General features: G+C 33.5%; 15 protein-coding genes across 22 annotated transcripts; 9 read left to right on the top strand and 6 right to left on the bottom strand.

The window, feature by feature from the left end:
- Positions 1–14,169: 14,169 nt before the first annotated feature.
- On the top strand, positions 14,170–16,343 carry LOC130947295 (co-chaperone protein p23-1-like). Its single transcript, XM_057875955.1, has 6 exons — positions 14,170–14,213; positions 14,941–15,127; positions 15,214–15,382; positions 15,471–15,508; positions 15,611–15,668; positions 15,910–16,343. The coding sequence occupies exons 1-6, from the start codon at positions 14,209–14,211 to the stop codon at positions 16,125–16,127; spliced, it is 675 nt and encodes a 224-aa protein (XP_057731938.1). The 5' UTR covers positions 14,170–14,208; the 3' UTR covers positions 16,128–16,343.
- A 927-nt stretch (positions 16,344–17,270) lies between these two features.
- Positions 17,271–20,017, bottom strand: LOC130950795 (probable F-actin-capping protein subunit beta). The gene is made up of 8 exons (XM_057879385.1): positions 19,719–20,017; positions 19,420–19,490; positions 18,935–19,048; positions 18,643–18,725; positions 18,468–18,541; positions 18,193–18,309; positions 17,887–17,982; positions 17,271–17,705 (listed from the first exon to the last, which is right to left on the bottom strand). The coding sequence occupies exons 1-8, from the start codon at positions 19,845–19,847 to the stop codon at positions 17,622–17,624; spliced, it is 768 nt and encodes a 255-aa protein (XP_057735368.1). The 5' UTR covers positions 19,848–20,017; the 3' UTR covers positions 17,271–17,621.
- Positions 20,018–22,405: 2,388 nt separating this feature from the next.
- LOC130951984 (uncharacterized) lies at positions 22,406–29,076 on the bottom strand. 5 transcript variants are annotated; one of them, XM_057880744.1, is made up of 15 exons: positions 28,751–29,076; positions 28,365–28,424; positions 28,089–28,182; positions 27,504–27,576; positions 27,218–27,263; positions 26,895–27,005; positions 25,264–25,336; positions 24,636–24,732; positions 24,275–24,335; positions 24,026–24,156; positions 23,666–23,783; positions 23,341–23,464; positions 23,043–23,150; positions 22,895–22,960; positions 22,406–22,751 (listed from the first exon to the last, which is right to left on the bottom strand). In XM_057880744.1, the coding sequence occupies exons 1-15, from the start codon at positions 28,814–28,816 to the stop codon at positions 22,660–22,662; spliced, it is 1,320 nt and encodes a 439-aa protein (XP_057736727.1). In that variant the 5' UTR covers positions 28,817–29,076; the 3' UTR covers positions 22,406–22,659. The 5 variants fall into 5 exon arrangements, with proteins under 5 accessions (XP_057736727.1, XP_057736728.1, XP_057736729.1 ...); XM_057880745.1 differs by having other exon boundaries at positions 28,089–28,179; XM_057880746.1 differs by lacking the exon at positions 28,365–28,424 and having other exon boundaries at positions 28,089–28,179.
- Positions 29,077–35,266: 6,190 nt separating this feature from the next.
- On the top strand, positions 35,267–36,130 carry LOC130950364 (F-box/kelch-repeat protein At3g23880-like). Its single transcript, XM_057878866.1, has one exon. The coding sequence runs from the start codon at positions 35,267–35,269 to the stop codon at positions 36,128–36,130; it is 864 nt and encodes a 287-aa protein (XP_057734849.1).
- An 18,547-nt stretch (positions 36,131–54,677) lies between these two features.
- On the top strand, positions 54,678–56,293 carry LOC130950363 (serine/threonine-protein phosphatase 7 long form homolog). Its single transcript, XM_057878865.1, has 4 exons — positions 54,678–54,746; positions 55,169–55,911; positions 55,997–56,084; positions 56,168–56,293. Exons 1-4 carry the CDS (start codon positions 54,678–54,680, stop codon positions 56,291–56,293), a joined length of 1,026 nt encoding a protein of 341 aa, XP_057734848.1.
- A 13,895-nt stretch (positions 56,294–70,188) lies between these two features.
- Positions 70,189–72,967, bottom strand: LOC130950362 (uncharacterized). The gene is made up of 3 exons (XM_057878864.1): positions 72,379–72,967; positions 71,108–72,100; positions 70,189–71,009 (listed from the first exon to the last, which is right to left on the bottom strand). Exons 1-3 carry the CDS (start codon positions 72,965–72,967, stop codon positions 70,189–70,191), a joined length of 2,403 nt encoding a protein of 800 aa, XP_057734847.1.
- Positions 72,968–74,065: 1,098 nt separating this feature from the next.
- On the bottom strand, positions 74,066–76,687 carry LOC130947450 (uncharacterized). Its single transcript, XM_057876157.1, has 2 exons — positions 76,159–76,687; positions 74,066–74,637 (listed from the first exon to the last, which is right to left on the bottom strand). The coding sequence occupies exons 1-2, from the start codon at positions 76,519–76,521 to the stop codon at positions 74,425–74,427; spliced, it is 576 nt and encodes a 191-aa protein (XP_057732140.1). The 5' UTR covers positions 76,522–76,687; the 3' UTR covers positions 74,066–74,424.
- Positions 76,688–77,566: 879 nt separating this feature from the next.
- On the top strand, positions 77,567–80,798 carry LOC130947449 (ras-related protein Rab7). Its single transcript, XM_057876156.1, has 7 exons — positions 77,567–77,829; positions 77,943–77,969; positions 78,561–78,660; positions 78,753–78,899; positions 79,333–79,413; positions 79,484–79,629; positions 80,444–80,798. Exons 1-7 carry the CDS (start codon positions 77,777–77,779, stop codon positions 80,508–80,510), a joined length of 621 nt encoding a protein of 206 aa, XP_057732139.1. The 5' UTR covers positions 77,567–77,776; the 3' UTR covers positions 80,511–80,798.
- Positions 80,799–81,447: 649 nt separating this feature from the next.
- On the top strand, positions 81,448–85,138 carry LOC130947448 (uncharacterized). 4 transcript variants are annotated; one of them, XM_057876152.1, is made up of 9 exons: positions 81,448–81,657; positions 81,810–81,861; positions 82,070–82,143; positions 82,364–82,465; positions 82,955–83,101; positions 83,625–83,676; positions 84,230–84,303; positions 84,600–84,672; positions 84,897–85,138. In XM_057876152.1, exons 1-9 carry the CDS (start codon positions 81,524–81,526, stop codon positions 85,023–85,025), a joined length of 837 nt encoding a protein of 278 aa, XP_057732135.1. In that variant the 5' UTR covers positions 81,448–81,523; the 3' UTR covers positions 85,026–85,138. The 4 variants fall into 4 exon arrangements, with proteins under 4 accessions (XP_057732135.1, XP_057732138.1, XP_057732137.1 ...); XM_057876155.1 differs by having other exon boundaries at positions 84,892–85,138; XM_057876154.1 differs by having other exon boundaries at positions 84,600–84,689.
- Positions 85,139–89,325: 4,187 nt separating this feature from the next.
- On the bottom strand, positions 89,326–90,363 carry LOC130950361 (uncharacterized). The gene is made up of 2 exons (XM_057878863.1): positions 89,730–90,363; positions 89,326–89,630 (listed from the first exon to the last, which is right to left on the bottom strand). Exons 1-2 carry the CDS (start codon positions 90,361–90,363, stop codon positions 89,326–89,328), a joined length of 939 nt encoding a protein of 312 aa, XP_057734846.1.
- Positions 90,364–96,009: 5,646 nt separating this feature from the next.
- LOC130947489 (polyadenylate-binding protein 5-like) lies at positions 96,010–100,520 on the top strand. Its single transcript, XM_057876191.1, has 7 exons — positions 96,010–96,509; positions 97,265–98,043; positions 98,141–98,218; positions 98,314–98,403; positions 98,857–99,156; positions 99,252–99,461; positions 99,817–100,520. The coding sequence occupies exons 1-7, from the start codon at positions 96,254–96,256 to the stop codon at positions 100,039–100,041; spliced, it is 1,938 nt and encodes a 645-aa protein (XP_057732174.1). The 5' UTR covers positions 96,010–96,253; the 3' UTR covers positions 100,042–100,520.
- Positions 100,521–102,478: 1,958 nt separating this feature from the next.
- LOC130951256 (pentatricopeptide repeat-containing protein At3g26540-like) lies at positions 102,479–104,761 on the top strand. The gene has a single exon (XM_057879902.1). The coding sequence runs from the start codon at positions 102,498–102,500 to the stop codon at positions 104,589–104,591; it is 2,094 nt and encodes a 697-aa protein (XP_057735885.1). The 5' UTR covers positions 102,479–102,497; the 3' UTR covers positions 104,592–104,761.
- Positions 104,762–108,464: 3,703 nt separating this feature from the next.
- Positions 108,465–110,915, top strand: LOC130951082 (uncharacterized). Its single transcript, XM_057879692.1, has 3 exons — positions 108,465–108,828; positions 109,470–109,634; positions 110,027–110,915. Exons 1-3 carry the CDS (start codon positions 108,529–108,531, stop codon positions 110,123–110,125), a joined length of 564 nt encoding a protein of 187 aa, XP_057735675.1. The 5' UTR covers positions 108,465–108,528; the 3' UTR covers positions 110,126–110,915.
- A 1,291-nt stretch (positions 110,916–112,206) lies between these two features.
- LOC130950880 (embryogenesis-like protein) lies at positions 112,207–113,137 on the top strand. Its single transcript, XM_057879480.1, has 2 exons — positions 112,207–112,635; positions 112,734–113,137. Exons 1-2 carry the CDS (start codon positions 112,268–112,270, stop codon positions 112,822–112,824), a joined length of 459 nt encoding a protein of 152 aa, XP_057735463.1. The 5' UTR covers positions 112,207–112,267; the 3' UTR covers positions 112,825–113,137.
- A 2,405-nt stretch (positions 113,138–115,542) lies between these two features.
- Positions 115,543–119,641, bottom strand: LOC130951217 (LRR receptor-like serine/threonine-protein kinase RGI5). Its single transcript, XM_057879850.1, has 2 exons — positions 116,362–119,641; positions 115,543–116,176 (listed from the first exon to the last, which is right to left on the bottom strand). Exons 1-2 carry the CDS (start codon positions 119,222–119,224, stop codon positions 115,794–115,796), a joined length of 3,246 nt encoding a protein of 1,081 aa, XP_057735833.1. The 5' UTR covers positions 119,225–119,641; the 3' UTR covers positions 115,543–115,793.
- Between the last annotated feature and the right edge of the window lie 407 nt (positions 119,642–120,048).

Raw genomic sequence — 120,048 nt, 5'->3', positions numbered from 1 at the left:
ATAAATCAGGCATATATACTCTATACGACCATAAATAATCTAGTAATACTTAAATCCATCAACAAAGTTTTATATGTTGGTTTACTGTGAAATAAGAATATATGAAAATCAGCTCAAAATGAAGAATAAATTAATAGAGAATCCTAATGCATAAAGTTCTGCAATAAACAATAAATAATTTAAACCTACTGAATAACAATTTAACACTATCTTTTGATACCTGCAAAATATATACCTAAAACAACACTGTATCAATGTTAGTATATAAAATTATATGATTAATGTAATTATAAAATTATTTATCAAGAAAATAAAATAATACGGATTTTTATGATAATTTTAATATTCTCAAGCTATTAAGGTACAATAAGAATGCATTATCCATTAGCTCCTAGAATTGCTAAATTTTTTTAATTGATAGTAATAAATTTTAATAAATAAATAAATTTAAGTAAGACATTCTGTTATTACCTTTTTATTATAGGCTCTAAAAAACTTCTCTATATATACCACATTCATCATGCAGTTATCTTCCAAGTGCCTATGATCTTGCAACAGCACTCGCAGACCATATTTACTCGTTATCATGATAACGCAACATACAATTGACCATATGTGAAAACTGGCCTTGGAAGGTAAATTCCAACGTTCGATAGAGTTTGTCCCTGAATTTATTTATTGTCATTGCAAATGACATGATAATTGGGAATTGTCTTCTTTAAAACCTGGCCGGTAATGTTTCATTATTTGGAATTAGATTCAGTCTTGGGATAAGAACAATACTTCCAGCTTTGTTACCGGTTAAAGTCTTGCATTCTATCACATGATTTACCATTCTTCTAACTTGCATTCCCGTTCCATTGCACAAACCATTAGTTTGGTCTATATTCTGCAGTAACATAATAGGAGCGCCAACCTTCACAACCAACTTGTGTGGTGATAGACCTGAATAGAGACTTACTATACTTTGGTCTATATTATTGCTATATATGAAGCAGGTTTAAATTCCTATAATTATAGAGACTTACTATAATTATATCAAATTTAATTATGTTTGTAAATAAATAAAATTGATAACAATGAATACTATTTTTTTTATATTCAAAAATTACTGTAAATATAAAAAATAAAATCACTAATGATTAAAAATTTGAGTGAAAAACAAAACTCCATAATAAAAATTCAATTTGTTAACTAATTAATCTTATGTCCATATAATATTATTATTATTATATACTGATTAAAATTGTGAAAATAATATACCAAAATTAATACATATGAATGAGAATTAGAACTATATCAATTATATTAATTCAAAATTATTATTATTATTATTATTATTATTATTATTATTATTATTAGATAATGAATAAGAATTAGAATTATATCAATATTTCTAAAATTAATATAATTAAAATAACTAAAAATATTTAAAGTCAATGCGCATTATTAATATCATAAGATTTGATCATTTTATAATTAGAATAAAATATTCTTATCATGATTAGACTGGTGCCATTATCATATCATTATCATATATTATTATTATTAAAATGATTAAAAATATTTTTAATTGATAATTGATAAGTAGTTTAATAATGCATTAAATATTGATAATTGATTTTGCATATGAATAGATAATTGTTACAAAACAAATTATAATTGTGAATCTTCACATACTGCAAATCATGGAGATCAACCACAATGTAATGGCCACTTTTTCCTGGTTTTGACCATGATATAAGTTCTCCTTTTCCGGTTAAAAATTCAATAATATCTAATTTAAAAAAATGAATTAAAAGTATGAAATTAAAGACAAATAAATGAACATAATAATAATAATACAAATTAACTACGTACCAAATAAGTTAGCTTTTTTATTTATTTGTCTCAATATATATTAGCATGATCGAGAAAATTGAAATGATTGTGAGAAATGTTACAATCATCGATCATATTTACTATACGCGACTCCTTAAAAGTTATTCTACACACATGTGTAATCGGAAGATAAATTCTGCTTGGTTCTTCAATCAGAAAATTTGAAAAGACATAAATCTTTCCCTCGATCAAATCATTCTCAAACATCTCTGCCAAATAATTCTTGATTGAACAATGAATTTTATCACACTGTAAAACAAATTAATTAAAAATGAAGACTATTAGCACTTATAACTCTATTAAATCGCACTGTCGTTGATTCGTCCAAGGGTATACTTATCAAATAAATTTAAAATTTGAACAAAAAATATCTATAAACTGGACCTAGCATCACTTGAAGGAATCATAGAGGAAAATCAACCTACCTTATCATCCATGAGAATCATTTCTAGGTAAGCTATCTTACTCTTGTCAAATTTGGATGGGACTTTTCATAACCTTATAATTCTTGCCTTTATTTTCTAAATATTTTCATTACATAATCTACTGTAGGTAATACTGTTGATAGAATCATATCTTGTAGCCATTAGGTATGAAAATAATAAAGAGAAAAAGAAATATGAATGAGGTACGAATTTCTTAGATGATAAATAATTGTAACAATTGACTATTACGACTTATATATATACACACACACGGTACGAATTTTTAATGGAGATACTTGCTACAATTAGCTAGAAAAAAATTATATAAATAGAGACACCTGCTAAGTGTATATATATATGTTATTCACATTAATTATATGCCAAAATTTTTATAAAAGAGATAAAAGAGGAGATATATAAATATGTATAATATTATTGCTATATATGAAGCAGGTTTAAATTCCTATAATTATAAAGACTTACTATAATTATATAAAATTTAATTATGTCTATAAATAAATAAAATAGATAACGATCAATACTATTTTTTATATTCAAAATTTACTGTAAATATAAAAAATAAAATCACTAATGATTAAAAATTTGAGTGAAAAACAAAACTCCAAAATAAAAATTCAATTTGTAAACTAATTAATCTTATGTTCATATATTATTATTATTATTATTATTATGCTTGAATAATGATGATAATTTACGTGATAATAAATTTTACCTTTAAAACATCTAAAATTAAATAATATTCAAGTATAATTAGGTGACAATAATTATAATTCAAATATTTGCATATGAAGTCACGTGAATTATTATTATAATTGATATAATTGCTATATATACTCTCAATGTTATCGATCATATCAATTTAACTATATCAATCATATTCAAATCATTAGTCAATAATTTTAATGTAAATTCTTGCTATAATTAGGTTATTCTTATGTTATTATCTTGTATTAATCGTTATAATTAATTCAATAGAAATATTTATTCATTATATATGTTATCTACATTAATTATATATCAATATTTAAAAAAATTAAAAAAAGATATATATAAATATATATAATATTATTGCTATATAAAAAATAGATATAAATATATATAGACTGTATTATTAAAAAAATAAAGCCTATATATAAGAATAACGAAAAACTCAAGTAATGATTTATTGGTTTTTATGGTTTCTATTACGTTTAATGAAAATTGAACGATCTAAAAAGTAAATACTGAGGTGATTACTATATAATTTTGTTATTAAGGTAATTACTTATTATTAAGATAATTTTTTATTATATAGACTTTAGTAAAACAAAAATAAATATGTAAATTACTTATTATTATTATTATTATTATTATTATTATTATTGGATAACAAATAAGAATTATAATTATATCAATTTTTTTAAATTAATATAATTAAAATAACTAAAATTATTAAAATCAATGTGTGTTATTAATATCATAAGATTTGATCATTTTATGATTAGAATCAAATATTCTTATCATGATTAGACTGGTGCCATTATCGTATCATTATCATATATTATTATTATTATTATTAAAATATTTTTAATTAATAATTAATAAATAGTTTAATAATGCATTAAATATTGATTTGATATAATTATAATGAAGATATATTTCTAAATTAGTATAATTACGTATTCTTCATTAAATATTAATTATAATATAACTATAATAAAGATATTTTTTATAAAATAATTTAGAATAGAGAAACATGCATTTATTTTGGAGGGAAAATGGAATCACGAGAGATCGACACCTCATCTTTATTAGTTGGGAGAAAATCCAGTTTTAGTATATTAAGTAGATATATTCAAATATTTTCGTGTTACACCCAAATTTGCTACAAATACAGAAAAATGTTTAATCTAATGCTGTATTTTTTTTCATCTTTTTTTCCTTTTTTTTTCTATCTTATATTTGAATGAATGTAAGTTTATCATCTTTCAAGTAATTTTGCAATATTATTTGTTTCTTCTTCTTTTTTATTTGATTTTTTTATTTTTATTATTGTTAAAAGAGTAAAATAAGAAGAAACTTGAGAAGATAAAACAAGAAAAAAATATGAATAAGAAAAAAAAAAGAAGAAGATGATGATGATGATGATGAAAAAGAAGAAGAAGCAGCAGCAGAAGATGAGGAGGAGGGAGAAGAAGAGTTTTGAATTATGCAGAATTTATCAGCACACATACACTGAAAATTCTTAAAAAATACACTCAAATATATTCGTTTTACACCTAAATATTTCTGTGTTACACCTAAATTTGCTGCAAATATTGAAAAATATTTTTTTTAATGTAGAACTTTTACATTACATTCAATTCAAACCATCAATGATGAAACATTATTCACCTACAAAATCATAAACTACCAATGAAAAAATTAACTAGAATTGAACCACACCTCAGTCACTTGATTGGGTTCAAAACAATAATCAATTTCATTCTAGTTTAATTGACAATCTGAACTTAAATTATTAATTTTCTTCAACAATGAGATAATTGATGATGGAGGAGAAGGAAGAAAAGGAAGGAGGTGAAGAAATTCCAACGAAAAAAGAAGGAGAGAGAGGAGGAGTGGGAGGAGAAGGTGGAGGTGGTATTGGTGATGACAATAACGAAATAGAAAAATAACGAAGAAGAACGTAAGTGACGGCACGAAAAAAATGCGTACGTAAATATAAATGACTTATATAAACTTTTATAAAAAATTTACTTGTATATGAAAAATAACAAGTATAATAACCCGTGTCATACACGTGATAAGATTGAAATTATAATTTTAAGTTGTTTTATTAAAATTAATTTAAATTATAATAATTTGACTAATAAAAAAATAACATGTTATGCATTGTTCGTTTTTTCTTAATCTAGTGTTAAGTATATCAACTCTAAAATAGTTATTAATCAGTTTTAGTAATTTACTTTTTTCAATAAAGCAGACATGTATACTTAATGTGACCATAAATAACCTAGTAATACTTTCTACTAACAAATTTTTATATGTTGTTTTATCGTGAAGTATGAACTTATTAAAATCAGCTTAAAATGAACAACAAATTATTAGAAAATTCTAATGCACAAAGTTCTTTAATAAATAATAAATAATTTAAAACTACTAATATTTATTTAATACATCATATGCTAATACTAAGAGTATTTTCTAAAAAGATATATTTGTAAAAATAGATATAATATAATTTACAAATATAACATAAACAAATATGTTAAACAAAAAGTTAAACCAATATGCTTACCAGTGCCTTTATTAAATTTTGCAAATTGGAGAATAAGTATGTATTCGGTTGTTTGGTGATCACATAGATAATTAAATAATTGAGTTGTAAATTGATCTCATAGTGTGCACCTTATTTTTTTTCATTTCTAAATAAAAGCAAGAATTAAGTGAAATAAATAATAATATATAATGAAAAAGATAAAATATTTTGCATATGTATAGATAATTATTACAAAACAAAATCTTATTGTGAAATATTAAAATTTCACATACTCCAAATCATGAAGATCAACCACATTCCTTCTTCCTATTTTTGATCATGATATAAGCTCTTCTTTTTCGGTCAAGAGTCCAATAACATCTAATTGAAAAAAATAAATTAAAAATATTAAATTAAGGACAAATAAATAAATAACATAATAAATTACTTATAAATTAAATTTTTCTTACCAATTTATTTTATATTAAACGATAAAACTAACAATATATTAATAAAATGATATACCTTTAAAAAAGTCGCAATACAATTTTAAACATCTGCATAATTTAAAACCACTAATATTTATTTAATACACCATATGCTAATACTAAGAGTATTTTCTAAAAAGATATATTCATAAAAATAGATATAATATGATTACAAATATAACATAAACAAATATGTTAAATAAAATGTAAACCAATATGCTTATTATGAATGCCTTTGTTAAATTTTGCAAATTGGAGAATAAGTATGTATTCGATTGTTTAGTGATCATGTAGATAATTGAATAATTGAATTGTAAATTGATCTCTTAGTATGCACCTTATTTTTCCTTATTTCTAAATAAAAGCAAAAATTAAGAGAAATAAGTAGTAATATATAATAAAAAAGATAAAATATTTTACATATATATAGATAATTGTTACAAAACAAAATCTTATTATGAAATATTAAAATTTCACATACTCTAAATCATGAAGATCAATCACAATGTAATGGTCACTTCTTCCTATTTTTGATCATGATATAAGCTCTTTTTTTCCAATCAAAAGTCCAATAGCATCTAATTAAAAAAAATTAAAAACATCAAATTAAGGACAAATAAATGAATGACATAATAAATTACTTATAATTTAAAGAAATTTTACCAATTTATTTTATATTAAACGATAAAACTAACAATATATTAATAAAAGGATATACCTGTAAAAAAGTCAAAATAAATATTTGCATAAATAAACTATTAAAATTTATGTTATCGATAAAATGATGCTATTATATGCACAACTAGAAAATGGATTAATACAGACAGATTTACAGACGGATTTACTCTTTATTACAGACGGATTTTTGGTTACCGACGAAATTACCGACGGATTTTCCCTCTGTAAATTCTCTCTCCATTTCTTGAAGGCGACAAACTTACAGACGGATTTTCTGTCTGTAATTACAGGCGGATTTTCAGACAGATTTTCCGTCTGTAATTACAGGCAGATTTTCAGACGGATTTTTCGTCTGTAATTACAGACGGATTTTTCGACGAATTTTCCGTCTGTAATTACAGACGGATTTTCAGATAGATTTTCCGTCTGTAATTTAAGCTTTGGAAAATCATGATTACAGACAGAAAATCCGTCTGTAAATCCGTCTGTAAGGTAAAATAGAATTTTTTTTTACTTTTTTCTAATTACAAAATAAACTTATTTTCATACAAAATAAATATAAATTTATTACAAATTTTTATCTAATTTATATTTGAATATTTATAATATTTCAAAATATAAACAAATTCATCGTATTATCAAACTAAAAGAAAAGTATTATAAACAAGTAAGTCAATATAATTCAAAACATAAACAAAATGTATTGATCATCAACTATAATTCCTAGTATATTGTTCAACCATACTAAAACTATCAGCTATAGTCTTCAGTGTCATCTTCATCCTCATCATCATCATAGCCCTCATCCGAAGACATTGAGGGTGGCGGCGGTGGCGGTGGTAGTGGAACTGCACTAGAACTACTTGATGCTCTAACCTTCTCATAATAGCTAACATAAGCCTCATTCCATCTCTTCTGTTTCAGCTTTTCCTTCTTGGCCTTTCCAATTGCCCGTTCCAACTTTTCTAATTTCTTTTGAGTCTTTTCCAAAGGAGCCAAGCGTGTATCTAACAACTTACTAATACGCTCATCTGTTTGTTGAGTAACACGCTGAAAAAGCTCTTCATTGAGATTATGAATCTGTTCTCGCAAATCAGGAACAGAATTTTGATTTCTTGGTGCTCTTCCAGATACAGAATTGGCAGAAGTAGTTCCAGACTTGATAGAGCTAGAAAAGAATGACCCTTTTCCGTAAACTCGATTCTTCTTTTGCCCACCACACACTTCCTCCCAAATCAAATCTTCATCAATTGGTTATAGCTCCATTCCCTGTGCTTGAGCCTCGGCACGTTGAGCCTGAACTTCTGCTAACTTTTTTATAAACTTCTCCTGTTTCACAATGATTATATCAATTATATTATTATTATTAAGACAAATAGCCATGCATATTACTTAGTAGAAAACTTTTAGATTTTGCACAAAACTTTTCTAATCAAATTTTATATAAATTCAAACAATAGAAAACTCCAATAATAGTCACAAGCAAAAATGAGGCTGGATTTTCACAAGAAATCTTCACAAACATCCATGATCTTATATAACAAACAGCAAGAACAGTTTAATAGTCCCAAGAATATTGAGCTAAATATTAGTATCAGCATTCTTTATGATATGCTAAAAGCAAAAACAAGATTAATACTACATGATGAAGGAGATTCTGATAATAGGAAGGGGAGACATGAACACCATATGTTATTCATGGACACACTTAAAAATTACTCTACTGCTACTAATCTGCTCATCAGTATGTTTTCTTATTCTCAACAAACTTATCTGTCACATATTAAACCATTCTTCATATCACAAAATGTGGATCTTAACTTTGCAAAGATGAGTAATTTATCATATGATTTCTTTGCAAAAATTAAAAAAAAAACAATTTTGTGTAGATTAATACAAATTAACTACGTAGCAAATAAGTTGGATTGTTTTTTTGTTTGTTTCAATATATCAGCATGAGCAAAAAAATTGAAATGATTGTCAGGAATTTTACGATCAACGACCGTATTTATTATACGTGACTCCTTCTTAAAAATTATTCTACATATGTGTGCAGTCGGAATATAAATTTCGCTTGATTCCTCAATTACAAAATCTGAGAAGACATAGATCTTCCCCTCAATCAGTTCATTCTCAAACATCTTTGCCAAATAATTCTTGATTGAAGAATGAATTTTATCACACTGTAAAACAAACTAAATGTAAAAACTATTAGTACTTATAAAGCTATTAAATGGCACTGTCTTTGATTGCAATGGTTTACTTATCAAGTAAATTTAAAATACGAACAAAAAATATTTATAAATTGGACCTAACATCACTTGAAAGAATCATAAAAAATAATCGACTAACTTTAACATCCATTAGAACCATTTTTATGTAAGTTGTCTTACTCTTGTCAAATTTGGATGAGACTTTTCATAACCTTATAATTCTTGCCTTTATTTTCCAAACCTTTTCATCACATAATCTACCATACGTAATACTATTAATAGAATCATAGTTAGCAGCCATTAGGTATGAAAAATAAAAAATAGAAAAAAAAATAATGTCTGGATTATGAATTCTCTAAATGATAAATAATTGTAAAAATTTACTATTATATATATATATATATATATATATATATATATATATATATATATATATATACACACACATTAATTATACACGGTAATAATGAGCCAATATTTTTAATAGAGATACTTGCTATAATTAGATAAAAATTATGCCATTATATTTTATTAATTTTTATGATTAATTCAATGGAAATACTTACTCAATATATATGTTAGCTACATTAATTATATGCCAATATTCCTAGGAAAGAGCTAAAAAAAGAGATATATAAATATATATAATATTATTGCTATATAGGAAGCAGATATAAATTACTACGTTCTTTTTTATTATATTATACAACTTAAAATTATAGTATCATGTTATTATTAATTGTAGATACTTGCTACAATTATATCAAATTTAATTATGACTCTAAATAAATAAAATATATAACAATCAATATTATTTTTTTACATTCAATATTTACTGTAAATATAAAAAGTAAAATAATTAATGAATAAAAATATAAGTAGAAAATAAAATATATTAATTAAAATTCAATTTGTTAAATAATTGATCTTGTGTCCATACAATATAATTTCACAAAAATGTTATGAATCACAACCTTTTTCTACTACAAAAGAAATACTATATGTAATTTTTAGTAGATAAAAATAATTATAAAAAATAATTATTAATATTGATATTAATCACAATTTATTATTGATACTTCAATCCTTTTTAAAATATGTTTTACTTTTTTAAAATACAATGCATCTACCATATATACCTTTTCTATTATTATTATTATTATTATTATTATTATTATTATTATTATTATTATTATTATTATTATTATTATTATCTACTAATTGATATCAAATTAAATGAGTCATCATTAATGTGTGTACTAACTATCTACTAATAAAATTATTGCACATGAATGAAAATTAGAACTATATCAATTAATACAATTAGAATAATTAAAAATATTGATGATTGATAATTAGTTTAATAATGTATTGATACCTCACTTTTATTAGTTGATAATGTATTAAATATTGATTTTATATAATTATAATAAAGATATTTTCTTAAATTAGTATAATTATACATTATTTATTAAATATTAATTGTAAAATAATTATAATAAAGATATTTTTATAAAATAAATTTATAAGAGAGAATAATACTTTCATTTTGGGGAAAAAATAAATTCATGAGGAATTGACATCTCACTTTTATTAGTTGGAAAAAATTCAGTTTTAATATATTAAGTAGATTTTTTTACGTATTAATTTTAAATTTAATATTAAAACATGATAATTTACTATGTTATTTTACTATTACTGTATGTAGTATTACATTATAAAATATAAAAATTTAAGTGATTATTATATAACTTAGATGGATTGGACTAAAATAAGATAGAAGTGATTATTCACAAGGTTGCAAAAACCGAACCAGTCAATGAATCGGTAGAGTGACCAGTTCAACGGTTCAGTAGTCTGACCGTAGTCCAACCAGGGTTCAACTGGTTTAGTTAAATATAAAATAAAATTATAAAAAATTAATATATAATTTTCAATATTTAAATTTAATAAATTTTAAACCAAATAAACACAGAAATCACATAGTATAAATTACATTTAACAAAATAAATCTTCAGCCGTAAAAAATATACCTTCAAATTTTTTAGACATTCTTATGAAGTACATTATCTCAAAAAAAAAACTTCTTGTAGTTATTGGCATCAATGTTTAGTCCATGCCAATATTGTTCCAAGCAGGTACTTCATGGCTGCAAAACCACCACAGCTCCAATCTCAGTTGACAACAAAACCACCACAGCTATATTTCAATACAAAAACATCTCAAACACTGATCTCTTCTCTTCCTCAACTTCAACAAGCAAATAATAACCTCATATCCTCAGCAAACAATAGCATCAGTAACAAAATCATGAACAAATAACAAATAAATCAGAAACAACAAATAACAAATAAATCAAAATAACCTCAGAAAATTAAAATAAATGAAAATCATGAATCCAGCGAACAAATAAATGAGAAAATCATGAACAAAAAATAATAAATAACAAATAAATCCATTCCAGCAAACAATACACCAGCAAGCAGAGGAGGAAGGCGAAACTGCGAACAGAGGAGGCGAGGCTTACCGGCGGCGAGCAACGGTGACAACAGAAGAAGCGACATCGGCGAATACAGAGAAGGCGAGCTCGGTGATGACAAAGACGCGGTGGGGGCTGACGCAATGGTGGCTAACGCGATGGGGGCTGCGGATGCTGTGGGGGTTGCGGATGCGGTGGTGGCGGACTACGGTGGCTGCTCGATTGGTGGCTTGACTGGCTTCTATGGTTCTCACTTCTCAGAGAAAAGATGATAGATGAGTTTGCCTGCTCAATTTAGGGTTCATTACTTCGTGTCTTTGTTTAGCCTTTTATTTGAGTTTTTTCTTTTTTTTTTTAGAGACAAAACAACGCCATTGGGAGGTTTCACTTTCAAACAAAAACCCGCTAAAAAACCGGACGGTTCTCTCAGTTCACCGGTTAATCGCCGGTTCAATCGGTTTTTTGCCAAACGATTTCTAACCTTATCCGAACAGGTTAGATGACCGATTCTCGGTTAATCTGATTGAACCGGTCGGTCCGGTTCGATTTTCAGAACCATGACTATTCATAATTGAATAATTTTAATTGATTAGAATAAAAAATCGAAAAATGCTCTAAATAAAAAGCCAAATTAACTTTAACATTAAATTTATTAATACGATTTTAATTTTATATAATAGTTAGATAATAGATTAGTAAAAACAAATGGAAGGATGACTTTAAGTAGTATTCGATAAAATATTCATTTAGAATAATTAAAAAAAAAGTAAAAATATGATATTATTAAAAATAATATATTTTTATGTTTAAAAAAATTATATTTAAATAAAATATTTGTAAAATATAAAATTTAGAGTAACATAACTTCATGAACATTAATCGTTAATCAATTATGAACTAACATAAAATTATAATATAATTTATTTACGAAAAAATAATCAACAATTAATATTAGTAAATATAAAAATCATCCAAACACTTTATTTAAAAGTATGAGTGGTTAATTATTAGTAATATTTTGTTCATAACAAAAAGTAAAAATATAATTATTCAGATTTAGATTTTAGAAGAATTAACGTTATAAGTAACAAATGATCTATTTTATCATGCATATTATAAATTAATAAATCAAACAAACTAATATAATGAATTATAATTAATTAATTGGTATAAATTATAATAAATTATATGATATTTAAAAAAATAAAATGAATAAGAAGAAAACAAAATGAAATAGAAGAGATAGAAGACTACAACAAAATAAATTCAGTGTGAGATTTTTTTTTATAAATTTCATATCACATCCGTTTCAATAATAATAAATAAAAATACGTCAACTTGATATTTAAGAGAAAATGATGAAATAAAATCATAACATAGTTCTAAAGTAAAAGTTTAAGTTAGACCATAATATCATTGCACAACATAAATTGAAAGTAATTTTACATTACAATATACCACACAAATAGGTAAATGACTTAAGTTTAAATATAGATTTTTTTTATTTATGCATACATGATAACACCATGGTTTATAAATGCCTCATAGATAACATATCATATATTGACAATCTGAACTTAAATTATTTCATTATCTTCCACAATGAGATAATTGATGATGGAGGAGAAGGAAGAAAAGGAAGGAAGAGAAGAAATTTCAACAAAAAAAGAAGGAGAGAAAGGAGGAGGGGAAGGAGAAGGTGGAGGTGATATTGATAATGACAATAACGAAAGAGAAAAAATAACGAAGAAGAATGTGCAGGGATGGCACGAAAAAAAATGCACACGTAAATATAAATGACTTATATAAACTTTTATAAAAAAATGACTTGTATATGAAAAATAATTGTTTGTAAAAAATATGAAAGCTTATTTGTCTCTTAAATTTATTTAGGGTAAGCTAATAAATTGTATTTGAAAATTTATATCTTTGACAAAAGAAAAATTAAAAGATATTGATAATGAATAAATCTCTGAATAATTTAAAAATATGATAATAATAATAAAATAATATCATATTAATTTTATAAGTGGTAAATGATTTATCTATGATCTAAATTTTTGCGTAAATATTTAAATAACTATTTAAGAAGTATATAAAAAAAATCAAAATAAAATTTAATTTTTAAGGTTTTAAAAAACATTTAAAATTTTTTGTATTTCACAAAAAATAATTAAAAATATTCACTTAGCATAAATTATCAAATTTTAAGAATAAAAATATTTAATTTTTAAAATTACTTGTAAATAATTGTATTAAAATTTGATTTTAAAAATCTGTTTTTAAAATGTATATATAATATCTTATTATTTTTATTACATTTTAAAATATTTTAAAAATTTATTTATCATTTGTATTTTTTGAAATTATTTTTTTTATACCATTTGAATCTGAATAGTTTACCTTGAAACTATCATATTTGATAAGGATTAACCGGATTTCCTCATTTAAATTGTAAAGTGGTGATTTCAAGGTCTATCTTAATGGATTTGGATCCTCTAAAGTTTGAATTTCACTCTAGAGAATAAAGTGTGATCTTCTATCCTTGAATAGTTTCTCTTTCATATTTATTTTTGGTCCCACCTATAAAATTAATGGTAAAAGATCACACATTATTCTCTAAAGTGAAATTCAAACTTTACAGGATCCAAATCCCTTTTTAATTAGTATTAGTATTGAGATATTGGTGCTATATAAATGAAGCATTGCCGAAAAAATCACAGAATTGTAATCAACCGTTCTACTCTTTAGCTCTTCCTCTACATTTTCCACACAAAAATCAAACATGAGGTTCATTTTCTTACCTTCATGTTGTTTGGTTCCTGAGAAAGTGCTTGAAAAACAACATTTATCAATTTATATATGCTCTGTTTGCTTCATTCATCTATGCTATCTTCATCCTTTATTATTGTTATGAATTCCGTTGAGCTTCAACTTGTGTTTTTTCCCCCTCCTTCCACCTTATATAATCAGGGGAAAATCTAAATCAATGTTGTTTCGGAGTAGAATTTCTGTCCTAAATGTTGATCACCATGTTTCTATTTTCTTCACACTTGAGTGCTATCATGTTTTAAAGTTTTGCTTCACAATTTTGTGATTGTATTGAATATTTTCAGTATTGGTACAATTTTATACGACTGTTTATACAGCTACTGTATCAATGCTGTATTGACCAAGTGATCTCTTGTTGGTGCTGTTAATGGCATTTGATGCTTGTATATATTGTGTGAAAGTGAATGCTATGGTGCTTTTGATATTGTGCCTAACTTATTAAAAAAAGTAAATAGATAATATTTAATAAATTTTAAATATTTTAATTTTTGTTTTAAATATTTTATTTTACTTTTAAAAGAAAGTTAAACAATTTATGCAGCATAGTAAAAGGCACCATAGAACTCACCGTGTGTGAAATCCTGCATATCCTGTGTTCTTGTGGCAGCGGGGGCCTTGGGATCACTATTCGGAGTGAAAATTAGTATTTCAGGTCCCTAAATTCCTTTGATATTTTAAAATGCAGCCGCCATCCTCCTGTCAAGTGGGCTCAGAGGTCTGATGAGGTATACATAACTGTGGAGTTGCCTGATGCCCAGGATGTGAAGCTTAAACTGGAGCCAGAAGGAAAGTTTTACTTCTCTGCGACCACTGACGCAGAAAAGATACCTTACGAAATTGACATTGACCTGTTTGACAAGGTTGATGTAAATGTAAGAACTACCTATTCCTATAATTGTTCTGATAGTCATATCTTTACACAATTGTGTATTAATTTTGTATTCATCTTTCTTTTCAGAATAGCAAGGTTTGTGTCGGCTCGAGAAGTATCTTCTACTTAGTGGCAAAGGCTGAGGACAAATGGTGGGACAGATTGTTGAAGCAAAGAGGGAAACCTCCTGCCTTTTTGAAAGTTGATTGGGATAAGTGGGTGGATGAACATGACGAGGTGGACGTAGACGGTAAAAGTAAGTGATTCTGCTAAAATTTCAAAGGACTCGAGTTCATTTTTTTTTTATTTTCTGCCAGTGCTCTCATTTGCATATTGTCTTTCAGTTGGAGCCGATATGGACTTTGGCAACTTCGATTTTTCTGTATGTATCATAACTCAAGATAGTTTATTACTATAGTACTTCTTTTTTCCCTGTTTCCCTGTTTTGACGAGTTTTTAACTCGCTTATTGAATTGTTATCCAGAAATTGAGCTTGGGTGGAGGTGAGGAACTGGATACCGAAGCGACCAACAATGCTGATGGTAAGAATATCTTGCTAAACCGGTTTAAACCCCATGAAATTGGTGGTGGCAAGCTCACTGTTGTTTTCGTGATTACTGCGTTTGTCTATCTCTTATATTGCCTTCAAATTGGTTTATGTTTTGGTGTAATTGGTCTTTTTTTAAACATAGGACATCCTGAAATTGTTTTTTATGTTGCTGATTCCACTTTGAGTTAAGGGTTAGTTGTTGATATCGGAATTATGATTGATTGTGTTTTCAGATGATGAGAGTGACTCTGAAGATGAGGTAACAGGACAAACATCAATTGATAATGAAGCTGACACAAAAGAGAAGGTGGATGTTGCAAATGAAGCTGACACAAAAGAGAAGGAAGCTGACACAAAAGAGAAGGTGGATGTTGCAAGAACTGACCCAATTAAGAAAAGTGTAAGAGTGAAGAAAGCCCCTGTTTGGGCCAAAGACTACTATATGGGCTAAGCACTGCTGTAATTTGCATTCATAATAATAAATTGTCCTAGGCCAAAAAAAATAATAATAATCAATTGTGTATCTCATACCTTCTTCTATTTTTTTAAGTAGGGCTTCACATGGATCGGATAATATCCGCATATCCGCGGTAATTATCCGCATCCAATCCGAATTTTGCGGATATTATCCCATCCACATAGCCATCGGATCCAATCCGCACTATGATATCCGTGGATCCGATCCGCATATCCGCACATCTCATATAAATAGCATAGTTTAAATAGCATAGTTTAAGAAAGTAAACCCTAATATGATATGAATTTTAGTGTGTTATTTTATGAATTTTATGATATTTTCGTTTTAATTTTTTATGTTGTACTTCAACTTAGAATAATTAAACTTAAATCTTGTACTATTATTTTGTTTTTGTTATTCAAGAGAACTTTTATTGATAATAATTTAGGAGTAAATAGACTTAAACAGGTAAAAAATGAATTTTCTGGATTTTTTTTGGTAAAAACAGGCAAACAAAATCTCAAAATAGCTTTTTTTTTTTAAATTATGCGGATATACCCAATATCCGATCCGATCCGTAAATATGCGGATCGGATCGGATCGAACCTGAAAAAAATATCGATAACGTATCCGATCCGATCCGATGAGTGCAGTGCGGATCGGATAGAATTTTAGGCTATATCTGATCCGATCCGATCCGTGTGCAGCCCTATTTCTAAGCCTTGCTACACTAAATTTGAATTTTGTGTTGTGAATTTCAATCCTAACAATGGATGGCAATCCTAGTGCTGCACCTGAAGCTAAAGTTTAAAAACTCAGACAGGGACTTTGTTGTCGTAGCTTTCATTGCAAAAGACTTGGGAGATTTCTTGTGATCTTAGGTTGCTGACATGTTTACTCTTTCAGCGTTTTGACATTTGGGTTGGGGATGGTCGGTTTGGAAAAATTCTTCGTTTTTGGATAAAGTAGCTATAAGAACAAATATGTTTACGCATTACTGACCTTTATAGTTGATTTTGAGCCAATCACACTGTTTTTATTCGGGTGCTGCACAATTTTGAATTACCTGATTTAATTGTGGAGCAGCACCTTGATTTATTTATGGCATACGAAAGAATTGAAGAAACAATTGTTCAAACGTATTTCTTCTCCAGCATTACTTAAATATCTTGATTAATGACTTTAAATGACCATTATATGGCTAATATACTTCGAATAAGCTAAATTACAGAAAAAGTCATTAGTCACCAGTTTTAGAAATTCAGAGTGTTGTGCGGGATCAATTCCACTATCAACCACAAACACAATACTACTCATTACAGAAACAATACAGCTCACAAAAAAACAGCAATCACAACTGCCTCCTTCACAAAACTAAAGATATCCATGATCTCCAGCACTTCTTCTGAACTGCAAATGCAAGACACAAATTGTCACCCCAGCTGTAACATATAAAGAAAAGATAGTCTCATCTGCATGTAGTGGCCATTAGCTCTCAGGCATCCTCAGCTGCACCACTTCAGATGGTGGTCTCAATGTGCAAACCATTTCTCTTGTTTTTCCGAAGTATACCTGAAAAAATTGTTGACAAGATAAAGTACATTAAGGTTGCATTATGGATTGAAATTCTAAAGCAAAGGACACAACTCTTGAATTGAATAACTTCCTGTGATAATCTGAACAAGGAAAATAAAAGGAAGCTAAACTATTGAGTACAGCAAACATGCAGCTGAATTTTCTAAGCAGAAAGTACCTGATCTAGCGAGTTTCTCAGCTTACTCTCCATTTCTTCAATCATCCTTCCCATGTTAGAAAGATGTCCATCAGCAACTGATAGCCTCATATTCATCTAAAACGTAGGAGGAGAAAAGGCATGACTTCAGCAAAAAGCAAGGAAAGTGCATGTACACACAAAATTACACTTTTTGGATTAGAATTACTCGGGAAAATTCTCTTTGCAAAGATTTCCTATCATCATTGCTTCATTAAACAACAACCATGTAACTCTTAACTGGATCTAATCTAATGTTTAACATGAACAAGTTCTAATAGAAATTACCTGTCGCCTAATTGATCCAGACAAACTGAAAGTACCCGATGATTCATTATCTGTAGTCAAAGTCAGCATAACCGTACTGGTTAACCGATAATTTGTGTTTTCGTCCTCTGGTCCCACCTATATTAACATAATTAAGAGTGTGACTGAAACTACTAAAATCAACTTGCAATATATATAAAAACTAAAACTAGAATAAGAGTTTTTTTTTTTCTTCAGTTTTCCACTGGTCATTAGACAACATCTATGAAAGCTTAGTCTTACACCCAGCATTTTACCTCTATAACATGTATAGCATCCCATGCTCCTTCCTCTAGATAGCCCCGACGACCTTGCCCTGTCTTCGAACCATCTTAAATAATGGAAACTTCATGTTAGAAAAAGATCAAAAGGATGAAAACTAGTCAACTATAGTCCATTAGAAATTAGAATGTAATCAAATAACAGGCTTACCTTTCTTTATCAGAAAGCAAGCCACGAAACCATCATTGTCATCTTCCCATACATAAACTGATGAAATGCCACCTTCATAATATCTATGACATTATCCATTAATGGTGCATGTTGTTTTAAAACAATATACATAAATAAGTATATGATTACATTCAGATAATAGCATATTTCTTGGTTTTCTTTCACAAGAAACAGAAGTATGGGAATAAGTTGCTAGATAGGAAAAAAAATCCTAACAAGACATCTTGAAAACACATAAACCAAAAAAGACGTGGTAAGTAAAGGACCTCACTGGTCACGATATATTGCAAAGATATCATTTGCTTCAATTTCAAGGTTCCTCAACTCTAACGAAGGGAGGGAGCCATCTTCAAGTGGTGGATGGTATTTGTTCGACCAAGGTGATCTGCAGAAAGGAACAGGATAAAATAAGTTTAGCATTGTCCTTAACCTTCACTAAAAACTATACAAATTAACAGAGAAAACAGAAAGGGAACACTTCATCAGAACCAAATTACAGATCTGCAATCCGAAGTGAACTCTTTAGCCATAACCATGTAATGAATTAGCTACTTGTATTGATCATTTGATCTCCATTTCGGGATTAAGTTGTGCAAATATATACTGGCAAAAAGATAACAAACTGAAACTGATTTTGCTCAAAGGAAATAAAATTCAAGATAAGAATACCAAAGAGAACGAAAGAAGCATGATTCACAACAAAAGACTTAAAAAACACAATGTCAACAACACAAGCAACAAGCATAGAAAATCAACCTGTAAGAGTCAGCATCTCTGTTATATTCACAGAGTATGAATTCCTTCCCACAGTCCACATCACACATAACCTGCATTGCCATCAGAAATTTTAGAATAAATAAATAAAAATAAAAATTTGAAAAACAAAATGGCCACACAAAAAGTTATGGATAAATAAATAAACTTTTAAAAAAAGACACTATTTTTGTCACCAAACCATTCTGCAAACTGATAAAAATCCCATTTCCCCTGAAATTTTCTGCACCTAATTCTCAGAATCTAGAGGGAGAGAGAGAGAGGGAGGGAGAGAGGGTTACCTGAAGGGGCTGATCAACTTGAGAGAGGAGATCGGAGGAGTGATGAGGCATTAGGCTGAGAAGCGCAGAGAGAGCCGTCTCTGTGTGCTTCGGCGGAATCCTCCTCATCAATCCCATAGCTGCGTCCATTTTCCCAACAACCACCACAAACTACTTCTTCTTCTTCTTCTTTCTCTCTCTTCGGTTTCTCTCTCTGAAGAGCGAGAAGAATACGCAGTGCAGTGCAAAATCAGAATTTGGCGTTTTATGTTGGTTAAAGAGATTTTTGTTTGGAGCTTGGTGTTCTTTTCTGATCCGACTTTCCCTCCATCTATGCCTCTTTTCCCTTTTCCGCAAATCTTATATCCAAAAACAAATTAATATTCAAATGCAATGAAATTTACTAAATTATTAATTTAAAATTTATATTGCAGGTAGGTTAAATGTAATTTTTATTTTATTTAGAGGTTATGTTTTATCACAGAATTATTATTTAGAGATAGTCATATTTAGTTCTCTCAATCCTCTGTTTTATTTTGAAGAATAACAAGAAATGACTAAGAAATAAAGGTTTAATTAGGATATTGATTTTTATAATTTTATCAAATTTTTAATTAGATTTTTATATTTTTTAATTAAATTATTATATTATTTTTAATTTTATAATTAAATTTTTTATATCAAAATATTAAAATTAACCGAACATATTTTTAAAAATATATAATTAAAAATTTAATTAAATTTTAATAATAAATACTTTTAGTTTGTAAAAAAATATTTTTGTATATTAAAAACGATTTAATTATAAAATAAAAAATAATATAAAAATTTAATTAAAAAAATAAATAGATCTAATTATAAATTTAATGAAATTACAAGAAATTAGAGACGAACATAATAATAATAATAATAATAATAATAATAATAATAATAATTAATATTGTGTATAACTTCTTTTTTTTTGGGGGGGGTTCATGGAAATGGGTATACCTTCAAATACGGTATTTTGTATGGTCGTTTGTGGGGTATCCGAGATGATCTAGCTAGGACCCAACTTGGGTTAGTTATTTATGTGATTATAATGGGATAGTTTTCCATTATAAATTACAAGATACTATACTCGAGATCTTTAGATCTTATTTAGGCAGTATTTAAATTGGGTAGAACTCTTTTAAAATGAGAGAATTAATAAAGTGGCAAAGTATAGAGTTAATTATTTTTAAATTAAGATAATAAAATTTATATATAATAAAAATTATAAAATTAATAATAATTAATCTCTTATATTATTTTATAATTAAACAAAAAAACTAAATTCATTCAAATTACTCGTTATACGAACAAATTGTGTATTTTATATTGGAAGTCCTAAATTGTTTTTAGTTATCTTTTTTTAGTTTTTATTTGAAAAAAACAATTTGAATTTATTGTACGTTTTGAAAAATAATTTATATTTAAATTTTTATTCATTTAAAAATTAAAAAATAAATAAAAATTCTGATCATTACTCTAAATAAATATATTTAAGTCAAATATTTATAGTGCAAATTTTTGTGCAATGTAGCTGTCATCCTAAAACTCGAACTTTGTTTAAAAAACCCTAAACTTTGGATGGATGGTAGGGTTCACTAACCCTAACCAATCATTATTGATGTTAATGGATTTTATTTTCAATTTGAATAGTTGGCGTTTGGCGTGACATGTATATCCCTTCCAATTCATACATATACATGATAACAATTAACAAGCATAGGGCCATTATTATTATCTTATCCCACCATCATCGAGGAAAAGGTATGGAAGGGATTTAAGTTGTTTAGGGGATTCAACCTTTTTCCCACATGCTGAATTGTCGGTTTGGAGGAGTTTGATTGAAGCCTTCAAGGCACCAAATATCGGAAACATGGACAGGCAAAGCATTTTAGAAGTAGCTTTTGTCCTTTTTCTTTCTTTTCCTCCCAAAGTGGTCATAGGCTCGTAGCAAGTTTATTTCGGCTAATTTTTTTTTATATAGAAAAAATATTAGTATTTTGTTAAAAATGGAATTATTTGGTGTAATTACAACTGAATAAATTTTGAAGGTAAAAAATCAACATGCAGGATCCGTGTTGCAACACGTAAGGTGTGTGTTGGACACAACAGGCAGTGTCAACATTCTGACAACACGTAGGATGCGTGTTGAACACCTTTTTTTATACATTCATAATATTGTAATACACTTCAAATATCAATATTAAACCAAAACACCATCTTTATCTCTATATTAAAAATAATTTCTGGTTTATTTCCACATGGATTGAATTATTTTTGTTCATAACGGAAATCAAACAAAATTTGTAGTTTTTTTTTTCATAGAAGTTTCAAGTAAATTCAACATTGAACATCCTATCAGGAACTGAACACTAACTCTAAGCTCCTCAGGTGTTTATATACAAATATTTATAAATCACTTATCAAAAGACAATTTTAAAATGGTGATTATTTCAATAAAGTCATCTTTATATAAAAATGATATTACAAACCATTAAATAGTTTGACATATTTGACTAAACCATCTAACAGTTTACAACATCATCTTGTCTTTATGGAAGTAGCTACCTTTTAAAAAAGTGTATCTAAAATATATAATTAGATCCAGCATAAAATTGAAAGCTGAAAGTGTCAAAACCAAGCAAACTGCTGTTCACCTGCATTCAATTTTGGTCATTACTCATTTCAGTTAATCTCATTTGAGTCATTTCATTTACTCACAAGAATGAAAGATTAAATACAACAAAGTGCTAGTATCCAAGTAAATAGCAGGTTAGGGTGAGTAATTTTGTATCCACAATTGATAATTAATTATCTTTGGCTCTTTTGCTCACAATAAAATCTCGGAGGGGCTTGAATAGCCCAGATAAAAAGATTGCACTCTACATCAGAACTTTCAATTAGGAAAAAAGTGATCACTTGATAATACAACCTATGTAGGAAGGCCTACAATGTTGAGATGAGCAGTATGAATATGATCTTCATGTTTTGAGTCGAATTTGGAGCGGCGCTCTTCATATGATGCTGCATTTAGTTCAGTATGAATAAGTCAGTAAACAACATCTAGTGTGAAGCTTACAAGAACAAAATTCATAAACATTCCAAACACATGCATTTGAGTAGATTTCTATACAAACTTTAAAATATAGAAGGTGACTGAAACTCACGCTCAGTTGGTCGCAACATAATAGGGACATGTGAAGGTTTCTTTTTTCTTTCTCGAGTAGGTTGATCTGGAAAAGGATCGGTTATCAGCATTAGACCACTGTAAACACAAGGAATCCGACATTAATTTGGGAATGCATTTTGCTGTACCTTCTGATAAAGGCACACAATTAATAAGTGCCTCATGAAAGATAGCAGCTTCAAGCTGGTAACTTTGGCATTCGTTCACCAAGTGTACACGCAGTGCTTCTCCAGAATCTATATACGAGAGAAATTAATGAAGTGATAGTATCAAATTTCTCTAAATAAAATGTGCAACTAAGCAAGCGAAGAAGAAAAATTGGAAAGACGATGCGTCTCCAATATGTAACTGGTACTGGATTTCTAGAAAGAATTCAGTGAAACAGCAAGTCACCATGTTCCTAATCTAGGAAAAAATCAGAACTACCTGATGAGCATATAAACTTAATATCTTCAAATTCACATGACTGAAGAACCAATGGAACCTCCGAAGCCATGGTGTACTGAGGTTTCCTTGGGATACTAGTAGTGTCCAGTAGCATATCAATTACCTACAAAATTTAAGCAGTGAAGTGTTTAGCTCAAAGTACTAAAATTGGCTCCGGCAAGTAAAATTGGAAAATGTCATATAATACACATGCGGCCATCAGTAATCAGACAGGAATGGCTTTACCGGACACTCTTAAAGGACGAACAAGGCAACAGCAAAACAAAATTTTAAAGTGATTTAGTTGAGAGTTTTAGGTACCCACATTTGGAGATTCCAGGCCTTTGCCAATCATGAATAGAACAGCAACCATGCAGCGAACCTGGTGCCATAGGAAAGCACTGCCTCTGATTTTAATCACCCAAAGTTCATTATCACCATACCTGCAGATAAACATGAAAATGATGCATAAACTTCAAGCCCAAAAACACTGAATTCCGAAATGAAAAAGAATTAGAGTTTCTCTCCTCGTATAACATAGGGTCTACCAATTGCCATAAAAAAAGTCTCAGCTTGTTCTACATCTTAGATTTTTATCCTATGTTTTCCTAACCTTAGGATTCACTCACAAACACACAAACAAAAACACATATAAGGGTCAGAAAAATTGTCTACCAATCTTAACCTCACATCTGTGGGAGACATCTCAAGTGATGTGATATTCCTCCTGTAGTTGTGCACATTTGCAGCATCCATTTTGCAGAAGTTTCTAAAGTCATGTTCTCCTATCAATTTCTTCCCGGCGCTCTCCATTGCCTAATGGACATGAACCAAAGAAAAATTTGTAAAATTCACAATTTCACATGTCTATTGGAATCAGAGAAAAGGCGGTTTTGAGATCTAAAAAGATTGCAAAGGGGTAATGTTTTCCCACCAGGATATTCAAATTTTCTTTCCAAAAGAAGTATTTATACTGCCTACTTAAACAGCTGAACCTGCATCCACAAATAAGCAAGGGACATGATGAAAAAATACTATAATTCAAAATAACAAGCTTAATTATTTAATATTTTAAAATTTGATTTATTGCAAGGCTGTTTCAATTTGAAGGGTAAGTAAATGAAAATATTCCAGCTACTTCATGATTCAATAAATCTGTTGAGTATGAACTTCACCACAATAGTATGGTTTACCTAACCATATCAAACCTACTTCCCCAATCAGTTGTTCCCCGTTGCTCTCAAACTCAGTATAACTTGATATTCATATAGAAAATGAAGTTAAGAGATACAAACCTTGCATGGAAATTGACTGGAACAGGACACCAGCCCATAATGCGAATATCATTTGGAAGGACTCGATTGAGCACCCTCACATAATCAATTTCCCCTTCTGCAGTTTAAAAAAGAAAAAATATATATTTGTTTTACAAAATGGGGGAAAAGAAATCCGTACAATTGTCAAATTGTTATAGTTATAGAAAATAGTCAAGAGCATGGTTCAATCATCAATGATTAGAAAACGGCCAAAAACCCATAACATAAAAAACATTATAAAGAAAACCTGCTAAAAGCATTGAACCCAAACCTATTACAACAAAGCAGCCTAATAAGTTATCCGGTTGGTATCTATGCGGGGTACAAAATATGTTAATAAGAGGTGGTAAGAGGAAGGGAAGAAATCAAACTTCATACACCAATAGAAATAACCCTATGCCATCCACATAAAATGTTAATGTTAAGACTTTAACTGATGTTGTAGTCAGATATATATAGTTTGGTTGTATGCTTAACACTTGAAAATTTAATTTCTAAAGGTATTAGTAAATCCTGGGAAATTTTTATGGAAAAAATTATTTCATGGTAATATCAGATCCACCATTAAATGTCTACTTGTGTGAGCTCTAAAGATTGTTCTGCTAACCATATTGACTTTCTAAAGCAATTTCTCCAGAACCTACATCATTTAGGTTTGATCTTAGGAAAAGAGCTATCACCTGCATCAAAACATTACCAAATAAGAGAACCAATAAAGTAACAAGTTAGATCACATAAATCCACAAATCAACAGCATAATAGTCTTAATCATAATTAGAAATTTGATGCTGATACATCCTCTTAAAATAAAAATAAAAATTGGATAGGGTGCCAAAGAAGGTCTTATGGAAGGTTTTGAAAAGGAAAAGAGTAAAAATCACATATATTCGTACAATTAAAGACATGTACGATGAGACTACAACTAGTGTGAAGATTCAAGATAGTGTGACAAAGAAATTTCCTATTAGTATAGGATTATACCAGGGATCATCCTTAAATCCATACATTTTCACATTAGTCTTGGAAGTACTCACATAACATATCCAAGAACCTGTGTCATGGTGCATGCTTTTTGCCGATGATATCATTCTTATAAGAGAGTCAATGGAAGACCTAAATAAAAAGTTGGATTTACGAAGAGAAGCTCTAGAAGTGTATGGTCTGCACATAAGCCGTAGCAAGACAAAATATATGGAATGTAAATTCAGCCGTCGAAGAAAAAACCCTAATAAAGAGGTGAAGATTAGAGAAAATATTCTACGAAAAGTTAAAAGTTTTAAGTATTTTGGGTGCATTATACAGGATAATGGAGAAATTGAACAGGATGTAAATCATAAAATCCAAGCAGGTTGGTCAAAATGGAGGAGTGTGTTTGGTTTTATATGTGACAAAAAAAGTGTCTTTAAAACTAGAAAGTAAATTCTATCGCACTGCTATCAGACCAGCTATGCTTTATGATACAAAGTGTTAGGCGGCCAAAAGGAAGTATGAACATAAGTTAAGTGTGTCAGAGATGAAGATGTTGAGATGGATGAGTAGTCATATGCGATTGGATAAAATAAGGAACGAAGATATAAGAGAGAAAGTTAGAGTAGCACTTATTGTGAAAAATATGGTAGAATCGCGTCTCAAGTGGTTTTGACATATGAGAAGAAGACCGACAGAACGCCCAATCAAGAGAGTGGCTGAGATGGAAGATGGACAAAATTGTAAAAGGCAAAGGAATACCTAGGAAGACCATCCATAAGGTGGTCAAACGAGATATACATATAAACGATCTCTCTGTAGACATGGTACATGGTACATGATAGAGCTCAATGGCGTCGTTTGATCCATGTAGCTGAACCACACCTACTGGGACAAGGCATCGTTGTTGTTGTGACAAAAACTCAAACAATTTAAATTATCAAGGATTGCATGATAAAACTATCATTGTTTCTAGGGAAAGTAAGATATCCTCCAAAAATGAAAAGGCATCAGACAAAGGAAAAGATAGGAAAACAAAGTAGTGGAAAAGATAGGAAAACAAAGTAGTGAAGGACTGAAAGGATCTCTTCGGTCCCTCTATATAGATGCTAAAGGAGTTTCCTAGAAGAAATCACATATGAACTCTATAAATATCTGGGAATCTCATTCAAGCCAAATACATCAAAGGATAGCATATAAACGTCAATGTACTAGTCATAGTAAACAGAAAGCACACTCCCTTTCTTCTTCCCCCTTTCAACATTAACTTACTTGTCCAACAGAGGAAACACCTTTGTCTGTTCTACCACATCTTGAATACTGTGACTCCTTCCTGTCACCAACCAAAAGCCTAGTTTTCTCTAGAGCTTTGAAAATTTCAGACTGCAAAAAATGTTCTAAGTTAAATAAAAAATAAAATCTCACAGTCAATGCCAAGCTGATTTTTTTTTTTTTTTAATAACTATCCACATGGTGTACATCCAGAAAAATAAAAATCTATATGAGCATCGGATGTTTTGTTGTTAGTTCTTGATCAATTTTTTTCTCCCAGAAAATTCAGAATTATTTTCTTGTGTATCTGCAACATAACAAACCTCAACAGTTGGTTCCATTTGTGCCTCTGAAGCAAAACCATAGTACCTGTATTTAGCCAATACCAAACTGTTAAAATGCCTTCATATTCATTATCACATGAAATCTATATGTTTCTAATTCAAGGAATACAGGTAAAAAAGTCAAATAAGAAGAAGGAAAAACACAGGTTATACATCCAATGCTCTCAGGATGTACAACTTATTAAAACAACTGTCTTTTCAGTAAAGATGGGCAAATTGTCTGGAAAAAAAACAAGGCCAGATGTAATAGTGACGATACATATACCTTTTTCCAAAGTACATAACTTTTAAAGCTACATATCTCTTGCTGTGATGACTCATAAACCTCGAGTTATAGCCTGCACCAAGATGCAGAAGTTAATTTGAAATGCCAACTTGTTTTGCTAAACTCATCTTGCTCATGAGATTAAAAGCAAACTAGGTCCTTTGTCATTTAAATTTCATTACAACCTACAACATGTGATGTGGAAAGGGCAAACCACGTATACAGAATAGATGATTCAGACAAAATGCCCCCTTGGAGCTGAGAAACAGGAACATAGAAAGCATACAAATCAATAAATCACTGAATTCATTAAAGTCCATTAAACACAGCTGACGCATTTACTGAAGAACAGAAAGTGAAGCTTTCGGTTTGCAAGTTAATTTTTATAAAAAATTTCAAGCCATCATGTGTTTGAAGAAAAGAAGTAAAGCCTTGGAGCAACCATTGAGCTTTGAGGTCACCCATTCAAGCCATGGAATCAATTACTAATGCATTCAGGCTACCCCTTGGGTGCATCCCTTTCATTGATCTTGTGTACTAGGCGGCCATGTGTTTGAAATAAAATTAGGATGTAGAAAAAGAAACCTGGCACATTTTCTATCTTTTCTCCTGATTTCCTGTTGCCTTTTCTCGATTTTGTTTCTTTAGCATCAGTGCCATGTAATTTCTTCTCCACCTGCTTCATATTTACACAAAATTTCACTCACTTTTATTCTTTTTTTCATAGGTGATTTCCTTTTTCGCAATCACTTCTCTTTGGTTAGTATTTCCTACATGAAAACTGCCACTACGCTCTACCTTCCCAGGAGACTAAACAAAGAGCAAACTTTAAAAAAAAATTGAAACAATTTACTAGCTAACCTCTTGAATTTGACAATTAGCAAGTTGAGATAACAGCCTTGCATTCTCAGCCTCTAATTCCTGATTTTATAAACCGCAAATCAGTTAAAAACACACACACACACCCACACATATTTAGTTGCAATGTTGATTCTAAGTCCAGAATTCCAGATTAAACCCTCATCCCAGCAGAACTATTGAAAAAACAATAAAAAAAATAAACATAAACATAACATAATTCAGCAAATCCTTTAGCACAGTTCACTGATTTTCATATCTAAATGTCTACAAAATACAATGAAATCTTAAGTGGGTCTAAAACTACAAAAAAGTATTCCATCTATCCGAGATGACACTCATGAAATATTATTTTCCTGAAAAATAGAATCGGAGTTGAAAGGAAATACCTTGACCCTGGCCTGCAAGGTGGCTATGAGGTCACTGTTGTCACCACCATTCAGTTGCGTCGCCATTCTTAAAGCACAGTTGGAGTTATGTTAATAGTGGCAATGATTAAAACGAAACAAAACCAAACCAGAGCGTGCAGGTTTGGTGCAGTTTCTGAAGCCCAAACCGTAACGGGAACCAATCTCCGCCCCCTTCTTGTTTTGTTTCAAATTTCTGCAGACTGAAAACAGAAGCTGAGAAAATTTGTGAATTACAATTTACAACATCGTTTTCGAAAATTCACCTTTGAATGAAATATGGGTAAAGTGGTAGACCGACATTTTTTCACTTGGAAAATCCTAATGAGTTAAGCCCAAAATGGTCCAGTCACTTCGGCGTCCAGTATTAAAATCGACTTTGAGATTTTAATTGCATTAATTACGTTTTTTACATTTACAAAAATGTACTAAGTTAATCTCTTATTAATTTTCTATAAACAGTGTGATGATTTGGGTTGATAACGTGGTATATGTTAGTGACACGTATTACTCCATGATTTAACCATGTATAATAGTATGATGATGTATTAATTAATGATACGTGGCATACTGATATGGATGGTTGTAATGTGTGTCACAATGCTATTTAGTCACGTGTCGTAACAGTATTCGTTCATATGTCATCTATTATATCATTATTGTAGATGTTCCAAATTAGTGCTTCATTTTGCATTAAGTGGCTCATTTTAGTCTTTGAAATTAAATGTCGTACACAAAATTAATCCTTTCACCAGTTTTTTCTCTTTTTTTTTTTAATTTAAAATTTTCAATATTTTAGATACATTGATTTCAATTCTATTCTCTCACATATAGTTCAAATACAAGTACTTTTATAAAAAATTTTAAAATTTTAGTTTTAATTATATTTTTTTTCCATAATAATTTAACATTGGTAAATTTTGTAATATATAAGTATGTTATTATAAAAAAAAATTATATGATTGATTAGACACATTTTTTTTTATTCTTATGAAATATACATTTTCATTGTGTATAAATGGGCTAGACCGAATGCACTTCAAGCACCCCACTAACATGTCCGACCTCTTCAGTCTAAACGAAAGAGGTCGAAGATGGTAGTGGGGTGCTTGAAATATCTTCACGTCAACTCCAAGACAGCGGTTCAAGATATTCGCAAGAGAAAAAATATTTTATAAAAACACTTGTATTTAAATAACATGTGAAAAAATAGAATTAAAATTAATTAATTCAAAGATATTAATAATTTTGAATTTATAGAAAAAAAACTAATGAAAAGACTATTTTGATGCACAACATTCAATTTTAAGGATTGAAATGAGTCACTTAACGTAAAGTGAGGGACTAATTTGGTACATCTACAATCATGATATACTGGATGACACGTGGACGAATATTGTTGCGACACGTGGCCAAAATGCATTGTGACACGTGGCGCACATTCACGTCGGCATGCCACGTGTCATTGGTAAACACATCATCATACCATTACACGTGGCCAAATCATGGAGTGACACGTGTCACTAACACGCCACGTCATCAAACTATGTCATCACGCCGTTAATAGAAAATGGGTTAGGGACTAACGTGGTGCATTTTTGTCAATCTCAGGGACATAATTAGTGCAATTAGAATCCCAGCGACGATTTTAGTGCACGACGCCAATCTCAGGAATCATTTTAGAGTTTAACTCAATTCTTATTGTTGCAAATTATTTTGTTGAGAAATCAAAGGTCAACATGTTTCATTTAGGGGGTGACAACATACCCCTACATGCGGGTACCCAACCCGATCCGTAACGAGTAGGGTTCTTGTGCGGGTCGGATTGAATACGGGTTGAGCTTTAACCTTATCTGATCAACTCACACTCTATATATTTATATGTTATACACTTATATAAAAATATGTTTTAAGTGAATGTTGAACGAAAGGCTTCTCACTAAATGCAAAAGATTCTTAGCGACTAAAAGAAGATTATTAATTGATAATTTAATACTTTTTCTTTTATATAAAAATCAATTCTATTTTAATTATCATCAAGTTGTATAATAATGTTTCATTTTTTTTATAACTCGCGAGTAGAATCGGGTACCTGCGGATTAAGAACGGTAGAGTTAAGGTTAAAATATTCTCAACCCATAGATAGGATAGGGTTAAATTTATATAAACATTTCAACTCGCGGATAGGGTTAGAGTTGACTCCAAACCCAAACCTTACCCTACCTATCGTCGCACCTAATTTCATTATAATTAGTCAAGTATTGACTACAAATAATAAATTTTATACGTTTCGTAATATTATTGTCTAAAAATTTTTATATGACTAATATAGTTATTGAACTAAAAATTTGGTCATTCAATCATCAACTCGAATTGAATCATCGTTTAAATTAATTAAGCAATTACGTCAGTTAAATTTGATAAAAATCACACGATGTTAAAATAAATATTTTGTAGGTTATATTATGTGGATAACGTGAGATAGGTGGATTGGACCTTTTGGAATGGCCCAAGCGTTACTAGAGGGTGGTCTCCGACTTGGTTCACGTCTGGGAGTTGCCGTTCGAGTTGTATATGCAAAAGAAGGGAGGGGGTGGTACTACAAAGACACTCCGATGCCTAAGTCAGCAAGGGGTTAAGCAGGTTTACAGAGTATTAGAACTTTGAGATTTATAGTGGTGATTCAATAACCACCGTTAGAGTAGTTTCACTTCTGGAGGTGGATAACCGTCCCTTTATCTTAGGGTTGTTGAGATATGACTTCTAGAAGTGGGTCGAAAGATTTTAGAAGCAGTTACTTATTTGAATAAATGTTATCTGCTAGCTATCCTTCAAGCCTGACTTCATTCGGAGAAGTCTCTGTCGAATCCGACCTCTTCTAAGGAGGTCGGTGGGTAGAGGAGGCCAATCTTTAGATTGTGCCTCTCGGTTTATTTGAACTTGGACTATAATATTGGGTCAGGGTATAAACAGATTGTTTTACCAAATTATCTCTATTTTTTATCTTTTATAGTTATAGAAGTATTTTTTTAAAAAACAATTTTAAAATAATATATAATGAAAGAATAATATTATCTATTAGAGAAAGTTATACTATTTTATATGCAAAATTAATATAATCCTTCTTGTACAACAACTTTATACTAGGATTTTTTCTGTAATAAAATAAAAAGGCTTTATTTAAAAAAAAACCATTCTCACATCCTATTTGCGAAAATTCAAATATTTTTTTTGCACCAGTAATAAGTTTGTTGTCTCTCATTCATCAAAATTCGTAAATTTCATAAGATTTGTGGTATGTTTAGACGAACTTTAAAAATTTAAAATTGCAGATTTTAAATATGCCAAATTTAATTATGTCATCTTACTTAAGTTTTATATTTTTTTTAGTGTTAGAAAGTACCATTCTTATTACATTATTATTTTCGCATACATGTACGAATGTACCACACACAATTAACAAGAAATAATTTGAACATATAATTTTATCATTTTTTTTAGATCTTTAAGAATATGTATTTTTAAAAAAAAATTAATGCAAAAGTACAAAAAGTAATGTCGTTTTTAAATTAAGCTTATTTTTATGTATTTTTGTGTATTTCTAGACGAAGACAATAATAAATTGATAATGCCAAGACATTGACCAACAGTATTACAAAAAAATCATACTTATTATTTGTACTCCCCAATTTGTATTAGTACAACAAATTTACTCCAATATAAAAAAAATTCAGTTTAATTTTTTTAAATTAAATGTTTTTTATTTTGTTTCAAAAAAATAACTTTTACACTATTTTATATCAAAATTAAATTTTTAATATATAAAAATAAGGATGGCAAATGAGCTTATTTTGAGTTTTTTTATAATTTAAAAAAATATATTATAACTGCTTCGTCAGTTTAAAAATTATCCAAAAAGTAGGACAAAAAATTTTTTTGATGGGCCTATTTTAAGTTTTTATCCGTCCATTATATAGACCTAGGTGGAATAAACGCTGCAGCCGCACCTTTCCTCAATAAATAGCAGCTCTATTCCGCTGCTTATGATCACATTGGTGAATTGATTTGATCATTGCAGAAGAAAGAGGCCCAGCGTAAAAGAACTTGGTGACTATTCTATGCAATGATCTTTAGCAAATAGTGAGGAGGGATTAAGAATTGGTCAATAAAAGCGGTGTTATTCTTTATATCTTATTTTATTTATTTTATTTGTGTTTGAGTATTTCTTGTTTGAATATTTTATTTTATTTGATTTTATTTTTTTATCTCTAATTATTCTTTATATAATCCAACCAGCAAAATTCTCAATTCAATTCCTTCTTATTTCTTGAATTCAATCTAGAAGGAAAGTGGATTATCAAATAATATAATAAAAATTTATGCATATTATTTTATTGGACAATTTATAATTCTTTTTACTCTTCAATAAAGTTTGATTTATTTTATACTAATTTTTTTAATAAAAACAATATAAATTTAAATTTTATAATATTTTTATTTGTATTTTAGTATTTTTTTGAGTACTTTTTTATTTCTTTAATACTATATTATGACTTGATTAAATTGAATTTTTTCTAAAATATAATATGTCTCTTAAGTCTTAATTGATAATTTTGAGATTGGTAAGAAAAAAAAATCTAAAATTTTTGAGCAATTTTATGCTTATTGTCTTATTAAATTTATTTGCAATATCATTTTTTTGTTTTATGTATCTACAAATTATACATATTTTAAATTTTATATCAACACTTATCTATAGACAATTTTATATGCACTAGAGAATTATTTTTTTACTAATCAATCAAGTTTTTCATATTTTGTTAATGATATGGCACCTGTAGCTGCTTTTAGAATTTCAGTAAATTTATTGGTTAACTTTAATAATGAAAAAGAATTTGGATTGCTTTGAGATGAGCGTGTATAAGACTATATTTAATATAAGTCAAATTTTCATTAAATTTATTTATGTTTTTGTCATCTGTTTTGATAACTCTGTATTAACTTTTAACAGTGGTAGATTGTTTTTTGAGTTAAAATTTTATGTTGGACATTTATATTATTTATAATACAATTTAGATTGAATAATTTTTTTAGAATTCGATCTAATTTTAAATTGTTTGGATTAGATTAAATTTACAATTTTATAAATTAAATATATGTAATAAATCTCAACATTAAATTGAGCATTGAATATGATTTAGGACAAATTTGGATTTGGAGATTAAGGTTTTCCATGACTTGCAGACAATCTTGAGTTCCAGAAGGTTCCTTGCCGGAAGCCTTAATAGTATTTCGGCGATGAGATCTTCGGACAGTGTGTTGATTTTGGAGGTGGTTTGGAGTGGGTTGCCCTCAGCAATAGGTGGGTGCAATGCATGACGACGGCCAAGGTGTTCTTAAAACGCCAGTGCCGCCGCCGCTGAGAAAGTGAGTAAAGAACTATCTTTACAAACTCTTTATTTATAGTTCAAATTTAGGATTTTAATAAATTTATTCGTCAATTATCATTAATTACAAAAGATTTAGATTGCTTTAAAATGAATCTGTATAAAACTTGTTTAATATAAGTCAAATTTATATTAAAGTTTATTATTATTTTTGTCATTTATTTTGATAATTCTACATCAATTTTTAATAATAATCTAACTAAATTATATCACAAATAAAATTAATATACAATATAATTTAGCTAAACTATTGTTAAAAGTTAATACAGATATGTCGAAATAGATGACAACAACGATAATAAACTTTGATGCAAATTTGACTTATATTAAACACAGCTTTATACACGCTCATTTTAAAGCAATTTAAATTCTTTGTAATTAATGAAAGTTGACCAATAAATTTATTGAAATCTTAAATTTGACAAAAATTAATGCAGAATTACCAAAATAAATGACAAAAATAATAATAAACTTTAATGCAAATTTGACTTATATTAAACACAATCTTATACAGGCTCATTTCAAAACAATCTAAATCCTTTGTAATTAATGATAGTTGACGAATAAATTTATTAAAATCCTAAATTTGAACTATAAATAAAGAGTTTGTAAAGGTTGTTCTTCACTCATTTCCTCAGCGGCGGCCGGACGTTCTTAGTTCGGCGGCACCGGCGTTTCAAGAACACCTTTGGCCGTCGTCATGACGACGGCATTGCACCCAGCTATTGCTAAGAGCAACCCACACGAAACCACCACCACAATCAACACACTGTCTGAAGATCTCATCGCCGAAATCCTATTCAGGCTTCCGGCGAGGAACCTTCTGGAACTTAAGACCGTCTGCAAGTCATGGAAAACCTTAATCTCCAATTCCAGATTTGCCCTAAACCATTTTCGACGCTCAATTGCGGATCCAACCATGACGAATCCTCGATTGGTCTATTCCACTCGCCATTTCGTTGACTGTAATATCGGATTCTTCCCCGTACAGCCATTATTGGAGAACACATAATCTCCATCATCAAACCCTACCACTGTCGTTAGCTTCGAGATGAAAGATTGCCTCGAAATTCTTGGCTCCTGCAACGGCTTACTCTGCTTGCTCGAAATTATATGTAATTTTGTTCTGCTGTGGAACCCTTGCACCGGAGTCGAGTCCGATTGGATTGAAATTGAGCAAAGAGGAGTAGAAGTTGTGAATCACGGTTTCGGCTACGATCATGTGCATGACAGGTACAAGCTCTTGTTGTTTGTTCAGAAACGTCGCCAAGAACCTAAAACCCCAATGGTTTTGACGTTTGGCGCAAATAATTCTTGGTCAACAATGCCGGATTTCCCATTTTACCCTCAACGATGCAAAGGGGAATTCGTGAGTGGCACTCTCAACTGGATTCACAAGGTGCCTGGCACTCTCAATTCTTGGATGATAGTTTTCTTTGACTTGGCCAGGGAGAGTTTCGGTGAAGTATTTCTGCCTTTTATGAATGGCGAAAACGTGTGCGAGCCTGTGTTGCAAGTGGCGAGGGAATGCCTTTGCGTTTGTGTTGACCATCAGAAAAGTCATTTTGATGTGTGGATAATGAAGGAGTATGGAGTTGAAGAGTCTTGGACTAAATTGATTGTGATCTCACATGTGGAACTCAAGCATTATGAACCTCCTTATCCTTTGTACCTGGTGTACATCTATGAGAATGGTGTTGTTTTGGCCATTCCTCCTACAAGTTACAAGTTAGTTTTGTATGACCCAAATGATCATAACCGGTTACATTATCCTTTGTTTGACAGCTCAAGTGATGGCATGACAAAATTTCCCATGAGTGAGAGAGCAGCTCCCAGGGGCTTTCATGTTTTCCATGAAAGCTTGGTTTCACCCTCACATCTCGGCTTTCCAAGTGAAGTAGCTTATTGGAATTGACCGCTGATTATACCGTTACTTATTTAATATACTTTTCTTCTCATTCACTCTTTTAACTAGAAGATTGGTAGAGGACGTTCAGTTAGAAAAGTGAATAAGATGAGATTGTAAGATCTATGTAATCCACCTCATCTAATAAAATAATTTTTTTTTGTTGTTATTGTTATCGTTGGTGGCGGCGATAATGTCCAAATGATATAATTTTGGTTATTTAAATTTTTTAAAAATTTTAAAAATAGTTATTTTTTATTGTATTTTTTTTCAATTTTCATTCTTTATAACCTTCTTAATCTAACTTCTTTTTCAATAGAATTATCTCTCTCCATTAATTTTTCTCTAATTCTCTCTTATTTTTTTCTATTTTAAAATATTTCCTTTAGAAAATATTAGTATTTATATATGTGCGACGCATAAAAAATATTTATTTCTTTATATTTATATCTAGAATATGTTTTTTAAAAAAATGATCATAAATATATTTAACTTAAATAAAATAATTTTATATTTTTTTGTCACTTATACAAATAACAAACAATGCTATAAAATAATAATAATAATAATAATAATAATAATAATAATAATATATTAATTACACTATTCAATATTTTATATTTTATGTGTTACAAAAATTTATCCACTAATATCTATTTTATTCAATGATTATTCTATCTTATTTTCATTTATTATTCGTAGCCATAATGAAAAGGTATTCTATTTATGACTTTGTATAAAATAAATTTTAAAAATGTTTAATATTATGAAACATATTCTTTTTTGAAAAAGAATTATAATACTTTTAAGATTAGAAAAAATTATTAATTAATAATATAATAATTTAATATTTTTATTTAATAACAAATAATTATGTATAATTATAGTATAATTTATATTTAGAGTAATTAGTAATAAATTAGAATATTATTTTTTTAATAATATAATTAAATATATTTCTATTATTAATTGATTTAAAATATTATTACACGCATTCTAATCTTAAATAATATATAAATATTTTTTTTCTCATAATCATATATTAATATACACGTTCCTTCCATAAGTATAATACTTTTGAAATTAAGAAAGAAATTATTAGTTAATATTATATTAAAGAGTATCATAATAAAATCATACCCAATGTATCAGAGAATAAAATATCGAAGTAACTACCTTAAATAAACCAATCACAAAATTTTTAACAATAAAAAATATTTAAAATATTATTTTATTCATAAAATTCAATTTGAAATTTATTTTTAATAGACTAACATATTTACCCATTAATTAGCGTCTATCTATTTAATTATAATAATTTTAAAATTAAAAAATAAATTATAAATTAATAATATACTAATTTAATTCTCTAATTTAAAAACAAATAGTTTTATACAATTATAGTATAATTTACGTTTGGTCTAATTAGTAATAAATTAGAATAATATCTTTCTCTAATAATATAGTAATATAGATTGCTACTATTAATTGACTGAAAACATTAATACACAAATTTTAACTTTAGCAATATATAAATATTATCTTTCTTAAAATCATATATTAATATTCAGTTCTTTCCCTAAATATAGTGCTTTTAAGATTAGGAAATGTTCATACCCTGGCCCAATGACAAAGGCCCAGGTCCAAATAAAAGGCCTAATCCGAAGGATTAAGCCTAACCCAAAACACCGACCTTCATATCAGAAGTCGGTGTCAACTACGACTTACTCTAAAGAAGTCGAACATGAGATTAGCTGGCAGATAAACACTCATTCAAATGAGTAACCGCCCCTAAAATCTCTCTAACCGCTTCATAAAGCCATATCTTAACCGCCCTAAGATCATGGGACGGTTAACATCCTAAAGATATGGCACTACTCCAACGGTGGTTATTGGCTCACCACTATAAATACACTGACATCCCTCAGGTATCTCTAAGCCCAATACTCTCTAGACCTGCTAACACCCTTGCTAACTTAGGCATCAGAGTGTCTTTGCAGGTACCACCCCCCATTCCCTCACGAACGCAAGTCGGACGGAGTCTCCCGAGCTGCATACTCCCACGGAAAGCTCCTCCTTCACACGTTTGGGCTAGCCCACACCATCCATTCGTTTAATCTCCGGTTACCCACCGTAACATTGGCGCCGTTGTCGGGGACCCGAGAGATCATCCATTGATGGCAGACAGATCCCACGAAGAAGGTCATGTGGAAACGGATTCTGAACAAGAGAATCTGGACACGGACAATAACGATGTGGACCTAGCCCTACACCAGGAGGTTAACAATCAGCATAGAGAGGGCACCTCCGGGGTAAAAAATCCGAAGGTAAATTTCTCAGATGGGCACGCATCGGAAAAAGAAGGACCATCCCATGTAGCTGAACTCATGGGGTTAGTCCACAGCCGCCTGGAACAGCTAGAACAAGAGCGAGAGCGGCAAAAGGAAACTGAGAAGTACCTAAAAGAGGAGATGGAACGGCGAAAAGAGTTAGAAAGAAAACTCTTAAAGCTGGAATCTTCCCTCAAGAATCACAACTCTCGCGACGAATAAGAAGAGCCACTCTTGGGTGAAGAGGATCCTTTCAGTGAGGACATAATGAGGGCAAAAGTTCCGAGAAACTTTAAAAGCCCGGATATGGACCTCTACGATGGAACCACGGATCCGAAGCATCATCTAAGCAACTTCAAAAGTCGGATGTACCTAGCTGATGCTTCCGACGCTACACGATGCAAGGCCTTCCCGACCACTTTATCGAAAGCAGCGATGAAGTGGTTCGACAGCCTTCCCCCAAGATTGATCACTAGCTTTGAAGACCTCTCAAGGAAGTTTTTGATGAGGTTCTCAATTCAGAAAGACAAGGTGAAGCATGCACCGAGCCTCCTGGGAGTAAAACAGGAGGTCGGAGAATCTTTACGAGCCTATATGGAAAGGTTCAACAAAGCTTGTTTGGAGATCCAAGACCTGCCCACAGAGGCAGTCATAATGGGGTTAGTCAATGGGCTTAGAGAAGGTCCCTTCTCACAGTCTATATCTAAAAGACACCCCGTTTCTCTAAGTGATGTACAAGAAAGAGCTAAAAAGTACATCAATATGGAAGAAAACGCCAAGCTAAGAGACCTGAGTTGGCGACCTGGACCCCCTCCCTCAACTAAAGAGAGGGAAAGGGAAGCCAAGAAAAAGGAAGAACTCGGTCTCGAGAGGCCAAGGAAATATCACTCTTATACTCCCCTGAAAGTTTCTATAGTGGATGTATACAGAGAGATTTGCAACACTGAAAGACTGCCACCCCCTAGACCCATTAAAAATAAAAAAGGGGGGAGCCGCAGCGATTACTGCGAGTACCACAAGATATATGGTCACACCACTAACGACTGTTACGACCTCAAGAATGTGATAGAAAAGCTGGCCAGAGAAGGTCGGCTTGATAGATATCTCATAGAAAGGTCGGATAGTCACGGAAAGAGAAAGCGAGATGATATGGATAGAAGAGACCCACCACCGCAGACCCCTGAGAGACATATTCATATGATTTCAGGAGGATTTGCGGGAGGGGGACTCACCAAATCCTCTCGCAAAAGACATCTTAAGAGAGTCTACCAAGTCGGGGAAGAATCACCCGACCTTCCTACCATTTCATTCACAAAAGAAGATGGGCAAGGAATAATCCCTGGACACGATGATCCAGTGGTAATAACTATGATCCTAGCAAATGTCCATCTCCACAGAACCCTAGTAGACCAAGGAAGCTCGGCAAACATTTTTTTCAAGCCGGCTTTCGACAAGCTAGGGTTAGACGAGAAAGAGTTGAGAGCCTACCCCGATACCCTATATGGATTAGGGGACACGCCAATAAAACCACTGGGATTCTTACCCCTCCACACCACTTTTGGAAGAGGGGAAAAATCAAAAACTCTGAGCATAGACTTCATAGTCATTGATGAGGGGTCAGCCTATAATGCCTTAATCGGCAGAACTACCCTTAATCGGCTTGGAGCAGTGGTATCCACTCCCCACCTCTGCATGAAATTTCCGACCCCAGCGGGAATAGCAACGGTAAGAGGAGATCAAAAATTGGCGAGAAAATGCTACAATGAAAGCCTAAATCTGAGAGGAAGAGGCAGAGAAGTTCACACAATAGAGCTCGGTGGCACAAGGGCCAGAGAAGAGCTGCGACCACAACCGGGAGGAAAGACCGAGGAGATACAGATCGGTAAAGAGGAAAGAAAAAACACTTATATAGGAGCCAACCTAGGGGAAACTCTAAAACAAGGGCTGGCTGAACTCCTAAGAGATAATTCCGACCTCTTCGCCTGGAAGGCCTCTGACATGCCTGGGATTGATCCCGAGCTCATGTCCCACAAGCTCTCGGTTTACCCAGGGTCCCGACCTGTACAACAAAGAAGGCGTAAGCTCGGCCCGGACCGAGCCCTAATAGTAGAAGAGCAAGTACAGGCGCTCCTGGAGGCCGGCTTTATTAGAGATGTCAAGTACCCAACATGGCTAGCCAATATAGTGCTAGTCAAAAAACAGAATGGTAAATGGAGAATGTGCGTCGACTATACTGATCTAAATAGGGCATGTCCTAAGGACCCCTATCCCCTACCAAGTATTGATACCCTAGTAGACTCCAGCTCGGGGTACCAATACTTGTCATTCATGGACGCCTACTCGGGATATAATCAAATCCCGATGTATGAGCCCGACCAAGAAAAAACATCATTCATCACACCCAGAGCTAACTATTGTTACGTGGTCATGCCATTCGGATTAAAGAATGCATGAGCCACATATCAAAGGTTGATGAATAGAGTGTTTTCCTCTCACCTGGGGACCCTGATGGAAGTATACGTCGACGACATGCTAGTAAAAACCAAGAAAGAAGTCGACCTCTTATCCGACCTCTCACAAGTCTTTGGCACCATAAGGCTGCATGGGATGAGATTAAATCCCGCAAAGTGCGCCTTCGCGGTGGAGGCAGGAAAATTTCTAGGGTTCATGCTAACACAAAGAGGGATTGAAGCCAATCCCGATAAATGTAGAGCCATCCTAGAAATGAAAAGTCCGACTTGTGTGAAAGAAGTCCAGCAGCTCAATGGACGACTGGCAGCCCTCTCCAGATTTCTGGCAGGATCGGCACTAAAATCCCTTCCACTATTTTTCTTATTAAGAAAGGGATACCAATTCGAATGGACTCTAGAATGCGATGAGGCATTTCAAGAGTTCAAAAAGTTTCTAAGCCAACCTCCTATCCTCACCCGACCAACACCAGGAAAAGACCTCGTTCTGTACTTATCTGTAGCAAACAGGGCTGTCTCGTCAGCCCTGATAAAGGAAGACGAGGTCGGACAACACCCAGTCTACTTCACCAGTAAGGTCCTACAAGGCCCTGAACTAAGATACCACAAGCTAGAAAAGTTTGCCTACTCCTTAGTAATAGCTTCCCGAAGGCTACCCTTACTTTCAAGCTCACACAGTAAGAGTCCGTACGAACCAACCCATGAAGCAAATCCTCCAAAAGACGGATGTTGCAGGGAGAATGGTTCAATGGGCAATAGAGCTCTCCGAGTTCGATTTGAAATACGAAACTCAGACAGCAATTAAAGCCCAGTGCCTCACCGATTTTGTGGCAGAATACGCAGGGGAACAAGAGGAAAAACCGACTACATGGGAACTCTATGTAGACGGATCCTCCAACAAAACAGGGAGCGGCGCAGGCATAATATTGGCGGATGAAAGAGGAACCCAAATAGAGGTTTCCTTAAAATTTGAATTTTCGGCTTCAAATAATCAGGCAGAATATGAAGCCTTGATCGCCGGACTAAAGTTGGCAGAGGAAGTCGGTGCGACGAAGGTGATGGTATACAGCGACTCACAGGTGGTGACCTCCCAAATAAGTGGAGAATATCAGGCAAAGTACCCTAATATGAAGAGGTACTTGGAAAGAACTTTGGAGCACCTTGGGCGCTTTGCAGAAACCGAGGTCAAACACATAACTCGAGATCTAAACAACAGAGCGGATGCCCTATCCAAGTTAGCAAGTACCAAACCAGGAGGAAACAACAGAAGCCTGATTCAAGAAACCCTCCAAGAGCCCTCGATAGCGAAAACAGAAGATAAACAAGAAGTACTTGAGGTAACCGGTCTAAACCTCGGATGGATGAATTCCTTAGTCAAATACATAAAATTTGACATCCTCCCTAAAGAGGAAAAAGAAGCCAAAAAGATCCGAAGGGAAGCACAACATTACACCTTGGTGAGAAATATCCTCTACAGAAGGGGGATATCGACCCCATTATTAAAATGTGTACCAACCTCAAGAACCGCCGAGGTGTTGGAGGAAGTACAAAGTGGGATCTGCGGAAATCATCTCGGAGCAAGGTCACTAGCCAGAAAAGTAATCCGAGCTGGATTCTACTGGCCGACCTTGCAGAAAGATGCCACAGAATTTGTGAAAAAATGTCAACCGTGCCAGATGCATGCAAATTTTCACGTGGCTCCACCAGAAGAGCTCATTAGTATCACTTCTCCGTGGCCTTTTGCAAAATGGGGAATGGATTTGTTAGGTCCTTTTCCCCAAGCGCCAGGACAAGTTAAATACTTGATCGTGGGGATAGATTACTTCACAAAGTGGATAGAAGCAGAACCATTAGCCACTATCACCGCTCAAAGAAGTCGCAGGTTCCTCTACAAAAATATCATCACAAGATATGGGATACCTTATTCTATTACCACGGATAATGGAACCCAATTCACCGACACTACCTTCAGAAACTTAGTAGCCGGTATGAAAATCAAACATCAGTTCACCTCGGTAGAGCACCCACAAGCCAATGGGCAAGCCGAGGCAGCCAACAAAATCATACTGGCAGGACTAAAAAAGAGACTACAGGAAGCAAAAGGAGCTTGGGCCGAAGAGCTCCCTCAGGTGCTATGGGCTTATAGGACAACCCCCCAATCCGCCACGGGAGAAACACCTTTCCGACTAGTTTATGGCGTAGAAGCCATGATACCAATAGAAATCAATGAGCAAAGCCCAAGGGTAACTCTCCATGACGAGGTCGGAAACATACGGGGGGCACAAAGAGGAGCTCGACTTGCTCCCCGAAGTCCGAGAAGACGCCCAGATAAGAGAAGCGGCATTGAAACAAATGATGACTACAAGGTACAACAAAAAAGTCATTCGAAGAACATTTGCCTCGGATGACTTGGTTTTAATCAGAAACGACATTGGAGTCAACAAATCAGGAGAAGGAAAGCTCGCCGCAAATTGGAAGGGACCATACAAAATCAAGGAAGTTTTAGGAAAAGGTTATTATAGAATAACCGACCTGAACGGCACTGAACTACCAAGGTCGTGGCATGCTTGTAACATGAAAAGGTACTACAGTTAAAAGCGAACTCTACTCCCCGATGTACTCTTTTCCCAACTTCACGATTTTTTCCCAAAAGGGTTTTTTCTGGAGAAGGGTTTTTAACGAGGCATCATAGTAGAGACTAAGGGAAAATAGGCTATCAAGACCCTTAGTAGCAAGAAGGTACCTCCCCAATTAATAAAGATCTTTTTCATTTGCAATATCTCTTATAATATCCTTTTTTATTTTTAAAAGTCTTTCTACGAAACGCGCCGACTTAAGCTCGACAAAACGTGAAAATCCCATGAACCGACCTAGATGGTCGTCAGGATAAAACGACGAGGTACAAGTCGGCGTAAAGAGGTTGTATGAGTTGATCGTAGAAACTCGGGAACAATCCGACTCATAAGTCGAAATGAGAACCCGAGTAAACAAACTCGGAAGTACTCCGAGTAGAAGAAAAACGCATCACAAAAATAACCTAAGTCATAAAAACTCACTAAAGCAAAGTCGAGTAGAAAGGATAAAAAGAGATTAGAAAACCTGAGAAAAGTTTAAAGGCTGCATAAAAGCCCTTAAACAAAAAGGCTCGGAAAAACAAGACAAGCCAATAGGAAAGGTTTTTCAGAGAAAGATCAAGAGGGTTTTGAAAAATCAAAAATTAAAAAAAGCATACACGCACAAGGTAACTTAAACCCTTATCCAAAAAAGGGTATTTATTTTGTTAATCTAAACCCTTATTCAAAAGGGCACTCGCCGAAATATTTTGTTAACGGCCTTAAAAGGCCAAAAGAAATTGTTCAAGCGTCACCAAACAACATATAAATAAGTTTAAAAAAGGGGGGACTCACAGGCCGAGCCCCCATATAGCCATAAAAAAGTCATTTCTGCAGAGGAGTAGACGAATCACCACCACCAGAGTCAGGAGGAGCACCACCAGGACCAGGAAGAGAAGCTGAAGAGGAAGTCGGAGGAACAACTGAAGAACTCGGAGCATCTTTAGAACGAGGAGGGGACTCAATAATCCTCTGCCCCCGAGTCTTCAATTCTGACTCGGAAACAACCACGGGGACAGGAGGATCCACGATGGCACCATCAATAACGACTTTATCAGGATGTAAAGGAGAAAGATCCAAGTCGGGAGCGATAACTCTGACTTGCTCCAGGAAAATTCTCCAGGACTCCTCGGCACCATCAGCAATAGAGTCCTCCAACTCGGCGTACGCATTCCGAGAATTCAGCAAATCCTTCTTCACAGACACAAGATCTTGAAATAGACTCTGATAACTATCCTGTGCTGTCTTCCTCAAGCTTGCCTCCATAGTGCATTGGACCCGCAGCTTGCTCTCCTTCTCCCGAAGGCTATCTCTCTCCGCCCTCAGCTTAGCTACCTCCTCCTTCAACTCCCTCTCCTGGTCTTGGTAAGCAAGAAGCCTCCCCTCCAACTCCTCGACCTTCGAGGTTGCCCCCAAAGAACTGAGGGGAGTCTTCTCAAAGACGTCCAAAAGTTTACCACAAACACCCGCCGCCCTAAAACTCTCCTCAGCCAGAGTGGTGAGGTGGTTTCGAACAGAAACATCATCCATACTTATATAAGGATAGATGTTCTTTCGGACGAATGCAAGAGCATCCGCCTTAACCCCACCATCCAAAGAAGAGCCAGACTCTGAAGTCTTGCGCTTCTTCTTCTCTGGCTCAGGAAGAAGTTGGGCAGAAGGGAGTGGCCGAGACAAGGTTGAAGAAGAAATTACAATGGACTGAGAGGGAGTGCCCACGTTCTTAGGAGGAGGAGGAGGAGGAGAGATGATTGCCCTAGCACCACCGGACCTGGCCCGGGACTTTGCCTTAGCCTCCTGAACTCTCTGGTAAGATTCCTGAGCATTCTTCCTTGCCATATCTGCAAAAGAAACAGTTAGCAAAAGTTACAAGTCGGTAAAACTCAAGTCGGCAGAGACAAGTCAGAAATGGGGAATGCATGCACTACCTAGTTGAGACCGCACAAAGGTCGGCGTTCTCTGGAAGAATTTCCTCGTATCCAGGTATGGGGCCCTCCCCCACGCTTCTCGGAAAAACCCCACAATGGCCGCCTCCACCTCGTCCAGGTCATCTAGACCATACTTCTCACAAGGGGAGGCCTCCAGCCAATAAAGGGGAAAGCGAGGGGAAGAATGCTCATCCAGAAAAAAGGGGTGGTGACCCTCTACGGTTTGCACTTTGAAAAAATAATTTTTGAAGTCATGAAAGGATTCGTCAAAAAGGGTGAAAATCCTCCGACCTTGTATGGCTCGGAAAGACACCCATTGTTGTTTGTTATTTAGCCCACTAAAGGGCTTAGTCATGTGAAAGAGAAAGAAGAAAACCCTCAAAGAGGTCGGGAAATCCAAAGCGTGACTAACAAACTGATAAATTTTCAGAAAACCCCAAGAATTGGGGTGAAGTTGGGTGGGAGCAACTCGACAGTGGTGCAAAACAGATATTTCAAAATCCGAAAAAGGAAGAAAAATACCCAAGCGGGTGATCATACATTCATACATAAAGAAAAAATGAGGGGCCACCTCATTGGCTCTCCCAAAACAAACCCGGTCTTCCGGACCCGGGACTACCAACTCATATTTTGGCTCGTCCTCCTCCGAAGTACAAAGCCTGTGGTGAGTACGAAGATGAGTAATAAACTCATCGTCGACCAAGGGCTCCTCCCCAAGGACCGTGACATCAACCCATTGAGAAAGAATATCTACAGAAGCCATTTTTCTTTATACAATGAAAGGTGACAGAAACCTACAAAAAGAAAAAGAAAAAGAAAATAAAAAAACACGGTCCCTAAAGGGAGGAGATACGAAGCCAAAATCTACAGACCAACCTATCCACCCATAAAACAAAAGCATGCAAACACAAGGCATGACGTGAAAGAAGCAAAGCTAACCTTTATCCGAAAAGTGAAGGTTGGAAAAAGCAGAAGTCTCCGAGTACAAAAATGCAGCACGAACAAGGAAAGAAGAAGTTTGAAAGATTGCAGAAACGGAAAAATGAAAGAGAGGGAAAGTATTTATAAACATGCTAAGGGGCATAATGGTAAGAACGGAGCAGTCATTAATGAGATTGCACCGTTACCAAAGCCATCAATCCCTAAATGCCTCCCCAACGGACACGACGCTTGAATTGACGTAACTGTCAGAAACAAAAAGGTCGCGAAAATCACGTCAGTTTATAAAACCTGCGCTTCCTCCAAGAAAGTCGGCTACGAACCCGAGTTAAATACTTGAACCCAAGCCCTAAAGGAGATCTTGGGCTCAAGTAGGGGCACTGTTCATACCCTGGCCCAATGACAAAGGCCCAGGTCCAAATAAAAGGCCTAATCCGAAGGATTAAGCCTAACCCAAAACACCGACCTTCATATCAGAAGTCGGTGTCAACTACGACTTACTCTAAAGAAGTCGGACATGAGATTAGCTGGCAGATAAACACTCATTCAAATGAGTAACCGCCCCTAAAATCTCTCTAACCGCTTCATAAAGCCATATCTTAACCGCCCTAAGATCATGGGACGGTTAACATCCTAAAAATATGGCACTACTCCAACGGTGGTTATTGGCTCACCACTATAAATACACTGACATCCCTCAAGTATCTCTAAGCCCAATACTCTCTAGACCTGCTAACACCCTTGCTAACTTAGGCATCGGAGTGTCTTTGCAAGTACCACCCCCCATTCCCTCACGAACGCAAGTCGGACGGAATCTCCCGAGCTGCATACTCCCACGGAAAGCTCCTCCTTCACACGTTTGGGCTAGCCAACACCATCCATTTGTTTAATCTCCGGTTACCCACCGTAACAGGAAATATATTAATAATTAATGATATAATAAAAAACTAGCTTAAAGTATTCTTTTTCTTATACATATTTGATACTTTCATTGAACATCATGTCAAATTATCAACATCAAAACAAGATTAAAACTAGCTTAAAACACTTGAATCCAAATTATCAACTGCTAATGTGTGCTTTTCTTGATTATTTATCTATCCTAACCAATCCGTTATTCCAAAAAAGAGAAATTTATGCGAAAAAATTAAACAAACTTGCATTAAGATTAGTGCAACTTTGAGGATAAAATTGTTGTTAAGGAAGATGTAATGTAATTAGAGATGTGCATGGGTCGGATGAAACCGGATTGATGTGATTCGGACCCGACTCGAAATATAGACCGGGCCTATTTATTAGACTCGAATTTGACCCTAAACCGGATGAAACCTATACACTTTTGGATCACGATTATATCAGATAAAAATTAGGTGAAAATCGGGCCGTAAACATTACATTACCTTGATACATTCTTATAAGCTAGCATGTGAAAATATCCAAATTTCTAAGACTCCAATCATTATTTGACATGGTAAAATTCACTTAGAAAAATATAACAAGAACCAACTCTTCTCTAAGATTAAAGCATAACCATAATTAATACTAAATTGTCTAATAACACTAAATATTTAAATCAATATAAATAACACAACATTATTCATTAGTCTAAAATCTTAGATATTTTAAACATAAAACATTAACTTATAGTCTTATAATAACTAATAATACAAAATATTAAGGTTTACAATACTTAAATTTCATATAAGAATAGCCATCATACATCACTAATAACACAAAATATTAATTGTGTATGATGACCGGACCACCGGACCGAGTTCGAGTGACCCGAACCATGACTCGGACCCGACCTGAGATAATGACCGGGTCTATTGAAACCTTTACCCGACCTTAAATCCGTTGAAATTACACCAAATTAGTTTCTAAAGTGTTCGGAACTGGGTCGGATCTTTATGCCGGACCGGACCATGCACATCCCTAAATATAATGAGTAAAAAGGGGTCTAATAATCCAACAAAAAAACTTCTCATTAAGAGTAAAATTTAGTATAAATATAATAATAATGATAGAGTCAATAAAACAAGAAATTTTTTAATGAAATCATCTCTCTCGATTATTTTTTTTCTCTAATTCTTTTTTATTCTTTTCAATTCTAAAATTTTTCCTTTAGAAAATAGTAGTATATATATATAGGATGCACAGAAAATATTATTTCTTTATATTTATATCTAACATGTATTTAAAAATTTTTTGTCAAAAATATATTTAACTTACATAAATAATTTCAAATCAATATGTGTTATTAATATCATAAGATTTGATCATTTTATGATTAGAATCAAATATTCTTATCATGATTAGATCGGTGCCATTATCATATCATTATCATATATTATTATTATTATTATTATTATTATTATTATTATTATTATTATTATTATTAAAATGATTAAAAATATTTTTAATTGATAATTAATAAGTAGTTTAATAATGCATTAAATATTGATTTGATATAATTATAATGAAGATATATTCCTAAATTAGTATAACTATGTATTATTCATAAAATATTAATTATAATATAATTATAATAAATATATTTTTTATAAAATAATTTAGAATAGAGAAACCTGCATTCATTTTGGAGGGAAAATGGAATCACGAGAGATCGACACCTCACCTTTATTAGTTGGGAGAAAACCCAATTTTAGTATATTAAGTAGAAGATAGATAAGTAGATAGATAATAATTTTATTAGGATAAATATCAAATTCTATTCCTAATATAAAAATATAAAATTTAATTCCTTCCATTTTTATTTTACCACTATAAAAGACCATGTATGTTAGAAGAAAATATCATTTATTTACCAATTACTCTTTCATTTGATAGCTTTTACAACAATTCTTTTTTTCTATAAGGTGTCGTTGCAAGAAGACAACTATCGTGGACACAAACTATCACACTCTCCAACTTTCGTGTTCATCATTTAGAACTCTATAAGATATGTTATCCATGAAGTATTTATAGACCATGGTATTATCATGTATGCATAAATAAAAAAATATTTTGTATTTAAATTTAAGTTATTTACCTGTTTGTGATATATTGTAGTGTGAAATTACTTTCAATATGTGTTGTGTAATGATATTATGTTCTAATTTAAACTTTTACTTTAGAACTGTATTATGATTTTATCTCATCATTTTTTCTTAGATATCAAGTTGACGTATTTTTATTTATTATTATTATTATTGAAACGGATGTGATATGAAATGTACCAAAAAAAAATCTCACATTCAATTTATTTTATTGTAGTCTTTTATCTATTCTATTTATTTTTATTTTCTTCTTATTCATTTTATTTTCTTTTTAAATGTTATATAATTTATTATAATTTATACCAATCTACTTCTATTTAATATACTAAAACTGAATTTTTTTCCAACTAATGAAAATGAGGTGTTACTTTCTCGTGAACTCATTTTTCTTCCAAAATGATTATTGCACTATTTCTCTCTTTTAAATTTATTTTAAAAAATTATCTTTAATTGATATAATTATATTATAATTAGTATGTAATGAATGATACATAATTATACTAATTTAAGATAATCTCTTTATTATAATTATACTAATCTCTTTTAAATTTATTTCAGAAAATTATCTTAATTATAATTATATAGCAATATTATACTTAGCATTTAATGAATAATTCATAATTATACTAATTTAGAAAAATATCTCTATTATAATTATACAAAATTAATAATTAATACATTATTAACCTAATTATCAATCAAAAATATTTTTAATTATTTTTATTATATTAATTTTAATTATATTGATATAATTTTATTTTTTATTTATTATCCTAAAATTTTATTAGTGACAAATTATTATCTTAATGGTGACCTATATAATAATAATAATAATAATAATAATAATAATAATAATAATAATAATAATTTTTAGAAAAATATAAATTGATTATTAATAATTGGTTATTAATAATGATAATTATATGATTAATTTTTAGTAATCATTAAATATATTTAATATAAATAACCAAGTTTAATTAATTAAAAAATGAAAGAAAATATTATTACATGATTGTCGAAACAACAATATATATATATATATTAATAACTAATTTAATATTAATAACGATAATTATCGTTATTATTCAATAATAATAATAATAATAATAATAATAATAATAATAATTTTTTCTTTTATTAAAACACTCATCTAATTGAATTAATATAAATATTTAATGAAAATAATTGGATGAATTTTTTAGTTTGAAGGATAATACAATCGAATATTTTTGAAGATTTTAAAGCTGTGAGTATATATTCTTCCTATATTAATATACGCATGTATGTTACCTCATTTTTTTCATAAATGGAAAATAATATTTACCCATTAAATTTGTTAGTTGCTCAACCAATTCATCTTATTTATTGTGATTGAGATTGATATATAATCATAAACATTTTTTCCCTCCATTAATTTTAGTAAAAAAATCCATGACGTAAAATAAAATAAAATAAAGTCAGTATCTACTTTTTTTCTCAATATTTTTTATATTTACGGTAAATATTAAATGTAAAAAAGAAAAAAAAATATTAATTATTATCACTTTTATTTATTTACATTCATAACTAAATTTAATATAATTATAATAAGTCTCTATAATTATAACAATTTATATCTGTTACATATATAGCAATTATATTATATATAATTATATATCTCCTCTTTTATATATACTTAGCAAATATTTCTATTTATATAATCTACTTAATATATTAAAATTGGATTTTTTCTCAATTAATGAGAGTGAGGTGTGAATTCCTCATAAATTCATTTTTCCTCCAAAATGAATGCATCTAATGAATAATGCATAATTATACTAATTTAGAAAAATATCTTTATTATAATTATATAAAATCCATATTTAATACATTATTAAACTAATTATCAATTATCAATCGAAAATATTTTTAATAATAATAATAATAATAATAATAATAATAATAATAATAATAATAATAATAATAATATACTTCTACTTAATATACTAAAATTGTATTTTTCTCTAACTAATTGAAGTGAGGTGTCAATTTTTTATAAATTCATTTTTCTTCTAAAATAAAAGCACTATTCTCTCTTCTTCTAAATTTATTTTAGAAAGATATCTTTATTATATTTATATTATAATTAATAATTAATAAATAATGTATGATTATACTAATTTAGGAAAATATATTTATTATAATTATATAAAATTAATATTTAATGCATTATCAATTAAGGAAAGCGATGTGTCAATTCTTCATCAATTTATTTTTTTCCAAAATGAAAGTACTATTCTCTCTTCTAAATTTATTTTAGAAAAATTAAAATTCCATACTGAATATAGATGGCAAGTTAAAAAAAAAATAAGCAAGTTCATAAAATCAAATCATATTTCTATAACATATATAAGAATGTATATTTTTATTATATAAAAATTAAATTTTTGTACTTCATGTTGGGCATGACATACTTCTTACGCGTTTCTTAATTTATTTTTTATAACTCATTGAATACAATTTATTATAGTAAATTAATTATATCAACTAATTGATTTGACTAGGTATTTAAATATCACACGATTTATTATAATTTATATCAATCAAATAATTATAATTTAATATATCAATTATTTTAATTCATTAATTTATAAGGTACATAATAACATAGATGATTTGTTACTTATACTGATTAAATACAGTAAATACATATTAATTTAGTTAAAAATAAATCATTGTCTCCTATATTTTTCTATTTATTTTTTTAATTCATTAAATCCAATCAATTATAATAAATTAATTATATCAACTAATTAATTCAATCAATTATTTTCTAATTTATATTTTGAATTCAATAAATCAAATAAAATTAATTATACTAATTATTTGTATTGACTAATTGATTTGATTAATTCTTAAAAATATTTTTAGTTAATTTATTTTATTTATTTAAATATAACTAATTAGTTATTTAATTTTATTAGGATAAATATCAAATTTTATTTCTAATATAAAAATACAAAATTTTATTCATTCCATTTTTATTTTACCACTATAAAAGACCATATATATACTAGAAGAAAATATCATTCATTTACCAATTACTCTTTCATTGAGTAGCTTTTACAATAATTCTTTTTCTTCTTACGAAACGTCGTCACAAGAAGGCAACTATCATGGACACAAATCAGCACAGACTCTTCAACTCCCGTGCTCATCATTCAGAGCAATATATGATATGTTATCCATTAAGCATTTATAGACCATGGTATTATCATGTTTGCATAAATAAAAAAAAATTGTAATTAAACTTAAGTCATTTACCTATTTGTGTGGTATATTGTAGTGTGAAATTACTTTTGATTTGTGTTGTACAATGATATCATGGTTTAATTTAATTTTTTATTTTGAAATTGTGTTATGATTTTATCTCATCATTTTCTCTTAGATATTAAGTTGATGTATTTTTATTTGTTATTATTGAAGCGGATGTGATATAAAATTTGTAAAAAGAAAAAAACTTACATTTAATTTATTTTATTATAGTCTTCTATTTTTCTATTTCTTTTTATTTTTTATTCATTTTATTTTCTTTTTAAATATCATATAATTTATTATAATTTATACTAATTAATTAATTATAATTCATTATATCAGTTAGTTTAATTCATTAATTTATAATATACATGATAAAATAGATCATTTGTTACTTATACGTTTATTTTTCTAAAATCTAAATCTAAATAATTATATTTTCAGTTTTTATTATGAACAAAATATTATTAATAATGAATAATAATTAACCACTCATACTTTTAATCAAAGCCGTTTGGATGATTTTTATATTTATTAATATTAATTATTGATTATCTTTTCATAAATAAATTATATTATAATTTTATGTTAGTTTATAATTGATTAATAATTAATATTTATGAAATTATGTTAATTTAAATTTTATATTTTATAAATATTTTATTTAAATATAATTTTTTAACATAAAAATGTATTATTTTTAATAATATCATGATTTTATATTTTTTAATTATTCTAAATGTATATTTTATCAAATACTAATTAAAACCATTTTTTTATTTGCTTTTACTAATCTATTTTTTAACTATTATATAAAATTAAAATTGTATTAATGAATTTAAAATTAAAATTAATTTAGCTTTTTATTGTTTAGAGTATTTTTCAATCAATAATTTTATACTCTTTTACTTTTTTTTCAGTTTCATTTTGAATTTTAATTTAGTACTCAAATGTAGTGAAATTCCATTGATACGGAAATAAAGTTACAAAAGGGTCTATAGGATAGAATAAGTAAAATAATGTGATATCCACATTGCAATATCTAAATTAAACAACTTAGGATTTAAAATGTTTATCTTTATCTTTCTCGTTGTCTATTATATTATCTATTCTATATATTCTATTATATAAAAATCGGATTTTTACCTTTAATGATAGAATCAACGTAGCATGTTTCTGCTTTATTTTGTTTAATTTATTAAAGTCAATTCATTATGATGAATTAATTATATCAACTAATTGTTTTGAATAGATATTTAAGTATCAGACAATTTAAAATTATGTATATTACTTATTTGATTTAATTTTTATGATATATAAATTTAAGAAATAAATTAAAATAAGATAATTTATTATTTATTTAAATTAAATACAACAAATATAAATTAATTTAGTTAAAAATTTACTATTTTCTAATCTTCTATACATAAAAATGACAAAACAAAATTATAAAAAAAGTCTTTTTTTCACTTTTGCTATTTTAATGGGCAAATGACATATTTAAATAAAATCAATGAATCCCTTACCCAAATGTGCAAAACAGAAATATGTTATGTGGTTGTGCAAATTCGAATATTATATAAACCGTGGGAGCCAACCACGGTTTACTATTTGAACATAAACCATGGCTGGCAGGGACGGTTTCTGGAAAGAAAAAAATGAGCATAAACCGTGGCTACCAACCACGGATTACGAAGGAAAAATTTTAGGCATAAACCGTGGGTAGCTACCACGGTTTATGAGGATATTGGCTTTGAACGTAAAATCCTGTAGGCCCCCACGGTTTACGTTTATAATACTATATATACATAATCTGCTGAAGATGAGCACGGATCATTTGGAAGGGGAAAAAATCTGCAAGCTGAGTAGTTGGAAGAGTTTGAGAGAGAGGGTTGGAGGATTTGGTGGGGTTTGGGTTGTGGAATCATGGAGGATGAAGCTCGCTTGTACCGACTAAATGGTATTGCTCATGTGGCTGGATCTATTGATGATGAGGTTAGTCATTATTATTATAATAAATATACAATAAATATTGTTAATATTATTCTCATTATTTATATAATAAATATTATTTTTTCATTATTAATGGAGTCAATTTATTTTATTAGCATTGTTTACATGATTAATTTATTATTTAGATTATTAATTTTGTTACTATTATGATAATCGTAGTTATCAGTATTACCTTTATTTTTATTAGTACCTGTAGCTGTTGGTCTCGTAAATGCTGTTATTCGTAGTTGAGTTATTGTTGTTGGTATTGTTATCATTATTTTGGCTTTCGTGATCTTTCTTACTATAATCTAAAAGAAAATGGAAAACATATGTTTATATTTAATTAAATTTTTTTCTAAATGTAATATGATTTGTTTAGTATTGGTCGTATGTTGAGGGGTTTCTTTACCTACATATTGCAGCCCACTAGGGTTATTAGTGGCGTGAGGAGGCAACAGAATATGCCTTTACACGAGCGGATCATACCGTACCTGGAGACCGTCGGGTTGTATCATTTGGCTAGGCTGAACAGTCACTGGTTCTGGGTTGACGAGCCTCTACTCAGCGCATTTATTGAGCGGTGGCGTCCTGAAACGCACACCTTCCACATGCCATTTGGTGAGTGCACTATCATGTTGCAAGATGTGGCATATCAGCTTGGTTTGCCTATCGATGGGGAGCCTGTCAGTGGGTGCCTGACTGACTTTGAGAATCTGATGGAACACGGTAGACCGGCGTGGGACTGGTTTCGCGATTTGTTTGGTGAGTTACCTCCGCAGAATAAGGTAAAGCAGATGACAGTGTGCTACACATGGTTCCATGAGAGGTTCCGGGTTCTCCCAGCAGATGCTAGCGAGGAGACCGTGCGTATATACGCGCGAGCTTATATTGTGATGCTGTTGTCCTCCCAATTGTTCGTGGACAAGAATGCGAACTGGGTCCACCTTCGCTGGTTGCCTTATTTGGCGTCGTTGGACGAGTTGGGGAGATACAGCTGGGGTTCGGCGGCACTGGCCTGGTTGTACAGATGTCTCTGTCGTGGGACAAACAGAAATGTTGTTAACTTGGCCGGGCCACTGCAGCTTCTTCAGTCATGGATTTTTTGGAGGTTTCCCAGTTTGAGACCTGGTGGTTTTCATGGATTCGGGTTTTTGCTTGCATCGAGGTAGCCTTTAATAATTTTGGTTTCATTACTTGTTCAACAAGCTATTTACTTCTTTGTGATGACATAATTTCAATTATAATTGTAGGTGGGCTTCATATCTACCTAGAAACGATGCAGTGGGTCAAAGAGTCTTGTCTGCACGCCTTATGTTGGATCGATTGCGTGTCCAGGATGTGAGTCATTTAGTTTTTTCTCTTACTTGGAATAATGTAGATTTTATTTTATGCGTTGACGGAGATGTCCTATTTTGAAACAGTTTGTGTGGGAGCCATATTCATCTGCCGAGGTTGCTTCTATTATTCATCCGGAGATACTAGTTGACCAGCACCGTAGGTTATGGACGGCCATCACTAGCCTGATATATTTTGCTGCGATTGAGTAGCATCAGGTGGATCGGGTGATTCCTCAGTTCGGTCGTGTGCAGCATCTTCCTCAGCCAGCTCTGAACATAGATTGGTTACATGGCAAGGATGGCAGGGGTGGAGACCGATGGTTCCCTAGATATTATCGAGAGTGGCATGAGCATTGGGAGAACCGGCTTTATTCAGTCATACCGGTCCAGCGAGCCGTTGACCCCGGTCCATCAGCTGAATACTTGGACTGGTGGTGCCGTGTGGCCCACAGATTTCTCTCGCAGATGTTGCATTTCAGGATCCGAGGTCGATTGTTTTGACCGAGGAGGCTCTTCACAGAGGGTCGTCCCAGGCCCTCCCAGGGTGCACGTTTACGACAGACCAGATAATAGGCGTGTCGATCGGCGACGCCGTATAGGCACCCGTACCACGGATCGAGAGTGGCGATGGCTGGTCGATCATTTGGATGAGGACCAGCCAGTTCCTGGGGTTGGTGATGCGGTCGATCATCGTGTCCCTCGTCGTAGAGCCAGACGACAGCCTGGTCCGGATGGTGGTGCACGTTCACGTGGTCGAGGACCTACGGTTGAGGATGAGGTTACTCAGCACGGTGCTGCTGATGATGTCGGTGGTTCAGCTACAGGGATGGATCAGCCCATGTACGATGTCGGTAGTAGCTCTCAGATGTTTGGGAGTTTCGAGCCACGGGCATTTGCTGGCTTTACCACCGCTGCTGTCGGGATGGACATAGATGACCATGTTAGTCAGTCAGAGTTCTTTAGGGATATAGTAGACATGCTCAGGGCCGACGATGCCACCCATTATAGACCAGAGATGCCCGAGGTTCATCCCCATTTTACTGATCAGCAGCCACCTACTACTGATGTTCAGCCTCAGTTGCCCGTTGACCTGAACGAGCCTGCAGTTTCTCCTTACGAGCCATGGATCCCGTTGGGTGGGACACCAGCTTCAGCATTCAGTGCCGTTCCCCGAGAGACAGCAGCAGCAGAGCCAGACCAGAGACCTAGGAGGGTGAGGCGTCTTCCTTTGTGTGGCACCGGAGGTCACCTTCTTGGTCAGTTTGACGATGATGACAGTGATACCATTGAGGATTCTAACTAGTTATGTTTTTTATTCCCATGTTGTTTTGTGTTCTTAGTATGATGTTTAGGGTGAAATGTTTTAGGTGTTCTGTGAAATATTATCTGCCATTTATTTAATATTTATATACCTATCATACTGTATGGCTACGAAGGTGTTTGTGATAATTATTTATTATATTTATATCTATGACAATTACTGATGTAAAAAAAAAACGGAGTTAACATTATGAATTTAGTTCACTAAACAAACATTTTCACATTCATTTTAGGATCCAACCTTACATAACTTATATCATGAGTAACTAAAACAACTTAAACAATAAAGACAACAATCTCAACTTTATAACATCTAAGAACCCCCTCCAGCATGATGCAGTCGCTGGTCACAGCTCCGCCTCGTATGCCCAGGCTGACGGCATAGTCCGCATCGCTTCGGCAGGTTATCCGCAGCCCGATCCATACTACCACGGATCCTGGTTGCCTTCGGACGACCTTCCTTTGCACGCCTCATGTTAGGATCGGGAATGACGGTTGGGCCAGCATAGGGGGGCCATAGCCCTTCTGGGATAGGCGGAACAAAACCCTACTTGTAAACCTCGAGCACCTCACTCATATGATAGACCTCGTGAACATATGACGCCCAATTAAGGCGCGAGTAGGCACAACAAGCTATAGCGTGGCAACAAAGATAGTGGAGCGCCTGAAAGTGGCCACAATCGCAGGTTTGGTCCTTAAGGGAAACTCTGTAGCTACCCAGTGAAAAGTTCCTAGTCGGTGTTGTCTCTGCTGAGTGCCAGAACTTGAAGCCCCATGCTGTGTAGGTGGATTGCCAGCTGTGTCATCATCACTGTCCCCAATGATATCTACAGCCTCCTGGTCAGACTCATCATCATACATTGTGTTCTCTACTCGATCAGGTTTCCCAAATCCTTGCACATCAGGAATCAATCCTCCACCGGTGCCCACCTCATATGCTTGCCCACGGACCCCTGGATCCTGCAAAGGTGCAGAACCAACAGCCTCCATTCGATCTAAATCAGCCGCGAATGATGGGGATGCCACTAGCGGAACGGACGGTGCTATCACAGGCATCGAACAAGACGCACCTCCTACGCCACTTGAGTTATGTAATGGAGCTGATGCCCCAGAACTATCCACCCCAACATCAAACTTTGCGAATAACTCGTGTATTCTGACCTCTGGAAAACTTCTGACTCAATGGAACAGAACCCTAATGTCTTCATCAGCCGCTAGCACAAAGGTGTCATACTGAACCCGGATCGAGACAACTGCGATGGGAATCTTGTAGAATAACTTCTTCACAAACTTGCTACCAGAAATCCCAACCTTTTGTAAAATGCTGTTCTTTAGATCTGACAACGTGCTTGTTGAACTGATGAAAACACTCACCGGTTCTCTATCAGTGAACTTCACACCATATCTTTTGCTTTTTTTAATTTTTCTAGAGCAATGCACTAGAACAAGAACACTCTCCTCCTCACTTGCCATTATGATAATGATCTCTCACTCATGCACCTGAATCTCACCAACATATATATAGATTTTCACTCCTCATAAACCGCTGTAGGCTACAGGGGTTTATGTAAAGTCCCATTCCTTCATAAACCATTGCTGGTAGCAAGGTTTTATGAAGAGTTTCATGCAATCATAAACCGTGGTAGCTACCCACGGTTTATGCCTAAAATTTTCCCTTCGTAATCCGTGGTTGGTAGCCACGGTTTATGCTCATTTTTTTTCTTCCAGAAACCGTCCCTGCCAGCCACGGTTTATGTTCAAATAGTAAACCGTGGTTGACTCCCACGGTTTATATAATATTCGAATTTGCACAACCACGTAACATATTTCTGTTTTGCACATTTTGGTAAAGAATTCATTGATTTTATTTAAATATGTCATTTGCCCTATTTTAATTTTATTTTCTTTACTTTTTATGTATAATTTTATTTTATATTAATTTTGTTTATTTAATAATATATTTTTCTCCTATATTAATCAAAAAATTTCAGTAGTTATCAACTACATCTAATAGAATGACTGAGAAGTGAGAACTACGAGAAGTTAAACCCAAGTTTAAAATACTGAAACAAAGAAAAGAAAACAGTAGATATATGATTAGAGAAAAATGTATAATAATGACAAAATATACTAAAATTGGATTTTTTCTCCAACTAATAAAAGTGAGGTGTTAATTTCTCATGAATTCATTTTTTCTCTAAAATAAAATCACTATTTTCTTTTCTAAATTTATTTTAGAAAAATATATTTATTATAATTATATTACAATTAACATTTAACGAATAATGCATGATTATACTAATTTAGAGAAATATTTTTATTATAATTATATACAATCAATATTTAATATATTATCAACTAATAAAAGTGAGGTGTCAATTTCTCATGAATTCATTTTTCCTCCAAAATGAAAGTACTATTCTCTCTTCTAAATTTATTTTAGAAAAATATCTTTATTATAATTATATTACAATATTACAGTTAGCATTTAATGAATAATGCATAATTATAATAATTTAGAAAAATAAAATAAAGTCCAGTAATTTATCTTCTAACTGCACATGTGTATAGAATAACTTTTAAGAAGGAGTCATGTATAGTAAATACGGTCGATGATTGTAAAACTGTATACTAACATTGATATAATATTATTTCAGGTATATGTTTTGCAGGCATCAAAGAAAAGTGTTGAGTTGTTTTTTAGTAGATTTAAATTATTCATTGTTTATTAGAGAATTTTGTGCATTAGAATTCTCTAATAATTTATTATTTATTTTGAGCTAATTTTGATATGTTCTTACTTGACAGTAAGACAACATATAAAAATTTATTGGTGGATCTAAGTATTATTAAGTTATTTATGATCATATTGAGTATATATATTTGATTTATCGAAGAAAGTAGATTACTAAAACCAATTAATAACTATTTTAGAGTTAATATATTTAACACTAGCTTAAGAAAAAACAAATAATACATAACATATTATATTTTTATTAATCAAATTATTATAATTTAAATTAATCTTAATAAAATAATTTAAAATTATAATTTCAATCTTATCACGTGCATGGCACGGGTTAATACACTTGTTTATATTTAAATTTAAAATAAAATGAATGACCACTAAATTGTGTTAAATTTGATTTAGATTTTAAAATTTTAAACAACAAAATCAAATGTTATAGAGTATTAATCATCTAATTCAAGGTTTTTAAATCTAAAATCAGTGTTTTTTTTTCTTGAATTTGAGTTATAATAGTTAAGAATAATCATTTTTGCTGTGAATAGTTATTAACTTATATCTATACTTCCTATATAATGGGTATTGAAAAAGTTCCGCTTTTTAATTTTGATATTGGGGAGTGTTTGGTGTTTTGTGGGTATATGGGGTGAGTGGGTGATTAACCTGGTGGTGGTGTCAGGAAGGAGTGTATAGAAGGAAATGGACCCAGCGTTTCCCCCCCCACACGAATCGGACCCAGCGATTCTCCCCCTACACGGCATTCGGACCCAGCGTTTCGTCTACACCGAACGGACCCAGCGATAGGAGCATACGGACGGTTTGATTGCTTGAGTATTCCACGTGTCAGACACGAGCTCCTTGACAAACCCCATTTTGAGGGTTTATCTTGTGCTAATTTCAAAGGGTTTATCAATGGTTCCACACATTTTCTGCATGAAAATATAAGGATTTGCATTCTTTTCCTAGTTTTGCCTCATAAAGGAAAACATGCTTATTTTGCATTAAAATAGACACATTTCTAATCTCTCCTTGATGCCACTCGATGCCGTGACTCGTGTGCTAAGTGGTTTCAGAACATAGACTAGGAATGGACAGGAAAAGATAAGGAAGAAGGGTGCAAGGAAAGGAAGCATGAGAATTGAAGTTTTGGAAATTTCCGCATGGGCGCGTGCGCGCACCTGACGCGCCCGCGCGGATGAAAGCAATGTGAAGCCGAAGCTGAGAGCCAAGTCACGAGCCGACTAGAGTAGCGGCTAAGCCAGGATCTTCATGGACGCGTATGCGTACACTCCGCTTCCGCGCAGACTCCAGAGCCGTATCCAGGGCGCGCACGCGTACCTTGCGCGCGCGCGCCGATGTTCGAAAATGATTTCTTAAAAGTCACGTGACCTAGGCGTGGAGTTGGTTAGAGATCCCAACTTTTGAGGAGTGCTTTGGCGGGAAAAGACTTAAGAGGACCAAGGGGGCAAAAGTTGAGGACACTTAGTTCATTTTTCTAATTTTGGGAGATATTTTTCTAGTTAGTTACATTGTTAGAGAGAGAAACTCCAACTTCTCTCTAGGATTCATCAACTTCTCTCAAGTTCTCACTAGGGTTTTTCTTCATCAAAATTCTGGATTTTTACTCATTCCTTGGTGAGATCCATTGCAACTTTCATTTCACTTTGTTCATGTAATAGATCTTCTCTTTCAATTTCAAGTGTAGTTGTAATTGTGGATATTCCTTGGTTCTAGGTTTCAATTCTATGATTTTTGAATTCCAGTGATATTTTGAGATTTTGATTCTCATTGTTGTTCTTTGATACTTGTTACTAATTCCTTGTGTTGCTATATTTCTAATTTCACTTTTCTCTTCATTTCACCATGACTTTCCTTTTTGCTCATTACATGTTTGATAAAATGTCAACACTAGCTATGGAGTAGAATTTTCGTGCTTGGCATAGGGTTTGGTCATTGGAAGAAATTGAATAGTTATCTCAATAGTTGATTGAGAGTTAGGGATTGCTAATTGACTTGGAGTGCACTAAAGCTAGATTCCCCTAAGGCGAAGCTAGAACTTGTGACTCAAGTTGATTGTTCTCATTTGATTTTCCTCTACACTTAGGGGATGACTAAATGGAGCAAGGCCTAATTGTTATCAACATTGAGTGAACTATAATGATAAAGATTTCTAATGTCAACCCTAAGTCAAGTCCTTTTGATAATTGATTGTTTGTTCTTCATTACTTGCTAAGACCTTCCAAGAACTCAACCAAGGCTTACTAAACCAATAAGATGCATACTTTGGCAATTCCAAGGGAGAACGACTCGGGAGCTTAATACTCTCGGATATAGATTGTAGATTTGTTTGATGATGGATTTCGCGTTGGTTTAGACTATACTACGATTGATCACTTGATAAATTCTATACCAACAAAAATTCATTCGTCAAAATGGCGCCGTTGCCGGGGAATTTGCTTTGTGTGCCATGTTATTGTTTGGATTAAGCATGTATAGATGTACATAGTTGCATTCCATTGTGAATAATTCAAGTGACTAACCCCTCATTCATTACAATGAATTCCATTTTCCCTTCATCGCATGACGCGTTCACAACCAAATCCGAGCTTAGTCCCTTTTGATCCGGAATTAGAACGAACTTTGCTTCATATTAGACAAGCTCGGAGGCGGCTTAAGTTTGGAAAAGGGGAAGAGGCTTTCACCACCTCAACCACCTTACTAGAAGTGAACATTGAACCGTCACTCAAGGAAGGCACTAATTCTACTCCCATCAATCTCACTAATAAATCTTCTTTTGTTTTAGGTACTAATACCATGGATGCTCCAAGGAGAGTTACCATCAAGGAAGCGGGTGCACCGGATTATGTCCTTCAACCCCTTCACGTAACTCACCCCAACTTGAATGCTAACTTTGAATTGAAGACCGCTTTGATCAACCTCCTACCTAAGTTTCATGGGCTTCCCGCACAAGATCCTATTAGACATCTCAAGGACTTCCATCGCATATGTTCAACTACTAGACGGGAAGGGTCCGATGAAGTTGCTATATGGTTGTTTGCTTTCCCTTTCTCTCTTGAGGACAAGGCTAAAGAATGGTTTTACACCCTCTCTAGTGAAGTTATCTCCGATTGGGACTTACTTAGAAGGGGATTCTTGGACAAATTCCTACCTCCGAAGAAGATGGATAGGCTAAGGAAGGAAATGTCTTGTATTGTGCAAGGTGAAACGGAACCACTCTATGAGTATTGGGAACGGTTTCGCAAACTACTAGATGCATGTCCAAATCACATGATTGACACTCAAGTATTGCTTGGATACATATGTCAAGGGATGCGAGAGCAAGATAGAACACTCTTGGACACTTCTAGCAATGGTTCTTTGTCCAAATATAAAACCGCGGAGGAGGCATGGCAACTTATTATTGACTTGGCCGAATCCAATCAACATATGAGGCGAAGAGTCAACCGTCCAAGGACCGTGAATGAGGTATCAACTAGTAGTGAAACCACCGCTCTAACTCAATCCTTGAATGAGATGACATCTATCTTGAAGCAACTCCAACCAACAACAACCACAACCTCAATCATATCAACAACAACACCCTCCACCACCTCAACAACATAACCAACAATTGGTTCCTCAAAGAGTATGTGGCATTTGCTCTTGCTACTCTCACTACACGGATGAGTGCCCAAGCCTTCAAGAAGACAATACCTTGGCGGCTACCCACAATTTCTATGATCGCCCCAACCAAGGATACTACCAAGGTGGTAATCCCAACCAAGGGTACTCTTATCAAGGAGGAGGAAGCCACAACCAAGGAAGTGGATACAATAATCAAAATTGGAGAGACAACCATCAACAAGGGAATAGGGACAACAATAACAACAATGGAGGAGGTCAAAGATGGGGTAACAATTCACAAAACTTTTCACAAAACCGACCATACAACTCACAAAATCAACCATACAATCAACAAAACCCACAAAGAAACTACCAAACATACCAACCACCACATCAAAGACCACCACCCAACCAATCACAAGCTCCTCAACTCACATACGCAACCACTCCCTCTAACCAAGATGAAACACTCCGCACCATTATCCAAGGCCAAAAGGAACTACAAAACACACTTGCTTTCGGTCTCACCGGTCTCACCTCTACACTACAAGCTCTTCTTGCACGCATGGATACACCATCAACTCCCACTCCTCAACCTCCAATCCAAAGTGCCATTCCTTCTCAACCTCAACCAAATCCAAAAGGAGGCATCAATGCCATCACCCTTAGATCCGGTACGCAACTAAAAGGGAAAGAAGCAAAGGATTCAAGCCCTATCACAACCGCTCAAAAAGAGGAGAGAGTGAATATAGAAGAAGTAGTGGAAGAGGAGGTACCACAAGCCATAGTTGAGGATGAGGTCCAACCAACAAGAGAGACAACCAAGGCCAAAAGACCCTTGAAAGAAGAAGTTGTTCAACCACTTCCATTCCCAACACTTGCAAAGAAAGCTAAAAAGCGCCTAGAACTTGACCCCAAAATGGTGGAAGTATTCAAGAAAGTTGAGGTAACCATCCCCCTCTTTGATGCTATCCATCAAGTTCCTAGATATGCTAAATTTCTCAAAGACTTATGCATACATAAGGACAGAATTCTTGAATTGGAAACCATTCCATTGGGGAGTTCTATTTCCGCCTTAATGGGAACACTACCCGAGAAGTGTGATGATCCGGGTCCTTGTATGGTTACTTGCACAATTAATGGAGTTCACTTTAAAGATTGCATGTGTGACCTTGGAGCATGCGTTAGCATCATGCCACTTTCCGTCTACCGATTATTGAACTTACCACAACTAAAAAGGTCGACGGCAAGATTTGTCTTAGCGGACAAAAGCATAATAACCGTAGCGGGTGTTGCGGAAGATGTATTGGTGAATATAAAAGGGTTTGGTCATTGGAAGAAATTGAATAGTTATCTCAATAGTTGATTGAGAGTTAGGGATTGCTAATTGACTTGGAGTGCATTAAAGCTAGATTCCCCTAAGGCGAAGCTAGAACTTGTGACTCAAGTTGATTGTTCTCATTTGATTTTCCTCTACACTTAGGGGATGACTAAATGGAGCAAGGCCTAATTGTTATCAACATTGAGTGAACTATAATGATAAAGATTTCTAATGTCAACCCTAAGTCAAGTCCTTTTGATAATTGATTGTTTGTTCTTCATTACTTGCTAAGACCTTCCAAGAACTCAACCAAGGCTTACTAAACCAATAAGATGCATACTTTGGCAATTCCAAGGGAGAACGACTCGGGAGCTTAATACTCTCGGATATAGATTGTAGATTTGTTTGATGATGGATTTCGCGTTGGTTTAGACTATACTACGATTGATCACTTGATAAATTCTATACCAACAAAAATTCATTCGTCACTCCTCCCCAGAACGGTGCCCCAGCAGCCAGCATACCCTCCTTTCCCTTTCCCCCACTCCCTCAGTCCGAAACATCCTTTTCAAAGTGAAACCCCATTTCTTCAGCTGTGAGTTCATCCTCCTCCTCCCTTCTTCTTCAAAAACTCTGCATGCAATTGAATCTGTGGAAATGGCTAAAAGACACAAGGCTAGAGATGTTGATCGTCCTGAACTTCACATTGTTAATTATTTGTCTAATCCTGATTATGTAAGTTAAATTTTTTAATTATTTGCAAATTTCTGTATTTTAATTAAATTTTGTAGAAAATTTTTTTGTATTTTATGGTTAAATGTTGCAGTTAGGTAGATAGATATATAAATGTTGATTGTTACAGATTTTGTAAGAATTTTTTGAGAGCAGTATTAGAACTTTTAACTAATTAATATAAAATCTGATTATTAATTTTAAAATTATAATGTTAGCAATTTTTTTAATTTTTTGTTATTATGTTTAGATATTGTTAGTTAATTGGAAAATATGTTAAAAAAAATTTTGTTAGACGGTTATTTTGATTAATGAATAAATTTTGATGATTAAAGTTATAAATTATGATTGTAAATTGTTTGTTATTATGTATAGATGTTGTTAGTTAGTTGGAGGAAATGTAAGATATTATTGTTGGAAATTATATATTTAGGATTTATTATAATTTTTTGTTGGAGAATATGTTAGAAATCTTTTTGTAATACGAGTAGATATTGTAGTTTAGTAATTAACTTTTGTGATCAAGGTTGGAAATTATAATTCTGATTTTGTAATAGATTTAGAATTTGGAATTTAGAATTACTTAATTTACTTTTGTTATTAATTTACTTTTGTTATTAATTTAAGAATTTATAATCCGGAACTGCATCATTAATAACGAAATTTGTTAATATTAATTGCAAGGCCAATTTACTTAATACATAGTTCATTTGGGAAGAAAGGTAAATTATAAGAATTCAATTATAAATAAACTAAGAATACTAAAGTAACCTTAATTTTGTATGTTGTTAGTTAGACAATGTTGTTCATATGTTGTTAGTAAATAGCTGAGAAGTTATAATTAATTAGTAAATTATTATGATTAATTTTAGGAAATTATAATTATAGGAGTTATGATAACCTTTTGAAGTTATGTTTACATGCTGTAGTTTGATAATTTGTTAGTTATTTTTTAGTAATTGGGCTAGAAATTATGATTAATCGATGAAGTAGTAAGATTAATTTAAGTTGTAAATTAGTAATCATTCATGATTTGACTAGGAACATGTTATGTTTTTTCAGAGTTCACGGATGATGACATGTGACCACCCACTGCCTCCTGATCGGTACCATCCAAGTGTAGAGGATCATTTACGGGTTACTGGGTTTTATCATGCCTCTCAGATTGGAGTAGTTCAAGGACAGAAAGCATTGATAAATGCTTTAGTTGAGAGGTGGCGGCCGGAAACACACACCTTCCACCTTCCGATTGGTGAGTGCACAGTGACCCTTGAGGATGTAGCTGTTATTTTGGGCCTCCCGACGAACGGCCTTCCGGTGACGGGGATGACCTTGAGCAGCTTTGAAGCATTGGAGGGTGAGTGTTTCCATCAGTTTGGGGTTGCACCGAGAAAGGCCGACTGCAGAGGGAGCGGCATAAAAATGACATGGCTTAGGAATCTAAAAGAACGTATACAACTGACTGACGAAAACAGTATGCAGAGGTACGTCAAGTGCCACATTATGTTGTTATTGGGTACTATCTTACTTGGAGACAAGTCAGGGGCATCTGTGCACTGGAAGTTTCTGCCTTTGCTCCGGGATTTTCATAGTATCAGTAATTTTAGTTGGGGATCGGCATGTTTGGCGCACCTATACCGGTCATTATGCCGGGCCTCTCGTTTTGATTGTAAAGAAATCGATGGTCCGTTAACACTGCTGCTAGGTTGGTTTTGGATCCGCCTACCCTATCTTGCGCCCCCTACTAGGGAACCACGCAGTTTTCCGCTTGCAAACAGGTAACATTGTCAACTTACTTGTTATGTTCATAATTCTATTTAAGATGTGCTAGTGACCTAAATAATTTCAGGTGGCGTAACTGGGAGCGTGGTGACAATCGGTATAGATATCTTAGTCTCGCCCACTTTAGGGAGGCGTTAGATGAGGTTCAGGAAGGGCAGGTGTGTTTTTAATAGAAAATATTTGTCTCCAACTGAGGTTGATTGTTATTTGGCTTGTAATCACGTATGTCTTATGCTATGTGCAGTTCGTGTGGGTTGCTTATGGTGTGGATCGCATTGATCCGGGCATAATCCCAGAAGACATCTTCCTGCACGCAGTAGTCTGGAGCGCTACGGTTCCGTTGATTTCATTCGAATCTATTGAGTGGCATGCAACGGATAGAGTTAGAAGACAATTTGGTTTGGTTCAGAGAGTTCCATCTGAGGAAACAAATCTGGGAAGGGCACATGGAGAAACACTTGCTGGTCCTAAGAATCTTGACTGGGCCACAGCCCCGTCCCATTCATGTTGGATTATGCGCTGGACAAACAGGTATAATTATATTCTGTGTGAGTATGTGGAACCTTCACAGCATCCGTTGGATGTTTACATGGACTGGTATCGTGCACGGTATGGCAACCATTTGAGATTGTCAAATGTTGTGGTCCAAGAGAACGATAAAGGTGAACAAGTAATGGATGATGAGGGTAACCCACCTATAAATGATGAGGGTAGCCCAGTAATGGAAGATGAGGGTAGCCCAGTTATTCATGTAGCCAATGAAGAACCGGGGGCACATTCACATCCACATCCACCTCCACCTCCAGCTTCCCAAGAACAATTTCAGGCCTCGGTACCATATGTTGTTCAGACACAATATACCCCGTCATACCCAATAGATCAACAACATTGGAGTACTCCACAATGGGATGCTGGAGAGGGTGCTTCTTTTAGCCAGTTGCTTGGCTTCATGGCTGCGGATGCAGGGCAGTCACAATTTGGCCATCAACCTGAATTTATGCCCGGGAGGTATTCTTTGGACGCGAGGATTCCATGCCACACTGCCTCAGTTGCTTCTGGAGGTTTGGAAACTGGAGATTCCAGTAGAAGTGAAGGCGGTCGGGGGATATTTACTAGCCGGAACCTACGGCGTGTATCAATGGGTCAGATTGAAGAAAATGCCGGGATAGGTGAGCATGAAACGGATCAGTATCTCGTGGAAGAACCGGATCATGAGGAGATGGATGAGGATCAAGAGGAGAGCGAGGATGACGAGATGGATGAGGATGAAGAATCCCGCAACAATGCTCCTGATGATGCGGATGATGCAGGTCCGACTTTATGATTATGTTTTGAACTTGTTGGTTTTTTTCTTTTTTTGCCTTTTTATCCCGTGTTTGCATCATTTTGGATAGTCTGTTTCATTAAATTATGTACAGGTGAGACAGGTAAACATTACAATCTCAGGGTGGACCCGCCACGTCGGAGCGCTAATCGATACACCCCATCCATGTTCAAGAAGGCCAAGAAGAAATGCAAGAACATCCTGGAGAACATAAAGTGGGCAACAAGAAAGTAGCTGTGTATCTATGTTGAGTACTTGTATTTTGAACTTAATATTGTGTATCTATGTTGACTACTTGTATTTTGAACTTAATATTGTGTATCTATGTTGAATACTTGTATTTTGAAGTTAATGTTGTGTATCTATGTTGAGTACTTTTATTTTGAACTTAATACTGTGTATCTATGTTGAGTACTTGTGTATCTATGTTGAGTACTTGTATTAAGAACTTAATATTCTTATAGTAAAATACGTAATTTTTTTTAATTTTAATAATTTATTAGTTAGTTTATATGTATTATACTTGTATATACTACAACTATTTATTAAAAAATAATATTAATAGATATTATATAATTATGAAAAAAAATAATAAGTGACTTTATAATTAATGTTAAGTAAAAATATAATTACTTTAAACATGGGTGAACTTATAAATACAATAAAAATAACTTATTTACTAAGTAATATTAATATATAATTTAATTTGCATAAATCTTAGTAACAGATAAGCTAGCCTGGTGGAAGCAGCTCCCTTTTATTATCGTGCAGGGATGGGGGTTCGAACCTCAGATGATCCATTTTGAGGAAATTTTAAATTGTTCCGGTTCGGTCGAACCGGTAACTACCGATTTTGACCGGTTTCTGCCGGTTTAACCGGACCGGTTTCTGCTAAGAGTGATTTTGCTTATCCTTTACTCATAATTACGGTTTAATCATATCATTATTAAAATAAAAATTAAACTTTCTTAAATATCTATAAATTAATTTTTTTGTTTTATTTTTGTTATTGATAAATTATATGATATGAATTAATATTAATATTTTTTAACATATATTTAAATAGTGTAATAGATACTAATTAATTAATGAAATAGAAATTAAGTTAATTTGATATCTACGGTTATAAAGAAGTCTCAGGTCTCATAAAGAAGTTTCATGAAAGAACAATGTCCCGATAAACATAAACAAACGCGTAAAAATAAACAACCAAATGCCATAAAGTACTACAATGAAACATGATAGGCATAAAACTACTATCCTGGGTTACTGGGACCTACACCAGATGACCGACGGCATCTACTTCGGCTGTGTCCCTCGGCTCCACATTGCCGACAACGCCTAGGAGCACGTAACATTCGTGTGTCCATTTCGTTCAAGAAACGTGTCATCCTCGGGCGACCTTTGTTCACCCGTCTCATGTTCGGATTCGGGACAAATCGAGGGCCGCTGTACACAGGCCACATAGTGGGATTGCCCAGTGGCCGAAACCTAGCTCGGTAAACCCTCCGAACTTGGTCCATCTTGTAAACTTCGTGGACATACACTTGCCAATCCAGTCGCTGATTCGCACAACATGCAAAAACATGTCGACAGGGAATCCGATCCACCTGAAACTCACCACAGTCACAGCGTTGTTGACGGAGATCGACGGCATACTCAGTTCCAGCTGGCATCTCACGAACCTCGAAGACCTCATTCATCCTATCGAAGCAATTAACCTGGATGTTAGAACTTGCAAGCTGATTGGCATTCAATTTCGACGTGACAACCTCAGAAAAAACATGTCCAGCTGTTATCCGCGACTCCGCCTCGGCTCTTTTTCTAGTGAACAACTCGTTAAGCCTGTAGAATGTGGCTTTCACAAGTGCAGTTATAGGAAGATTGCGTGCCCCCTTCAACACTGAGTTGATGCATTCCACTAGGTTTGTCGTCATGTGACCCCAGCGGTAGCCACCGTCATACGCCAACGCGTACTGTTCGCGTGGGATTCGGTTAAGCCAGTTGGTATATGCCTCGCCCCGTTCACGTAAACGCTGGTAGCGCTGTTCGTACTCGCGCACCGTCCTCGAATAACCTGGACAACAATGATAGCCACACAAGAGAAGAATTCATGAGAAAAGCTGGTGGAAGGTAACTCGGTTAATAAGGAAAATATTGTTAGTTAACATTTACCTATATTGACCACAAGTTTTTGCAGGTACGGTGCCTTGAACTTTCTCAAGAAGTTCGACTCTATATGCCTGATGCAAAACATGTGGAATGCTCTCGGGGGCGACCAAGCTCCGTTGCTCCGGGCAATAGCTGCATTGATGGATTCGTGCCTGTCAGAAATCAGTCCCACACCATCCCTAGTCACAACATGTTGTCGCAGGTTACTAAGGAAAAAGTGCCATGCATCAGAAGTCTCCCCCTCCACAATTGCAAACGCAATAGGGACGATATTATTGTTACCATCCTGTGAAACGGCGACCAACAAACAACCCTTATACTTTCTGTACAAGTGAGTCCCATCAACCTGGACAACTGGCTTGCAGTGTCTGAACGCTCTAATGCAGGGGTAATAACTCCAGAAGACTCTATGCAATACCCAGATATCAGTTACTTCCTCATCACCTTGATATGCAGACATAGTCTCGAAATGGACGATTGCTGATGGCTCCTTGTTACACATGGCCTGAAACCAAATAGGCAAAGCTTCATATGATGCTTCACAACCGCCAAATATTTTTTCCACTGCTTTTTGTTTCGCCAACCATGCCTTCCGATAGCTGACGGTGTAATTGAACTTCGACTGCACTTCCGCAATAACTGATTTCACCTTTATCGACGGGTCAGCCTCAACCAACGGCTTTATTGCTTCCGCAATTGTGTTCGAATCCAGCTTCGAATGATCCTGAGAAATAGTGGCTCTAGTACAAGTGTGAGAACCGTTGTACCTCCTTATAACCCAACAATACTTTCTGCTGATCATGCTAACCCTGATAAGCCAATCACACCCTGATCCATACTGTGTACACTTCGCATAGAAGGTCAACGGCTCAGACTCATACACACGGTAGTCTACGCCTCTTCGGATGGTATAATCTTTCACCGCCATCATAACAGCTTCCCTACAACTGAATTCCATTCCGATTGCAAATTCACCATCTGCGACCATAGGAATTTCTACCACAACGACAGCCAAATCAAAACAATTTAAGGCAAATACATTTAATAACTTAAAGACTACGTCAATGCTCCCTATATCCCCATCAATATAAATATTATTCCTATCTATCATGTTGTCATCCCACTTTTAACATCCTACAAACATAAACACATAAAAAACTTTGGACGAATGCACACAACTTAATTTTCACGTGACTTATATTCTTATTTACATCTATCAACATAGATTATTTCCCAAAGTCTACTACTTTTTATATTTATATGTTAATACGTACCGGCACTCATATATTTCGGAAACTCCGGCGCATGCATGGCTTCCAAGTCCAGAACCCGCATGAAGGACGGCTCCTCAAAGGGATCTTCGTTTGCAAGTGCATGTGCAACGTCTCCCACATTTGGACCCACCACCCCGTCACCTTGATCTTCTTCTCCTTCTGGAGCAACAGCTTCGTAATTGCTTTCAAACTCTTCCTCACTGTCACTATCATATTCTTCCTCTTCAATATTTCGGTCCACTTCAGATTGTTCGAATTCGACGTACAACTCTATCACCGATATCTGACCGCGACTTTCAAAATACATTGAAAACATCTCCTGCATACTCGCTTCGTCGGTTACATACTTGGTTTGATACTGCACGAAACCACCAAATACCGGTATGGGATATCTATATACCATACATGATATTTTCTTCCATATCTGAACACCTATCTTCTCACAAATCACACCTTTTAGCTCCTCAAATGAGATTGTGAAAGGGATTACAATATCCAACGGCTTCTCACAACTAAATCTCACTCCTTCAGGTGTTTGTAATAGAATCTGACCAAAATAATATACTCTAACTGTAACTCTATCAACCATTTTTCATACTCTCATACATAAATATCTAGTGAACTCTCATTTACTCTTGGAGTTCAAATGAAATAACACAGACTCAATGAGAAGTAGAAGAGAAACAGGGGGAGGAAGAAGGGAAGAAGACGCGGAAACAGTAAAGAGGAATCAGATTTGAGGAGTGCATCCGAGTTTCCAAAACACACACATATATATATATATATATATACAAATCGGACCCGCCGAATCCTACTAAAAAAAATTAACTTTTTTTTTCTTCTGCAAAACGGACCCAGCGACTCCTAAAAAAAAAAAAAATTCCCTCCCACAAAACGGACCCAACGACTCCATTAAACAAAAAAAAAAAAATTCACCTCCCCCACCAAACGGACCCAACGAGTCCTTCAGTAAAAAAAAAAAAAAATTAAACTAACCACAAACATACCCAGCGATTCCACTTTCATACACAACATAAAAAAAACTTAACATTGCACCCTTAAGGAATCGGACCCAACGATTCCCATATACAATCTCAACTTTGAATCCCGCCCACGCCAATCGCTGGGTCCGAATGCCCCCCTGCCATGGATCAGAAAAAGCTGTCCCACACCATTGTCTAACACCTCCATTTGCCATATCTCTGCACAACTCATTCTCCCTCCCAATATTGAAAAAACTGAGCCAAAAAGTTTTGGTGCACAAATTTTTGTTCTTAAAATGTTCTTTGTTATATATATATCCATAAAAGTTAGTTTTTGTAATTCTAAGATTTGAACCAAACCCTCTTAATCATAGTGTAAGGTGATTTTTATCTTGACTAATCACAAATTTACTATTTTGATAGTAAATAAAAGAACAAATTAATAGATACATTACGCTGGTGTGTATATATATATATATAGAAAATACTTATTTGATTTGCACCAGGTATCCATCAAGTTGGATCCCTCGAACAGAGGTACAAAGTGAGCGACTCTTTCAAACAAACAAGTTCTATTGCCATTCCGTAGTGAATATTAAACCCAGAAGAGATGGTTAAGAAAATTTTCATTTTCATTTATTATAAATTATAATCCATTCAGCAGAATTCTCGCCATTCTAATCAAATAATTTGGCTGCATGATATAAATACAGAACCGATTATCTGTTTTATTTTTTGCTTACCCAGATCGTAACTTGGCTCATAAGTAAGATTCCTAATGTAAGATGCAGACCCCAAATACAATCGTTTTTCCACTCTCATCAGATATACTTATAAGGATTAAAAAATATAACAACAAAAAAGAAAGTAGTACAAAAATGGACAATTGTATGCTTGCTGAACAAGAGCAACTATTATGCAGTATCATCAGATAACGTGACATTTATCCTATACCATTGGTGATGACACATTTCATCGTAAAAAATGTCAACTTCGTGAAAGAACTGAAAGCATAAACAGAAAAGCATGAAAAGCCTTACACAAAAGCATCCATCCCTTCCATTCACCAGCCATACTTTTTCAGAAAATCTTTAGTTCTCTTCCTCATGCGGGTGAAAACAATCACTATACAACCCAGCATCCATGGAGAGAAGTTTGTGCCCAAGATGTTATATTTCTTGATCCATTCTGGAGTGTCCCTTGAAACTAGCGCGATCATAAATGTTATTACTAGCACCCCGATCAAGATCCTAGTCACTGGTTTAAGTACTGAGTCCTGCAATTGAAGGTTACACAGAAGAGAAACACCTTTAGTTTGATGGACCTCAGTTAATAAGAAATGAAACAAGGTGCCTTACTACCATCTAAGTTCCTCAGAGTGCATTTAACTATAGAGATACTTAAGTCCCCATGCTTGTTTAAGCATTGCTTATTTTCAGAATCTTATTTCCTATCACCACTTACATAAAGAATCAATCACAACTAGGTGTGGTAGATTACATAGATCAAACAATACCATTGTGTCCTATCATGTATCATGTCTATATTGAGATTATATTTCCTATCACCACTGACACAAAGCATCCATCTAGAAAATGTTAAGAATGCTATATCTTATAAAGGTTTTATCTTGGACGTAGGAAACTCATCATCTCCTCCATCCTTCTTATTCAACAAAGATAAAGTCCAAAAAGGAATGGATCAACTGCACAAAAACCACATAAGCAATCCAAAAAGGTACCAACATAAACATGTATAGAGCACCCCCTTTTTTTTTTGAAAAAGAAAAAAAAAAACTGAACGCACAAACACACCTAGAAGAAAGATGTGCCGAGTCCATATGACATAATATAGATGAATCTTAAATCCCACGTTAAGAGAAAGCTTGCAAGAGTATTTTTCTCATTAAAACCCCGAAAAAAAGAAATTGTTTTTTGGTCCTTAAGGTCAAGTACATAAATTTCTGTGGCTACCTTCAAACATAATTGCTTGTTCAATGAAGCCTCTAATGGTGAATGTTGGCTATGCACATTCTTCTCTATACTCTGATAGATAATATAGGTAGAACAACTCATGAGCCAAAAAAAATTGGATAGTTTTATTCATAGTAAGATACCAAAAGGTATTAAATACTCGCCCTAATGTATATATATAAAAAATTTCAGAGCTTCAAAAGACCAACGCAATCTGTGTTTCTTCTCCTTATGGTAACCAATCGAATTCAAACTATTGAATTCCTCGCTCAAATGGATGAAACACACTTGAGGTTCTTCTTACATCCATTACCTATGAGCTTTTATTTTTTTTTCTCATTCCAATGAGTATTGTTACAGACTTATAGGCACAATTTCTAAGGAATGGTGTACTAGAAAGAAGGGAAAACTAATTAGAGAAGGGCATGTAACATGTTTAGTGTGGTATGGCCAGCCTACTCTATGAACCTTCTCCAGTTCTCCTCTCCCTATTCTGAATTTTGACCATAGTTTCTCCAAATTACGGCGAACGCTTCCAATTTTGATCCTGTTTATGGAGAATCTCATCACCACAACTAAAAGTAGATTTTCATTGTTCTGTTACTTGGATTGATGAATTGGGATGATCCCTGTCTTAACCGATCTGAATATAAGTTTCTGTGGTTGGATTGTTCATCTTACAAGTTACACTAAAACAGCTAAATATCCTTTCTTTCCCCAATTGTTACCAACATAATAATAAAGCAAGCATTAAACTCAAACAAAAATATCAAATTCCCTTCTTAGTTAGATCCCAAAGCAATCACTCAGAAAGGAGAGGGTACCTTAGGTTCGCCATCAACATAAACAGTAGCACCGTCGTGGTAAGTGAGGATGGACCTCCCATTTCGGTGGAAGCGGATAGGGACGCCGCGACCGGACTGAGGGTTAAAGACGAAGATGGATTTGAGTCCGTACTTTTCGAGAATTTCACGCACTTCCAGTTGGTCCTGTTCCCAACCACCAAGGTTCGACTTGAACACCGCTATGGGTCCCTTCCCTTGCCGGTACAGATGGATCTCCACCTCCGGCACCTTCGTCCGCACCTGCTTCTTCGGCGACACCTCATCCGTCGTCGTCGTGGGGGCTGTGGCGGTTGCGTCTACCTCCTCGATTTCTCCGATCAAGGGTGCTTTCTCTTCCTCCATGGAGTTTATATATGTTTCCGTCGTAACGCTCTGATCTGAATTCTGAATTTTTGAACGTGGAAGATGAGTATGATTCTATGAGTAATTAAGCTTCACACTCAAATCTAATACAAAATACAAAACCCTTTTTTTTTCCTCCTCAAAGTAAATATTTTAATCAAAACTTTATATTTTAATTATTTTAATCAATATCGATGTTCTTTTTAGCTAATTATAAAATGTAAGTATATAAATTTTGCTAGTATTAATCATATACTAATAAAGTTTGAGAGATTGGGGATTGGGGAAGGTTAGATGGAACAAAAGAATATGATTCTTTTTTTTTTTTCTTCGTAGAATTGAAAAAAAAAAATTAAATCATCATCATATATCATATATGAAATTAGATGGATGATTGTATGTATCAAAATAGACTATGTTGCTGTGTACGGAAAAAGGATTATGTTGCTATTCTTTTCTTCATTCTAAAGAACATATAAAAATATTAGAAATGTGCAATTGAAATAATAATAAAATAGTCAAGATGGTAATTATTTTGTTACTTTAATTAATAGTTTTGATTAAAATTTAAAAAAATATAAAATAATTTTATAAATATATCTGTATTTTCATTTCATATATATATATATACACACATGTGTATGTTGTCTAAAATTTTTTTAAATTAATTCTAACCTTATATATATATATATATATATATATATATATATAGTAGATAAATTTATAGATTGTAGGATGCAATATTGCAATTGAAGAATTAAAAAAAGGGTAAAAATAAAAAAAAAAGGGAAAAATATAGGGATGAGGATTCAATTATAATATATATAGTGATAGTGATATACTTCACCTTCAAAAAAAATTACTTTATTCTATTAATTATTGGATATAGATGGAGCCCAAAAAAAATATTGGATATACTAATATAGATGATTTGAAAGATTATTTATCCGAATAGCAGGGGAAGCAGTTAATTATAAATGATTATGTGAGCTTAAAAAAATCATTCTTAAATGCATATATAAAGTAAACTTTTATTTATTTTATTTTATTTTATTTTATTATCGTTTTTGGCTGTAATTTTTTTTGAAAGCAGTTGAAGTGAATAGTGCAGAGACAGATCGAAAATGGCGTACCTTTTTCCTTTTTCTGCACGAAGTTGACCTTGAAACCAATCGCCCCGTAAATAAACAAACCCGCAACAACAATAACGAGCTTCAACGTGAATCTTCGATTTGGGTCCCTACCGTAACCAGCTATGTCTTTGCGCAGGCGAACCTTGCTCAAGGTCATCGTCCTCGGCGATAGTGGGTACGTTTTCTAGGATTAGGGTTTTTTTCTTTTCTTTTCTTCATATTTTATTTTCCTCCCTGAAATGCATCCAAAAATTTAGTTTTTACAAACCCTTTTCGTTTCGTTGTTAGGGTGGGAAAGACCTCATTGATGAATCAGTATCCTGATCCTCACGTGCCCCTTCTTCTTCTCCCAATTCCATTGCTGTTTGGTAATTTCATGCGTTATTGTTGGAGGGTCTGTGTCATTTCACTTCGTCCTTGAACCCCTTCGCCTGTTACATTGTTGCACCTTTGACGTTATTATGCTTGATTTGTTATTTAACTAATGTACTTAACTTTTTGTTTACGTTATGGTTCTAATTCGTGTTAGTGTTAGTTACGCGAAATTATTCCAAAAGTGACTAGTCTTATATATGATTTTTTTATGTTGAAAGTAAACGTTTCACCTAAGAGTACTAGTGCACGTTTCATGACATTTCACACAGTGCCTTATCTAAATTATTGCTTTAGTGAAATAATAAGGTTTCAGTTTGAGGTCCTTTTGATGATAATAAGGTTATTTTCTTATTGGAGTTTGCATCTTTTGACCGCTAGGAGTGTGTGTGCACAAGAAGTTAGTATTAGGAAGTAGTAGTCAACATATTGTGTAGACTTTTTAGTTTTCTGTTTGGACAAGTTGTCAAAAAAGATTTATGGATATTTCCTTTTCTTGAGTTATCCACTTTGGAACCTTAACTACTTACATAGATATGTGCACAAGAAGTTTAGTCAGCAATATAAGGCAACCATTGGAGCTGATTTTGTAACTAAAGAACTCCAGATTGATGACAGACTAGTCACTCTTCAAGTGGGTTTGTTTTCTTTCTCAATAGTATTTTTGAATCTCTATATATATTATGTGAAAATTGTGTGTATTTCAATTGTATGTTTGATTGGTAGATATGGGACACTGCGGGGCAAGAGAGATTCCAAAGTCTTGGCGTTGCATTTTATAGAGGGGCGGATTGCTGTGTTCTAGTTTATGATGTGAATATAATGAGGTCATTCGATACCCTTGATAATTGGCACGAGGAGTTTCTCAAGCAGGTCCTTCCTGTCTTTTTCTAGATGATAGTTTCATTTGTTGTCCTTCATGACCGCATCCATATTGGGTTCTGCTTGTAATATTTTCTCAATGTTATACTTTGTGGTTATTAGAAAATGGTAGGACTCCATTTTGATTTTCTGGTAATATACTGGAAGCATATTGTTATGATTATGATTGTAGTTTGTAGTCTAACATGGGAATCCGGATTCTTTACCTCAACATAGGGCAAGAAACACAGTTTTCAGACATTGTTAGTTTACTTGCATTCTTCCATCATTTCATAACCTTTTATCTGTGGCACTATCTCCCTGGATACAGAATTGCGAAATGCATTGTGATTTGATTTGTCTCACTTTCTTACGTGTTACTTGCCCTTATTAGATTTTTTACAAATAATGTTCTATTAAGACTTGTATTCTTATTGTGAGACAGGCAAATCCTTCTGACCCGAGGAAGTTTCCGTTTATATTGCTTGGAAACAAGATAGATATTGATGGTGGGAATAGTCGAGTGGTAGGCAAGTTTAATTACAGATTCATGATTCCTCATCTCATGCATAAATGACTAATTATCTTAAAAGCAGGTATCTGAAAAGAAAGCCAAGGATTGGTGTACTTCAAAAGGAAATATCCCCTACTTTGAGACGTCTGCGAAAGAAGATTACAACGTTGATGCTGCATTCCTCTGTATTGCCAAGACTGCCCTAGCCAATGAACATGAGCAGGACATGTAAGTTTTGATTTTGAAAGATATGGACTTGCTGATTACTGTATGAATTTGTACATTATCATATGAGTGCAAGTCACCACTATTATGTAATTGATGAGTTTGGATGAATGCATAATAACTATGCCTAGAACTTGTTGAAAACTTTTTACATAGACAGTCCCAATCTGGATAAAAGAGGATGGTTGACTGGCTCTGCTAGGTCTTTAAAAGCCAATGTAAAACTTTGTTGAATATCTATGGCATGGATCAAACACTATATCATAGGACTATTGTCGTTAATTTATTAAGTTGTACTTTTGACTGTATGAACTTGTAATGGAAGAAGACATTGATGTTTCGTCCTCACCTTTAGAGGCAATGAAGATTCCTTAACCTAGGATCTTTGAAAAGTATTTATGAGGAAGTTTTTTATCTCTTTCTGATCTCCATGGTATTATTGGTATGTTCTGTAAATTCCTGAAACTGTACCATTAGTAGTTTGTACAATTCCGTTTCTAACTATTGGTGTTCTGACCTCTGAGCTCCATTTTATTATTGGTATCTGAAATTCTGACGCCTTCCAAACATTAGTTATTTGTACAATTCAGTATCTTATGTTTAGGGGAAAAAAGACGGATCTCTCAGAATCCAGTTTTCCTGTTGTATACTGTATCATTTTTTCTCCATTAATGATGGTGTGATTCTATACAATTTCATCGGTTTTTGTGGAAGACATTTTTGTACTAAATAAGTTTCCTTCTTTCTTTTGGAGATTTAGATATTGACAGGTAGCTGCTAAATTAACTTCTGAATTGTTTCAATTTCAATTGTGCAGATATTTTCAAGGGATTCCTGAAGCTGTTACACCAGAGAATGAACAGAGGGGTGGATGTGCATGCTGAGATGGAAACAATGAATAATTTTACGGACTCCCCCTAATGTCGTGGCTCAAATTCTTCAAATTCTTTTTGCTCAAATAGTGATATTTATTCCTTCTTGTATACTGTATGCTATGGTTCTGTGAGTAAATTGTGTTTGACTTTGTGCAAGTGTAGCTTCCACTATTGGAAATGTTTCATTCAGTAGAATGGCTACATCACTTTCGGCATGTAAAAGCAATGAATATACTAAGGTGAAGGATAACACGCAGAGTATGAATTAGAGCATTTGGAGTGAGTAAATTATATTCCAAATGAATTTATATAATTTATAAACCTTAAATTTTAAATTATATTTTTTTATAAAAAAAAGAAGAAAAAAACTTTACTGGACGACAATAATTAATTACGTTTGGGTCACATTTGTGATGAATTAATATACTCGTGCATTAATTGAAAAAAAAAAAACTAAATTCACTAATGATAAACAGTTGACACTAAAACCCTGTATCTATGCCACTAGTATATTTTAATCACTATGGACTATGGAGTTGATAATTGAAAATGATTTGATTAATTTGATTAAATTTTTATTTAATAATTTTTAATTATTAATTTTACGTAAAGTTAATTGCACGTGAGTTTTTACTTCGTTAAAAACTTAAAAGTGAATTCTATGGTCTCTATTACCCTATCAATTTAGAATGAAATTTACAACCGCCTCAATTACATGTAGCATGAGTGGTTAATTGCTAAAATAAGTGTAATATATATATATAATTTTTTTTTACCGAAAATAAGGAGATTCGACAATTTTTTTAATTGAGTACGAAGAGATTATACTATTTAAGCTATAATTTAGTTATTCAAACTAGCTCATTTGCTTGTTTGAATATTCCTTTTTAAATTAAATTGATATATGCATCATGCATGCTTGTTTAATATACATACAACGTGGCTTCATTAGGTCCCCATGTTTCTACCATTTTCTTTTTGCATCTTCTTATTCGCTTCTTCTCTGACAACAATTAGAGGCTATGGCGGAAAACACTCGTTCACTTGCAGTTGGTCTCAGAACTCTCTTCTCTCTCTTGGGAGCTTTCATGCTCGCCACACTTCTTTACACTCTCTTCACCGATGGTTCTCCTTTCCGCAAAGAACTTCTCACCCCGTAATAATCCCTCTCTCTCTCTTTCAAAATCTTACTTTGATTTTGTTGCCTGCAATTTACAATCTTCGAGAATAATCTTTCATCAATCTACTAAGAATTTTATGTCGTTGCTAATTAATTATCAAACTGCTATTCTTGCCTCTATTTTTCAGGTGGATGGCAGCAACTTTAATTGATTTCTATATCAATGTTGTAGCTTTGGCGGTAAGTCAACTCAAAAGCATCATGTATATAGTGATCCATGGAATACCAATACCTGTTGAAGAGTCTTTTATTGTGCTTTGTTTTTCTTCTATAGAACCCTGCTTGTGATTTTGAATAATCTAGTTAAAACATTGCCGATTTATTTAAGGCTCAGTCTCAAAATTCACTTCTGGAAACTAAGAAGTTCCACCTTTGTCAATCATATCAGGTATGGGTTGCATACAAAGAATCAAACTGGATCAGCTCATTTCTGTGGATAATTTTCCTTATCTGCTTTGGAAGGTACCACTATCTGTTATGATTCGATCTTATATCTCAGCTATGAGATGGAGCTTACTTTTCAGCAAGACTTCATATTATTAGAACAACGCAATGGTGTTTATATGGATAAAAGTTAAGATTGATCAAGAGTTTGTGGTTGTTTCTTATAATTGTTTATGATCATTCAATGGAGTCTCGGAAGTGCTAACTTATTCTCACTAATATTTTTTGTATGTTCCAGCATTGCTACATGTTCCTATATTGTTTTACAATTTCTGAAGCTGTCACCTCAAGAATCTTCACAGGATCCTATGTATTATGTTCTGTTGCGGAATCCAAACAAGTATGTAAATTGAAACACAACTATAGAATCAGATTTTCTCTTCATGTGCCTATAATGGAATTACCCCAGCTTGTATCTTGTTTCTGCTTCAACATCTTTTATTAGTTATTTAATATGGGGTTTCACCAAGTTGCTTGCTTCTGATTCTCGCTATACTGATGTCTTATTCTATTCATAATAAGAAAAGATTATTAGAATTCTTGAGTTTGATTAACAAATTGTGAAGCCTGTTTCATGTGAAAGAAGCAAATAAAATATATGCACCTTTCAACTAGTGATGCTCTATGTGTTTTTTAAGGGTTTTATATATAAATGAATTTTAGGGTGTAACTAGATATTGTTGTTTTTCTTCTCACTAAATTTTATTATTCAAATTGTGTAAACTATTGCTATCCTTTTGAATTGGTCTTTCTCTAGAGATTCCAATTTCATCATGATCTAGGATATTATTCTCTGTTCTCTGATTGACTCTGAAGTTTTGTCATATAGGACTACTGCTGCAGAACCAAAAAGGAAGAATTCTTTTGTTGTGGCTCTAAGAGCCCTTTTTGGCATCTTGGGTGTTTTCATGCTTGGAACTATAGTGTACACTCTTGTCACTGACGGTTCTCCTTTCCGGATGGAGCTTTTAACTCCGTAAGTGCTTCATATTTGTTGCTGTGATCTTTATTATGGAAGTCATGATACTTTTTGTCAATATAAGCATGGTTGAGCATAAGCATGAATCAGTGAACTCTTTTTTGTAGTCAACTCTTTCTGTTATAATACATAAGCATGGTTGTCAATATAAGTCATGATATTTGTTAATAAATGAATGCTTGGTCACAATTCTGAAACGTTCGACTTTCAAGCTTGGTCACAGTTTTTTGTAGTCAACTCTTTCTGTTATAATACATACTTGCAAGCAAAATGTATCTGTTGTTAAACATTTGAGGGGTTATGCATAATTAAAGTACATCATGAACAACATTGATTTTGAAATGCTGCAATATACAAGTTTGTTACGTTCATTATTTTCCTAAATTAGTGTTCTCAAGGCCAGAGCATACGCTTTCTGTGCTTGATATGCAAGTGTATTTGCTGCTCAGTGTAGTAAATTATCTCTAAAGTTTATGCTTTTACGTTTCTTTGTGAATGTCATATGCTCCAACATTTGCAGGTGGATGGCAGCAACATTAGTTGACTTCTATATCAATGTTGTGGCTATATCAGTAAGTTTGTATATCCTCATATCACAGGCTCTATAAATTATACAAAATCTAAATGTCTCGTCATCAACTTGAAGGATTTAAGGTTTGAGGAGGCTCTTTAAATTGTTTTCTTTTGTCCAAAAAGAGAGATCATAGAAACTTCTGTTAATATACACAGTTTTACACATTTTTACGATAATAGGGAAATCTAAACTTTCATAAGCAAAGTTTTAATGGAGAGTGAGAAGCATACCCACACACATTTAAACTTAATGGTCTTAGCCTATACACTAAGAAACCAACCATCTCTAAGAATACAAGTGAAATTTGAATTAACAAGTGAATCTTGCATCTTCAATAAAAAAGACTTGAATTATATCAGGAACACTGGTCATGTCATTGTGATGGTTGTGAAAATATTACTGGCCGGTGACCATTAAATAACTCTGGGATAATCGAAATCAAAATGTTTCAGCACGATCACATAATCAGTATTGAATACTAAAGAAAAATTGAGTTTACCGTACACTTTTTTCAGTCAACTTGAGTATACTAATTATTCATACAATATCAGGTTTGGATAGCCTACAAAGAATCTAGTTGGATTAACGCAGCTTTTTGGATAATTCTATTGATATGTTTCGGCAGGTTAGTTCTTTAGCTTTGCTTCTTGCTTGGTGATTAAAACTAGTTGTCATCACTCATTAGAAAATTTCTCTATCAAGAATTTTAACCTCTTTGATTATTATAGTAGAGATTCCATCATCTATTTGCATTGTTTTTATATATTTCGCACTTCTTTGTATCATCTTATCTTCTAAGAGTATCAGGTTTTCATATAGTAAGAAATTTTTACAACTCAAGATCCTTATTTAATTTTATTTCGACTATTATTTGATCAATCATAAAATTAAGTTCAAACTAAGCATTGTTTTCTTTATCAGCGCTACTACAAGCACCTACATTGTGTGGCAGCTGTTCCAGATCTCTTGCCAAGACCCTGTCTACCTTATTTTGGTACGTCATGGCGACAGGCAAGTATATAGCACTGGTTTACAATGATGTTTAAACATTTGACATTTGGAATTAATATTAGTTAATATGGCACTTGCCCTTTTCAATGTTATAACATTCTTCAACTCTTGAGTAGCTAGTAATGTTGTATTGGCGACTACTTTGCCATTACTAGGATATTGTGGATAGTTTGCTTAGAACTTTAATAATTGCTCATGCTAGGGCAGAAAGCAAATATAAGGGGATTCCTAATGAGGCACAATAGCAATGGTGGTTATGAGCAAATGTTCATGCAAATCTCATTCCGGATTCAACTATGTAAATTACAAGAATCATATTGTTTCTCCAAATGCTAGAGTAGCAGCTTTATGATCTAGTTATCCATGTAGTGTGATCATGTAAAAAAAACTGGTAAATACTATACCATTGGATTTTACACAATTGAATAGAACTACATATATTTAGAAGAGCTTGTTGCTGTTTCTCCTTTCACATTAAAAATAATGCGTGTGAGTGAGTTTGTATATTGTGTATGAAAAAAAAAACAGAAATAACCGTCCTCCAAAACAAGTATCGGACAGGAAAAAAAAGAAGAAGAAAGTATTGTTATATTACAAGTTTCTAAGACTATGAAGTAATAGTTTCTTCATTCACACGTGAAGCTTTGATCCCTCAAATATTATATATATATATATATTAGAACTTTTAAACTGTACAATTTGACACTTTTATGATTATTACATGGTCTTTTTATTACATTTTCTTTCCAAATACTTTTATTAAGGGATTATTTTATCAATGAAGCCTATCATACGTATTTTAAGAAAGTAAAGTTGTAAAATAGATGCAAACTATTATAAATGAAAAATAATTTGAAGTTCTAATTCATCTTTTTAATTTTAAATTATTTTTTATTTTATTTTTTAATATTTTCAATATATACATATATTAAGTTTTTGCTTATTTAAAAATTAAGAAGATGAATTAATATTTTTAATTATTATTCATTACAAATATATACACATCTTTAAGGAAGTAGATAGCGAATTTTTTTTTTATTTAAATTACATAAATATAGTATTTACAAAAATGAATAAACAGTGAGGTAATTACAAAAATGCATCTTGGGACACATCTCGGATGTTGAGGGAGTAATTACAAAATGGGCATATCTCGGATGTTCTAACGCCGTGCTGTGATAGGGTCATAGCGAGTCACATCCTGGGTACACCCGGGATATGTGTATGGGCTGATATCGGATACTGAGCATTCAAGATATGCGCAACGGGGGTCTCAGCATCCGAGATAAGAGCAATTGTCGTGAATGGGGCTCAGCATCCGAGATAAGCGCACATGCGTATATAAGTCATATCATCCGGAAATTATGTGCATTACAACCATTTTTTTCATTTTTGTGACCTTCTAGACGAGTGAATTCGAGTTCTTTCAGAAAATATGGCTCCCGACAATATGTCCGCGAATGAGATATCAACATACTGAATGCTACTTGACATGTAGTTGGAGCTTTAAACTTTGAGGTTAGTAGTTTAACCCTTTTTTATTGATAATGAATAATAAATTTAGATGTTTAGTCTTTAGTAATGTAGTTTAACCCTTTTTTATTGATAATGAATAATAAATTTAGATGTTTAGTCTTTAGTAATGTAGTTAATGGAGTAGGTATAGTGAGTTGATAAAATTAGAAGATCTACGTTGGTTTATTTGGTATACCTAGGATCGATGTATACGTTATATAATTGATTGTGATTACTTAAGTTAAATAAATAAAATAGGTATCTAATTGTGAGTTAAGTTAAATAAATAAAATAAGTAACTCTCATTTAACCTGTTAGTCCAATAAATAGGTATCTGTTACATTTAGCATAAATGATTATCTAGGTGGATTATAAATTTTAGTAATATTTAGCAATAATTAATGGTTTAGATGTAATTAATACGCGCAAGTAAATGTTTTGGAAATTGCAAAGACTATGATTACTGTTGCCACGCCGTGTGACCCCGAGTCTCTCGCCGCCGGCCATCTTGTTGTCCTGTATAACGGAGGCTGGATTTGGACATGCAATAGAGTTGAGGGATTTTATGTTTGACAATTCCTTGATCTCTGTATTTGTCAAGCAGTGGAGGCCTAAGACCCACACGTTCCACCTTCTATGGGGTGAGACTAGCATTACGCTCTAGGATGGTGCCTACCACATTGGTCTACACATTGCTAGAGAGCGCGTTAGGGGTTGTACCAGAGACTTTCAGCGATAGCATGGACACCCGACATGGGAGTGTGTTGAGGATTTACTAGGCGCCAGGCCGCCACCACAGCCGAAGGGAGGTCAGCAGGTTTTTGGTCTGAGGATGACTTGGCTTAGGGACTGGATTGCACTCATTCCTGATGGGCAGCCCTAGATATATTCCGTCAGTATGCCCGATGCTACTTGATGATGCTGATTGGGGAGTTTCTGTTCATGGACAAGTCTGCTACACTTGTGCCTTTGAGATGGCTACCACAGCTAGAAGATTTTGATCGTTGCAGCCAGTTGCCATGGGGTCTGCACTGCTCTATCATACCTACCACTCGTTGTGCACCACGGCATCGCGTGATGTGACAGACATTGCAGGGTGTATGCCGCTCCTTGTCTCGTGGATCTACCATAGGTTTCTGTCTTTTAGTCCGATGAGATACGACGTCGTTAGGTTCCCACTTGCTTCTAGGTACGTACATATTGTAAATAATTTTTAACTTACCAAGTAGTACACATCAAACATGTGTTTTGTTATGGAATATAATTAATTAAATTTCGTTAAACTATCTTTGTTGTGCGTAGGTTGGCAGGGCTAGGACAGGAAAGCAGAGATCGTCATGATGGCAAGATCTAGAGTCTGCGTCGTCGCATCAATGCACTGACATTTGACCAGGTACAATGGAGTTTGGTTTATGTATTTTTTCATGCATTGGTATATCATTTATAGTTAAGATACTTTAACCTGATGTGAACAGTTTCGGTGTGCACCTTACGAGGATATCCAGCTACGTCAGATTGCGCCCGACTGACTTATGGGTGACGCAGAGCTTTATACATAGAGGGCTATCGTCCCTATCGTCTGCTTTCACTTTGTAGAGTTTTATCATGTTGACAGAATGAAGAGGCAACTAGGGGGTAGCAACACAAGCCATTGGATCCAGTGAACGTCGATGACAACCTTTTCAAGACGACCAGGGGAGATGACACATGGTGGCCCGAGCAGCACCGTGAGTGGTACGATCTATTCAGGGGCCGTTACCAGGCACATCACTTGGTTATCATCAACGGCCGTCCGGACTTTCGCTCGACACATGAGTACCTTACCTGGTGGCAGCAGGCATGCAGAGTCAAATTTCTCTCGGGGGAAGAAGTCCTTGCCGATCCCAGAGTAGCAACCCCACCAGACGATATCCTCCCTGCAGCTCCTGGTCAGAGAGATGAGCTACAAGTACCACGGGATGCCTAGATCAGAGGCAACAGGCGAGGAGGCGACCTCGCGATTATGTCCGGAGATCGACACGGAGGGCACGTGATCAGTGCGTCAGGTGGGACGGTGGAGATCCTCAGCATGGTGAGGGAGACCAGCAGTTGTTAGACGAAGAGGCTGAGTATGCACGGCAGGAGGATATACTTGAGGGTGACATTCCATCTGCACATGTAGAGCTTTCCACCGATGCATTCTTTGTTGACCATGAGGCCGACATGGATAGGAGGCTTATGTTGGGTACCTCCATCCCCAATCACCACTCGGCTTATGACACCACCTGGAACCAAGCCCAGTTCAACATTGGATCTGATGTTAAAATAAACATCGATGACATGTTCCAGATTATAGGTGCGACTGGGGATGTGATGGATAAGTTGGCCAACCGTTACCGACAGTGGAGAGATGATACCGACATACCTCGGTTATCGAGCGGTGTATCCACCCAATATGGTACAACTCTGTCATCATATTACCAGACTCCTCCTCGACTTTCCCACCAGTCTGGATCCGCACCATCACTATACTAGAAGACTCCATCCCTACCACCACAGCCCCCTTTGTCGGGATCCGTCTGGCCACCGCCTCCTCCGCCACCTCCTGTGCATGGAGCAGCCCCTACACCACCACCACCCCAGCTGCCACCACCCAACTGTTCGTCCTCGGTCATACCATCCTCTGAGGGTGTCTCATTCTCGTGGATGTATGATTGGACACCATTTGGATCCCGTAGCTGAGCGGTGTTAATGGCCATTATGACTATGTATTTTGATCATTACTTATGCTTTTTAGTTGATTATTCATGCATGACTCTTTTAGTTCATTATTCATGTATGACTCTAGTTGATTATTCATTTTGGTGTATGCTTTTTTACAAAAATATTATAAGTTGTTTATTCATGTACAACTATGTATTAGCCAGTATCGAGATCACTAGTGATGCATTCTTAACGTTAATGATTGAAATTAGTATGAAAGCAACGAAAGTAACGAGTAACAGCTACACTAGTCATAAAGAAAGCATGTTTCATTGCACATTAAATATAGACATAATAGATAAAAACACAGATTGTTTCATTATACATGAAACTTACAAACTTGCAATCCAAAGCCATAAACCCTAAACTGTATACGTCGTCATGGATCCGATTGCGGTGCATTGGGACATCTACGTATGGTGTGACCTTCTCCATGGCAGAGCCCACATCTCTTTTCCACACGCTCAACAGCATCCATCTCATTCCGGATCCGAGTGGATACTGGTCTTCCCGATGCCTTCCGTCGCATGGCTGGGTTGGGCTTCAGGCATGCACCGTACCATGGAGACCACATCTTCTCATCTGGTATCGGCAGAAACTCCCTCTCGTATACGTTGAATATAGATACAATCGTGTACACGGGATCGACGAAATGACCCCACTCAATGCTCGCAGCTACGCATGCTGCCAGGGCGTGTCGACATGGGTAATGCAATGACTGGAACAAGCCGCAGTCGCATGTACGCGCATTCAACCGAATGAGATATGAAGTCTGTGACTAACCATCCACCGGCTTCAGCTCCTCCACACTGAACACGGATTCCCTACGATCACAATGGGTGACTCGCATCATCGGCAGGCTCTCTCTGTTCTTATCTATAGATGTCAACAGCCACTGTGAGTATATCTGTCCACCTTGTAATTGAGCATGTGTTTCGCGACCCCTACACACAAATAACTGTTGCAAACGCTCATATGTTGCCCGAACAATCGCAGCTACTGGAAGATTCCCCGTTTCCTTCAGCACCACATTTATGCACTCCGATAGGTTTGTCGTCATGTGACCATACCGTCGATCTTCGTCACAATGTTGCAGCCATAAATCCTTCTTGAAACAAAGAGCCCAATCTACCATCTCACCGGATAGTGTACCCAAAGCATCCAAGTACCAATCGCAACACTCATTGCTTGGAATGTACGCAACATTTACAAGGTACCCCTTACCCTCAGCCGATTTGAACCGTAAATTGAAGTTTGAAGCCATGTGCCGGATACAGTAAACATGATATGCCGATGGAGGACGCCATCCACTGTGAGATGCGTTAATAGCGGTGCGAATGGCCTGTGATCTATCTGATATGATAAGGATTCCTGGATTTGGAGTAACATGTTGTCTCAAATTTGAGAGAAAAAACATCTATGTCTTTGTTGTCTCAAACTCAACTAATGAGAAATCTATGGGAAGAATATTGTTGTTACCATCTTGAGCCACAACAATTAAAAGCACGCCCTTATACTTTTTGTACAAGTGTGTCCCGTCGACAGATATAAAAGGCTTGCAATGCTTAAACGCTTCAATACATGGAGGAAATGCCTAAAAAACCTTATCAAACTGACTCTACTATTCGTCAACCATGTTTTTGTTGTAATAAGGAACAGCAATGCATTCGTAAATAGTATCTGGGAGGCACTCCTGCAAAGCTTGTAAGAGCGCATGTATCCTATTGTACAACTCTTTCCAATTGCCATAGATCTTGGCAATCACTTTCTACTTTGCCATCCACACATTTCGATACGAGAGCTTGGAATGGTAACTCTGATGCACAGCACTTTGCAACACTGGGATAGACATCGACGAGTCAGTCTTTATCATAGGTAACATAACTTTGCAAATCAAACCACTATCCAGCTGAGTATGATCCTGAGACATGGTAGGTGCCAGACAGGTATGTGATGCACCAAATCGACGCACCGCTGCCGCTGGGAGTCTCCGGCACATACTCATCTTCGGACGCTGTATCGCTTGACGACCCAGACTCAATAACATAAGTTGAATCGCCCTCACTGTCGTCCTCATCAACACTATCATGAGGCTGGGCATAGTGGATCGGTGTCGCCTCGAGTGGCACAACTTTAGTAGTCGAAGGAGACGACCCACCGTCAACTACCACGTCACGGACCACAGCATACAACTCCATCACATGTTGCGGCATTAGCCGTGCATGTACATCGAACATTACCGTCACATGCTGATTCCCATCAATCCAAAATAACCGGTTGGTAAATCCATCATTCGGAAGGGCATGTAGAAATCTATATGCAACCCGCCCAACTTCCTTCGTATTTACACCTCCCATATTGCTCAACATGACCGTCTTTAGCGCATCCAGGCTATCAACCCGGTAAGTTTGCAACATGACAGTCTTGTCAGACTGAAAAATCACTCATTCATCACTGTGTCTAACTATCCCATTAGGATAAACACAACAAATAAGAATTGATTATTCTCCATCAGAAAGAAGAGAAAGAAGAGATTGGTTTGTGAAATGTATGAGGGGATGTGCTCTATAAATAGACTTATTCTCCAACATATATTAGGTGCATAGACATCTAAACCATAATACACATATATCGGGTGTTGAAACTCTAGTTATATCCTTAACTATATCTTGGATGCTGAGAAAAGAATTAGGGAGTTGCTCTTATCTCAAAAACCCCGTCATAAACCGCACATATCTCGGATGCTCAGTATCTAATATCAGTCCATATATATCTCGGGTACATTCAGGATGTGACTCGTCGTGACCCTATCATAGCATGGGGTCACAGCATCTGAGATATGTCTATTTTGTAATTACATTCTCAGCATCTAAAATGTATTCTAGTATGCACTTTATAATTATTTCACTGTTTATTTATTTTCGTAAATATTATATTTATTTAATTTAAATAAAAAAAATCCAGTAGATAGCTCATTTTAATTAATTTCAAAGGGCAATAATTATAGAACTTTCCAAACAAAACATGACATCATCTTTTAATATCTCATTCAAAGCTTCTACCGTAGAACTTACCAAAAAGCTCCTCCGGCCGAAAGCGACCTTCCAATACGTGTCACCCAACAATCACTCCAAAGTCCAAACCCATTAAACAAATGACAAATTTCATGCCTTTCAGTGCCCGATAAAACAAGAATAATAAATAAATACTCACCACAAAATTTGATTACAAATATTTTTATGAAATATAAGTGCACATTAAAAGTTATTTAAAATGATATATAAATATATATAACACAAATTTTTATCCACTCTTAAATTTTTACCTAAATTTAAAAGTAATAAAAAAATGTGTTATACTTATAAACATAAAAATTTCATAAAAGTTACCTCTTAAACTCATAATAATTTCCTTTTTAATTACATTATTTATTTATTTTTTTCAAAGACGATATTAATTAGTTGGTGATACTACACGATTAAATTATTTTAGTAACTAAATTTAACAAATTGGTCTAATAATTTATTAATACAATAAAAATTAGCTAAAAAATTACATAAAAAATAGAATAAACTTGATTATAAAAAAATATTTATTTTAACTAACTTCAAATATCTATCTGAAATAATCTCTTAAAATGAATTTTAAAACAATAAAATAATATATTTGAAACTGTTCAACACTCTTATTAATTAGTATTTTTTTCTTATTTTTTATAAATTATAAACATTGACATAAATGCAAAACAGAACACGATACAAGATATGCAAACATATAAATTTTAATTTTTTTATAAGATATAAGGACATTGTATATATATAAACTCTAAGTTTAGCTAACATGTGTTATAAGAATATATTTTAAAATTCGTAATTTAAAAAGTTTGTATAAAAAATTACAAAGTTTAAATTTTTAATGTATTTATTATTTATTTATTAAAATAAAAATTTTAAATATTTTTATTAATGGTAATCTTAGTGTTTATTTGGACGTCATTAAATCAATAAAAAGATTTTTTTAATAAAAAAATATCTTTTTTATTTTATAGTGTATTTGAAAAATTTCTAATAGTAAAAGTAAAAATACTAAAAAAATAAAAATATATATTTTTTTGAAAAGTTACAATTTATGTGTTTGTTTGGGCGCCGTTAAATTGATAAAAAAAATTTATTTTGTAGTGTATTTGGCAAATTTCTAATAGTAAAAGTAAAAGTACTAGAAAAATTAAAAAATCTTTTGTGAGAAGTTAAAATTTATATTTTTTTAAAAGATCTTTTTTCTTTAAAAAAAGACATTTTTTACATAATAAATGAATAAAAAAGTACTTTTTATCTTATTTTATCCAAACATAATTGATAGATAAAAAGATATTTTTTATAAAGTACTGCTACACATACAAATCTTTTTGGCATACAAGTCATATATAAATGATAAGTCACTTACATAACACGCGCGCGTTCCTTCTCATCCTCCTCCTCTTCCTTTTTCTTCTCCTTTTTTTTTTTGCGTTTTTTTTTTTCTTCTTCTTCGTGTGTTTCATCTTTATCGTCATTTTTTATTATTGTTGTTGTTGCTGCATTTTTTCCCTCCTCCTCTTCTTTTTGTTGATTTTGCAATATTATGTATTTTTTTTGTTTGATTTTTTCCTCCAAAGAAAAATTATGAGAATATGAAATAAGAAAATGAAGAAGAAGAAGCAGCAGAAGATGAGGAGGAGAAATATGAAGAATTTTAAATTATACAAAACTTATCGGCACACATACACCGAAAATTCTTAAACAATACACTCGAATATCTTCGTGTTACACCTAAATATCTTCATATTACACCCAAATTTACTGCAAATACAGAAAAATATTTCCTCTAATGCTGCATTTTTTCTTCTTCTTTTTTTTTTCTTATTTCTTTCCTTTAGTTGAATGAATGTAAGTTCATAGTTTTCCAAGTAATTTTGTAGCATTATGTGTTTTTTCTTCTTTATTTGATTTTTTTTATTCTTGTTAAAAGAGTAAATAAAAAAAACTTGAGAATGTAAAATAAAAAAAGAGATGAATAAGAAAAAAAAGAAAGAGAAGATGGTAATGATGATAAAAAAAAGAAGCAACAGCAGCAGAAGATGAAGAAGATGACGAAAAAGAGTTTTGAATTATGCATAACTTATCAGCACACATACACAAAAAAATTCTTAAAAATATCTTCGTATTACACCCAAATTTGCTGTAAATACATAACAATATTTCATCTATTGCTGCATATTTTTCTTCTTTTTTTTTCTTATTTCTTTCTTTCTTTTAGTTGAATGAATATAAGTTCATAATCTTTCAAGTAATTTTGCAGCATTATGTATTTTTTCTTCTTTTTTGTTTGATTTTTTATTTTTATTCTTGTTAAAAGAGTAAAACAAGAAGAACCTTGAAAAAATAAAATAAAAAAAAAGAAGATGATGATGATGATGATGAAAAAGAAGAAAAAGAAGAAGAAGCAGCAGAAGATGAAGAAGATGGAGAAGAAGGATTTTGAATTATGCAGAACATATCAGCACACATACATCGAAAATTTTTAAACAATACACTCAAATATCTTCGTGTTACACCCAAATTTGCTGCAAATACAGAAAAAATATTTTCTTTAATGCATAACTTTTACATTACATTTAATTCAAACCATCAATGATGAATATTATTCATCTATAGAATCATAAACTACTAACAAAAAAATTAACTAGAATTAAACCATACTTCAACCACTTGATTGAATTTAAAATAATAATTAATTTCATTTTGGTTCAATTGACAATTTGAACTTGAATTATTCATTATTTTCAACAATGAGATAACTGGTGATGTATGAGAAGGAGAAACAAGGAGAAGAAGAAATTCCAAAGAAGAAGAAGAAGAAGAAGGAGGTAAATATAAATAACTTGTAAGAATTTGTATAAAAAATGACTTGTACGCAGAGAATAACTCTTTTTTATATGAGATATTTAAATATAAAATTATTTTTATTTTTGTATAAGATATTTTTTGAGAATAACGTTTAAACAAGTCTTATATATTTTTTTAAACGATATTAAAAAAAATATGTTTTTCACATAATAACAAAATATTTTATCTTATTTTATTTAAATATAATTAATAAATAAAAAATATTTTTACATAAAAAATCATTAAAAATACGTATTCTTAGAATATAAATTAGCTAAAATTTAAAATATAAAATAATATTTTATTTTATTAACTAATAATATATATTATTTTAAATTTATTTAAAAAATATATATTAAAAATAAAAGTAAATATATATACATAATAATATTTAGATATATTTAAATATATTTATTTTTTTATTAAAAAATACAGACATGTCAGAGAATGTTAAACGAGGATGGTTCTTTTTAGCTTATTTTTAAACACATCTATACAATCATTATGAAATATAAACACGTATTCTTCCTAAACTTTTTTATACAAAAAAATAATGATTATTTTTTATAGATTTGTTTAGATGAGTTTTAATTTTTTTTTTTAATTTTTTTTAAAAGATTCTATAAAAAATAAAAATAATTTTATATTTAAATATTTTATAAAATTTTTTTTTATCAATTATATTTAAATATAATAATATAAAAATATTTATTTATTTATTTATTTATTACATGAAAATATTTTTAAATTTTTTTTAAAAAAATATAAATTATAATTTTTAAAAATATCTTTTTTTTTAGTTTTTATTATTAAAAATTTATTAAATACACTAAAAACTAAAATTTTTTTTCATCAAAATAATGATATCTAATCAACTGAATCAAGCACTAAATAAATATCATAGACATTATCAAAAGAATATATATAGAGAGAGCGCGAGCGAGAGGAATACAGGAAAAGGAACAGAAAAAACCGCGACCAACGGCAACACGCGGGAGCCCGTATTAAAAAAAAAAAAAAAAGTGCCACGTCATCATTCTCCAAACGCGAAACCTAGAACGAAACGAGAGCGTTTTTCACGCGTGCACGTATATAAACGCCCCACTCTTTTTATTTCTTCCTTCTCTCCAACGCTCTGTTCCATATTCCTCAGAAGCACAACTAAGAAAAAAAAAATAAAAATAAAAAAATAAAAAAGGAAAAAATATAGTAATTAATACTCCGAAATCATAAAAATAGGATTTCCTTAATCAAATTTTTGTTTGTACCTTCTAGATTTTCCATTCACAGCAGAAGACACAATCGCAGTTGCTGCCACTCCTCGCTCTCACTCTCTCAATCTTTTTCCGGTTTCTTTCTGATTGATTTCGCCGGAAGAAGGTAATGGCGGCAGCGGCAGCGGCAGCGATTTCTGCACCGGTGGCTCAGTCTACGGCGGCTCCGGCGGCGGCATTGGGCGTAGGGCCATTCTCCAATGCATCCCTGTACGTAGGGGATCTGGAGGGGAACGTGAACGAGGCGCAGCTTTATGATCTGTTCAGTCAGATTGCTCCGGTTGTCTCGATTAGGGTTTGCAGGGATCTTACGAAGCGATCCTCTCTCGGTTATGCTTATGTCAACTATTCCAGCTATGAACATGGTTCTCGTTCTCCTCATTTCGTAATTCTTTCGTGTTTTCATTTATTTCTTCTTTGTTGGTGGAATTGCATGTAGATTGTTTTCAGTTTATTTGATCTTCGTTGATATTTTCGTATTGATGGTTTGTTTTGCGTGTATAATGTTTTATCCTATTTCCTTTTTCTATATATATATAATTAGTAAAGAGAGATCATTCGCTAACTGTAATGGATCGTAGCGGTTTATCATTATCTTTATTATTTTAGGTTCAAAATCATTATTTTTATAAGAAGAGTCCATTGAAATTTACGATATTTTAGTGAATTTTGTATATAATTGAGTAGTAGGAAGGGGGGGAGGGGTAAGTGTTGGGTGGACAGATGTTTGATTCATTTTTCTTGGTTTTACTTTAGTGCATATATGATCTTGATAACAAGATATTTTGTTGCACTGCATGTGTTTGAAGATTCATGTCATATCTGCAACCGAAACTGAATATGGAATGGACAAGTTTATTATAGTTTGAGAAGTGTTATACAGCACAAAATTGCCTGTACATAATGAAAGATTGTGACAAACTTCATTTACTCTTACTCCTTAATTTATAGTTATATTAATTAATTAATTAATTACTTAATTAATGTTAGTACGAGTGAGATAACGATGGTTTATAGGTATATCTTCATTGAATAAAGAGAAGGTTCTATTTGCCATTTTGCTGTTATATGCGTGTATTATCCTCTAGTTGCTTCCCTGATTATGTTACCTATATTGTAGCTGCAAATGCCATGGAGCTTCTGAACTTTACTCATTTGAATGGGAAACCCATTCGAATTATGTTTTCCCAACGTGATCCTAGCATTCGGAAAAGTGGATTTGCCAATGTGTTCATCAAGAACCTTGATACGTCAATTGACAACAAGGCATTACATGACACATTTGCTACTTTTGGAACTGTGCTTTCTTGCAAGGTTGCCATTGATAGCAATGGAAATTCAAAAGGCTATGGTTTTGTACAATTTGAAAAGGAAGAAGCCGCTCAAAATGCCATCAAACAGTTGAATGGCATGCTGATAAATGATAAACAGGTTTTTGTGGGACTCTTTGTTCGACGCCAGGAAAGGGCTCAAACAAATGGATCACCAAAGTTCACTAATGTGTATGTGAAAAATTTGTCTGAAACACAAACTGATGACAACTTGAAGCAACTGTTTAGCCCATATGGTACAATAACAAGTGCAACAGTTATGAAAGATATGAATGGGAAGTCTAGATGTTTTGGTTTTGTTAATTTCCAGAGTCCGGATTCAGCGGCTGCTGCAGTTGAGAAGTTAAATGGAACTAAGATCAATGATGACAAGGTTTTATACGTGGGGAGAGCTCAGAGGAAAGCTGAAAGAGAGGCAGAGTTGAAAGCCAAATTTGAGCAGGAAAGATTAAGCAGATATGAGAAGTTACAAGGTGCAAACTTGTACTTGAAAAATCTTGATGACAGCATCAACGATGAGAGGTTGAAGGATCTATTTTCTGAATTTGGAACAATAACATCTTGCAAGGTAAATTTCACTTTGTGAGTGTACATTGTACATCCAATTAGCCCCTGATACTGGTTCATTTTATTGTTGTTGACTTCTTGGTCTTCTTTTTCTTTAGGTGATGCTTGATCCACATGGGCATAGCAGGGGGTCTGGTTTTGTTGCATTTTCTACTCCTGAGGAAGCAAGTAAAGCTGTAAGTTATTAATTTGCTGCTTTAAAAAAAGGTGTGTGTGACTACTCTACCTCTTTATTCATAGATGCTTGAAGTTTGAATTGTCTTTTGTTCAGTTGAATGAAATGAATGGGAAGTTGGTTGGGCGGAAGCCTCTGTATGTTGCTGTAGCCCAGCGCAAAGATGAGAGGAAAGCTCGTCTACAGGTGATGCTCTTCTTAATGTTCTAGGTCACATATGATTCATTTCTAGACTACTTCCTTATGAATTAGTTGTAGGCTTGTAGCTTATACCTAAGTGGGAGTGGGAGTGGTTCAATTATAATATTGAATTTTTTTATGCTTTCTGATCTTTGCAATTAATCTTTATGGACCACTAATATGGTTTCGTCATTTCTATATTTTTTGGAAACATTTTTCTTTTGGTTTGCAATTTGCATTCATACAATTGAATTAGATATGAATTGTTTAAATTGTGTTGTTTTGCACTTTCTGTCCACATCCCATCATGGATAGAAGTCTTTCATGTTAGATTTGCCACCAAACAAAAGGAGATTCTTTTCTTTTTGCAGGCATAAAATATCATGGTTGTTTGAATGTGATTGGGAGTTCCTTTTTGTAAAATTAATGGGTAATTTAACAAATTAACATTCTTTGCAGGCACAGTTTGCTCAAATGCAGTCACCTGGTGGAATATCACCTTTGCCCTCAGGAATTCCTGGGTATCATCCAGGAGCACCAAGGCTTGCCCCTCAACAGCTGTATTTTGGTCAAGGAACACCTGGCTTCATGCCACCACAACCTGCTGGCTTTGGTTTCCAGCAGCAAATCTTGCCTGGAATGCGGCCTGGCGTTGCTCCAAATTTTGTTATGCCATACCACCTTCAGAGACAGGGTCAGCCTGGGCAGAGAATGGGCATTCGACGAGGGGGAAACCTCCAACAAGTGCAGCAGAACCAGGTAAATTCTACACATCTAAGCTTTGAGTGTCTTTATAAATAATCTTATCCATTATTATTTTTATCATTTGATCACACTTTAATTTTTGAAACCAGATGCTGCATCGCAACTCCAACCAAGGGTTTAGATATATGGGAAATGGCAGAAATGGTATGGATCCATCCGTTCCTCAAGGTCTAGTTGGTCCAATGATGCCCATGTCCTTTGATGGATCTGTATCTCCTATTGATAACCAGCGCCCTGGAACATTGTCTACCACCCTTGCCTCTGCTCTGGCTTCTGCAACCCCAGAAAATCAGCGAGTGGTATGTTTATAAGTTTATAGCTTTGCATGAAGGACCTGTTCATTTTCCTTATTGCAAATTAGAATTTTGGTATGCGAATAAGTTTATCCTACAGCATAGTCTTTCTTTTAAACTAGGAATATTATGTTCTCCTTTCGCTATCGTTAATAATGATCTACATAAAATTTAAAATGAGTTCTAACAATACAAGGAATATAACCATTTTGCTAAGTCTGTATAGAGCTGAGATAAATGGAGTTGAAATAATGTAGTTGCGCAGATATTTTAATTTGTAATTACTTGTATTTGACTACATTTATGACAATCATTTTTACGAGAAATATAATATTTGCCATATATTGGTTGGAAATAACAGATGCTGGGTGAACATCTGTATCCTCTTGTGGAGCGTCTTACTCCAACTCAACACACGGCAAAGGTGACGGGCATGTTGCTGGAAATGGACCAGTCAGAGGTAATCCATCTCATTGAGTCCCCTGAGGACCTAAAGATTAAGGTCTCCGAGGCAATGCAGGTCCTTCGCGAAGCTGCCACGGGTTCTGATGTTGGTGATCAGCTGGGCTCATTGTCATTGAATTAATGAATGAAGTCATCGTGGATACATTGCTCCATATCATATTTGAGCCACTCTTTTTTGGGGCTCAACGAGGCAACATTATTTTTGGGATCCTCTGCTATTTTAATTTTATTTTTCTCCGGGAATGATCGTGAGTCAATTCTGAGGGATTCAAGAATTTATTTTTGTTAGTCTTTGGTAGCACTGTAGCAGTTTTACTTTAGCGTTTTCAGACTATCTTCATGATTTTGTTTTAGTTAGGATTGAGTTGCAGTAGAGGATCTAACTTATTGGCTTTTTGACAATAATTATTTCTTGAGACCTTATATTATTTTGGACTCGGATTTTGATATAGTCCGTTCTTGGTCTCTTTAATGTTGCGTCTTATTAAATTCTTTTGTTTGTGCATCTAATTTTGGTTCGGGGCTGTGAGCACTAGTCGCGCACAGCATTCTTGAATATGTTCTACTATTTAATTCAATATACTACTATAAATGATAGTTCATGTGGAAGTACATTACTAATTTACTATTATGTCAAGTATAATTATTTCTTGAAATAAAAGAAAAGTCGGAGCATTTGGTTGATTAATTTATATATGCAATAAGCTTGAACTTTTGTTGTTTTATCGAGTGTTGCTGAATATGATGGTTATTACTTCATTGGTTTATGGAAGGTACGCCTGCAAATTATTGACCTTTGACCTCTTATGGTTCAATCATCACATTCGATCAAAATCTAAAACATGACTGGGTTCTCACATTTTTTTTTTTTTATCAAGTGGATTGGACAACTCGCAATCCTAGGCATCACAACACACTCACACTACACACTCACCCACACAACATTTAAGGGTTCATATTTAACACTTGATGCACTCACCAAGGTTTGAACACTGGGTTCTCACTTAAATGTGGGTGATATTCAGGATAAAAGTTATTTGGACTTTCAGTATGGTATTAAAATTAATCTCACCACATCTACACAATCAACAATTTTTTTCAGTTGTATGTTAAATGGTTGGATCTAGAGTTTCATAATTATTTTTTATATGCTTTGCATTCCAATCATTTAGCAATGCTCATTCTAGAATTCATTCACCTGGATACTTGCCGTGTAACAATACGATAATAACATGAATTATGCATGGCTATTAAAACAAAAACGTTTAATATAATTATCAACAGCAAATGTGGTGTTTTTTTGTTTGTTTGCTAACGTGTTAGTATTTTCTTTCTTATTATATTCCCGAAAGAAAAAACCCAACAACAGAGTACAATCTCAATATTTTTTCAGTTCTCTGACCGATAAATCCTAGTTTATTTGCACGTCATTGTAGCCTACACATCCTCCAAATAAACAATAATCGTGTTTATTCTGGTTTTTGGTTTGTTCCAAAATGTTCAATTTTTTCTCTCAAAAAAGAAAATAAATAAGTAAAATAATAAGCAAATGAAAAATGCATAATATTTGTGCATTTATAACCTCCTTCTTTTCATCTGATAAAATTAAAAAAAAAAAAATCCAGATTGGGTGATCTTAGCAGAGTTGATGGACTGGAGCTGTAACATCCTGTCAACTGAAGGCTCTGCCTCTTTCTTCAGTTGTTGCTTCTTACATATTCTAGTTCAGTTTTGTGATATGAATTCCTCAGCAAGATTTCGAAGTGAGGTTTTTCTTGTTCTAAGTTATAATTCATTATTGTATGGACATTTTGTAGAGAAGAGTAAAAACTATAGTCTCTAGCAACAAATTGAATGAGAAGAACAGCATCAAGTCTGAGAAAGAATTATGTTCACTCTTTAGTACTTTATATATGCATGTGTCTCCTTTAACTCATACAATCACAATTCACAACAAACCATAACATACTAAACAAAATGTAATCAATGAATTTCCTTTTATGATCAAATGACAAATCTGATGGACATGAAGAGTTAGTACACTCTGTTACTCAAAGTGTTAGTTATTTATGATGTTACAATTTACAAAATTCCTAATAACCTCTCACTCTAAAAAAAAAAACAATATGATGGACATAACATGACCATGCAAGAGTGTAATAAAATAAAAACTAGAAAATGTTGGGAGGAAACAAAACTATGTGATTTAATACAACATTGTCACATTTAATCGAAAAGAAGACATATCTTAAGTAGACTGTTACCTAGATCATTTCTCAATAGCAATAATATAAACTTAATTGTAATTAATTTTATAGTAGAAATATACATAAAATGTAATCACCTAACAAATATTTTTTTAGGTTTTTTTTTTTGAAGACTTTTTAAAGTAAAAACCTAAAAAATATTTATTAAGTGATTATACCTGATGTATTTTTGATTGACTCTTGCAAAAATTAATTAGAATTAAACTTATATTATTGCTAATAAAAAATGACCTAGGTAACATAGATAGATTAGCTTGAAAGCAACACATAAGCCGAACCAAGTCCTGTGGTCTTTCCATTGTGCCCTTACATGGGTGTAAGTGCCGCTTCCATACTCAACCACCTCCTCCAAGCAAAGAACCTCAAGCCTCAACCACGCTCCACCGCAACCAACACCACCAAGGCGGCCATCACAACCATCCTCTCCCACGTCAACGCCGGTCACATCTGTAAAGCCGCCTCCGTCCTCTTCGCATTCCCGGCGCCCTTCCCATACTCCCTCTACGCCCATCTCTTCCAACACTGCACCTCCCCACGCGCAGTCGTTGGCCTCCGCAAGGCCGAATCCCACCTCCTCACCTTCTCCCCCACCCCACCCATCTTCCTTCTCAACCGCGCAATTGAGGCTTATGGAAGATGTGACTCTCTTCGGGATGCACGTGAATTGTTCGATGAAATGCCGCAGCCAGACGGTGGCTCTTGGAATGCGCTCATCAACGCTTATTCCCAGAGAGGTTTCTCGGATGAGGTTTTCAAGCTGTTTTTGAAGATGAATAGGTGTGGTGTTTATCCCAATCAGATAACTTTGGCTGGTGTTCTTGGGTCGTGTGCTGTGGCTTCTGAGATTGTTTTGGCCAAGCAGGCTCATGGGATTGTTGTGAAATTTGGGTTTTGTCGCAATGTGATTCTCGGGAGTTCCCTTGTTAATGTCTATGGAAAATTTGGGATCATGGTTGATGCTCGTAGAATGTTTCAAGAGATTCCAAGTCCCAATGCTGTCACTTGGAATATCATTGTGAGGAGGTATCTTGATGCCGGCGATGCGAGGGAGGCCATTGTCTTGTTTTCGCGGATGTTTTTGGTGAAGGTTCGACCATTGCATTTCACATTTTCAGCTGCTCTTGTTGCTTGTGCGAGTATCTCTCGGCTGGAAGAGGGGATGCAGATACATGGGGTGGTTGTGAAGTTAGGTCTTCACGAGGATAATGTTGTTTCAAGCTCACTTATTAACATGTATATGAAGTGTGGTAAGCTTGAGGATGGCCATGAGGTTTTTGATCAGATTGGTTCCAAAGATTTGGTGTCTTGGACCTCGATTGTATATGGATATGCAATGTGTGGGAAAACATGGGAAGCAAGAAAGATTTTTGATGAGATGCCAGAGCGAAATGTGATCTCATGGAATGCAATGTTGGCGGGGTATGCTAGATTTTGTGATTTGCACGAAGCGTTAGACTTTATATATCTGATGCTCGGTAAAATTAAAGATGTCGATCATGTAACACTTAGTCTGATGTTAAATGTCTCTGCAGGTCTTTCAGATCACGAGATGGGTAAACAAGTACATGGTTATATATATCGACATGGTTTCCACTCAAACCTGAGTGCCGGCAATGCTCTTCTTGATATGTATGGTAAATGTGGGAACTTGAACAGTGCCACAGTTTGGTTTAACCAGATGAGTAATCGGCGTGACTGGGTTTCTTGGAATGCTTTGTTGGCTAGCTATGATAATCATCAATTGAGTGAACAAGCACTAACAAAATTTTTGGAGATGCAGTTGGAGACAAAACCAACAAAGTATACCTTTGGAACCCTCTTGGCAGCATGTGCAAATAGTTTTTCTCTTAACTTTGGAAAACAGATTCATGGATTCATCATTAGACATGAATTTGAAATGGATATTATAATCAGAACTGCTTTGGTCCACATGTATTCTCGATGTCGATGCCTTGAGTATGCTATCGAGGTTCTCAAGGGAGCAATTTCCAGAGATGTAGTCATTTGGAATACCATGATTTTGGGATATTGCCACAATCATAGGGGTAAAGAGGCGCTTGAACTTTTTCAACTGATGGAAGCAGAAGGCATCAATCCAGACCAAGTGACGTTTCAGGGGATTCTGCTGGCTTGTGTTGAAGAAGGCCTTGTTGATGTAGGTGCTGACTGCTTTAGATCAATGAGCAATGAATACTATGTCCTGCCCCGGCTGGAGCACTATGATTGCATGATTGAACTATATAGTCGACATGGGTATATGGATGAGCTAGAGAACTTTCTCAAAACAATGCCAATAGAGCCCACTCTTTCAATGTTGAGAAGGGCCTTTGAAGCATCTCAGAAAAATAGGTACTCAAGACTAGGAGAATGGATTACACATAAACTTAATGAATTTGAACACTAATTAATTTCAACCAACTGCATGTGTGATTATAGCAGAGATTTTCAGATTCTAGCTTTGATTTGCCGCTTTGGCTCGGCTTATGCTTATAGGATCTGTTAACAGAATTGGGACAAAATTAAGACATTTTGAAACGTTAGAAATTTAAATAAAACGAAAATATTGGGAACAAAAACGATACATAAAAATAAATTTTAATTTTATCTTTTAATAATATCAATTTTTTATTATACATAGTATTCAATTATTTTTTAATCACATCTATGTAAATTACATTTAATCACATTACTTTCATTCTAAATAATTTTTTTTTATAATTTTACACTTAAAATAATATAATTTTTTTATAAATAAATAAATTTTACATTTTCATTCTAAATAAATAATGTAATGTGATTAAAATTAAAGTGTAAAGTTATAAAAAAAATTATAAGTGTATAAATTTTACATTTTTATTTTAATCATATTACATTATTTATTTAGAATAAAAATGTAAAATTTATTTATTTATAAAAAAATTACATTATTTTAAAAGTAAAATTATAAAAAAATTAATTTATTTAAAATGAAAGTAATATAATTAACTGTAATTTACTTAGATGTGATAAAAAATAATTGAATACTATGTACGGTAAAAAATTGATATTATTAAAGGATAAAATTAAAATATTTTTTATGTATCGTTTTTGTCTTATTTAAGTCCTTAACGTTTCAAAATCGTCTCAATTTTGTTCCGCCGTCAATTCTGTTAATGGATCCCTAATGTCAGGACAACATTGAGTCAGTTTTAAAACGTTAGCCACGATTGAAATCTTATCCCAAACGGTGGGGATAAAAACGATACTTTACTCTTCTATTATATAAAAATTGGTTTCTCCAAATTTGTATCTTATTTCCCAGTACATTTGGTGTCTATTGTCTAAGAACACACGGCTAAGTAATATATTCTAGATATCAATTTTAAACATTGTACTCTGTTAAAATTATTAACGAGTGATTTTTTATTTTACTTTAAATATATTATGTTAAAAAATAATTTTAAATAGAGAAAATTCTATTTCTTTCCTTTAAAAAATGTTAAAATAATATTTTTCTCTTCTCTGTTTATAAAATCTACACTTTTCTCTCTAATAACTTTTAAAAATCTCTTCTTTAACCCATTTTAAATTTTGTGTTAACTATGTCAATTTTATCTATTTTTTAAAAAAGATATTTTTTTTTTACAAAATACTCTTTAACAAAAATTTAATTTTTTGTAATTAAATTTTGTTTATCAAAATATCATTTAACAAATTATTTTCTTAGTGACTAAATTATATTTTTACCAAAATATCCTTCAAAATATTTTTTAAAGATTAAATTATTTTTACTAAGATATCCTTCGATGAATGTATCTATAACCACATTGTTTCCGAATATGAGCTTAGAGATAATTACTCCTTCTCAACTCTATCTTTAGTGCTTTAATATTTCGTACTCCAAGATCTTGAGATTGGGCTATCTTTAATTTTTCAGCAATTCAATCAATGAATGTTAGACGGGTTGATGATGGGGCATTTAAGAAACATAAAATGGCTTGATCTCACTACTGAGTGTTAAGAAATCTGCATGAGCTGGGAGTTATATATAAATTATATATACTGATTCTGTTTACACTATATGTCTCTCTCTTCCATTACTATTTTATTGTTGGATATAGTTAGATTTTATAGAACTGTGCAGAAACTTACCATACATCAGTATCTTGAAGCCTGAACATTACTAGTGATTTTACACATCATTAGCAATGGTTGTTGTAAGTGTTTTTCTTGAATTCTTTCAATCCCATTTGATTGCTTAACAGAATGTGGAATAGTAGCAAATGAAAACTAAAAAAACTTATAATAATAAGGATTTGTTATGCATTTTGCATTGGTATCATAAAAGTATATATAGTTCTTTTTTCTTATGAATTGAACTGTACAATTTCATTTCATACATCATCAAAATCTAAATAACATTGTTTGTTGAATAACATGGTTTACTCCCACTCAACACACAGTAAAGGTGCTGGTTTGCTCGAAATGGACCTAAAGATTAAGGTCTCTGAGACAATGTAGGTCCGGGTTCTAATGTTATGTTGGTTATCAGCTGTGGGCTCATTATCATTGTCATATTTGAGCCACTCTTCTTCTGGGGCTCAATGAGGTAACATTATCTTTTAGGTCCTCTCCTATTTTAATTTTTTTCGGAGATGATCGTCAGTCAATTCTGAGGGATTCAAGGATTTATTTTTGTTAGTCTTTGTTAGCAGTTTTACTTTAGGGTTTCAGACTAGTTTCATGATTTTATTTTAGTCAGGATTGGATTGCAGCAATTTTGATATACTTCGTTTTTATTACTATTTAAATTCTGTATAGTACAACTATGGTTCATGTGGACGTGACATCATTATTATGTCATGTATAATTATAACTAATTATAATTATCACTTGAGAAAAAAAAAAGAAAAAGAAAAATCATGGGATTTGGTTAATTAATTCATATATGCATTAAGCTTAAACTTTTTCATAACTCCATTAGTTTATGAAAGGTATGTAAATCTCCTGCAAATTATTGACTACTTAAGATTCAATCATTACATTCAATCAAAATCCAAAACATGATTCTCTCCTGTGTTCTCACTTGTATGTTGGTGAGTGTATCCTAAGAAAATAAAGAATGATTTTAGGATAGATATTGTTTATCATTACAGTACTCAAATTAATCTCGCCAGTTTTTTCAGTTGCATACTTGCATGTTAAATGGTGGGACCTAAAGTTTCATAATTAGTTTTTCAAAATGTTATTTATATATTAAAATTAGTCACTAATATATTTATATATAAATATATATAATTTAATTTTTTTAATGTATGTTTAGATTTTAATTTATATTTTATATTAGTAACAAATTTTAATATACAAAGTCTTTTTTTATATGCTTTGCATTCCAATCATTTAGCAATGCTCATTCTATAATTCATTCGATCACGAGGATGCTTGCCGTGTAACAATACCATAATAACATGAATTATGCATGCCTATTAAAATAAAAACGTCTAATATAATAGTTATCAACAGCAAACGTGTTGGTGTTTTCTTTCTTATCATATTTCCAAAAGAAAACCCCAAAAGAATAACGATAAATTCTAATAGTTATTTACCCATCATTTTCGCTTACACAACCTCGAAATAAACAATAATAGTGTAGACAGGACATAACAAAAGCAGAATCGAATATTACTTTCATACAAATCGATAATATTAGCTAAGTACGAAATAATACAGGTGATAATTGTTTAATTATTTAAATGTCATGTCCCAAAATTCGATCTTAGGTAGGTTGGGGCAGGTTTCATCTTTCATAGTTGGTGTGAGCCAGAAGTGACGCTAACCCCAAATTTTCATGGTTATTGACACAAAAAAAACAAATAATATTAATTAAATTCAATGCACAAAAAAAGTTCAGTATATATTATTATTTAAAAAAATATAAATAAATAATTTTTAATTGATTAAAAAAGTCTGGTATATATTATTATTTAAAAAATATAAATAAATAATTTTTAATTAATTAATTTTAAATAATTATAATTAATAATTAATAAGTTTATATTTTAATTAAATAATTTTTATTTTACCAAACGATAGGAGATTGAACCCGCAACTTTTTAATTGAGTATGGAGAGATTATGTCATTTGAGTTATTACTCATTAGTAATTAAATAATTAAATAATTATTAATTAATAACAATTAATTAATATAAAATATAATTTAAAAATATTTGTTAGTTTGCTATTAGTTAAACATATCGATCAAGAATGTATTTATTTCTATTCCGGTAGTATCAAAGCAACAGATTTCAATCCTCTAAACCCTATTCTTTCTCTTTCTCTCTCTTTCTTGCCACCCGAGTCTAATGGCTTTGCACTCCCACATAGAGAGAGTCCTATGGAGTGAGGAGCAAATCTCTCGCCGGGTCACCAACCTCGCCGCCCAAATCTCTGCTGACTTTTGTGCGGTTTCTCCGCCGCCGGTGGCCGTTGGTGTGGCCACAGGTGCTTTCCTCTTCCTCGCCGACCTGGTTCGAAGGATTGAGCTTCCCCTCGCCGTTGATTTCGTGAGAGCCGAATCCTACGGTTCAGGAACACAGTCCAACTGTGCGCCCACCATTTCTTTGGATTTGAAAGTTGATGTCAAAGGCCGCCACGTCATATTGGTATCTCAGTTCCTTCTTCACTTAACCCTCTTATCTCTTACTATATACACTTCACATTTGTGCATAGCTTTTCAATGTATTCTTTAATAAACTACAAAGATAAATTAAATTGAATTAAATTAAAGTTGCACCTTCACTAAATATAATTAAGAAGAAATTTTACTTCAATGAAAGATTCTGTTCCATAAAACGGTTTTAAGTTGTCACGTTCATTATTATGAACTAATTATTAACAATCTGGAGTATTTGTTGACTTCATTAAATAATTTTTTGTTTTGCTAACTTAAAAATAATTATAATAGTCAATTATTTTTTTTAAACCAAACACTCAACACAATAGATGAAGCAATTCGAGTACATGGAGTACATGGAGTCACTAGTCAAACAAATACAAATTAATCTATAGTGATTTTTGACATTGTCATCAACAACTAAGGATCAAGATCAGTCCACTTTTTATAGTTCTTAATAGACTTGTTGATAACTTCCGAGACACTTGCTTCTAAGTTTTTGAAAATTCTGTCATTCTTTTCCTATCAAGGATTTCAAATGATAGAAAAAAAAATCAATCAACCACCTATTACCTCTTAATTAATAACAATGATATTTTTATATGAATAATATTACTAATTAATTATTAGGTTGAAGACATCGTAGATACAGGACATACTCTATGTAGAGTTATTGAACACTTGAAATCAAAAGAAGCATCCTCTGTATCCGTGTGCACTTTCCTTGATAAGCCAGCAAGGAGAAAAGTTAATGTTCAACTAGTGGGTGAAGGCAAATTCTACAGGGGATTTGAGGTAACAAAGGATTCTCTTGTTCTCATATTAAATGATTGTCTGTGATTTTCATTTATAATTATGACAATGATCAATAAATCTGTGACTCAAAATTATGTATCCACAACCACATTGCTTCCAAATCTGAGCTGAGACGAATGATTACTCATTCTCAACCTTTTCCACATTGCTTTGAATATTTCATATTCCAAGATCTAGAGATTGAGCTATCTTTAATTTTTCAGCGATTCAATCAGTGAATGTTGATGATTGTAGATTACACTCTGGCATTTGAGTAATATGAAATGTTCTTATTTGATTACTAAGTACTAAGCAAGCTGCGTGAAATGGGAGTTACATGTATAGATAAACTAATTTTGTTTACATTACATGTTTCTCTCTCTTCTATGCAGTGTCCAGACTATTTTGTTGTTGGATACGGGATGGATTTTGCAGAACTATACAGAAACTTACCATACATCGGTGTCTTGAAGCCTGAACATTACCAATGATTCTACACATTATTAGCCATGGTTTTCTCAGCATTTTTCTTGAATTCTTTCAATTCTACGTGATTGGTGAACAGAATGTGAAACAGTAGTAGATGGAAACTAGAATAATTTTTTTTGTTATGCATTTTGAACTGTACAATTTCATTTCATACATCATCAAAATCTAAACAACATTGGTTGTCGAATAACATGGTTTACTGTAGCTAGATACTTACAATAAAATATTAGGAACATACTAAGTTTGCAGCCTTGGAGCCTTGATGGAATTGGTTGTAATGACCCCAATCATAGTTGAGATAAAAACTATGAGCTTTTACGCATTGGGGTCACCAGAGAGAATGACATGGTGTTAGTGATATTCACATTGCCAAATCCACCCATTCCCAGGACCTTCAACTTAATTGTTAATACTTTGCACCTTAGAGCCTTCATAGTTTCAAAATAACCAATATGTATTCATGTGAGTTAACCAACATTTGAAGCAAATCATCCTTTATATTGGAGCCTTGGAGGGAATAATATATACTTAGGTAGCCCAAAATGTGAAGTGATGTACATTCATACTCTATGCCTTACCCCAAATGAAAAGTAACTTCAAGATATGGCAAAGAAGATCACAACATTAACTTCCTCATTAAATCTAAGATTTGATATGCATCATATCACAGATTTTATACAGATGCCCTCTCTATTTGGAAAGCTTTGAAGCCCTCTTAGGTGGCCCAATAGTTGCCAAGTGTACTTTTAATTACTAATTCAAATCGTTATTCATGAATCAAGTAATGTTTTATGGCTTTGTTATAATGGAATCAAGGCAATTCGCATTGTAGTTTCATCATTCATCTGCCACAAAATATTTTTTTGTTAATTAATTATCAATTTATGGTGAAAGAATCTGAATGTTAAAACAAAAATCATATTGAAATGCAAAAATAATAGATGTCAATGCGAAGTAAAAGAGCTATAGTTTAGAGAATAATTTCTGTTGGGAATTACCACTATTTAAAGGTAATTAGGCAATTTGATATCCGATATTCCAATGTCAAAATTGTGTTTTTGGTGTTAAAAAATTTCCAACAAAGGAGAAAAACAGACAATCAGCTAATTATATTAACATCCATGTTAAGAATAGTAACAAGTTTTTTGGAAGGGACAATCCAAGTAATTTTAGCACTAGTTTTTCGAGCTTCATAGCTTGCTAGCCAACCCGCACTTGAGATCCATTCAAAATGCACACACCAAGAACAGATGAGAAGCTCCTGAATTTTGATAACAAGATCTAATCAGAGAATAACTCACATCTAAACACACTTTAGCAACAAAGGGTCCTAGGACAGCCCATAATCTATCCCCCATTTAAATCTCTGAAAAATGAAAATACAACCAAACTAAGCTAAACCTTGATAAAAAAACCACACTAACAAATTTATTATTTACACACAAAAATATTTGCAAATTTAAAATTCCACTACCAAACTATATAATTGATAATCATAACAAAATTTAATAATTTATTTTCATGCTATAAGAATATCATAATAACATAAATAAAAAGTATTGATACCAACTATTTCACCGAATTAATTCAGTATACAAAAGAGTTTTTTTATAGGATTTTTTTATAATAAAATAAAAAAATCTTTATTTTCAAATAAAAATTATTATAACATATAATTTTAAAATAATTGAATCTTCAAAATTAAAGTTATAATAATTTTTATTTAAAATAAAGATTTTTTTATTTTATTATAAAAAAAAATCCTTTTTTTATACATAAAAATAATTATGTATTATCGTATTTAGTAAAAATAATTAATTTTTAAATTTAATATTTAAAAATTATTAAATCTAATTATATTATTATATTTATACTATATCATCAAAATTATATTCTTTAAAAAAAAATAAAAAAATTAGTAAAATTTATTATATTTAGTCAATAATTATTAAATTATTAGACTAAAAAATTTAAATTCACAACAAAAATACTAATAAAAAATAATAAATTATGCTAGCTAATTCTCTTTAAAATAAATTAGAAAATAAAATAAAAAAATTTGTTGGACTTTATTCCGGTGCTTCCGTCTTCCTTCAATAACCATCCGCTTCTGCAACTGCGAAGGCACACAACACACCAAAAAAATGAATCAGCGACGCGCCACCATTTCACTCTTCAACTCCTTCCTCCGAATCAGATACCCTCTTCGTCCATCTACAACAACGCTTACTTCGCCACTTCCCTTCGTAACTAATTCAACCTCAAAGCCCCAATCTATCCGCACGATCGCACCTATGGTTTGGCAAAATCCTCGAAGTTACAGCGGTGGCAGTTGCAATGACTTGGATCACAACAAGGAGGTGGACGCCATCAATCTCAAGTTTGCGGAAGCCAGGGAAGAAATCGAGACGGCGTTGGAGTCCAAGGAAACCGTCTACTTCGATGAAGAAGCCGAGTGCGCACGCGCCGCCGTCAAAGAAGTCCTCGGCATGTTCGATGGCTTGTTGGCCAGGTTGTTATATTTAGTTATTTCAGTTATAAGTTAGTTATTATTTATTTAACGAGTTGTGCCTAGAAGCAGGTTTTTATATTGTTCTTGTTTTGGTGCAGGTTGTCGGAGAAGGAGAAGGGGGCTCTGCAGAGGTCCATGGGTCTCAAGATTGAGCAACTGAAAGCAGAGCTGAAACAATTGGATGAGTAACATAGTAAGAGGTTTTCTTGTTCCATTATGGGATGCTGCTACTAGTTAAAACTTAATAGAGTTTTTGTGATCGGAATTCCAAAATTGTAGCTGAAGTAATGTTTCTTAGTATGATGTAGTTTTTGAATAAATTGATCAAAATCCGGCTCCTCCACACGAGTTGTTTGTGAGGGGGATGATGGAGGTTCTTTGCATTTAAAGGACCATTGTTATTCTTTTTGAATATTGACATTGTATTCGCATCTGTACTTGTATTATTAGTATGATGATATGAGCTTCATTTAACATTATATATAAACTCAGTTTAGATGAACTTCTCTTTTCTCGTAATTCAATCGAGTGAATGGGATTTTCGTTATAGTGATTGAACAGGTGGAAAATTTAGTTGATTGAGATGTTAACAGCACCATAGGAATGGCCAAAAACAGTAGAAAACAATGTTATTATGCTACTTATTGAAGTGATCATACTATCACATTCTTTATCTGTAAAGAACTTCACTTGCCGTTTAGATCCCTATAACCCTGTGTGACACTTGTTTTTCTGCATATTTTTTTATGCCTGGGATTAAAAACCAGATAATCTTCTTATAAATTATTGGAAATCAATATTTTGTCTCATTTAAATGTAAACTTTAGAATATTCTTTAAGAAAGCTGTATATGTTTACTGCATTATTGTAGAGCCGAAAATTTGTTCAAGACTTCAATCCTCAATTCTTCGGTATTAATGCACCACTTGTAGAGTTTTAGCTGTTCAAGTTGTTGCTAGCTACTTGTGTATGTACTATATGGTTAACATATTATAATTATCCAAACTGTGGGTTGAACAAATGTGATATATGCATAATCTATGTAACCTGGATTGTCCTAGATTCATTTATCAATAATAACGCAAACATATCTCTACAATCCTAGTTGCATCGGCTTTAATCCAATTACTTAGTATATTAATAAAGAAGGAAAGTGTGACTTGTGCCACATTGCACTATGGTGTTGTGAATTTCATGTAGTACTGTTATGAGCATTTGAACTCAACCCCAGGCCTGTAAGTATTCAGCTAGAAATTACTTATAGCCTCCAATCCTATGCTTGTCAAACTTATAGGGCAGACTTATGAGTTACCGGCAACCTGCGAGTTTGCCAATAGCTTTTTGTCTCGTAGGTTATGTTTGTGAGTTGGAGTTTTTAAGAGAAATCACACTTCAAAACCTGCAAAGTAAAACTAAGACCTCTTTAGGGTCCAATTATTTATCGTCCCCACCTCGTGTAGGCCCTTTGCATGCAGACTTGCCTTCTACTAAACTGGTGGTGGCTGACAATGCTTGCTGACAGTCTCTTTTTTTCGTTCTTATCATGTTCTTTCTGTTTCTGTAACAACACCCATGTCCCTTTTCTTGTTAAAACTAGATTCTGACAGAAGCTGTTAGATATTTATATCACAATGAAAATTCTCTAAGCAGCCTGGTGCACAAGTATTCCACGTTAACACAGGATCCGGGAAAGAGCCGCACCCAATGGGTGCAGTGTACACAGCCTGATAACTATATCAATGACTGTTTTCATGGCTTAAACCTGTGATCTTGAGCTCACACAGAGACAACTCAACCGTTGTTCCAAGGCTTCTTTCATCACAATGAAAATTATTTCAGAATAATACATTAGGTGACAATGGTGAACCATTTGATCAAAGTGTAGAGCAAATATCGATAATATAAAATTAAGCTTAATGTTGAATCAAAATTTTTGTTCATGAAAGATCTGAGTATCTGAATTCTAGGTAAATTACAAGTTGCGTATTGTTTCTTCGGATAATGAAAGAAACGTGCCAACTTGCCTCGTTTTGTTTTTTGTTACTAATGTGTCAAAAATCGCTATCTTATAAACTGTTGGAGACAATAAATACAGGACAAGATATGATAATGGAAGCAAACTGGTGAACATGGCTATTCTGCCTTTTGACCAACATTGACTTAAAAACCAAAACAAAGGAGGGGAGAAGGTTTTGGATTATGTGAACTGTGAAGTGGGAGACAAATCTAGTGTCAACTGAGGCATGTGGGAGAAGGGGAAGGAAGCATGGCTTGTCTCCTTACAAAAATGGAATTCTGGCCCCCACCAACCTTAGCCCTGAAATAACATGTATCATGTTCTTGTATGCTTTAATCATCATTACTTTCTTACTCCTTATCCTTGCATCATTGCCTGCACTGTATACTTTCATTGCATTATTGAAATTAAGTTTGCTCCATCAAATTAAAATACTTTGCATTAATTTTTTTATTTTTATTTTTTTGAAGTAATAATCTCCTGAAACTATGGTTCTTATAAATACATTTGAATAAAAACAGACGAAAGTTGATTCTGCATGAACGAAACATCAGTTATGCCTTATGGACCTTGTCCCCTCCTTTCTCTACCAGAAACAAACCATTAATTTAGTCTAAAGAAAAGTGTTTGTTGTGTTTTTGGGTCATAAAGAATTTTGTTTTTTCCCTTTCCGTCCAGCCCCACATACCTTTCGGCTCTCTTGTACCTTTCTTCTATGAAGAATATGTGAGGAAAAAAACAAGTTGTGGAAATTAATTATTTTCACAGAATCAGCAGAACTTGAGGTATTAATACTGGACCATTCAACCAGCAAAACGACACCTCTAGGTTCAACAATTCATTATGACATGCATATGATTTTGAAGATTGATGATATGAGAAATCATGGATATGCATAACTAAAATGTGGCAAAACATAAGTTACTACAAACTGCTGCTACTACTACTATCACTGCTACACATACAGCAGATAAACTAATGATATCTATATATCTAAAAACTGTACAACAATAGCCGTTTTAAGTCACTACTCTCAAGTTCACATAATACATCATCTTGTTTTCATCTTGTGAGAGATGAGAATCAATCACTAGAGGATGAAAACCATTGCAAGTGAAAGAAAGGAAGAGAGAAAAAAAAATTAGCTTTGATTTGAAGGGTGCTTTATTAGAGGTTGAGAGGTTTTGCCCATCTCTTCAGGCTGGCTCTTCACCTCCATTAGCAATGCAACCACTTCCTTCATCGTGGGACGTTCTGATGGCGAAGAGTTCACGCAAAACATGGCAATTCCAAGTGTTTGGAGCATCTCTTGCACCATTTGATCTGGTAGACCTTGGAGTTTTGTGTCTAGTATTGACACAGCTGGTTCAAAGCTCCCCATTTTCCTCTTCACCCACTCAACTATGTGTTGTCCATCTCCGACATGGGATTCGACGGCACTGCGCCCGCTTAGTATCTCCAGCAGAACCACTCCGTAACTGTAGACGTCACTCTTCTCAGTTATGTTCATTGAGTAGCCATACTCTGCCATTGTGATTAATATGAATGGAAGTTAGAATTTAAACCAGCAACAACAGATCAGAAAACTTATGTTACCAAATGTGTCTTAATACTAATACTTATAATCTCATATACTATTAACTTTAATAATCTGAGATAAATACTCTAATGCCATTTATTTTGTAAAAAGTAAAGTAAAAAACACTTGCCTGGGGCAATATAACCATAAGAACCAGCAACTCTAGACATTGCCTGATGATAACTTGGTGAATTCATCAGCTTTGCAAGACCAAAATCTGCGAGATATGCTTCATATTTGGAATCTAGAAGTATGTTATTGCACTTGACATCTCTGTGAAGAATGGGAGGGACACAATCATGATGAAGGTAAGCAAGACCCTGAGCTGTTCCAACAGCAATCTTGTATCTGGTTTCCCAGTCTAAGTTCCTGTTCCCTTGCAAGAGCTGTCTCAGATTACCATTTGGGATGAAATTGTAGAGAAGAAGCTTGACACTCCTGTTAGAACAATAGCCCAGTAGCCTCACAATGTTTCTGTGCCGGATGTATCCGAGAATCTGAATCTCTACGGCGAAAGAGTCCAGTGTTTCATCTTCTTTGCTAGCTTTCCATAGCTTTTTCACTGCTATCAACTCCCCATTAGGCATCTCAGACTTGTAGACAACACCGGAGCAACCCTTCCCGATCACATTTTCATCCTTCAAGCAATCCAAGATGTTATCTATGGTGAAGTTTAGCTTTTGAAATGGGATAAAGGTCCAAGGATATGAGAAATCCTCAGCTCCTGATGTGGATGCCAATGCCCCCAAAGATTTTTCCACTGTATACCTGTTACTACGAGTTGCTATAATCCAGGATGCAACAGCAATTATCACAATTGAAGCTAGAATCACAGTTACGAAAGCTATGGTTTTCGCAGATTTTATACCATTTCTTTGAATCAGGCTTGAAGAACACGTATTGCCATCAATGGACTGGCATAGAAGGGGGTTCTGAAGGCATGAGTTAAAAGAAAGAGTTCTGAAGAATGGAGTTACTGGGATAGGACCTGAGAAATTGTTGTACGAGATATTGAGGGAAGTGAGACTGGTGAGAGAACCAAGAACCTTAATTCCTCCATAAAACATATTATGAGAAAGATCAAGTGATTGTAACTGTGTCAAAGCAGACATTGACTCTGGGATTTCTCCTGTGAATGAATTCGAGTTTAAGTCCAAACTAATGGTTAAGCTTGTAACATAACCAATCTCAGAAGGTATGTCACCAGAGAGATTGTTGTAACTCAAATCAAGAAGAGTTAGCTTCTGCAAATTCCTAATAGATTTTGGGATTGATCCTGTGAGTAAATTATTGTTGAGGATGAGCTTGTTCAAATAACTGAAGTTTCCAAAGCTCCAAGGAATTCCACCTGTCAAATGGTTTCGACTTAGATCAAGCTGCTCCAAGTTTGCAAGCTCCCCAATCTGAGACGGAATTTCGCCGGTTATGTGGTTGTTATGCACATCTAAGAGCTCAAGAACTGTTATGTTGGCAATCTCTACTGGTAAGCTTCCAGAGAAGTGATTCATGTACAAGTCAAGAAACACCAGGTTCTGTAATTGGCCTATTTCTTTAGGAATGTTCCCCAAAAGCTGGTTTTCTCCCAGCCGTAGTCTCACCAAAGATTCACAATCTGCAACACTTGATGGCAACTCTCCTGTCAAAGAATTTCCAAGAAGCAAAAGTTTACTCAGCTTCTTCAAGCTGAAAATCTCTTCCGGGATTGAACCTGTGAGCTTGTTCCTTGAAAGGTCAAGCGAAAAGAGTTCTGTGCAGTTCCCAAAAGAGGGTGGTATGGTTCCAGAAACTGAGTTACCCCACAAGAAAAAACTCTGCAAGAATTTCAACTTCCCAACCTGCCAAGGGATTGAACCTGATAACTGATTCTTGTCAAGCTGAACAGTAGCAAGGCTTGTGCAGTTTCCCAACTGCCACGGTATTTTCCCTGAGAGGGAATTGTCTGATAAATGAAGCTGTTCCATAACCACAAGCTTCCCAAAATCCTCAGGTATTTCACCAGTGAGTTCATTGGAAGAGGCATCAAACACCACAAGTGATGAACAGTTAGAAATCTCAGCTGGTATTGACCCAGATAATGCATTCCCCCAAAGAAGCAAACTTGTGAGCTTTTGCAGCTTCCCCAACTGAGGAGGAATAGAACCAGTGAGCTTGTTCATGTGCAAATAAAGATTTCTCAACTCGGAACAGAGCCCGAGTTCCGGCGGTATTGAACCGGAAACATCAGTGTCATAAAGTGCTAGAGTTTGAAGATTGATCAAGTTCCCAAATGAAGAGGGAATGGAACCAGAAAGTCCAGTGGCAGCTGCACCAAATATGGTGAGGTTTGTGAGTAGTCCTAACTGTGATGGAATCTCTCCAGTGAGGTATGGATTTCCACCAATCCTAAACTGCTGTAGAGATTTCAATGATCCTAACTGTGATGGTATTGAACCGTTATGGAGATTATCTTGCAGGCACAGAACTTGGAGTGAGGTAAGGTCAGCAAGATGCTGAGGAATGGTTCCTGTGAGTTTGTTTGAGTTCAAGAAAAGGAACTGAAGTGAAGAGAGGTTTCCAAGTTCATTAGGAATGGAACCTGTTAGAGAGTTTGATGAGAGGTCAAGGAGTTGGAGATGGGAGAGTTGACCAAAAGAGGGAGGGATTTGGCCAGAGACATTGGTGGAAGAGAGGTTGAGAAGTTGCAGCATTGACAAAGAAGAAAGCTGGGGAGGCAAATAGGTAAGGTTGAGGAAAGTGTCAGGGATAGAAAGGGAAATTACTCTGCTTTGTGGGGAGCATGTAACACCCTTCCATGAACATGGTGTTGAGCTTGAAGGGTTCCATGAAGAGAGAAGTGAGGAAGATGCTGATGATGATCTTTCAGATGCAGAAACAAGAGAAAGAAGTGCTTGTCCATCAGGTGAGAGACAAGTACTCATTTCCATCTTTGTTAATGTGAGACACAAGAAGAATAGCAGCAAAGTTGTAACACTGTTTGGAACAGTATGTTCCATTTGGATTTTGAAAAGGAAAGAAAGAGAAAAGAAAAATGAGTTGGTGGTGGATGAAGACTACTTAAGAACTCAACTGGGATATGTTGTAGCTATTGAAGATGATGGCGGTTTATGGAACTGAAACTGATGAAACTGATACAAGTCAATTTAGGAGACAAGATGCATGTGAAGATGATGCTTAAGTTTCACACAAACGTTTTCAAATGGAGCCATGTGAAAGTTTGAAACTGCTGCTTCTTCTTCTTCTTCTTCTGATGCTGTTGCTGCTATATGCTAATGGTGGCATTCACAGCCATCTAAGTTGTGGCACTTTTAGAGAATGCACCATTATTGGTTTCCATCGCGTGGAACTAACTGCATTTAGGTAATGAGTTCAGCTCTATGGTGGTGGTGGTGGTGGTGGTGGTAGTGGTGGTGGCTGATATTTGTTTTTTGGAGTTGAAAGTGCTTTGAAAAACTCCCAAGCTCTCAGTTATAATATCTTTGCAATTATACCAAGGTTTGTTTTTTTATATGTATATTGCATTGGTTTGGCTGAATAAAAGGGTTGCGTACATGTACCAAATTGACCTTCATTATTTAGTAAATAATGTAATGTTATTTTCATAAGCAATATTTTCGCCCGCTTTAAATATAAGACGTCTAAAACAGACACCAAATTACAGTTGTAGATCAGTTTGTATGAAAAGGGGGCTGCATGAATAGAGACAATGTTGATGGTATGTGGGAAGAATGTAATTTTGATGCACTATTATTATAAAATTGTTTTATATGTGTATTTAATTGTATAATGTTATATTAATAAAAATAATTATTTTTTATAT

Source organism: Arachis stenosperma, chromosome 9, assembly GCF_014773155.1.
Source record: "Arachis stenosperma cultivar V10309 chromosome 9, arast.V10309.gnm1.PFL2, whole genome shotgun sequence".
Taxonomy (NCBI): Eukaryota; Viridiplantae; Streptophyta; class Magnoliopsida; order Fabales; family Fabaceae; genus Arachis; species Arachis stenosperma.
Note: the sequence above shows the minus strand (reverse complement) of the source record. Positions and strands in the feature narration are given on the sequence as shown.

Bases quoted from the DNA above. Each gene is read 5' to 3' on its own strand.
- LOC130947295 (XM_057875955.1), top strand. The intron at 15,383-15,470 runs GTAAGTGATTCT...ATTGTCTTTCAG, and splicing joins GGTGGACGTAGACGGTAAAA to TTGGAGCCGATATGGACTTT. The intron at 15,669-15,909 runs GTAAGAATATCT...TTGTGTTTTCAG, and splicing joins AGCGACCAACAATGCTGATG to ATGATGAGAGTGACTCTGAA.
- LOC130950795 (XM_057879385.1), bottom strand. From the start codon at position 19,847: ATGGACGCAGCTATGGGATTGATGAGGAGGATTCCGCCGAAGCACACA. The intron at 18,726-18,934 runs GTGAGGTCCTTT...ATAATGTCATAG, and splicing joins TTTGCAATATATCGTGACCA to ATATTATGAAGGTGGCATTT. The intron at 18,542-18,642 runs GTAAGCCTGTTA...CCATTATTTAAG, and splicing joins TTGCTTTCTGATAAAGAAAG to ATGGTTCGAAGACAGGGCAA.
- LOC130951984 (XM_057880744.1), bottom strand. From the start codon at position 28,816: ATGGCGACGCAACTGAATGGTGGTGACAACAGTGACCTCATAGCCACC. The intron at 28,183-28,364 runs GTTAGCTAGTAA...GTAAATATGAAG, and splicing joins CTAATTGTCAAATTCAAGAG to CAGGTGGAGAAGAAATTACA. The intron at 27,264-27,503 runs GTATATGTATCG...GGCTAAATACAG, and splicing joins GTTATGTACTTTGGAAAAAG to GTACTATGGTTTTGCTTCAG.
- LOC130950364 (XM_057878866.1), top strand. From the start codon at position 35,267: ATGAAAGATTGCCTCGAAATTCTTGGCTCCTGCAACGGCTTACTCTGC.
- LOC130950363 (XM_057878865.1), top strand. From the start codon at position 54,678: ATGGAGGATGAAGCTCGCTTGTACCGACTAAATGGTATTGCTCATGTG. The intron at 54,747-55,168 runs GTTAGTCATTAT...TACATATTGCAG, and splicing joins CTGGATCTATTGATGATGAG to CCCACTAGGGTTATTAGTGG. The intron at 56,085-56,167 runs GTGAGTCATTTA...ATTTTGAAACAG, and splicing joins ATCGATTGCGTGTCCAGGAT to TTTGTGTGGGAGCCATATTC.
- LOC130950362 (XM_057878864.1), bottom strand. From the start codon at position 72,967: ATGGTTGATAGAGTTACAGTTAGAGTATATTATTTTGGTCAGATTCTA. The intron at 72,101-72,378 runs GTACGTATTAAC...TCGTTGTGGTAG, and splicing joins TCCGAAATATATGAGTGCCG to AAATTCCTATGGTCGCAGAT. The intron at 71,010-71,107 runs GTAAATGTTAAC...ATTGTTGTCCAG, and splicing joins AAAACTTGTGGTCAATATAG to GTTATTCGAGGACGGTGCGC.
- LOC130947450 (XM_057876157.1), bottom strand. From the start codon at position 76,521: ATGGAGGAAGAGAAAGCACCCTTGATCGGAGAAATCGAGGAGGTAGAC. The intron at 74,638-76,158 runs GTACCCTCTCCT...CTTCAATTGCAG, and splicing joins ATGTTGATGGCGAACCTAAG to GACTCAGTACTTAAACCAGT.
- LOC130947449 (XM_057876156.1), top strand. From the start codon at position 77,777: ATGTCTTTGCGCAGGCGAACCTTGCTCAAGGTCATCGTCCTCGGCGAT. The intron at 77,970-78,560 runs GTATCCTGATCC...CTACTTACATAG, and splicing joins AAGACCTCATTGATGAATCA to ATATGTGCACAAGAAGTTTA. The intron at 79,630-80,443 runs GTAAGTTTTGAT...TCAATTGTGCAG, and splicing joins AATGAACATGAGCAGGACAT to ATATTTTCAAGGGATTCCTG.
- LOC130947448 (XM_057876152.1), top strand. From the start codon at position 81,524: ATGGCGGAAAACACTCGTTCACTTGCAGTTGGTCTCAGAACTCTCTTC. The intron at 83,677-84,229 runs GTAAGTTTGTAT...ATACAATATCAG, and splicing joins TCAATGTTGTGGCTATATCA to GTTTGGATAGCCTACAAAGA. The intron at 84,304-84,599 runs GTTAGTTCTTTA...TTTCTTTATCAG, and splicing joins CTATTGATATGTTTCGGCAG to CGCTACTACAAGCACCTACA.
- LOC130950361 (XM_057878863.1), bottom strand. From the start codon at position 90,363: ATGTTTTTTCTCTCAAATTTGAGACAACATGTTACTCCAAATCCAGGA. The intron at 89,631-89,729 runs GTTAGTCACAGA...ACGCCCTGGCAG, and splicing joins GGAGCTGAAGCCGGTGGATG to CATGCGTAGCTGCGAGCATT.
- LOC130947489 (XM_057876191.1), top strand. From the start codon at position 96,254: ATGGCGGCAGCGGCAGCGGCAGCGATTTCTGCACCGGTGGCTCAGTCT. The intron at 99,157-99,251 runs GTAAATTCTACA...TTTTGAAACCAG, and splicing joins AACAAGTGCAGCAGAACCAG to ATGCTGCATCGCAACTCCAA. The intron at 99,462-99,816 runs GTATGTTTATAA...TGGAAATAACAG, and splicing joins CCCCAGAAAATCAGCGAGTG to ATGCTGGGTGAACATCTGTA.
- LOC130951256 (XM_057879902.1), top strand. From the start codon at position 102,498: ATGGGTGTAAGTGCCGCTTCCATACTCAACCACCTCCTCCAAGCAAAG.
- LOC130951082 (XM_057879692.1), top strand. From the start codon at position 108,529: ATGGCTTTGCACTCCCACATAGAGAGAGTCCTATGGAGTGAGGAGCAA. The intron at 108,829-109,469 runs GTATCTCAGTTC...ATTAATTATTAG, and splicing joins AAGGCCGCCACGTCATATTG to GTTGAAGACATCGTAGATAC. The intron at 109,635-110,026 runs GTAACAAAGGAT...TCTTCTATGCAG, and splicing joins AATTCTACAGGGGATTTGAG to TGTCCAGACTATTTTGTTGT.
- LOC130950880 (XM_057879480.1), top strand. From the start codon at position 112,268: ATGAATCAGCGACGCGCCACCATTTCACTCTTCAACTCCTTCCTCCGA. The intron at 112,636-112,733 runs GTTGTTATATTT...GTTTTGGTGCAG, and splicing joins TTCGATGGCTTGTTGGCCAG to GTTGTCGGAGAAGGAGAAGG.
- LOC130951217 (XM_057879850.1), bottom strand. From the start codon at position 119,224: ATGGAACATACTGTTCCAAACAGTGTTACAACTTTGCTGCTATTCTTC. The intron at 116,177-116,361 runs GCAAGTGTTTTT...TCACAATGGCAG, and splicing joins TTATGGTTATATTGCCCCAG to AGTATGGCTACTCAATGAAC.